Genomic DNA, 143,214 nt, shown 5'->3' with positions numbered 1-143,214 from the left:
AATTCATGAAAAATATCGAAGTCCAAAAGTTTGAAAAAAGACTAAGTCCAAATATCTGAAAAATATGTCTAAGTCAAACATGCCCCTAACCTAGGCTAAGCTAAAGTTCATTCAAGGCGAGGCACAATGCAAACAAAGAAACAAAAAGAGAAAAAACATGAAAAACAACTTACCAGAGTGGCCAGAAGTGACAGCTGGAAGCTGACCAAGATGGCTGAAAGCCGACCAAGATGGCTGAAAGCCAAATGACTATGTTCAAACGTAGACAAAGTCTGAATATGAAAAATTGAATTGATTAAAAATTGAGTTATTATTCATAAGTTGAAATAAATTTGAAGTCTTGATCCAACATCATGTCTTGACTCTTCAAGGACTTATGAGTGAATGAACTAGTGAGAAGTGATCCTATATTTATATAAAAATATTGATGATGTCATCATAAATGTACTTGAAATGGTTTGGAAATAATATAATTATATGTACAAAAATGGTTTGGATCTAGCAAAATGGTAGCAAAAATGTAAACAAAAACTAGTCTGCAAAAATGCTAAATGAAAATGGTAGACAAAGTAACAAGAAATTTAAAAGTAAAATTATTCTTTATTTTTGGTGCTTTTTAGCTCAAGTTTTATAAATTTTTATCTGGTTATTCAACACTCCCCCAGGGAGGTTTTAAATTTCTTGAAATAAAATCAACAAAACACATTCCAATCAAACAAATCATCATAAGGAAATTATTTCTTAATTTTCAGGTTGAGAATAAAGTTTTCCACATTTTGAAAGTTTGAAAGTACAAGAAATAGAATTTCAAAGAGTTTGTTTAAACATTTAAAAGCACAGAGGAAATTTTCAAGTTGGCAAGTTTTTCTACATCTTAAACACAAATAAAAGCAATTTACAGTTGAAAGCCATGAAAGACTTTACGTCAAAAGAACAATTTGCTTTTTTTCCTGCTTCTATGCACGAAAAAATCAGTGGAAAATATTATGATGATGTCGGGTGACGCAGACAGAATAATATACAAAAACATTTTCTTTATATCACGATCACTTTGGTTCCTCCAATCATGCAATCACTCAATCTAATGACGCCCCCCCCATGAGTTTTCATGATGGGGTGATCTTAAAGGCCTTTGAAATCACCCCATCATGAAAACTGCTGGGGGCCTTATTAGAGGGTTTAATGTAATGCTTATTAACAAAATCAACTTCTCAACCTATTTTTAAATGTTGTCTTTTCATTGTTGTAATTTTATTTTCTTATTGTGTCAGCTTCGAGGTAGGTCCACTTAGTATGTAGCTTGTTTCTTCTGAAATGTTCCAACTTTTACATAAATAGAATGTATACAGTTTGTTTATCCTGCGTTTGATTTGTAAAAACCTCTTGGTTTCCATATAAATTTCTATCCTGAAAAGCATATCTTTCACTCCTGATCAGATTTTCTAAATAGTGCAAGATGGCTGTTTCGCCCCCCCCCCCAGTTTGGGGCGGAGTTACATCCCAAGAAAAACCCCCAAAAGGTTGGGACTGAAATTGTTTTTAAAAAATATTAAGGGAACCTTCTATTAAAGGGGGAGGGGGAGTTGAGGAATTCAGGAAAGTTAAAATTTGTTCATTTTGTCAACTCAATTTCTGAAGCTTGGTAGTCACTTTTGATAAAAATCACATTAAATTCACCACCAAACAAATTTTGTTCTTTAGTGAGTACATTCATTAAACACACTGAGACGCACATATAAGCTGCATCGTTTTCTTTAAGAAAGGCATTATTGATTTTTTTTATTACATTTAGATCATGCTAAAAAAGATCGACGCATTGCGATCATCAAAAACTCATGAAAGTCATTCGAATTTAGTGAAGAAGAATCAAGGTATCGAATAGTATTAACTTACTTGTAATTTTTTTCAGCGCTAGAAATATTTTTTGAATCATATTTCGGGGGATTGAACCTTCCTAAAAGTTACCATATTATAAGTAACTCTTATTAATAATAATAATAATGTTTTACAGATTTCCAGGCCACCGTGCAAGCACATGGGCCTCTATAAATCGCTCATACATTGGTTTGGTTTATTACAAAGGTTAACTTCAAACAGATATGCAACAATAGTGACAATTTCAATCATACTCAAACATTTTCTCTTTCCAAGCTAGACCGAGGTTTTCTTTAAACTCTTGTATTGTAGATGATTTAACTACTTTTTCAGGTAGGCTATTCCACTGTTGAATGCCCCGATAGTAAAGGGAGTTGCTCTGGGGTCCACGGACACCATCGTTCCTGGAAATTCTTACCAGTTCAGAATTGTGTGTTTCTCATTGGTCTTATTCGTTGGTTAAATTTCTTAGGAACACACGATTTTTCATAGTGATTTAAATGTTTAAGATCTCAACATATCACTTACCGCACGCCTAATTTAGACTTGGGATTCCAATTCTTTGTAGTCTGCTTTCATAACATAGTCTCCACATGTTTCAACCGTTTTTGTAGCGCGCCGCTGACACCTTCTATAAGTTTTTGTTGTTTTTTTTAGTTTTGGTGACCAAATGACTTGTGCATATTCTAGGTGGGGCCTGACAAAAATGTTATGTAAAGTTTACGGAATAATTCAGGAGTGAGATACGTGAAGGTTCTTCTAATTAGACCAGCCATTGAGTTTGCCTTTTTTACTTGGTTTGATATATGTTGGTCGAATGATAGATTTTGGTCAAAGATAACTCCGAGATCCTTTTCGAATTGTACATGTTTCAGTAAATTTCCTCCGAGTGTGTATTGATGTACATGTTTAATTATATTCGGCTTACCTAACGTTAGTACATGACACTTGTCGGGATGAAATTTTAAAAGCCACGTATCTGACCATTGCTGTAGTCGATCGATGTCCTCCTGGATTATAAGTGCATCTTCAATTGATTCTACTTTATTGACAAGTTTAGTGTCGTCAGCAAATAGAAAGAGTTGTGATTTAATTGAATCTGGTAAATCGTTGATGTATAGAACAAAAAGGGTAGGCCCTAGGACACTACCTTGGGGTACTCCACTAAGAACTAATTGTTTTTCGGATTCAGCTCCATTTACTTTAACTATCTGAAATCGATCCTTCAGGAAGTATCTGATCCATTCAAGCAACTTATTTCTTATTCCGTAGGCTTCTAATTTGATTAAGAGCCTTTGGTGGGGAACTGAGTCGAATGCCTTTGCAAAGTCAAAGTATACTGCGTCAACAGCTTTGCCGTTAGCAATGTCTTCGGTACACACATCTAGATAGTTTAGCAGTTGTGTTACTGTTGATCGGCGATTGATAAAACCATGTTGCTTGTTAGAAAGCAGTTTTCTTTCTCTTGCTCTAGATGTGACATAATATGTGTTTTAAGAATCTTTTCCATCATTCGGCACACAATGGATGTCAGGCTAATCGGACGGTAGTTTTCAGCTATATTTTTGTTCCCTTTTTTGTAAACAGGTGATACATTAGCATTCCAGTCGTTTGGGAGACAACTTTCGTTGAGAGATTTTGTCATTATAAGGAAGAGCGGTTCTGCAATATATTCAGCGAGCTCCTTGAGCATCCTTGGGTGAAGTTCATCTGGCCCCATGGATTTGTTTGGATTTAACGCCTTGAGCTCCTTTTTAATAGTTTCAGTTAGTATATTTATCTCTACTTCTTTATCCGTCCTGGAATGGAATTCAGGGAGTTGTTCAAGTGGCTCACGTGTAAAGACACTACAGAATTGGCTCTGGAGTATGTTGGCTTTACTTTTATCATCATATTTGATCGAATTTTCATTATTAGGGTTTTCGAGGAGAGGATTTATTCCCGTTCTTGCTTTCAGATTGCTGCGTACATATTTCCAGAATCTTTTTGGATTTGTTTTTGATTGTTCGCTGACCTTTTTTTCGAACTCTCTCTTGGAGCGAGTCAGGGCACTATTAGCGGCGTTGCGCCATCTTACGTACTCCCTTCTACGTCTCTCAGTGTCGTCATTTTGAAGTGAGATGATCCATTTTCTATGCGCCTTACGTTTCTCTTTAATTATCTGACAAATTTTTGGATCTAAGGGATGCTTCCCTTTCCTTCTTTGATTTGACAGGTTGTTCTTATTGTGGGTAAGTGGCACATAGATGTTTCGGAGCTCGATCATTTGTTTTAGGAATAGGTCCCAGCTCTCATTCACATCTAATTCAATCGACTTTTGGATGAATTCGATAGACCAATTGATATGGCTTAGATGAGATCTCATAAACTGGTAGTTGGCTTTGCTGTATTGATATCTATTTCTATCTATCTATTGAAATTCCATTCGGAATGGAAGAAATTTAGGAAATGGTAAAATCTAAATCTGACAAGAAGAATATCCATAAAGTCAAAATTGTTATCTTAAGAAATTTTCAAGTTCAATTTGAGTAATTTTTGTACGCAAGATCTGTCCCGTATTTTATCAAATTTGGCGCAATCTACCCATCAAGTATTGGTTTCGAGATGAATTTCCATGGTACATTTACTTTAAACTACCTTATTACACGAATATTACTAGTCATATTTTGTTAACACGAATTGAAAAATTTTGTGTTAATAAAAACCCCCTTAATTAAAAACCAGCCGTGGTGTCCTTGAAAAAGCAAATAAAATTTGTGTTAATTTTTTGCGTGTCAATTTCAAGGCCGTTGAATACTTACCAAGTAATATTCGTGTAATAAGGTAGTTTAGAACCAAAAATCTGAGGGGAAATTAGGTAAATCCAAATTGAAATAAGTTTGATAGAGATTCCCTCTTATTTTGAGACCACTCAAAATGTATGTGTTTATTTGCAAGCAAAATCATACAAAAGGTGACTGCTGCAATAAGATAAGGAGGAATGATAGGTCAATAGCTGACACTTTTAATCAAATTCAGACCGTGACTTTATCAATTTGAGCATACCTTTTTGACCTGACAATAAATCCAATTTTATAAATGGCCCTCGTCAAAATTTAAGCTTATCTTATTATACTCTTGAAAGAGAGACTTCAAAAAAAACTTTATTATTTGTTGTAGGTGCAGCTTCTCCATCTCTTAAGAGTGGCACATCTTACTCTGGATTTTTGAGACAACAGCAACAACAAAAACGTGATCAGCATCGTGGACATCAGCAAGCTTATGAACATATTTATCAGCAACCTCTCAATCCTAAACAATTTCCGAATCGGGAAATTACCTCCAGTGAAATCTCAGAGTCCTATGTAAACAGCCAAAATCTGGGATGGCGTCAACAACCACACCCTCAACAACCATCGAGTGCACCAAGTTCTACCAAAGGTGTACGTAAATTTACACCAGCGTTCTTTTTGAGAAAAAAGAAGAGCCCAGAAGCGCAAATAGAGCATGGTGTCGAAACTCGAGACATTGACAGCGAAGAAGATGAAACAGACATTGCAAGGTTCGAAGATTTTGAGCAAGAAAGTATCAATCGCGTATATCTGGGACAGTTAGATGATTCCCAGTTGAATACGGTGGAGGAGGAAGGTCCTCCTCCCTATGATAAGATGTATCAAAGGAGACTTGAGTACATTCTTTCACATTATGAGAGACCTCCACCTTATCCTGGATTTAAGAACGAAAAAAAGTTCAAACAAGCTGAACAGATATCGTCTAGATTAGATCAAAATACGCCACTTTTGAAGCAACTTTTGAATGATAACCAGTTGTCTGACAATAGTAGCATGATGAATTTCATGCAAACTGGCCCCACTGACTCGCACAGAATACCATCCCAGCATCACCCAAAACAAAACCAAAATGATAAGCTCGTGTTGAGGACTCAGAATAACCCATCAATTAAAACGGAAAATTCGAAAGATCTTTACGACAAAAGAACTCAGCATTATTTGACAAAAATCAATGAAATTGAACACGAACACTCAAATACTGTCAGCCGCCAAATTCCTGACAGAGATGCTATAAGTGAAATTATATATCCTGCAAAAGATTATGAGCTGCACCATCTTGAAAGACCGCCCAATCAAATGCATATGAGTGCTTCTGTTCCTGATTTATCCATGAACAACACGAAAAGTATAGAAAACACTAAATTTTCAAAAACTTCACGCAAGCCACGAGGTGAGGAAGTTTTTGATGACTTTGTTGACAGCTAGATTTTTAAGAGAAATAAAGTAACTTTTTGTTTTGAAAGGTGTCTGGGACAAATTGCTGTCCTTGGTTGTTGGCGCTGATATTGGACATGGTGTAAAGTCAGAAAAGGGGTGTCTCAAACATCTAGGGTCGATGAGGTTAAATTGTTAAGATTTCCTATAAACACTCTGAGATATTGTTCAGACGTTACGGTTTCGTTTCACTCCGCACTAAACCCGTTCCAGAGCGATCTGAAACGTAATGTCTTACCATGGTCTGAAACAATATCTCATCGACGATTCCGCACCATGTTTTTGGCTTTTCAACATTTTTCGATTGAAAATGTATTCGAATAAGTCAAAAGGAAAAGTTCCATATTTTAATTTGCTCGTTTTCAGAAAAAATCAGAGCCTGCAGGAAAGCGTAGATCTAGCATTATTACCCATTTTTGCGCAAAAGGTTTTGTTGGTTTATTTTGATTTAGATCTTCTTGTTTCTTTTATAGATAGAATTGAACCAGGTGAACTTGAAGCTCTCATCGTCCATTTACGTAAAACAAGGTGATCATGAGTTAATTGTCTGTCAAGAATTATATGTTGTTCACAGCCTCCTGGTTTTGAGAACCGCAGGAATCAGAATATTCAAAATATGTATTTCAAAAATTCAAGATTCAAACATTTAAGTAGTTTTCTGCTTTCAATTTCAGTTTAGACACTTTTGAGCCGTATGGAATGAAGAGCGAGTCCATCTCTCTTTATTCATCAGAAGATTCTTCTTCCTATGTTCCACCAAGCCCGTACATGAGTGAAGGTAAGTCATGATAACACATGTTTTGTGTTGATATCAATTGTGTTGCACTTTATTCTATATACTTTATTCTCTTCCAAAACTAAAGTAGAGTTTTCACAGAAACTTCTAACGCGAAATTCTAATAAATGGTCTAGCCTATTTAGTTGACCAAGCTCCATAGCTTGAAATAACTTGAAGGTCCCCTGTTTCCAACGGACTTAAGTTTCCTTAAATAGCATCAAAAATTCAATTTGTGCATTTTAGAGATTCCTGATTGGCTTCAATTCTACGCCAAGGCTTCACCTGACCACGATGAGTATCTCAAGGTATCGTTGTCAAGTAGTGCTATCGCCAACGTATCAATCTTAACTTGCTTACTTAGGAATTCAATATATTCAGAATGGAATAAAAAATACAAGTTACTGATCCTACTACATTTACTTTATTGAATAGTAGAAGTACCCCCAAAAAAATACTATACCATTCTCTCAGTTTGAAGTACGAGTGATTTTACTAGTCAGGTTGCATGCAGTACGCAGTGCTGGTGAGTTCCAAAATCTCCTGAGTGGCTATAGTTGGACAGAAATTCTTATTTCTTCACATATACAATGAACATTCGGATTTTCTATAAGTTTTATCTTTTAGTGGACAATGTTTCGTTACACACAACTGGATTGTTGGCAGACAATGTTGAAGCGGCTGTACAAGAAAGAATTGGAGCAAGTTGTGTTATGGTTCGAAGAATATCGGTCTGCTCTTTCCGATGAGTTGGATCGACAAGAAGAGATCATGCATCATCAACAGCAACAGCAACATCAACAACAACAACAACAACAACAACAACAACAACAACAACAACAACAACAACAACGGCAATACCAATTCAATTTACAAAAGCAAAACGAGCAACAAAGGCTGCAGAAACGTTTACATCAGGAAAATCAACATCAGAACCACCTACAACAGAGGGAGCAACAGAAATATCAACAGTTGCAACAACTTCAAACGACTTCGGGATGGAAATCAACTGAGACGCAACATCAGTATCCACCACAACAACGATCAAACCAAGCTGCTACACATCATCAACAAAGGCTACAACTATTCGAAAGCCACCACCAGCAACGTCCTCAAAAACACCATGAACAGCAACAACAGATCAATCAAATGGGTCAACATCTCGAACTCTATCAACAACATCACCTCAATCAACAACAATATCCTCAACAACCCTCTCTGCTGCAACAACGTCAGATGCTCCAAAGAAATGCCAAGAGTTTGACCAACCTTGCACATCTTGAATCTCAAGGAGTCTCCAGCACTCGGCTCTTTGAAACTATTGATTTGCTTGGAGATAATTTGAAGAAAACCAATGTTTAAAAATATGATAGTGCCGTCGACGAGTATTTAATGATTTTCAATGAGGTATTTTAGTGGGCGGTTTTTTCACTAGAAGCTGTCTGTCTTTTTTTTTATAGGAGATAGCTTTTATTTAGTGTAAGCGAAATGGTTATGGTTCACTTACTGATTGAATGAAATATGGCCTAATGGGTGTTTGTGGGAAAATATTTTCATTACGTGGTTTTTAAAAGTTTTTTTATATTTTAATACTATTTTTCTATAATTTCATTATTTTTGATACTTTATCCTAGAGAAAACTGCTAATAGAGGGTCAACGCTCGCATTGTATTATGATGATTGTATGATTATTTTAAGCGTCATCAAACTTTGTAATTTGTTAAGTTATTCAACAGGTGGGATTAGTTCTAAATAGACTACCATCTGAATGAGCAATTGTGGCTGGCTAAACTTGAAGTGTTTGGTTATAAGTGTCTCATGCCGTTGATGATTATCTTTTAATAAAGTTATGAAATTTATTTAATTTAAATAATTATTTCAAGGAACTGATACACTTGTTAAAAATATTAATGTTATATATATATTTTTTTTTATACTCTAAGTTTGATCAAGAATAATAACATATATAACCTTCTTTTTGTTTTCGCTTGAAATCGTGGTCAAATGTTTGCCATTTTCTTACTTCAAAATATGTTGAAAGTGTTAAGCTAGTCATTACATTTAACATTTTACTTTTTTTATTTATTAGATTTAAAAGAAAAATAGAAAGCAGGAAATAAAACTTCATAACCAAGATGACGAACGTGACGATTCCAAACAAGCTTTTCTACAAAGAAGCCATGGACCAAGTTCATCTTTACAATTCCAAACTATTGTTGGATCGTCGATTGCGAATGCCTTACATTGATAGTCAAACTGGTAAATGAAATTTTAATGGCATTGTTCATCTTAAGCAAAACTATTTTTTTGAGCAATAAAGTGATTAGAATAGTCACGGTTTGCACAAATCTACGAGGCAGTGTTTTTAATTGTGACTAGTTGCCCAAGTATAGAAAATCTGACGCAATAGCCCATCCACTATTATAATATGTGTATTCGCTTTTTATAACAATAGTTAGAAATTTATGTCTAATTTTTACTACACTTTGAATTCTTTGATTTCGATTTTGGAAAGAAAAGATTTTTGATTGTTGAAGTCACGCAGACGGTTGTATTGACCAAAATACTTGTTTCTCTTCCCTCTCTCTGAATGTGTAGCATTATTTCTTTTCAGGCCTTGCACAACAAGATTGTCATTTATGGGTTAGTCGCGTGCAACGTTCCTCCCCCATCCGTGAGGGTCAAGTGTACAGCTATCCATCACGTAGATGGCGCGTCAGAAAGCGGCCCGACTTTATCGGCACCAAAAGCAAGATAACGGAAAAACAAAAGAGTGAGGATGACGGCCAAGGTATTTTTCTTTGTTTTTACCTCGAAAAAGTGAAGAACTGATGTTCTTAAGCATGCAAAGCTAACTCTCTCAAGTTGGACGGATTTTTTGGGAAATAGTCTATTATATTTCCTTCCGTGAGTTTATCCGTGATGATTGTGGTGTGAGTATCAATGACCCACATCAAGTTGTGGTACCATTAGGGAACTACTTTTGGAGAGCAGCAATTAGGATTTTGTTTGGTCGGGATAGAAAATTACCCACATGTATGGATACCTCTGCCCACATCACTTTTCGAGTTTTGAAACTTTTTAGATAAGTTTGTTTGTTGGCCCCTTCGAGTGATACAGTGTTTTATTATATATTTCTAAGGAACGACAACCGAGACAACGGACAGCACTTTGGAAACGATAGAAGATTCGAAGACCGCTTTTGATACCGCCAGTCAATCTTCAACTACCACAGGCGGTGGTGGCGGTGGAAATAGCAGTATTTATGAATATTATGACGACATGGCCTTCGATTCTGAGTTTGATTCCGATGAGGAATTTGGTAGCAGAAAGAAGAAAAAGAAGGGCGGCAAAGTGGCTAAAGTAAGAAAAATAACACGCTATTGTAATGTTCTAACGCCCACTACAAAGTATTTAGAGTAAAAGCAATTAGTTCTTCTTTTTAAGTAAAATATTTTCTTAAAGGCATTAAAGTGCATAACGATGTTTTTAAAGAAGATGTTTTGAAATTGCATTCGTTCTCTATTATACTTACTATTCCTTGGTCTGTTTGTTCGTCAACGGTTGAAGATAACATTTTAATTTGAAACCATGATTAATTCTCTTCACCCTGTTTTCAAATTCTTTAGCCTTTCTCGTCCTGTTCCTATTCTCACATCATTTTCCGTCGTAAGTTTTTCATTAGAGCCAGGGCAAACCAGTCTAACATTTCCTCCAACATGACTTTCCAATGTTGGATGAAATGCTTGATGGAAAAACTTGCGTTGGATGAAGCGAAAATCAAGGCTGGGGCGAACTGATCCAACATTTCATCCGACATGACTTGGAAAAAAATTGAAAATTCAAAAAATAACGAAAAAAGTACTACCAAACCAATCCAACACGAAAAATTACACAATTCAATGAAAGAGCTTCTTTGATCTCGCCGCAAATGTTGAATGAAATGTTTGATGGCGAATTTTCATTTTTTTCCAAAAATTTGAATTGCCGCAAACCGGTCCAACATTTCATCCAACATAAAAAAGGCATGTTAGATGAAATGTTGGACCGGTTTGCTCCGGCCTTTACATCACAATTAATACAGCAAACCTTTCCCCTTATCTTGCCTTGAATTCACCGACAACCATTTTTTGAATTTTAACCACAAAACAATCTTGAATTTCTCAAATGAAAGACCCTTTACTGCTTTACTGATCCTACCCATTAGTGAGATAAAGCTCGCATAAAACGTTTTTATTTTAACGTTCACTATACAGGGCAAGAAAAATGCTATGGCTTTGAAATACGCAACCAGTATCAAGGTGATGTCGAAAGAAGAATTGAACCTTCTTTCTTCTGAAGATCGAAAGAAGCCTTACGACTGTCAAAGTAAGTTTAAGAGCAAAGTTACATACAGATCACTGTTTCTGTCATAATACCAAAGATAATAGACGATATCGGCTTAACGTGAAAACTCAGATTTGACCCCCGAAAATTGCCCACAATGGTTTGCGCGGAAAAAATTTCACGGTGAAATTATTTCCGCACAGAGCATTGTGGGGAATTCTCGGGGGTCAAATCTAAGTTTTCAGGTGAAGCCGATATCGTCTATTGGCTGTTTGGGCTCCATTTTCATGTTTTTAAACAGTAGCGACAAGTAATAATACACGGTTTTTTTCGCTTATTTCTCTATAGTTTGCGGAAAGCGTTACAAGAACTCGCAAGGTTTGCGGTATCACTATGAACATCACAATCACGATTTAGAAGAGCAGCAGCCCGCCCCTCCACCTGCCCCACTCTCATCCCTTCCACCACCCATCGATCCGATCCCTCCGCCTATGCCCGCCCTGACCGTTCAACCGGTCGAAGCACCACCTCCCAATCATATTGCAGGAGCCAAACGGGCGAAAGGAACGCCACCAAGTCATTTCTGTGACACCTGTCTGGGCAACGTGAATGCGAACAGACAAGGATCAGCGGAAAGATTAATTTGTTGCGCAGACTGTGGCCGTTCAGGTAAGGGACGTTTTCTCTTCAAAATACTATAAAAAATGTGAAACAATGGTTATTACATTACACTAATATGGAATGAGTTTTGCTCAGTAAATAAATGTACTTTTTGCTGTCACATAGCTCATCCATCGTGTTTGACATTCACGGAGAAGATGACAGAGCAAGTGCAGAAATACCGATGGCAATGTATCGAATGTAAATCGTGCTGTTTGTGCGGCACCTCTGACAATGATGTAAGTAACCCTTGCAATGAGAGTTCACAATGTTAATTCGTTCTACCACGCTGAAAATGTTGATCAAAATTATGTTTTCAAATCAAGATGGTTATGAATGGTGCGAATGACACAATATTCAGTTAGTAATAGACTTTGAGTCAAATTTAAAAGTTTATTTTATACCCTGTGGTGGACACTTTGATCCCACTGTTTGTTTTATGAAACCAGTTTTTACTTGTTTGTTCTTTTTTCAGGATCAGTTGTTGTTTTGCGATGATTGTGATAGAGGCTACCATCTTTATTGTCTCAACCCTCCCATGGGTGAACCTCCTGAAGGTATCAAAACCTCTTCTTTTTTAGTTAAGGTCAAGAAAAAAATGAGCGATTGACAACGATTGAATTGTTGTTCATTTTGATATTATTTTTTTGTCGACGGTATTTTGAGATTTATTTATGATGTATTTTTCGGTTTAGGATTTGTTTTATTTCTCGAGTTAATTTGATTGAATGCCCTGTTAAAATTCTAGAGAACTAACTTTTCTTTAAGATTGTTTGAAGTTTCTGTTGTCATACTTTTACCAACGTAAAAATCATAATTTTTAGGGAGCTCCGAGCCAAAATGAACTTTTTTTTTAACGGAGGCTTGTGGTGGCACTGTCACGTCGAATCATTTTGGTATAATGTTCTTCTTCGCCACTCATCCTTGTTCTTCTTTTATTAGGCCACTGGCAATGTCAACTTTGCAACTCACGCATCCAAGGTTTGGATATTTCCCGTGTTGCAGTCTTGCCGGAACACATGGATGCCGCCCTTCATGCCACGCCTTCCAAATGAACAAACAAGAAGACAGGTATCTTCATTTGGCCCAAATTTTAGGGTTGTTCTTTTATCATGTTAGCGACGACATAATGACATCACAGCCTCTGTTCAATTCAGACACATGGAAAAGTTGCTCGTCTTTTCTTTGTTATGGCATTTGTGAGACAAGATTTTGAATGGCCAACATAGGAAGCTCGTCGATAGTGAATAATGGCAGATATCAAAAAAGTTTCAATGATTATTTTCAATGAAAACAGTTAGTAACACATTTACCTTGTTGCTAGAGACTTACCCGATGGGATATCTCTATTCATGGAAGATGAAACATTCAGCTGTTTTCACAGATCATACGAGCAGAAACATTACAGATATGTGTGATGGTGTTTCTATTTTATCTTTTTTTTATTTATGAAACATTTTTAATGGAATAATTTTAAATTACTTGTGGTGTTTTTATATTTCACACTTTGAAATTGATGATTTGATATTAAGCTCCCTGATGGTTTGGGAACTTTTGTTTTGAGATACTGAGTCTTATTTTTCTAACGAAACAACATGATACCGTGCTTAGCTTAGACTATCAGTGCCTTTCAGTCATCCTTTCTTTCTTCCTTCCTCCAAATATCTCCCTTATTGACGGTTGTCATGGATGGTTTCGTTGCTACTTGTTGAACAAAATCTCGCAATTCTCGTATCAACCGAATGAAAACTTTACTTTGGCGCTGTGCTTTATCTTTAAAAAACGTTTGATTTGTTTTAAAAGGAAACTAAAACATCTTATTTAGAAGGTAATTTCATTTTCTTCTAATGTCAAGGAAGAAAGAAACTAAATTGACTTGAGCTTTTAAAGTATATTGTTTTCAGATAATATTGCGAGACCTTTTTGACCATATGCATCAGCTAATCATCAAATTTCGACCAGGAAGTTTCTCCTAGTAATAAATGACATTAAAACACCTATTATTATACATTAGTGCCGTAGGAAGCATTTTTGTATCGGGGGGGCTGAGGTTTAGGGGAAATTTTAAAACTTGAAGCTCAAAATGGCCGGAAAATGCACTGAAAATGAAGTTTTATTTGGAGAAAATTTTCCATTTCATAAAAAAGCATTTCTCGAAAAATTATTGGGGGGCAACCCCCCGGTAGCTACGGCACTGCATTACCCAATTTGAACCACCTTGTATTAATTTATTTCATTAAAAAAAGTTGAAGTATATGGCCCAAGTATGTAGGTTTTAATTCAAATGAGTATTCTATCGCATAGATTAGTCGAAATGAGACGAATTTTTATTACATGTTTTTTTTTTATAAGCAAGTGTATGCCCCTTGGTCAGGCTCGTGTATGCTTAAGTTCTCAAAGCATCCAGGCATAGTTTATGCTTATTATATGCTTAAGAATTATGCTTATGATTCACCCCGAGCCAAGTTTTTTAATGAATTCAGAAATTTTGTATTTTGAATGCAGCTAGCCGTGGAATGTCTTATTTTTTTACTTGGCCTCTACCAAACCAGATAAAAATGAAACAAAAACAGATAAAAATGACCACTTGAAAAATATTTCAGGCTGACATATATGCTCATGTTATGCTTAGGAATTCTGCAAATCTGAGCCTTCATATGCTTATAAGCGTTATGCTTATAAAAAAACAACATGTATTTTAGTAAGAAAAACATATTTTAAATGTTGCCTCAAAATCTGCCAAAAATTGCATTAAATTCTCTATAGCTCCTTAGATATTGAAATTTAGAAAATGTAGAGGATGTAGAGTGGGTTGTCCAGTTGGCGTGAGTTTATGAAAATCTCCGTTTATATATATCGGCAGCATATTTTCGCATTCAAATGGTCACTACCAAAGTGAGTAAATAACACTTATTTGATTTATTCAGTTTGATTTAGTTTTTTGTTTATAACTGTTTAGAAAAAACTTTAAGTTTAGTCTTAGCCAGTTTGCGTAGTAAAAAATATATATAGTTTGGTCCAGGGATATATAAAGGTCATGGTTGAAATGGAGGTTACCTTAAGGGAAGAAATTTTGGCGAATTACCTGAAAATTTCGCTAATTTTGCCAAAATTTCTTTCCGCCAAATTAAAATTTTTAGGTCGTTCGCCAAAATAAATTCTCGCCAAATTCAATTTTCTTTTAATTTAGTGTCTATTTCTCCTAACCCATTTTTTCCTATTTTTTTCAGCTGAAATATTGAGCAAAAATGGGGCGTTCGCAAAAATTAATTCTCGCCAAATTAAGAAGTTTTATTAAATTTCCTAAATAAATTTCCAAATTGCACCAAAATTGGCGAATGGATATATAATATAAAGGTCAGTGGGTAAGCTCCATGACGTCATCGAATCTAAAATCTTCAATATTTGTTGACTGAAACCACTTTAGGCAATAAAATTTGCCACACTGAATGATATTCAGATTAAGAAAATTTATAATTTTTTCTGCTGACGTCAGCAGGAATAAGCAAAAAAACGAATTTTTGCAATAAAATGCTGACGTCATCAATTTTTTCAAGAAATGTTTTTTCAAAGTCTAGTTTACCACAATACCTTTCAGTGTGCAAAATTTTAGCTTTGCAATCAAAGTATATCAAGAGCTATTGCAAAAAACGATTTTATGACGTCATCAGATGGCCTAAAATTGAAATTTCTTAATTTTTGAGCCAAAATTTTGAAAAATTGTAAATTTTTATATTCAGTATCACGAAACACCATTTTCAGCACCGAAATAAATCTAAATGGACATTCGATATCGAAATCCTGAATTTTAATTGCAATTTTTGTTACTTTTTACCCCCGGATTTTTTCGTTACCTCCCAATATAAAAGTGATATTAATTCTGTGAAAAAGTAAAATTTTATCAAAATTTTTTTTTCAAACTGTAGTATGATGATCAAACATCAGCTGAAAGAAAAAAATCGAAAAGGTGTTCACCTAAACTTGGGTTATAGCCAAAACTTGCTCAAAAATAAGTTTTTTTGACTAAAAAAATGCCTGTTTTTTGGCCACTTTTTAGATGGCTTTTGCAGTAAAAATCCGCTAATTTTTGCTCCAATTAGCTTCACAAAAAATCCAATAACTTTTTTTCTGTAAATGCTACAGAGGTCAGCGACCCCTCGTTGAAACGAGAAAATATAGAGCTTTCCAATGAACCAAGTTTGGACAGGGGTAGTTAAAAGTTCGAAAATCGGCTTAATATAAAGGTCAGTGGGTAAGCTCCATTTTTTCATGGTACCCTTATAATATCTTCGATATCCTCTAAACGGTTAAAGCTTTTTTTATGAAACCTTTTTTAATTGCTAGAGGAAGAGTTCTTCTCAAATTGAATCCATATATCTTTCATATATACTTACAATAAGGGCAATAAATTAGAATAAATTGTAGATAATTTTGGTTTTATAAATAAATAAATAAATAAATAAATAAATAATTGAAAACAATAACCGCTAGTGGAACTAGACTGTAGCAAGTGACAATAAGTCTAAGGTCTGACGAAAATGACCAATTGATAAGAAAAAAATGGAATAACACAACTTAGTAGTTGCGCCGGGCTGTAAAGCGACTCAACTGAAGAAACAGAAACTTGAAAAAAGTCAATAAAATTTATAAAAAAAAAATTAATTAAGAAACATTAATTATCGCCAACTCTTGAACGAGAATTATTCAGTTCAATATCATTTGTATTCAGTTCTCTACTCCAAATGGAACGGGATCCACGAATACATAACAAAGACGATCTCAACAAGCTGAATGATATCTTTGATCGAATAAACGAAATCGATTCACGGAGACGTACACCATGTTTTTCCGAAAGCATCACGGCCAATCTTTTGTAGAATGTTTGGCATTCACGTCCCATACCTCCGTTTGTAGAAAATACTAATGGGGTGAAAGTACCATTTTCGACACTATTCACACGTTCATTGTAATGTCTCTTTTTCTCATTTTCGTTTCTTTGGAAGCACTTGCTGAGCTCCAAACCCCTGTACCTTCGAGCGCTTAGGTCAAAGACCCTAATATCAAAAAATGCTCTTTGGCCAGGTGTCCAGAACCCAGTTGCGCTTACGTCAAGTCGTGCTCCTTTGGACGTATTCGCGGTATTGTGCGTCAGTCCTTCGCCGTCAAGGGTGATTAGTCTCGGCTCGTTTCGTCGTTGACGTACGTTGACGCATACCTCATCCAAAAGTTTAGCAGTGATATCTCGTACCTCGTTATGTCTAAGAGTAACGTAGCCTCCTTTCTTGCACGACAGAGCATGGCTGATATCAAAACGACTACCACAGACACATTGACTTGGTAGACGAGGGATATTCCAGTCATAACGAATTCGCAGTGCATCGTGAAACTGTTCCTTGTTAAGATCATAGCCTTGATCTCTGATTGGAAGGTTGGTCAACCATAGCAACTGGCTTCGTGGATACGTTTTTGATCATCAGTCATTTCCGCCCTGATACGATCTTGCTTGTCGTGATTTCTTTGGATTTTCTCAGTTTTGATCGCTGCTTTAGTTTTTGTTTCATTGTCATTTGGTGGTTGGAGGTTCAAGATTTGGTTTTGTAGATGTTTGGTGAATTGTCTCGAGTTTTCGTGTTCGATAGTTGCGACTCACATACGTATTTGAGACTGAGGTCTAGGTGGTAATGATAACAAGTCTCTTTCTAAGTCATTTACAATTTTACCCCCTGTTAATGGCTGGAATGAGTTGGTGACTGACGATTGTTTGGATGGGTGTTAAGTAGTTTTCCATTTCTGGAAATGTTCTTAAAAAATACGAAAAACGATGCTGGTAACCGCTGGTGTAACACGTGTATGCTGATTGTGGTTGAGTTACCGCTTTTTCTGAAAGAAGAGTAAGTTCCTTGCACCATTTATCAACAATTTCCTTACAGTAACGGTCTTTGAAGTTTATACTACCAATAACTGCACCGAGATGCCTTTCACCGTCTTTCGAGATCTGGATGTTCGTTTCCCGGAAAATTTCTTCCGCCTCTTCCAGGTATTCCTCTTTAATGATTAGCCACGATTTAGTCGGCTGTGGAAAGTAGCCAAAGTGAGGACCAACGGTTGTAATTCGTGACCACCAGCGTTTTAACGAGAGAAGCTTTCCAACAGAAGTTATATCGTCGGCGAATGCTGCCATTTTATCGAGAATATCAGCAATTGTTGATAACATTATATTCAAGAGTGGTGTTATTTAGTAGGGGGAAATTTGTTCGTTTTTTTTGAGGTTTTGAGGTCGCTCGACTTTTTTAGTCAAAGCACATTAATCCTTAAAAACAGTGGTTTTTAGTGTTTTTCAGCCAGAAACAGCTGTTTTGTCCAGTTTTTGCGCTTTCGGAAGCTCAATATCTCGAGTTAGGTACTGAAATCACCTATACTCGCAATATATCACTAATCTTAATTTTTTGAGAGCTTTCCAAAAATATACAACAGGTCTCCGTTTTCTCAAGCTAGAATTTTCATTAATTTTTCACCCTATGATTTTTGCCTGAGATCGTCGTATTTGCCCGAAAATCACACCAAAGTGTCCGAAAAAAAATTGGCACCCAAGTTATTTTGATTCCCCTACCCCTTAGCTTTCCAAAAATGTATAACAAGTGCTTTGACTAAAAAAATCGAGCGATTTTACAAATTTCCCCCTACTAATTCCTATTGCGTACACTGCCATACCGATCGGATCTCCTTGAGTGGTTCCTTCATTTGACTTAAGCTCGACACCACCGATAACGAAAAGTCTAGCTGGTGAGCGATAGCAGTTATTTACATAGCGAGCGAAAATTGGACATAACACCTGTTGTGAAGTAGAGCTTTGCGGTTAATGTTATTAAAAGCATTAGAAGCATCAACTAGTATTACTGCTTTGGCTGTTTCGTTTTCAAATACAGATCGCATCGCGTGGATTGCTGCTTCACTGCCACCTTTCTGGCCGGAACACATCTGTACTCTACTGCCACCGATGATAACATCCTCTTTAACGACTGCCATTACGAGCTTTCCACTGATGCGCCTCAAAACCTCTCCTACGCCAATTGGTCGAACTCCCGGTTGTTTATCAAGCGGGACTAGTCGTGCAGCTAAGAAACCCTGTAATGATTCATCTTTAGTTTCTTGGGTGCAAAGTTTTCGCGTTAGCTTCGCGATCGATTTTCGAAGATATTTTCCACAGTCGCCGTAAACTTTCGATGTAAGTGGTTTTCGCCATCCATCTTCGTCCATACCCGATGGTCCCGATCCACCTTGTGTCGATAAGGCTGCTTTCGATACCATCTCTTCATCAATACACTCAAAAACAATCGGATCTATATGCTAAATTGGACCATCGAGCAGGTTGTTTTCATTGGTATCGCGACCTTCAGGATGTTTTTGTCGAAGGAGATTGATCGTTTGATCGTCCAGTGGTAGCACGCCTCCGCTCATGTTGTTGGTGAGTAGTTTGATTGCCCCGTTAACATCGCCTTTTTCCATTTTTATCTTAAATTTCTTCGATAGAGCTTCAATAGTTTTCTTTTTGACCGGCTTTGGCAATCTCGATTGAAGTGTCTCGGCCTCTTTGACAAGGGCTTCGATATCTCCTCTTCGCCATTGGAGCAGTCTCCTCTCTAATGTTTCGACGTGATCGTGGGCTTTGGAAGTTTTGCTTGGTTTCTGAAGAAGCAAAGCTGGCATTATATGGACAGCTTTCATAGATACAACTCCGAGAGGACTATCTTCGATCCATGCATTGAGTAGCCTTGTCACTTCTCGGATGAAATCTTTGCCTGTACGTCCACTGGGTAACTTGAAAAGATTTTTTCGCCAATAAACTATCTTTTCATAACTATTGTTTATCAGTCTCTCAAAGTCAGTTCCTTTGATATCTCCCCAGTAGAATCTCTCTGGGATTCGCTCGATGTTGTTTTGAGGTTGCGGTTCTGGATCTGCTTCTGGTTCTGGTGGTAGCTGGACTCGATCTGCAACTATTTTGCCTTGTCTTTGATGTTGAAGAGCACCTCTAGCAGTACGGAACAGTTTTCCACATTTTACACATGGAACAGACGGTTCTTCTTGATGCGTACTGTTTACTGTGGCGGGATCACCGGCTTCTGCAATCATGGTTTTCTTCTAAATCAGCTTTTGAACATTTTTGTACTTGATTCTTTTTCAGCAATTCGTTGCGTGATCAAATTTTTCAATGTTCAAAAATAATTTTCACAAGATTGACAGTTAAGCGTCCGCCATCTTGCGTTGCCACAGTTCTTCTTCCGTACGGACTTATTTTTTGCGAGGAAAGATCTTCTTTTTTCTTCTCATAAGGCGATTAAATGAAAAATAGAAAAAAAACTATTGCGCAAATTTTCATTTTTCCGATTAGGGTTACAAAATTGTGTACCCTAGCTGCTATGGTTGATCTTTATTTCGAAATCAAACTTGATTTTCACTGAAACACCATATTTCGTTCAATTAGTGTGCAAAGTTGAAAATCACGCCAACTGGTTCCGCACTCTATAGGAAACTTTCTAAACCTAATACTTATACTAGCTTTTTTATAAAGATGATGTTTTATTTCATGATGGATATTCTTAACTTTTTGAGGAAAAATATTCTTAAGGTATTATGGTATATTCTTAGGTTAGGATCCAACCCAGCCTAAATCTAGCATGTAATACATACCTCGAGTAAAGAAATGGCAATTTTTTGAAAGTCTTTAGCATTGCTACACCCCTGTGTCACAGACACGCCGGGACCCCAGCCCCACTGGAAAATTTGGCAAAAAATGTCGTCCTTGGTGGGAAAATACCCTGAAAATTCAGCCCCACAAGGAAATTGACTTCGATTTTATCCCCATTCGAAATTCAATGTTTAAAAATTGCACTTCAAACCCATCCCCACTAGATTTTTAACCTTGGAACAATATGATTTCTATCCCCATTGGGATTTCAATATGAACTTTTATGGGTGTTATAGTTTTTCGGTTATTTCGTAATGAGGCCGCAATATAAATTTTTGACCTTTAGGGTCGGAAGAACCAGGGTCGATTCACGCTGGGATGAAGGTTGGGATAGTCGCCTCTAATAATTATTTCTGATTGACTTTTCTTTTGTTCATCATTCATAACTTCTTTCCTTTTCTTCTGTTACTTTGGTGAAATATGTTCAAATTCGAAGAGCATATTTTAGTTTTGATTTGTTTATTGATTGGTAGCCAGCGGGAAACATTCCGTCCCCCTCCTTCCCTTATTTCTTCCCCATTGGAAAAATATTCATCGGATGGTAAAAGAATTCGTTTCAAGAAGGTGTATCATTGACTTTATTAGACTTCTATTAATTCATTTCATTTTTCGTACGATGTTTGTAAGTTTTTTATAAATCCCCATCTATTGGATAGAAGTAAAAGTCTATTTTGACTCACTAATTTTTTTCTTTTGGAAACTTAGGCCTTGTATAACGTTTGAACCTTTTTTTCACTAAATCAAGTTAAGAAATGTCTCTTTTGCCCCTTTTCTGTTTTGGTGTTTCTAACCTCATGTATATGCTAATTTCAAAACACTAGAACACAGCATACACGTTTTACATGCGAAATTTTTGGTTCATTTTTCACAACTTTTACGTTTAAGGGAAAACCTGACATCACACCCGCTAAATTCTGTCGCGGCAGTTGAAATTCAAAGTCCATAAAAATTGCCTAATTATGACGTCACAATAGAACAGAGAAAGCGCTCGTGAGAAAAAGGGGAAAATACAGAAAAAGACTAATATTATCTGCATGTTTTTGATATATTTCATTTATTTTTCTTTGATAATTAATTTATGACCCCAAGCTTTCTTCTTTCCTCTTCTTTTGGTTTTAAATTTTCTTTTCTAAATAATACTTTCCATTGTGTATATTTTTTAGCTGCAATTTTCCACCTCCTTTCTCTTCTTCTATATAAACTGGTATCAGGCCTCTTGCTCGTTACTTAAAACTTTCGACCACTGAGAGAACTTTGTAAAAAGGTGGTAAATTAACTTTGAAAAAAAGGAGAAATTTCTTACACGATGGGTAAGCGCTTTTGTCATTCATTTTCATATTTACTGCTTTGTATACTTTGTTTATTTTATGCGCATCAGGTCTTCCTGAGGTTGAACCAGTCTGCTTGATAACTGTTTCGGTATATAATTTCAATCGATGATTATTTTCTCTCAGGTATGAATGGATTGTTGCTGGTCCTTGCAACCGTACAACTGCTCGTTTTTTCCGTCCACAGTTATTACATCATCAAAGAAGAAACGAGATCTGATAATGATTTTGCTGACGATGCAGAAACCGTCCGTGATGGCATGTCATTCGTCACTCGACCACGCTTTTCAAGTAACTTGGACAAAAAACGCACTGTCGATCTTTCAAACGACTACCTTCAAATTCGTGACGAGATTAACGATGACCTGAATGAAAAAGGATATGTCATCGTTCGTGATGTCACTGCAGACGGTAAGAACGAGGAAAATGCGGAGCGTCGTCAAATGGATCTTGTGGGTGGACATCGTGGCGTCAAATGGGGATTCTTCAGCCCTCAAAAGAAACGTGATTCTGCTCAACCAGTCGACTCACGCGCACGTTTTGGTGGACATGTTCGCGAAGCAGACTCTCCAAATACCGCCCATCAACGTCTCGTATTTTCTCGTATCGGAAAACGATCTCATTCTATCCCTTATGCTGGTATTCATCGACCGCGGTTCAATTCAATGACTAATAGTGAGAAACGCGAAAACAAAAACTACGAAATTGTGGCCGTGATCAAAGAAGAGGATTAAGCAGAAACATTTTCCGTACTCAAGTTGTGCACAAAGACTTTAAAACAATATTCTTATTCCGATATTTAGTCCTGGACATCCCAACCGACACCCAGCATCTGGGGATTCGTGAACACGACATTTTAGTAGAGCTTTTGTAAAAACGAAAAGTAGAAATATAAGGCTAGTTAGCTAGCTAGTAAAGCTAGTTAGCTATTATTCTCTGTTTTAACTTTTCTTGGAAGATTGAAGTAATGTATTTCGTATCATTTTTGGAAATATCTCATTCACCTCTGATTTTGTCGGGATTAAGTTCTCTAAATAATTTTCTTCTTCATATCAAACTAGACCTTATTTTTAGACATCTTTTTTCGAAATACGCTCATGATACATATTTTATTGGATTTTGAAATTCATCCTAAATGAAAATACTCCCTCTGAAAAATTTGATAAGATTTGATATATAAGATATATCTTCATGAATCAGAAATTTTCATTGTTGTTTGAAATAAGACACAGTTGCTGTTCTCGCGATTTTCCCATGTCGATTCATTGGTCTTTTTCTAATTTTATTTTATTTTGAAAATAGAGATGAAATCTGAAAACAAATCATACATTCAAATAACAATTCTGATAAGCAGTTGTAAACGCGATGTAGGCGTCAAATTACAGTTCCATTTTATCTTCAGGAATAATTCTACGTTCTTTGTTTTGGTTCAAGCCAAAGTTTATTTTCTCCTGCGATCTTCCTTGCGCTGATGAAAAAAAATCTGAACAAAACTGCTGAGATCATAAATCTAAATTAATTGATTTTTTTTAATTTTTACTGAATGATACTTTAAATCATGGTAATTATTGAAACGACAGAATTTTCTTTGTCAGACAATTTTACCTTGGTCAACTTTTGTGGCTTTGGAAATCTTGATTTTTCTCAGTAGAAGAATATACTTTTTAAATAAATGAGTCATCCTTGAATGTAAACCAAGCAGTCTGTTACAAAGCAATTAAAACCATGAACTGATTTTCCAAAAGAACGAATAGATTTACATTTAGGAATATCAACTTAAAGTTTATGAGTTTCCTAAAATTCGCTAAAGTTGGACGAAAAAATTGGGAAATTCATGAGGAATATCGTATCCCAAAAATATCGAGAACAGAAACTTTCGCGATTCACGAAATTTCTCTCGCAAAAGTCAATGTCTTTAAAAAAATTTAATAGGGCAACGCCAAAATTTATCCACTCGAAAAATCCTTTAAAAAGTTTAAAATTGAAAATCGTTACCACAGTAATTAGAAATCAAGTGAATTACTGGTGAATTTTTTCTCGTGTAAAAACCACTTGGTCATTGGCGATTAAAGTATTGAAATTTAGAGGTACGTGATTCCTCTTATTTTTCCGCCCTGTTTGTATTTGTATTTTGTTGGCATCATGTCGTTCAGATAATATTGCTGATGTATTTACGCTAATTGGCCTCTTCTAACCATGTTTTAATTAGGCCCGTACATCATGAAAAGAATTGTTATTCGTTGTATTTTTGTTGCATTTTATCACAGACGCATGTTGTACGATTTCCTGTCGACGTCATTAGTAACTGAATTAAAATTTGTGCTCCCTCTCAGACCTTTTTAAAACCTACTACTTGCAGGTCCGCCGGAAACTGAGACAAGAGATTCTTGGTATATCTAAGCTGAATCTTTAGAACAATAAAATATTCTACTTGTATCAGCCAAAAATAATTCAATGCGTGGTTTGATTACCCCCTCTCTCGCCTTACTACGGATTATCGATCTACGCATACAATTTGTTTGATTAAATGTTTAATGGCTTCAAATTTGTGGTACCCTTTTTAAGCCTCGCAGAACGTGGGAGAGAAGTTATTAACAGGTCTGTCTTTAGTAGTTAAACTTTTAAGTCATTCAGACTAACGCTCTTTGCGCGACTTCTACCTTTATTTTTGGATGTCTTCTGTTTCTGACTGACCGGAAGGGTCTGTGATTCTTTAAGTATTTGTCTTGTTTATTCAAACTGGAATATTTTAATGATGGTGTCCGACATGTAGACATACTAAGATACTAACATTAAAACTGATTTTTGTAGCTAGTACTTTCTAAGATCGCCTGAATAGCTGGCCATCACCGGACATACGGTTATTAAGATAAATGGATTTTCTCGAGTTGTACTTTATTGTAGTAAACGGGCATTAAATATTGAATTTTTAACCTTAGAGCCCTACTTGGATTCATTTAAAAAATCAAAGCGACAATTGCAAATTCCTTTCTTTTATATCCAAAGTTTTATGAAATAATAGATTTTTTTTAAATCAATTTAAATTTAGTAAAGCAGTCAAAAGTTTCCCAACTGAAATATGCAGTTAATGCCGGGTTTTCTCAAAAGGTAGGGTACTCTAATTGGGCTACCTTAAAATATTACATACTGGAAAGCAATTATTGGTGGGCATTGACGCCCCTGGTAAAAGTCTATAGGGACTCCTTCTGTAAACTTTGCCAACTTTTTGGCTTGGCTCCACAGTGTTTCTGATTTTTGTAAAAAAAGATTTCAGTTCAGATTGACTAAGCTGTTTTTACTTTTTTGCTATATAGAAAATTTTCAGGCTTGTTTTTGAGTCGGTAGAGAATGAATTCGCCCTCTTTGATAGCCTGAAAACGGCTGAAAGTTCTGCAATTAATCCGGGAGGGGTGGTGTGAACTTGAAATTCAGCATGTCTCCTCCTGTCAATATGACTAGCATCTAACGTAACTCTAACATTTTGATGACTAGTCTGGTCCGAAAATTATTCAAGAGAAAGAGGGAAGCTAGCCAAGATGGTTACGATTAAAAACTTTTTACGGTACTGTCAGAAAAATAGTATTGTGACTAATTATTAGAGAAATAGTAGCATTTCAATGTACTAACAAGCACTGAAAAGCATAATAGGAGAAAAAAGGGCACCATAAGTAGCCAAATCGGACCCCAACGGGGATAACCTTCCTTTTAAATCAATATTTAACATCATTATTTATTTTGAAGAATGTTTAAGTGACATTTTCAAGTTTTCTTTGGTCCTTGTTGGCGTACTTAAGCTCAAACTTGGGGAGTGGTGGATTAAGGGTCGGCGTTGATTTAAGGCCGGTCTCCATTTGCACGCGCTGCGATCGCACTTTTTCGAGAAAAGCTTCCACGCTATTGGTCAAAGAAAAATGAAACAATTCCATTGGCGCGATTTGACGTAACGGTCGAAAATGTGTTCAAGTTTTTTTTCGAGCGCGCTACATTTTTATGACGTAATCTTTTCTCAAGCAAAAAGGACTGAAGCCAAAAGGTGTGATCGCAGCGTGCGCAAGTGGAGACCGGCCTTTAAAGTTGGTATAAAAAGGGCCGATAAGGTTGCTTAAAACCAGAGGTGCAAAGTTTTGATCCGTTTGATTTTCTTTACAGTGTCCAGTCTTTCTGACTTTTCATTTATCATAGAAATGCAAGCATTCTCTCCGTGTTTTCCCTTTGTAGTTTTACATGACAGGTGATCAGTGGTTTCTGGTTGTTTTTGAAAATCCTTCGTAATTAGTTTTTTGGTCACCATTAACTTTCTATATTAAGCCAAAAAATATCAGCCGTCTGCTAAATCTCGATTACTCTTTGATTTTTCTGTGGCTTCGCTTGAGTTGAAATTGACTGTCCGCAAAAATTCAAACATTGTAAATTTGCTTTCTCAATGGCACCATCGCGACTTCGAGAACAATTTCGGATCATTAACTAGCTCTCCACAAACTTTTCAGAAACTTACCTTTAACTTAGCCTTAACTCTTAACTAAGCAAATTCACCAGGGTTGTATTTTGGCAGTGCTCACTTTCCAATTTTTTAACCTCCCTGTTCGTCACGTTCCCATGGGGTTATTGAGAAAATATTGAAATCTTGACTTTTTGATGTGTTACAAACATTGAAATTGTTGGAATCGCACTGAAATCCCCCTTAAATTCTCTCAAGTTACTATGAACTGCAGAAAGTTTACTTATTCAACAAGCTGTAGTGAAAATAAGAGCATTCGGCTACGGTGTGCGAGTTCGTGCGGGTTGAATTCCTGGCCGCGTCATACCAAGAACTCCAAAAAGTGTACTTAATGCTGGTAATGCCGAAAAAAAAGAGCTGTCTCTACAAAAAGGAAAATTCAGTGAAATCTTAGTCTGGCAAGTGAACGGTAACGGTAAATGGTAAGGTATAGTGCCTAATAGATCTTCTTTGTTTCGGTAAATTTAAAGAACGCACATATTGTTTACATTATTTTCTCAAAAGCTGTGAAATGAAAACTCTCTCATGTTGGTCAAGGGTACGACTTTGGTCATTATTTACCTTATCTTAAGGAATGTTTACCTAAGTTAAAACATCCATCGTTATAATATTAGATGTTAGATTTTGCTCTGATTCATTCGATAATAAAAAGATATTATTAAATTCACTGCAAGTTAAATTTTTAAATTTGAAACAAATATAAATCATTTGAAAATAATTATAAAATTTACAATTCTCATTTTACCAAAAAGTCATATTTTATATACAAGAAGAACATATAAACTCTGAAAAATAATCTCTAATATTTGTACAAAGTTCCGAGTATTGAGTGTCTAACTCGTTTCATTCTCACTTTTCCGTGTTTTCAATGAATGACGGACCATGGCACCGTAAAGGCCGTATTTCGCCATCACCGAGCCTTCGCCCCACGTTTTTTCCGTTCGTCTCCATTTAGCACGACGATTTTGAAACCAAACCTGGAAAAAAGAAAAGGAAAAATTGATATTATAAATCGTTTGGGATAAAGATTTTGGAGCCTGGTACTGGTAGAGTTATTTTTAGCGGGTAGTTAACAAAACATTTTAATTATGATTTGAGGTGCCTTATTAACCTGATTTATAGTTTACGAAAGTTAGCAATTAAAATTTTAATCGATTGAAATTCAAATTAGCACACCACAGCTCATTAAACGGAGGCTGTTCGACTTCATTACCATAATTAGGGTCCAGTCTCTTTCATGCGTCATTTACGGTTTTAAGTAAGTAACTTGTGGTAGAGCAATTGGCTGAATCGTTTGTTGAAAAGAAAATTTTTAACGAGTGTCGATATTTTATTGCTCTTTGTTCGTTGTTGCCTAGCTAAGCCCCTTTCAGCCGGTCAGTTATTACTCGTTTTTTAGTCATTTCTCCCTTTTTCTGGTGGCCGCAAGATTAATGTTCCATCATTGCGCAAATATTAATGGCGAGATCTTTATTGGCTTTTTCTTAATTGCGTTGTCAAGACATTGAGATTAGCCATTTAGAAATTTTCATGTCAGGTTGCCAAGTGATCAAAGTCACCAAATAGTGTTGCTCCGAACACAACAATTTTGGCTTCATTTTTGTATATGTCGAAAATTAGATGGGTGAGCTTTTGAAATTATTGTGCAATATTGTTCATTTTGTTTTGTTTTGTTTTGTTTGAGATTGAGACTGGACACTGAGAGACCTGGAAACTAAAAAGATTCAACCAAGAGTTTCACATTTGATTGGTACGCTTTAATTGGACGCGTGCGTTTACTGCTAATGACAATACTAATCAATGAAACAAAAGCATGCACATTGTTTCAAAAGCATTGTTTCAATTCTATTTCTGTCTTTTGCTCATTAACGCGATCAAGCAATTCACTTCAAGGCTAATTAGTAATGATTAATTAAAAACGAATTTATGCTTGATGCCACTCAAAGAGAAAAAGCCAATAGAAATTTAATGATAATTGCTCACCAGCACTATTTCTCAAGGGTTTTATTTTTATGAACCGCTGTAAATATTTCTTTTTAACATTTTAGTTTCGTCGCATGTTTACAGAACTTCTGGACACATTTTGTTCATGTCATTCTCCTCAAAAACTATTATAAGAGCAAACGTAAATGTGTAACGTACCTGAATCCTATTTTCCGATAATTTGGTGACTTTGGAGATTTCGTGTCGGCATTTAAGGTCGGGATAGTGAGTGGTTTGGAAGACGCGTTCGAGTTCAGAGGCTTGTTTCTTGGTAAAAATGGTTCGGTTTCGTCTACCATGTGCGAATGTTTCACTTCCCTCTTCATCAGAGCGAGGACTTGGTGCAGAAAGATCCGAACAGTTTGATGAACTCGTTGATAAACTTCTTGATAGATCTACATCGTGTAAAAAGGAGAGAAAAGTTCGAGAGAAGGGTCTATTAAAACGAAGAGCGTTATCAACTTCCAATAGTTAGAAAGTTGTTGAAATTAGAAATTCTCGGAGGAAATGCTTACCTTTTGCTTTAGTATTGAGTGATGTCATTGTGATACGCTCTTCTACAAAAACATCATCATAGCTATTCATATTGTGATCTTCGTACCCCGATTTCTCAACAACATGACCCCCGTCTTTGATGTCAACCTTCGTGTGACATGTGCAAGATGAATGGAGAGGTGACGGGGGTTTACTGATGGACGATATGGTTGTATGAGACTTTGCAGGAGAAACGGGTGACCTTGATCGCTGCAAAGTGTGAAGCGGATTCTGTCTTGATGGTGGACAACATTTGTCCAACTTGTATTTGACCAAAGATAAGTCCTTATAACAGGAAGGGTATCTGAAGGGGTTGGCTTGCTCATAAACGCGAATGACGTTTTTGATTTTATCCACGCGATCCAAGCCGCTCTCTTTGCGTAGAATCCAATCGATGGAGAATGGTGATTTATCGTTTGCCATCATCGTCTTTGTACACATCAAAACGAGGCTTAAAATCGCAAAAGTTTGTAAAGTTGTATGTTTGCTTATTGACGAGTTAAATGTGAATGATATGATGTTGCAATCAATGACCGGTATTTATATGAAAAAGCAACAAGCGAGCGGAAATACTTTATACTCGTTAATTAAGACCACGCGTTGCTTTTTTTATAAGAATCTTATTCAAAGAAATTTTTCCGAGTTGGAGTTTGATTTTCACATAAGTCACTAAGGGAATAATGGGATTGGGTACCATCAAAATTGAATCTCATAATTTACATAAATTTTTTGGACGATTTAGAATGTAACGCATGATAATTTGACCTTTTCGCTTCTTATAAAAACCCTTTAGAATCACTTTGATGATGGACGCGTAGTAAGCCATTTCAAATCTTGATTACTGTGTAATTTATCTTGCTTGTTCTCTTCAGTAATTAGTGCGTAGTAAATTTTTGGAAAGGGAATATTTTTGTTTTAAGAAAAAATCTTACTCGCTTATCTTTTTCGGAATCTCGGTGCATCTTAAGTGAAGATGAGAATAAAACGATATCGTACGATATCATACATCGGAATATCACGGTAAAGCAAGACGGTTATTACCGTTGACATCCATGATTTGTTACTTTTATAGTTTGATCGTGTTTTAAAGTAATCAATGTTTTATTTTTGTCATCTATCCAGGGGAATTTATCAAAGTTCGTGGAAAGTTGTAGTGTTTAATATTTGTAAAAAGTTTTTCATCTGTTCTTACAATAAGAATTAGAAAGATTATAGTTTATTGCCTTCCGAAATAACTTAAGACAGTGCGTTAACAATAAGCAAGAACCCTTGCAACATCTGGGTGTACATTTTGGCCACCCTCCACCGTATGTGACGTCATAGTATACTTAGCCAACAAGGGCGCCTTGCAGCAAACGAGCGTACGTGTTTGCAATGCTTTTGCAAAAAACTACGTTGCTCGTGGGTGTACGCTTCCCTTAATGCGTTTTGCGAGGGTGAAAAATGCTTGCAATTAAAGCAAAATGATTTTTTCTTCTCTTTGAATTTAAAAAAATATTTGGAAAACTTTTGATTAATGACCGTACCAGCGGGGGTCATTTGTTTTTGCCCAATTATTTTTACGACAAGCTCGGAAGAGGGCTGGAATGTGGGATTTAATGTTCTTAGTGGGGTTCTAACGAGTTGGCAAAATGAATATCATTGCTTGTACAAGAGCTATTTCTTATTCTTCAAGAGCCTTCGGTGGAGAAAGTGTAAAAAGTGGAAATTAATGATGAATTATATTTAATATTTACATACTGAAAGTTGGTTTCATTAGCTCAACAAGAAAAGGTTATTTCCTTAGACTTAGATTTTTGTACCAACAATGAAACGAATTTTTAGGCTTATTTAGAACTTATGAATTACTAATGTCATGAAAACAGGGAAATATTATAAATACTGAAATATTGGTTTTCAATTGAAGAGGTTAATTACATAATGAATTGGCAATAAGATGTACCCAATTACTCTTGATTAAAGACTAATAAATTACTCGAGATTTAGTTCCATTAAAAACTGGTCAACAACTATCAAATTATCCTAATTATGAGCTTTTGTATTCTTTTGAACAGGATGTGACCAACAATTTTGTATTTCTCTTATATTAATGATATATTTCGAGATTTGATTCTCATCTTCAGATTAATATCTAAAAAGAAAAATATAAAAACAGTTTTAAAAACAGTAAAAAATCCAAAACATGTACATCTTCGTAAAAAAACCTCCTCATACAACACTCGTCTCATAATAAATGTCTACTGTAAAAAATAAAATCGGAAAAATCAAAAATTGAAAAAAAAATCAGTAAAGCGTAACGAAATAATTAAAAACATTTTATTAGAAAAAGGACCATTAAATTTTTATAACTAGTGCTCGGCTTTTGTATTCATCCTTTTTGTTTAGTTCAGGTTTGAGATCTTTAATGAATAATGCCTCAAGAGTCATTAAATGTTGTTCATTTTTTGTCGACATGCCAATGATAGAGAAATCATCGATTGAAATCTCTCTATTACAACTAAGAAAATGTTTTCCCACTGGACTTCTGGAATGCTCTTTCGAACGCGTAATTAGATGCCGAACGGTTTGGCCGACATAGCGCGAGTTACATCGCGGACATTTAACAAGGTACACTACGCTGCTTCTAAGAGGCTTTTCAATTTGTGGCTTTAATGATTGTAAAACAGTTTTTAATTTTCTCGTCGTAAAAACAACCTTACACGGGGCATCGATTCGTTTCAGTGTGTTTTCAAATTTATCCGAAACTTTACCACGATACTGTATGAAGAATTTCTTTTTATCCGATTCGTCTTCTTCTTTTTCTGGCTTTTCGACAATTTTAGTTAAAGTTTTCTCAATGATGGGATTGAAAAAAGAAGGAGGATATTGATTGTTAATCAGGATCACTTTCGCTTTCTCTAAACTTTGGTGAAACAATTTCCAAGAACTGCATGACCGATAGATGCGATGAATCATTCCTGAAATAACATTTCTTTTGTACCTAATTGGTGCAAGTGCAAGAAAGTTCATCATTAAGCCTGTATCAGTCTTTTTAGTGTACCATGTCGATGATAGTCTTCTACCCTTTCGTTTAATCAACATGTCAAGAAATGGAATACTGCAATCATTTTCCCTTTCTGCAGTAAACTTCAAAGAATCGTTCAAAGAGTTTATACTTTCGAGTTTAGCCGGTACGGTGTTTTTTGCGATATCCATGAGAACATCATCAACATATCTTTCATAGATTACAGCCTCCCCTTTGATCGTTCCATCATATTTGCTGAGCCATCCGTTGGCTAGCATTGGAGCAGGTGGACTGCCCATCGCAAGACCATTGGTTTGTTGGTAGTATCCATCATGCGTGAGCATCAGTACATCACAACTGCATATTTCCAACATTTCTCTAAAAGTCTCTTTGTCAACAGGAGGTTTTTGATATTTACCAGAAAATAACAATTCGGTGCAGTATATTTGTATTCTTTAACCGCCCAATATCAAAATAAAAACTTAGTATATTGCCTTTGTGAGCTCTTGCTTAAACTTTGGTCGAGAGATTCATTCTTTTTCTTTTTGCAGTATTATACGTAACTCGCATTCAACTAAAAGTCAAACAACGTACGCGGCCGTTGAAATTCTGTCGAATTTCGAATAATTTACCTATTGAAAAACAAAGAAACCACTATACGTTCGATACTAAAATCTAGGACATCATGTTGTTTAGTAACGTGGTGGTATACCCAAAAAAATTAAAAATCCTTTTAGTACCAAGGGGTACTAAAATACCAAAAGGTGGTATCCAGACTAAAATTTGAGAACTTTTTTAGTAAATTGGTACTAAAATTATTTGTAATTTTCTAAAGTTTCAGAATTTTTTTTCAGAATTTTTCATGATTTATTCAGAATCTTTGCAATTTTTCAAAAAAATTTAAAATTTTCTCATTCAAAGAAAATTTCCCAAGTTCAATTATTTTTGCATCCGGTCAAATAAATGTCTTTAATGTTTGCTCAATTCATAAAGCATCATTGCTTTAAAAGTATCAATTTTTGAGAAATTTGAATATTCTGTTGCAAATATCAGCACTCTTGAGAAAAATGGTCCCGAGAAGACAAAATTTATCCTGAAAATACCAAAAATTGAGTGGTCTCTGTGTGAAAATGTCCCTAAAATTTTTAGTACCTAAAATGGGGTGGTGGTATAGAAGAAATTCTCGAAAATCCTTTTAATACACATATTATATGTCCAGGATTTTAGTACCGACCCCCTCCTATATTTAATGCCTTAAAAAAGGCAGAGCAAAACTAAGGCTTTACTTTTCCTCAACAGGTAAAGGGTACTGATTCCATTTTAACCTTTTGAACTTTGACTGCATTGACCTCTGTCAACCTTGCTTGAGTATCAAGACATTGTTTTGATATTTTTCGACCTATTTAATGTCATTTATGCTTTATTAAAATTTAAAATCTGTTGGAAATATATATTCGAGAAGAAAGTACTCGTCAGAATGAATGAGTGGGATACGATCAAAAGAAAATATAAAAAAAAAGAAAAACGAAGATCAAAATGACTTTATCATACCATGACGCCAAGGCAACGTCGGGTGAATAAAACAGAACACTGTGGTTTAATTCGAGGATTAATTGTGTATGTTCGTCAGTTAAACCATTCACGCTTTTTTATAAGAACAGTATTTTCGAGGGTAGAGCATAAAGACTGAGGGAATCCACTAACAGGTTCGTGCTCCTTACCATTCGTATGCTCCATATCTTACCTCCTACCAGCGGCTTTGTAGAGGTCTCTGATTCAATCTCACTCTCAGCTTTTCGACAATTTCCTAAGAACCGTCAGTTGGTCTAATGTCGACATCCCTCTTCTTATTTCGACACCCTTCTTTAGAGATAGGAATAATAGGAAGGTCGGTATAGCTGATTGAAACTAATCTTCTTTGATTCAGAATCAGAGAGGGGAAAATCTTGTGTCTATCAGTGTTCCGACCTCCATAATATTCCTTTCTTTAAAGAAAAGGGTGTTGAAATTAGAAAAGGGATGTCGACATTAGCCCAACTTAAGGTATACTTCACCTATTCTGCTCGCGCGGTAATAAAAAGGGAGAAAGTTGTTCTTTCTTTGAAAAATGCTGTGTCAGCAAATGGTAGGAGATACGATGGGAAATGATGTCCTTCAAATGTTGTGTTCATCTACTGGCTGATGTTGAAAGGTAATCACTATAAAAAGGGATGATTTGCTCTTTTAATGATCATTTGGTCATGTGATGATGTTTGGAATTTTCGCTTTCCTTTCTTTTTTTGCAATCATCATTTGTGGGGCGACAGATTAATGCATTTTTTGAAATCTGCTTTTACTTGATTGATTCACTACCGCAAAAAAAGCAAGGTGAAATCCAATTAAATATAGCTAATGATGACTTTTTTGTTTTGACTTTACATGCTCTCATGTTTTAGTGTTTGTGACCCGCGTCAGTAATGTACGTACGGTTTTGAGCAACGCTTTGCAACGTTCAATGTTTTCACATCCAGATCTGGATGATAATAGAATTTCATCAATAAGACCATTGATTTCAATACCCTGAAGGGGCTGGATCAGAAACTCCTGGATGGGAAATGAAACTTCTTATTTCCCATCCAAAACACGTGACCTACATGTTATTCAAACAAAATTTTCCATATGCAAACTTAAGGCTTCACTTTTTCTTGCTGGAGAAAGGTTGAAGATTCCTCTCTAAAACTAAATGGATAAGACCCCCTCTTATAATTTATCTAGTGACATACTGATGTGTACCACAGGGTTTAAATGTGGGGGGGGGGCTTTTCTTCGGAATTTCGGAAATCAGGCAAAATTCCTTTTTTCGGAATTCATACATGAAAAATCAAATTTGATGAAAAATTGGTCAAAACAAGGAAAAATACCCAAAGAATCGGTATCGGAATTGGAAGAATTTTTTTACGGAATTTTTGAAATTTTGACAAAATTATTTGGTATTTCGGAAATCGCAAACCCGTACGCCTCCCCCTTAAATCGCTAGATCACGAGATATTTAGGTTTTAAGATTTTTGCCGCATCAGCACAAATACCTTGTGGTCTTGCCATCCAAACCCTATAAACCATACCAAGGGTCCAAAAATTTTTCGAATATTGACTGTGGGTTTTGATGGTGGTTCTTGGAACGATAAGGAACTTGTGTGCAAAATTTTAGCCACATACTGTTTTCCGACTTAATATTTAAACCTAATTCTACTGATATGACACAAATGTTATAATGGCTACACGATTAGTAAAGTGAAAATAGATCTCCTTCAAATGAAAGGTGCTATCGGTGAACAATTTTCCTTCTCCGGCTTTAGAAAAATAGGTGGAGTGTAGCTAAGTACCTAATTGATCAGTTGAGTTATTTTGGATTTTCTCTATCATCTCTACTATCATTTCAAATTGTTATTTTCTAGAATTTTGGTGTTTTCATCGATGTGCTTATAAAGTCAGAGGCTAGTATTCTATCATTTGGTATATTTTCAAGACCGACATTTTTATTCTTATAAGGAACTTATATTTTTGTAATAGGTTCAGCTAATAGAGTACGCATCATGGCTAATTAACCCCTGATTAAGTGAACAGAAGCATCAAATAATTTCATCTCATCTAATCGAAATTCTTCTTTAACCAAAGCACAAAGCACAATAGCTCATAGAATAACCATCCATTTCAAGGAATTTCTTTTTTGTTCAAGGAATTTTACAAAAATACTTCTCACCATACTCGAATGAATTGGCAAAAAAACTACAATTCCTTTAAGTTTCTTTTTCACCCCGGAACTTTATCATTTCTTTTGTAAAAGCAGACTAAAATCTAAAATCTAAAATTCTTACTTTCAAATGATTTTGATGGTCATGAGAATCGTCATCCTAAACCATTTACAACAACTTAAACACAAATAATAACACATAATAACTTAAGGTCCTTTTTGGGCCCTTTTTAAAAGCAGTTTTGACGAATCTCAATGATACACCCCACTGGGAACCCTGCCCACTGGAAAAATTGTTCAAAATATCGTCCCCAGTGGAAAATTATCCTCAAATTTTTGTCCCCACTGAAAATAATCGAATAAACCTATCCTCACGACAAGTATAATGCTTTTTTCCCATCCCCACTGAATTTTGAAAACAAAATAATTTAAGTCCCCAGCCATAATAAATGTAGGAATATCAATCCCCATCGAGTTTCAGTCCATTATTTTTATCCCCACTGACTGAAAAATCCTACCGGGTCTGTGAGAAGGGGGTGTAATGATTAAAGGAAGGTTTTTTGAAATTTTTTAGAGAAAAACTTTCGAAAATTAGTTTCTCAACTACTATAAAGTTCATTTTCATATTTAATTTCCGTAAATCGTAATGGTTTGTCAGTGCTAAAAAAGTTGACAGAGGTTGTCCTCTTCAATGACATCATTCTCTGATTCATTTTCTATGAAGAAAGAAGGAGCAAGCCGGATATAAGATATTTCAAAATGATAAACGTTTATTGCATTACTCATTTTTATTTCGTTATCATCGTACGCACTGCAACAACCCTCTTATCAGATAACGTTTGCAAGATTTTCCTTCTTATCTTTAATGGACAGCAAATGAATTGTTTTTAGGGGATGAGAAAGTTTACTTCCTTTTGTACGATCACGCAACAGTTTTTGTTCACGAGTATTGTCATTGCATTGAAGTAATTGAAAGGTGTTACCTTTTTTGCGTAAAGGGTTGGTTTAATACCGAGATACATAATACAGTATGTGCACCACAATTCAAAATTTTCACAAAATATCCTCAATAACTAAAGAACAAGACAGAATTTAGTCTGAATCGTAGACCTCTATAGAATGATATACTTTCTAGATAAGAAACCTTTTTCCTCTAGGATTAGCAGAAGCCTAGAAAGAATTTTGCGTAAAAAGCGGTAATTTTCTGAGTGTAGTAGATTTCGCCCTTGCGTGAGAATTAATGAGGAACCAAACTTCTAGTCTAGATATCCTGCAGTTGCTACTCTTGATATGCATCTGCCCAATTTTAGCCTTTTCAGTCCCTTTTCAGCGTACAAAGATTGAAAGAAATGTGAAAATTTTCAGCTTTTTTTTTTTAAATCAAAGAGATCAAAGCTTGTAAATTGAGAGATGGTTTTGGGGTACTAAAATAAAACTTGCGTGAATGCGTGAATTTGGAAAATTTGTTTACGTGCGATTGCGTGAATCGAAGGTCTGCTGAGGGGTCATAAGAAAGGTATGATAAGATATACCCTTTCAAAAAGCATTCTATTTATGTCCTTTGAAATCAAATTGTCAGGAGTTATAGCTTTTAGTCTGGGAGTGGTATATTGGCTAATTTTGAACGTACATACGTCACACAAGTTATTCGGGTTTGAAAAGTTAAGGTTACGCTGATTAGGGCTAAAATACACTTGCTAATAGCTTTATTAATTGATGCAAAACTTTTGTTTCCTTTGCTTAAGCCGGATTTCCAAAGAACTTGTCTTCTACAACTTGCTAGCATGAAGGAAATTAAAAGGGGAAGTGTTAATCAGAAGCGAGTTGAATAACGCGAGTGTTGCTACCCTACATTTACAATGATGCAAACTTCAATCATTAAACTACGCCAGCATTTCCTGGCTTTCTTTAAATTGCGCAAGAAGAATGGAACACGAAACCACGTATTCTTCAGTGATAATTCACAACTCTCAAGGTCACCTTTATAAAGTTACCGTGAAAATTAGAGAATAAATGTCCGGCAAATATCCTAAATTTCACGTACCTTAGATCAACCTTAGGCCCCGTGTACAAAAAAGCATTGGTTATTGTACGTTTAAAACGTTGGAAAGTTGCGTACATGTATCAAAAAGAAAATAGTACTCTCCGAAAAAAAAGTTCTGTCACGCACGGGTTAAAAATACTCTCGACAAAGCGCAATTTTTGAAGGTGATAAATCGGACTAGTAGCGTGGTGGCATGGGCCAGTCCCCCCAGCAGCCGATTTTTTTTTGGGGGGGGACGCCGAAATACAAAGGGGCCATCCATATAGTACGTACGCAGTGAAGGGGGGAGAGGGGGTTTAGCAAAAGCGTATGTCTATTGTTTGAATGACGTTATTTCTTTTGTTCTCTGCGTACAAGGGGGGAGGGGGTGTCAAATATTTGGAAAACTATTGCGTACGTACTATATGGATACGTACTATTATGGCGCGCCAAAGGGCTTTTTAATACTAACTTTTTTTTATAATATCAACTTTCTTTTATAATACTAAATTTTTTTTATAATACCAACTTAATTTTTATAATATCAGATTTTCTTTTAAATAGCAACTTTTTTTTATAATACCAACTTTTTTTATAATATCAACTTTTTTGCCCCCGCAGGAGCGTAGCGACGAGGAGGCACTCATAGTTTCACGCATAGATATTGGAGTGGACTCTCGAAAATTGTTGTCTTGTCGCGCAAGCATCCCCGTAGTTAGTCTCTTCCGTAAATGTTCGGTTTTTTTCCGGGACGGTAGTAAACATATTTTCATATTACGTTATATGCTATTACCATTATTACATATTACAATTTTAGTTTTGATTTAGCTTTGAAAAGCTGAAGCGAGTGTTATAAATGCAAATCAAAACAGTGTATGATATAACACGAATTACAATATTACTTGTGCAAATCAAAACAAACAAAATGGCAGACTGGTTATGATGATGATGAGCTTATAGGCCATTTCACAGTCGCAAAGCCAGTGCCGTAGCAACTGGGGGGGCAAGGGGGGGCTATGCCCCCCCAATCGAATTTTTTCAAAAATGGTTATTTTGCAAAATGCAAAGTTTTTCTTTTTTAATTTGTCATAATTGTCTTTATGTGCATGTTTTGAGTGTATTTTTAAGCAATCTAGAGCTCAAATTTTCAAAATTTTCCCCCTCGGGCCAAACCATTGTTGGCCCTCGCGGTGTCACTAAACTTCAGCCCCCCCCCAATATGGTAATGCTTCCTACGGCACTGAAAGCGTAATGGGTAATCAGGACCACTGCGCGCTAATGACGACTTACTATTGGTCCAAAGTTTTGAAAAAAGTTGAAGATTTTTGCGTCAAGCCAACGGGAAGCCGTAACTGAGGCGCAATCAGTCCTGGTTACCCATGATCCATTTCGACCGTGAAATGGCCTATTCATTGACTAGAAAAAGTGTTTTGTATGTCAAATTTGTTTCTTGTCTTTGAAACTGAATACTAACTACTGTAATTTAGTCAGAAATTCACTTCAGCAATGATTTCAATTCTTTTTCCGGAATCTTTAAAGAAATTTGCTTAAGTTTTATATTTGTATATGTATATTTGATATTTTTGTTCAAACCAGTTCAAACTCAAATTTATTTTTGTCTGTCATTTTATTGATAACTGCCTTTATTGTTTATAGGGCTTCTTGAGCTTTAAATACCATCATATGGTCGTAACTCAAGAAAGTCCTTCTTAACTTAGTAAAACAACCGGCAAAGTACAAAAAAGTTGAATCCAAACGTGGTTGACTTTTTCTTTTGTTCTTCAAAATAATTTACCTCACTTAGAGTGTTTTTACGTCTTTTCAGTGTGGTAAATCTTTTTCAAAAACCTGAAAAAAGTTTGTTTACTTGTTAAACTTTACATGCGCATGTTAAACTTTTCATGCAATTGTGATAGCCTAAATAACTTTCGCTCCAATGGTTTGGTGAAATAGCTCCAAATTCTGGCTTTCTAAGTTAGGAGAGACCTTCCCGAAGGCATTCAACGGTGGTTAGACTAAGTACACAGACAGTCATACAGAAACACCAGAAAGGGAAAGTATATCGCTAGCTATTAACTCAAAAAGTCTAGAGTAGCTTCCTGAAGGCACGTCTCTTCATTGTCTGCGCTGCGATCAGCTTGGAGAAAAGATTGCATCATGAAAAAGTACTATGCACTTGAAAAGAAATTTAGGCGCATTTTAACTTTTCTCGACTGTACGTCTGAATGAACCACAATGGCATTCCTTTACTTTTCTTTTGACCAACAACATAGAAGATTTTGCTTGAGAAGTGAAATCACAGCGTACGCTAGTGGAGCCCGGGCCTTAACTAGGATAAGTGAGTTTCTATTTCACCCAACTTAAGATGGCGCAGAACTTTTTGATAAATGCAGTATCCTCTTGACTATTGTTTATTAGGCAAAGTAGCAATAGAGAAATGTTGAAATATAGCAGCCAATGAAAAAAACAAGCTATTTCTGATATGGTTACCTTGTGGATTTATTCACTCATGGACATACATATATTTTGCCTACAATCTAAGATGTCTGCGACATTATCAGAAAAGGTCTATTTAGTGAATAATAATCATGACATATCGCTATAAGAAAGAAACTAGGAGAAAAAACAAAGAAACAGGAGATGTGGAAATCAGTAAGATAATGATACCATAACTTTTTAAATATATTTTTGAGAGGCTTTTCCAGCTTTTCATTAAATTTTATTAAGTCATCAAGCTGCATGAATTCTTCAAGTACTGTATGTATTTTTTTATAATGGAATATAATTTTTTTTTCAAGCAAACGCCTCAATCAATCAATAAATCAATCTATCAATCAATAAATCAATCAATCAATCAACCAATCAATCAATAATTAAATCAATCAATTATTTCTGATTAATTTTTAATGTTTAATCTTTAAAGCATTAAAGCTTTATAAGTGCATGACATGATCTTTATGTGGGGGCATTTAGTGAAAGCTATGACTAGTTTTTTATAACACTAACTTTCATTTTTATGATATAAATTTTTTTGGTCTCGCTTAGTCAATTTTCTTTTTTCACCATGTAGACGGACCTTCACGGTTCTTCACTGGAAAATCTTTTTTGTTTACATGTGGAGTCTTTTACTACTTAATACGTACAAATTCTCGCCCTTTTTGCGAAAGTAAATGTCTTAAATTTTGCGTTAAAATAATAGGTCGATAGGTGAATCGATCGTTAAAGGTTTTGTTTCCAGCTGTTGGTAGCGTTTTGATCTATGTATCAGATTTAAAAGTTTATTCCCCAAGTCAGCATTTTTAGGCCAAATACTGACAGTAAATACCCGTCCAAAACTAAGTCCTAATAATAATTACCATCCCAAGAAGGGAATTGGTCTAAAAGTATACTCTAGTCTAACATTTCGATGGCTGGCTGGCGTATTGGCGTATCGAGCCTAGTGTAATCTAGACTAGAGTCTACTTTTGGATTAACTTTGCATTTTGATGATTTCAATGACGCTGAGTTCAGTAAAGACTAGAAGGCACTTTCGATTTCAAGCGCAACTTTTTATCATCTCCATGGAAACTTCGAATTTCGGTTGGTGGGTTTTGGTTGGCAACAAATAGGCCATTTCACACTCGAAATGAATCATGGGTAATCAGGACTGGTTGCGCTCTAGTAACGACTTCCGGTTGGCTAGACGCAAAAATCTTTAAATTTTTTCAAAACTTTGGACCAATAATAAGTCGTCATCAGCGCGCAGTGGTCCTGATTACCCATTACGCTTTGCATCGCGCTAAGACTCTTTCTACACTTGATCGATTATACACGCATAGTAAGCGAGACAAAAATTGGTGTTATGAAAAAACTTCGAACTAAAAAAAAAGTTGGTACTATAAAAAAAAAAGTTGGTATTATAATAAAAAAAGTTGGTATTATAAAAAAAAGTTGGTATTATAAAAAAAAGTTGATATTATAAAAAAAGTTGGTATTATAAAAAAAAGTTGGTATTATAAAAAAAAGTTGGTATTAAAAAGCCTTTTGGCGCGCCATATACTATTGGGGTCCCAAAGGGCGCAACCTAATAACTTTGGCGCTCTTTTGCTTTTTTACACCTTAGAATTGGTAGTTTTCGGCCAAAAGGAGAAAAATACCCGAAAGTTTTCGTGCTCGCGTAACTTTTAAAAAGATATTTTACGCCAAAATCAAAATTTTGGGAGCAATTTACACGAATTTTGATCGATCCACCACGCTACTGATCGGACCTTCAAAGAGGGGTATTGCTTTTTAGCGCCTCTTTTAGAGCTGAAAAGAAACCTACTTATCTGGGTCACTTTCAAAAGCAGCCATTCAAAAAACTTGTCAATTTTAGATCATGTTTACCACCCACTAAACGTCGTCAGAGTAAAAAGGAAATTGAAAAAGTATATATTACTTGGATATTTCTTTTGTCAAACTTTTGTGTGATTACTTTTGCATAATTTGTCAACAGTTTTTGTCTTCCTTGTTTTCAATGAAAACACATTTTAAAGCTTGTGAACATATAGTAGAGGCCATTATGTCTTCCCGTGTGCAGCAGCTTGTGCAAAGGGATTTTATGATTGAATATTGTTCCTTGAATGTAGAAGATCAAAATTTGAGAGGTGGGGCCGGGTGTGACCACCCGTTGCTATGGAAACTGACGTCATTGGTTACTATGGCAACCAAAATTAAAAGTCGTCAAAATTGAAAATTTTTTGTTCCATTCGAAAGGACATGAAAAACTGATAAAGAAAAAGGTCACAACCTATATCTGAAAATGAATATATCAGGAGATATTAAGGAAATAAGGCAAAATGACGTCATAAAACGATGACGTCATCGAAAAATAAAAATTTGCCAAAATTGGAAAATCTTTGGTTTTTTGAAAAGAAGTTTTTTTATGAAAACGTTTGAAAATTTTTTCAGACTTTTATTTTTGGTTACCATAGTAAACAATGACGTCAGTTTCCATGGCAACGGGTGGTCATACCCGGCCCCACCTCTCAAATTTTGATCTTCTACATTCAAATTTCAATGCACACGGGAAGCTTTTTCGCGACATAGTGGCCCTAATTGTCTTTTCAGGGCTAGGATTTCAAAATTGTTGATCAGCAGAAACAAAATCGATTGAAATAAACGGATAGGGGTTGTTTATTGTACTTCTGATTACACTTTTTTTATAAGAACAATTTTATAAGAACAATGAGGCTCAAAAATGCCAAAAAATAAGAACAATTTAAGAACAGTGGGGAGGCTGAAGTTAGAGAGCTATAGCAAAAAGAATCACTGGTTTCTAAAATCCTCTAAATAGTAAAGTAAATAGCCAAAACTTGTTTTTACCTTAGAAAAAACAAGAACAAAATAAGAACAATTCAAGGCTCAAAGTGCCAAAAAAATAAGAACAGCCGAGCCTCCGCAAAAATTTACTGGTTCTTATAAAAAAAAAAGTGTACTCAAAAATTAAGTCAATAAAGCTAACGAACCTTTTATTTGACGGCTGAATTTTTTTAAGAACGGGAAGAATCGATTATTAGCTAAGAAGTACAGTGTCCATTATTAATCGCCCTCACTCGTAACTTAAAACTTTTAAATACCTGCAGATGTCGACGCAGAGGGGACATTAGTGAAACACGCCCCAACTAAGAAAAATTTGATTTTTTTATTTGGAAAATAATATGTTTGATGTTACATTTTGTTGAAGCCTCCTTAGCACTCTACCTAAAAATTTGGGGCATTGAGTCATAATGAGTACAGATCACTTCATTATATTTTCATTATCTTGTATTAACTTCTGTATGAAAAACGTATATGAACAAAAAAATATAATATTTTCAAAATGAGGTAGTAAAAATATACAAATAATAAACTACACTCTTGTTAAATAAAATCAATATAAAATTTGTAAAATTTTACAATCTCTTTCCCTAAAAAACTCGGACGAAACAAGGAATAAAAACCTTCAAGAGAGAACCACTGCATCTTTAACAACTCAACTTATTCAACAAGTCGAGTTTTGGTTAATTCTCCCACGGATTTTTCGAGATAACATCGATCGAATCTAAAGAAAAATCAATGTAAGAAAATATAATCCAAAGCAATGCGTAAAAACCTTTTCCAGATTTTGACATATTTCGCGAAAATTAATTAAAGTAAATCTATAACTTTATAATATGAATATTATTGCGTATTCCATTCCTTCTTCTACAAGAAGGAATGGAAGACGCCAACAATTATGTCCCAGTCAATTCTTATAACAATTATTATTACAGGGATAACTTCTATTGAACAAAGGAAACTCACCCGTCAAAGAATATTCCAACATTGCTTTTTGCCGGTCACTAAAAAGAGTAGCAACAAAACATATTAATCGTAGAAATTTTAGCGAGACTAATTTTAGCGTTTTAGCGAGTTTACCCTATTTTCGCCAAAAGAAATCTCGCTTAAGGGCTCTGACCATAGTCCAAAAATTGATTTTGGTATTTGAACATAAAAGTTATATTTCAGGTTCCTTAACACTTTTAACAAAGAATTGCCTTTATAAATTGCTTTTTAATCGAATCCCTTAAGAGTAATTAAGAATTTAATTGCAAAAATGACGTTATGAACTTTAAAAAGATGTTAATAATATGTTGCATCTTCCTCTTTTACAAAAAGTGCTTAGTTCTAATGGGTAATTAACTTTTTTGTTTCAAAATTTCTTTACACTGTCCGCAAAGAATTGAACTATTTTAAATTTTGCGGAAAATTTTTCTAAAAAGATGTGTCAAAATCTATGACTGTTTTTTTAAGCAAAATCCAGATGAAAAGTTGATGAAAAACTACTATTTTGAAGATTTCGAGACAAAGAAGCATTTACAAAAATTTTCCGCAAAAATTTTTATTGTTCGGTAAAAGATACACCATCTACTGCAAAAAAATTTCAAAATGTTTTTTCTTCGCCGAAGCTAAGCTCTTCAAAGTTGAAATACTCTTCCTCGCAAAAGTCTTCATTTTCTTCTTCATCAAATTTTTTCTATGCAATTTTTGAATTTTCAGATTCAGGAATAGTTTGTCTAACAGAAAATGTATAACATGCCATAGTTTTGTTGGTTACATCAGTCAGAAAACACATTTTAAACACGGCAATTATGAAAAATTCACTATGGTCAGAGCCCTTAAACACGCCGAATCGACATATCGCTAAAATTTATCCGCGCGAAATTTCTGGTTACATTGCCTTGATAAATTTTTATCAATAAAGAAGGGTTTCAGTGCAAAGAAATGATAGAAAACGAATTCAGTCAATAATTTAATACAAATATTTGCTAAAATTTATCCACGCGAAATTTTTTGAAATCGTGATTCGCTAAAGTAGATCCAATAAAAAATCAAGATTTTCCTGACTCGCTAATATACGCTAAAATTAGTCTCGCTAAAATTTCTACGATTAAAGTAAGAAAAATATGTGCAGAGGTAAAAATATTCTCCTGAAATCCCTGATTTCAAAAATATTTTGGGGCATTTTTGTTATCAGCCACGGCTTCCATTTCTTGTTGGTATTCTACTGTTGTGCGCAAAACAAATCCAGCGCTCCGATTGGTCAGTAACGGAAACATTGATTGGGCACAAACATTTCAATAGGATCAAAAGATTCTACAGCCTTCAAATAGATTATTATGAATAGACCATTCTTTACCCTCCCTGCTTATAAAGAACAAACGGTAAGAGATTGACAATTGCAGTACCTGTCTTCTTTCTGCTTCCGTCTGGGATGTGAATTTGTTACTTTGAAGATATCCTGCATTGAAAATTAAGCAAAAATGCAATCACTACTTAAACTTATTTCTTATACAGCTAGAAATGCTTCCCAAGAGAAACAATCACACGAGTTCTACTTATCAAAGAGGCGAAATATTTAAGTATTGTACGTTTCTCACATTTAATCGTTTGCTTTCTTCCACCTGGTGAGAGTCCAGACCGGTCATTCGTTGTTCGCTATCAATCAGTCGACCAGGATGCTTCAATCGCGGTAAGGTAACACCATGATGGTGACCACTATTGGACATAGTTGAAGTGTCTGTGGATTGCTGTTGTTGCGAATGTGAATCACGGTGCATCTCTTTTCCTTGTCGAAATTTGCTCTTGTAAAAATAAAGGTCCTTTTCTAAACCTTTGATTTTCTTTTCCAGGAAGCTAAGAAAGGAAAAAAAAACTTATTTACCTTGAATGTTAAGGTCACGAATCTAGGATTTGTAAAATATCCTGACGCAGCAAGATAAAACGATGATAGACAGCATGAAAAAATTCATAATATACATAAAATATACATTTCAAGTCGAGTTCAACTGCCCTTACCCATAAACACTGAAAATTATGCATATGCACTTCTGAGAAATCTTTGGGATATATAAATAAATTCCTTATTTCCGAAGAAAACAATGATACCTACCTTGCGCTATTGTTTCTGCTTTCGTTCAGTCGTTGAAGCTGACTCATCAAAAATTGAACTTCTTCTTCGTGTCGCCGCTGAAGTTCTATGAATTCACGTTCTCGCTGCTCTTGCATGACGGAGATAAAATGCTGCGCGTCTTCTAATTGTTTTTCATGCCCTGATGCTTGCAACTCAAAATGACATCTCATCTCGTCCGAATCTTGTGCAGACTTTCGAAGTTCGATGATCTTGATGAAAAACTTTCCCAACAAGTGTTTGTACCTGAAGAAAATTCCAACTGAAGTGGTTACAAATTCAAAGAAGTGGAAAATAACAATCCATGCAAACAACTGTGATTGAACAGGTTTCCCTTCGAAACAGCAAGCGATAACCGAGAGCGAATGAATGGTTCATTCCTGTGATTTTGAACAATTTGGTTGCTTTTAAAAAGGAAAGGGGTGTGGTTATATTGCAATAAACTTACTCCGACTTCGACAAAATACCCATATTATCGAGTAAAAATTCTACATTTCGATAATCGACATCTTCGTCAGCAAGAGTGAGCTGTTTCTTCTCGATCAAATCATTTTTGTATTGCAAGGCCTCCTCTACAGCTTCTATAGCTTCTCCCAGTTCGATCAATCGTCTTTCCTCATTCAATGCAAGACCACCTGAAAACAAAGTTTGCTTTGGTGAACAAATTGAATTGAAGGGTTCCTACCCGTTATGAATGCATTTAAACTCGAGTTTTACTCTACTTAGCCTTAGGGCCACATATTCTTACTTAGGTAAGCCCATGTTTTGTCTTTAAGCTTTTTTCACATGTAAGTAAAATTTTACTTTAGACCTTACGGAAAATTGTTCGTAAGGCTGTCTTACGGGAATTTCCCCGACATTATGTTAAGCTTTTTTCACAAATACGTAAAATTTTACTTAAGACCTTGAAGGGGGGGGGGGGTCCCTAAGCCTACGTAGTGTTTTAAGGCCTTAAGTAGAGTTTGCTTACGTTCAAAAAGTTTTGAACGGAAGGAAAAGTCACGTAAGGCCCTCTTACTTAATCAACAAAAACTCTACATAATGTCGGGGAAATTCCCAAAAGACAGCCTTACGAACGATTTTCCGTAAGGTGCAAAGTAAAATTTTACGTACATGTGAAAAAAGCTTTGTATCTAAATTAGTTCTGAAAAACCTGAAAAATAAAAGATTTTGGTAGGTCCTTTGAGGGGAATAATAAAAGAAAGTTTTGAAGAAATGAAGAAGTATTGAAGATTTCTAGAAGATTTTCGAAACGAACCAGTTTCAAAGAGTTGGTCCATTTGAAGTTTTTGTACCAACAGTTCATCTTTCACTCTGATCAACTGTTCCACTGACTGTTCATCGCTCTCATCATGGTGGCCTTGCACGCTCCTTCGGTGGTGTTGGGAAATCTCTTCCTCTATTGTATCCATCTTGATGGAAATTCGAGAAATATCCTGAAAATGGAAGACATTCCCTTATCATCAACAAAATTCAGTTGCATTAGATTTTTCGTAAGGATAGGATTTTTTGTCACACTGCATTGAAGAATCAAAATCGATGACAATAAAAACAGATCTCTTGAGGAATGCATATCTTGAGATTCAATAATACTTTTAAAAGCTTGGACAGGACATACATACCTTTGAAAGTTTGATGGAAGATTTGGTCTTCTTCAATTCCAGTTCACCCTTTTCCACCATCAAGGCTTCTTTCTTTTTCAAGGAAGAATCTCGATCACGAAGGCTTTTCTCCAACAGTTCGATATCTTTCTGTTGGTGAAAAATCTTCTCAATTTCATTTTCCAACCACAGGCGCTTCTTCTCAAATTCTTCATTTTCTTTTGCCCTGTGAATGAAAAGTACATGACTAGTGAGGTCAAGTACACCCGGATAAGATGATGACGGCGGACGAAAATTTTAAAAGGCTAGTCAAAAATTGAATTGGATTGGTTGATATTCACTAGCATATTACATTTTTAGTTTCGTTTTTCGAGCTCAACCAATCGGGAAGCCTTTTCATCTAAGAAAAAAAAAAGACATCGTAAGGTAATTGGATGTAAATTCTAAAGGTGACTATTTGATCAATCGAAAGATGACTGCTTGATTAAGGGGAGTAACCGACTGAAAGAAGATTGACTCACTGGTCGACACCATATCTCAACTTTCGTGTTGCCTTGACAACCTCTTCATTCTTTCTCTTCAACACTTTCTGTTGTTTGTCAGTCTTCAACTCCAACTCTTTGATGCGCACCTCGTTTTTGCGCAATTCTTGTTCATACTTCACCTTCTTGTCCGTTTCTGATTTCAACTGTCGATTGACGTCTGATAAATGTGAGAAGATATTTTATTTATTGTTGATTGTTGTTGTTGATTGTATTTCAGGCACTTCCATATATCTCAATGGCTATTCGTCCTATTTATAATAAGTAAACTAAATAAATAAATAAATTATTATGTAAAAAAAAAAAATAAATAAATAAATAAAATTATATGTAATTTTCAATTTGCAAATATATACGTACGACCAAAAGTTGATTCGCTCAATTGAGATCCAAATCATAAATTGAAGCTTGGATAAAATTGTACAACTGCCCTATCTGGGAAAGTTGAAATACAGAGCTATATATCTCTTCAGTGAGGCCTATTCACTTCTGAAAGATATAACTCTGCATGCAAGGCTTAGAACTCGGAGAAATTCTAAATGGTGGAGACTAAGTATAGTATCAGACAGTATTAAGTATTCATCAAAATTGGATTGAGATATAAAATAAATTAAAAATCAATAAAATAAAAATTTATCTTAAACAATAATTATTTGTCGGAACAAAAGAAGAGCAAAAGTAGTGTTGTTGGATGTAGGATTGATGCTTGAAAATAAGCTTGTGAAAAAAAAGAAGTGAGATCGTGATCGGCTATTGAAGGTAAAAAAAACTCGATTGCTTGAAAATTGGCTAAACATGAAGTACTAGAAATATAATAATTTAAATTTTGAAATATAGAAAATAAAATATTTATTATCTTATCGACAACTTGGGAGACTAGAGACTTAAAAAAAAATAGACAAAACTAGAAGTAAATTGCAGCTTGGATTGGAGAATTGTGGAGATATTGAATTGTTGTTGGTATAGAAGTCTTACTACTGGTAGTAGTGATTGTTAAAATGTCGAATTTGTCGAGTGTCATAAACTAATGTTGCATAATATATATTGCAAGACTAACATCTAATAAATATTTTTTTAAAGAATTGCGAAATTTAATAGAATCAACCTCTTCCCGAATAGCCTTTGGGAGATCATTCAAAAGGCGACTTGCCTTTCCAATAAACAGTTTTTCAGATACATTAGATACATAATTAGAATCAATCTCTTCAACATTACGTGTTGGTCTACCAGCAGCTCTCAGATGGAAGCCCTTTAGGTATGATGGGAAATCCTCCAGATAAATCGACTTATGGGCAAGTTTTAAGAGTTCGAATTCAACCCGTTGCTGCATTGGTAACCAGCCAAGGTTTATTACGTCCTCAGTTGTTGAATACTTCAGCGTTACAAAGGATGCGATTCGACATAGAAGCTTATCAAGTTTTTTGAATTGATATTGCGGAAGGTTCCAGAATAACGAGCAACAATAGTTGATCCTCGGTAACAATAGTGCTTCTGCGAGTTGCTTACGTAAGCGATGCGATGCAGTGCGACGAAGGTATCGAAGAACATATAGCTTCGCATATACCGATTGACAAAGTTTGTTAACATGACCCTCCCAGTTCAGATTTTCGTCGAACTGAACACCAAGCAGTTTATATACGGTAACTCTTTCGATCAATTGATTTGTGTGATGAATATGGAAGGTCGGATGGGTTGGGTTAGCGAGATCGTGCAGCTTACCCATTCTGGAAGTCGATAAGAGCATGATCTTTGTCTTTTTGTTGTTGAACGCAAGATTGTTTTCGGTCGACCAATCTTTGAGTTGATCTAGGCGTTGTGTCATTCTGATGATTGCGGCTGGTACTTCTTTAGGTCTACAATGGTCGTAAGTTGTAGTATCGTCAGCATATTGGTTGGTACTACCACCATCGACGTTGTCTTCGGTGTATAGATTAAACAAGATCGGTCCGAGGATGGAGCCTTGTGGTACACCAAACTGAACATTGCCTTGTTCAGACTGCTTGTCGTCGACCTGAACAAATTGCTTGCGATCGCTGAGGTATGATAACATGAGCAACGCGGCCTTGTCGGAGAAGCCGATTTTCCGTAGTTTGGTTATGAGTGTCTTATAATCAACCGTGTCGAAGGCTTTCGAATAATCAAGAAATGCAGCGAGTGTGATTTCCCCTTTGTTCCTTGCACCAACGATATCATCTCGATATCGATATGTCGACTGGATATATAGATAGAAATGCAAAAAGACCAGCCAGAAAATATCTGAAGTGACACCAAAATTGAGGACAAAAAACTCAGACTGTGGAAAAAACACTCAGGGACTACTACATAAAAAAGAAAAAAAAAGTGGTATCGGAAATAACTATAAAGTGAAAGTTTGCCTAAATTTTAAAAGCTCGAAGTATTAATTTTCTTATATTTTGGTCATTGTGTCATCGCAAGCAAGAAGTAAGAATTTTCATTTTTCGATCTTCTTTCACTTTTCCTCATTTCCTCAAAATTTCTCAATACTTAAATTTAAAAAACTTTTGATCTTTTAAATTATTGGTGTTTGTGTTTATTTGATTGCTGTGTTTGGTTTTTCTGCTTGGCTTTTTAAAATTTATGTCTATTGGTCTGTTGGTTCTTTTTTGCATAAAATTCTGATTTCTTGACAGAATGTTCGATTGGTTTGATTTATATATTGAGAAAAATTCAAAAAAAAAAATGGAAAAAAACGAATAATTATAAAAATATTGAGCTACATGGACGATATTCTAAGATCAATTAAACGACAACACATTGATCAAAAGTTGATTGACGTTAACGACGATGAGAAAGTCAACAAGAATTTGAAATTCACGTTGGAGATTGAAGAGGATGGTAAGCTACCTTTCCTAAACGTATGTATCATACACAAAGGTAACTCCCTTGAGTCAACATGGTACTGCAAACCGACAGATACCGGGCTTATGATGAACTTCCACGCGTTGTCACCGAGCGATACAAACGGAATGTAGTATCTGGTATTGTCCACAGAATATACAGAGCTTGCAGTCACTGGCGCCACTTTCATGAAAGCCTTCAAAGGGCTAAGTCGATGTTAGAGAAGAACCAGTATCCACCAGAATTTTATGACCCAATCATTTCTTCAACCATCGAGAAAATCATTTCAAAAGAAAACGAGCAATTGTTAACGTCAAACCAGGAGCCAGAACAAAAGCAAGCTAAAGTAAAGTTCTTCGTGGAATATCGTGGTAAAGTGACTGATAACTTTATTAACCATCTTCACAAGTGTGGAGCACCAGTTCAACCAGTGGTCACACTTAGAAAGCTCAAAACAACCCTTCATAGCCTTAAACCTTCTATCAAAAGAGAACTGAAAAGTGGAGTGATTTATAAAATTTCTTGTCCAAGATGTAATTCTTGCTATGTTGGGCAAACTGCTCGACACGTGATCACCCGCTTTAAAGAACACAGAAATAGAAAGGAAGGGCCAGTAAGGATGCATTTCATGAGATGTTGTAAACGAAAACCTGAATTTAAGGAACTTGAAATTTTAGGCTCTACAATCAAAGGAGAAAGAAGTACACTTATTGACAATTGAGGCACTATTTATTAGGGAAATAAAACCAGACCTCAACACCAAGGATGAGTTTAAAAGCAGACAGCTGCTCATTAAGATTTGAATACTATTTATTCCATTGTCGCTATTAATGATAGCCTTGGGTATATGTATCTATTTTTGATGATTACATTGTTTTATGTACATGCACAATTTTATGACTTAATTGTTTCCTTTTCTCTTTTAATACTTGTTTTATACTCCCATGTGATTTTATGATTTTTTTCAATTTTTTAGAAATAACTGAACATTTTGCTTGTAGCTTACTTTTTTTAACTGATGATGGACGTGAATGTTCGAAATATATTTTGTGATTTTACCTTATGAACCATTGCAGTTCAAACATTTATCTGTATAAAAATATTAGTCTCTTTTTACACAGTAAAATCCTGGACACTTAAAATAAGAAAAAAAATCTCAAAATAAGAGCACTTCTCTTAAAATAAGAGAAACACACTTGGGAGACTTTTAAGAGCACTGACACTTACCAAGTGTATAGACAAGTGCAGAAAACTTACCAAGTGCTCACTTTTTAAGTGCATATCTCTTATAATAAGTGTGATATTTCAAGTGAATTTTTCTTTGATTCCCTTAAACTAAGTGCAAAAATCTTGATTAGTTCAAAACTCTAATGTTTATTTTTTGCCTTAACGGACGTCCGAAACGTAGAACGATTAAAAGTAAACATTGTCTGTTTTGAAAGTAATGCTGTTATTCAGCAAACGTAGTCTTCTTGAAAATATAACTGTTATGAAAATTTAAAAAATTACAAGTCCTACCATTAAAAAAATCGGAAAAAGTAAATTACAATTGCTTGAAATATTCTTTTTAGTATACNACGCTGAAGCTCTAAAGGGATGGGTGACAAAATCTGACGAATATGCATTCTCGAAATCGTAAGGACCAAGTTCGTCTAAAAGGACTAGGAATGACAACAAAGTTGCGTGATTGAGTTTGTGAATAGGGCGTCGTATCAGTTTTTGACTTTCCGGCGCACAACAAAATTCTTGTTGTAGAATTTTCGCGGGAGGACTATTTTCCTCAGATATTTAATTTTCAAGCGCCTTCAGAGGTTTACCGTGCGCGTAAGAAAATTATGAACAGCTTTTATCAGGTTAATTCAACCTTGCCCTGCACACTTCCCAAAACTTTTGCATCAGAGCATGTTACCAAGGAATTATTTCAGACACTAGAAAAACAACTGACTGATTTTTGCCAATTTCTCATGTTCAAGCCTTGTCTGCAGTAATAATGTTATTGTTTACTCTCCTTCAAACATTAAATGATTTTTCGTAGTATCTTTATTGCAATTCTCATCAAAGAGCACTTATCCAATTCCCAAAAGAGATTCAAACTCAGCTAGTTAATTGCTAATGATGTCTTATGCCGTTTTAATCTTTGGGAAAGATGCAAAAAACATCTATGAGAAAGTGAATACTTGACACCAGAAATTTACAAACTTCTACAAAAAAACCACCGTGTCACAACGTGCCACCAAAAGATTTTCATACCACAGTGGAACTACGAGACTCACGTCTAATATATGTCAATCTCAGCTCTTCTCGGAGAAATACTTGAAAGATATACCCAATTGAGAATGGCTTGTCGTTATAAGAATTTTATTCAATTTTATATGTCAGATGATGTTTTTCTCACAACAGATTTCATAAATGTATCCGCTCGACATTCTAGCATTTACTTACAAACCTTTAAAGCCTGTATATTGATTGTTTTCCGAAACAATGGAAAGACAATACTTCGCTCTCCACCGTTTCATTCGACGTTTATCCAGAGTCTCTATAATAATTCCATGATGTTACTCAGTTCCCCTCGCATGACATAGGGTTAACCAAGGTAAAGAAACATTCATTTGGCAATTGAATCACAGCAATCAGGTCGGTTCGAACTAAAGTTTAAAACGTTAACCACTACGCTGCTATAACACTATTTCCACTAGACATACCTTAAAACTAACGCGAATTGATTATCCTCGCTTTAATTACAACCGTCTAGCAAAAACTCTGCCTTTCGCGTTAATAAATCGTCGTACTCAATTTTCAAGCGTTAAAAAAGGTAGGTATGGACAATCCGAGATGATAATATATACAAAATTTCAGTTTGACGACCTACTCGGTTGGTTGGTTGGTACTGGTACTGGGTACAGACCGGTCAAAAACACAACCAAGGCCGGATGTATTGTAATCATGTATAATTTTACTGACCAAACGAGATGAATTAAATTTAGTCATTTTCTGATAAACCCCTAGGCTGTGCGCATCCCCAAAATTGATGTTGATATTTGTCGTGTATAAAATTCCCATCAGAGAGTAACCCCAAATTTGGGGTAACCTACTGCAACTTTCTTAAAAAGGTTCAGAAATCTAATGACTGTATTACCTCTCGCCATTCAAATTTTATGAAATTTAAAGATCTCTCATATAAAACATATAAAATCAACTTCCTTAAACTAAAAAAAAAAACACAAAGACGGAGGTAACTTTCGGACGGGAATTTAATACTCGATGCGCATCCCCTATATCAAAACATATCAGAAGGGACTGATGCAGCCTCTAATAGACTACGAAAGACTAAAGAATTTCATGAACAAATTCCTACCTCGTCATGCTCGACCCAGTCCATCTCATCGATCTCTGATACCAGCAAATCGTTCTTCACCCGAAATCGTTCCACCATGCGGTTAGGGCGTGGTCTGACGCCGCCTCTAGTAGTGGAATAGTTGTCGGATGGTAGGGTGGTCACAGTGGCTGTCGATGGGTGAGATCCTGCACATTTTCAAATAAACAAAAGTCAGTATTTCGGCCGACAATTTTGTGGCGCTCACCTTATATCGTCACCGGCCAACATAACAATTTTAGGCGCTCTCTATCATTACTTGACTTCGAGTAACATTTTTCTCAGTACAGCGATTACTGATTTATCATCATCGAATCGGTTTAGAGGGTGAGGCATTTAAAAATCACGATTTTACTTTTAGAGCCTTAGAAGTTTGGCATAAAAATAAGCTTAAGTAATTTGTAATCGTTGACTAGTCATTAATATTGCCTATGAGCCGACCTTGGAGCGTTGCAATATACAACTGATATCAAGATACTCAATTTCTTTAAGTTGTGAAAAATTTTTTCAAAGATAATTGTGTCATTTGGTATCGTGAAGAAATTACATATTATAATTTTATTAATCAGTTTCCAAGTCTATCGTAATTGCATACAAAATGACAATAGGACAGGCTTCAAAGTACTGACCTGGTTGTTTGTTTTGAAAATGTTTGATAGCCATTTGCTGTTCAAAGAGTCTTTCCTGAAAATCCCTGGTGGTGTTGATGGCAATATCGAGGTCCAACCTGAGCTTTGCATTCTCTTCACCAAATGCGATCACTTCTTGACGAAGTTCGTCCACTTCATTGGATTTTTTTTCAATCATCACGTTGTTCTCCATATCGCGCTCCTTGTACTGAGAGAAACGATTGATATCAAGCTGTAATAGTACTGAACTGAGAAACTCATACTGGAATAGAAGCCATGATAGAAGTGGCTCAACAGTCAAGAGTTTTAAGGGATTTTGCATCATCTTTTGAGTGAAATATAAAGAAAAGCTGTCGTCAGCACAATTTTTGTTTTGAAAACGCTCCGTTTAAACTAATAGCTTGCTAAAGCAAACCATGTAAGTGAAATCTTATGTACAGGCCTACGGTATCGCACTTCACGGTCAAATTAAACCCGTGCTTAACCTCGTTAATATGGTCGAAAGATTCCCTGGCGCTATGAGCTCGGTTGGAAAATTACAGAGTTTTACTTGTGTTTTTCAGCGATGGTTAGGTTCTGTTTTTTTTAGGACGGCGATAAATCAGCGCTCTTAATACCGTCCTTAATTTTGCGGGTAATTCTGAATCAATAAAGTCACTCCACCGTCCTCAAAAGTGAAAATACATAAAATGCGAAAAATCTATCTACTTTCGATTAAGCATGATTAAATCTGTGGTAGCTCGCTGGTCTCAAGGGAAAAAACTGCTCTAATATTACAGAGAAGGCTTACATGAAGGAGTTCATTTTGCAACTGCTCGGTTATTTCATGACTCATTTTGATGATACTTGATGGTGCGGAGAGTGGTCGATTGCTTTGGCTCTTGTCTTTCCATTTGTCACGCCAACTTTCGATTTGCAAGTTGAGTTGCGAGGAGAGGGGAGGATGGGTGGATTGAATGGCGTGAATGATAGCGTTCACTTCATGAAGAATGTTGAATAAGGTAGCTTCCTTCTGGTCACGTCTACAAAAAAAAAATTTAACTACAACTCGTTACTCAGGAAGATGTTTTTTTCTCGATTTCCCCCTCTATTTTATCCCCCATCTTTTTTGCCACCCCCAGTTATTCGACGATTTCGCGGTTCCCATATGGTTAACATAAAAATGCCTTAAAAAAGGTTTAAAGTTTTGGAAAGCTTGAAAATATAGCCTTGAAACTGCTTGAAAAATGAAGTTTTATTGAAAAATTGGTTTGGTTCAGGTAAGATTTGCTGATTTTATTGCTTAACAAGTCTTCTACGAGATTACCTTGAGATCAGTGAAGTTCTCCCAATCAAAATCTCTAAAATCTATGGCCCCCCTCTTTATTTTGGGGAGGACAGGACACTATGTAAGTCAACTATATCAGCCAGTAAAAGATGCATATATATAGTCAAGAAGTACTACTCAAAATGGAAACAATAAAGACAAAACCCACAAAACAAAAAGACAATACAAATACAACAAAAATCTAGAATGAACATTCATAGAAAATCAATCAGGTTAGAATTGAAAAGGAAAATATGATGACATACAGTAGAAATCCATCAATGCAAAACTAGTCATCTAAAGTGACTACAAGGAAGAAAGCAACTCAATATGAGTTAATATGAAAAGAAGTAACTCAATATGAGTCAAAAAATATTTCAAGAAAACACATTATCTGTTCCTCAGTTTTCGACCTACACATGATTTCGGCCATTTGTGAAAATATCCTCCTATATGATGGAAATAGGGTTGTGTAGGTAGGCCAAGCAGTGTTAATTAGACACCATCACAGATAAAATGAATGTAAAAAGATGTGTTTAGTGAAAGTATAAAACGCGCGCAAATTTAAAACAAACTATATATATTTTGAAAGTGAATTCAGAATCCTTTTTAAGTTCTTTAAAAAACAAAATTGTGAGGAATGGACTATTGAAAAAAGCAAAGATTGGCCCTACTGTCGCGTAATTCGATTTAAGTTAAAGTAGCCCGGGGTCCACTTAAAGCTTTTTTATAGACTGGATGGCGCGATTAAGTGGCCCGGTAGTATATGGTAATATGCTTTTGCCTAGGCGGACTGTAAAGCCAGATTTTCGTCGTTTTTGCCAGGTAAAAAAGAACAAAGCAATGTTTTTATTTGAAAATAAGGGATTCAAAATCTGTTATTGATGTTTGTTTCTCATGCTTAATTATATTTTTCAACTTCGAGTAGCTTTTTTGTTATTTGGATTTCAAATATTTTTTTCCAAAATGGCGAACTCGCCAAATGCTCCTAGTCTACTTCACTGGACTCAGCGTCATAAAAAAATATCAAAAAGTTCAGCCAGAAGTAGACTCTAGTCTAAAGTTAAAGGTACGACAAACGTTGATGAATATGGATATGAACAACTAACTTTTCATGTTCCATAGTGAGATGATCAACTCTCGAATTGACTTCATCATTTTCATGATAGTTTCTATCACGTGGGTCACCTGATCGACGTCGTTGTAGCTCAGAGCGTAAATTCTGAAAAAGAGGTTACGAAGTTTCATTTATCAAAGACAAAGTTTTTCTCAGTGAGGATTTTTGAAAGGAAATACAACTTACTACCAACTTTTTTATACTTCGTTTTAAGCAACGAACGATAAGGGTTACTTAGACTACACAATATATTGACGAACAATATTTGACAATATCGTTTTCGGACCGTAATGTACGAAGTAAATTACAGATACTCTATCGTAAAAAGAAATTTTCTTCCTGTAAACAATCCCCCTATATTGTTGGAAAATTGCAAATTGAGCTGACAATATATTGCGGCACCTTTTAAATTTATTACCGGCACTCAGCAATATATCATCAATATATTGCCTGACAATATATTTTGTAGTTTATGTAGCCCTATATACTCACATTTATTTCTTTGCGCATTCCATCGATTTGGCTTTTCTCTCGATTCCAATTGACAACTGGTTGGTTGAAGATCTTTTGCGCCTGTAAAAAAGGGTTCCGCTCTGTAAATAAGGCCGCGGATTTTCTTAAGCTTGCGTTAGCTCGTTTGATCGATACAGGATTCTATAAAAAATCTTATATCCGATAAAAACTACATTGAATAAATAAACGCACCCTTGATGCATACGAAACGGAATTGATGACTTCATCCAAGTCAGCATCAGTGGGACTCAAGCACGTGATCATAACTGTCCTGCTGTTTCCACCCAGTGAATTCTTCAATAGTCTGGTCAGTTTGCTCTCTCTGTACGGGACATGTCTTTTCTTGCGTTTAGTATCAGTTAATGCACTGATGACGTTTCCAAGAGCTAACAGGCCAGTGTTTATGGAAACAGATTCTTTAAAACGTGTGCCTTGATTACCCGTTCGGTGCGCACGTTCAGAACCAGCCAAGTCAACAAAATGTAAACTCGAGCAAAGACATTTACCTGGAGAAAGAAACGCGATTACAACAATTCAAATGAATTTAAAAAATTTGTAAAAGCTGATGTGCTGTCTAATCTTTACTATTGACTGCCACTAATTTTTGTCAGTGTTAGAACAATCTTGTCTGTAAAGAAGAACATTTTTATAGAATACTTTAGGCGTATAAACTTTCGCGAGCAGAAACTTTCACGATTTTCGCGAATTCTGGCCCTCTCGCGAAAGTAAATGTCTTTAAAAATTCTAGGAAGGGCCATTCGCGAAAGTTTATGCTCGCAAAAAATTCTTGACAAAATAGAAAATCTGTAAAACTTTAAACTTTGAATAAAATGTAACTTTTATGGCACTTTTTACCCTGCTAAAAGTCTAATAAGTCAAAGGACAAATGTTTCAAGTCAATCCAAGAAATATTTGTCCCTCTAAGCCATTTTTGCATGTGAAATTCTTTAATTTCACTTCTTGATTCGTGAAAGTTTATGCTCGCGAAAAATATTTTTCAGTTAAATTCGCAAAAGTAAATGACGTGAATTTCGCGATTTTCGTCCTCGCGAAAGTTTCTGTTCGCGAAAGTTTCTGTTCGCGAAAGTTTGTACGCCTAAAGTAAAAGAACATGATTTATCCTACCTTCCATCCCCTGCTCCTCACCAAACTGGTACTGTTCTGAAAAATGAAAGAAGAATGTTTTTCAGCTGAAAAATATGTTTTCCCATGAAGCTCTATCAATGTGATAAAGAAGAGGAAAAGAAACGTTCAACTTGCTTTGACCTGGACACTATACAACCTACCTAATTTGACAGTAAAAATACAATGCGATCGACTCGACTGTTCGTTCATATTGGTTGAGCCAACGTGACGTAGCGCAGTGCCAGCGTCAAGAAGCGTAAAAACGTCATCTAAAGTATCGACTGTTTCCTCGCGTGCACCAACGATGACTAAAAAAATAAGACAATACAACAGTATGCAGTACAGACGTACATCTTGCGGGGGCACAAAATTTCAGTTCGGCATGTCCTGTTGATATTTTATCTATGGGAGAGTCCATATTTACCTAGATGTACGCAAGGTTAATAAACTAATTGGTAACGAGATATCAGCCTGAGACCTTCCCTTAAAGGGGGTGTAGAGTGTAAGGGAATTGATAAACAGCTTCTGTTACAAGCATTCTTTTCATAACAACCATAACGCTTTTAGCACACTAGTTGAAGGGAAAATTTATTTCCACCATTAACCTATAAAGAATCCTTTCTCTTGGTTTTAGTTCGCCAAAGAATTCTTCTTCTTTAAAAAGATTTCCCCTTCTTCGCTAACTGCTTCTAAACATCAGTTTTCCGGGAGAATGGAAATTAATCTCAAACCTGTAGTTCCTTTTTCATCTTCACGGATTTGTAGCGTGCAAGAATTAACCTCAAACCTGTAGTTCCTTTTTCATCTTCACGGATTTGTAGCGTGCAAGAATTAATCTCAAACCTGTAGTTCCTTTTTCATCTTCACGGATTTGTAGCGTGCAAGAATTATCCAACAAGTCAGTCGTCTCCTCTCGGTAAATTTCGATGAACGTCACGCTTAATTTACAAACAACATCTTGCTGAAGTGCCTAGCAAAAGGAGGAAAATATAACTGTCTTAGAATCTCAGGGCAAAACAAGGTGATTTTAAAAATGTGATTTAGTTGACTTGTGTGATTGTTCCTGTCGTATAAAGGATGGTCAAGTTCCCACAAAAAATGATTCCCAGCACAGTTAAACTTGATTAAGAATGGCCCCACAACTTAATAAATTTTCACCCTAGATTTTCTAGACCAAACATTTGATATTCCTTTTGATTTGAAATATCAGATTGATTAAATTATTCAGTTCCGTAAACTGATTTGTTTGATTCGATCAATAGTGGTAGACAAATTCTTTCTTTCTTGATAAGTTAGGAAAAAGACCTAAAAATACACAACAGAATTGACGATGAAATCATCTAAATTAACTACAAGAACATAATAATCTCGACTGAAACCACCCTGTTTCTCCCCTGAAATTCCAAAAATTCCAATCTAAAGAAACGGAATCCAAATCAACTACCCTCTCCCCACTGTACAGGGATGCCTACTATGTATGAGCGTAGAAAGCGGTTAAGAACTATATTCACTACACTTAATGCTCACCTAATGGTGAGTGACATTCCTTACCTCTTTCTTTCGAAAGATATCATTGAGAGCACGCGGTACGATCCCTTTTTGTATTTCATCCAAATACACGCAACTTCCAATACCCATAGTGTACGTTTTGCCGGATCCCTAAATATTGCAAGAGAGGTTTTTCATGTTTTGTTAAGTTACATAAGTTCTGCCAAAGTTCCTCGATTTTTGTAATGGATCACCTCAACAGTTTCGAACGTTTGCTTCCATAATGGCGGAAATTACATAACTTGACAAGAGATGAAAAACATTTATAACTATGTGTACAATTAATTTTTCAATCCACAAAAAAGAAACATTGTATGTTGCAATGACCGAGATTTAATTCATTTATTGTTATTTGCTTGAATGGACTGATGATGAAATGATGACCGAGGGAATTTTTAGATAGTATTGCATTTTTGAATCTAAACGAATTGTCGCGAACAACTCACCGTTTGGCCGTAAGCAAAAACAGTGCCATTGTAACCTGTGAAGAAAGCATCTACCAATGACGTCACACATCCACTGTAAACATCGTTCTAAAGGAAAATAAGATGTATGTGCATAATAGTGCATAAACCATACACTTTCCTTAGCCACACATAAGATAAATTGGCTTTCCCAGAAAGAAAGTAAGGGACCATTCCTTAGGACCCATGACCAAAATTTCCGAATTACCGAATTTTCGGTTCATTTGAAAGAATGAACCGAATATATTCATCATTTTAGAGAGAGAGTATGCGAATTAGGCCTGGGACAGTTGAGAAGGATTTAAAATTGGCAGGATGTTGAGCTGTATTTCCTCGTTAAAGTTTGAGTAAGGGTCTTATTATGGTCCAGATTTTGCTCAGGATTTTTTGCTCTATTTGATGTGTTGAACGGTGAAAAAGAATGCGGCTATTATATTTTGACTTTTCCCTATATTTTGCTCTATTTGATGGATAGCAAATCATTTGCTTCGTATTCGACATTGGTTATTTCATAATTTCCTCTCTTACAGCTTTGCCTGTAATTTAAGTCTTTAGGCTATATAAGAAATTTTGACCGGACCTAATTCACAGAGGTAAAGAATCCATTGTTCTTACGAGAGAGAAAAAAATTCCACTCCAGAAAATGTTGTCACGGCTAAGAATTGACCTCCTACTAGAGAACATTGTACATCCAGGGCTGTTTCAAGAAAACATAATTCCTTGACTAGGCCGAATACTGAAAGAAGATTCTACCTGAGAGCAATTTTGATCATAAACATAATCAAATTGATATTCTTTGTTTTTGCTTTTCACCAAGATGTGAGGTTTGCCGGGAACGCAATACAAACAAGATTCTCCTTGAGAATAATTCTCTTCGCCTACAAACGGCCGAACCTAAAAGAATCCAAAAAAAATGGAAGTATGAACATGAGAAAGACAACCTGAACCACTTAAACTATGGTGATAGTTTAAACATACGCAAGAATGATTATTGGCGGTTCATTAGGATCTGGAAGAACTTCATCAGATTAATCTACAGTTTTGTTGTTGTTTTTTTTTCAAATGCTCTACTTCCAGTTCTAAACTAATGATCTGATCCAAAAAGACGCCATAAATGGTAATGTTATCTTGTTTAGAGCCTTTGGGTGATTCATATCTCTAATTAATGTAAACTCATACCCTTATGGCAACCTTGATTGGAACTGCTGCTTCGTTTCCATTCAACATCAAGACCTAGATTGAAAAATGAAGAAAATTGACTTATTGAGCTTCCAAATACTTTGTACTATTAAGCTGCAAAGTGTGAGGAAGTAAGTAAGGATGCATTCATCAATGAGAACAACAAGTCAAACCTGGTCAATGAGGTGCATTTACACATCACATACGAATTTGAATGTACGCTTTACACTTCATTTGCTTGGTGTTGTATGATTACACGAGCCAACAGGGCATCTCTGATTTGTTTGCAATTTCTTTTTCATTCCATTTTTCAATCTTTTTATTTTTTCTACTTAAATTGAAACAAATATCATTTTATAATAGGTATACTTTTAAAAAATGACATTATAAAGGAACACAATTTAATTGAAAGTCACTTAATAAAAATTCTTAAAAGAACGAAACTCTCTGGAAAATGTTTGCTAGTAACTAAGGTAATACTCGCGGCAACATGGTACTAAGAAAAGTAGAAATAGCAAAATTTCATTCACGGTTTGGAAATACAACAACAACACTGCGCATGTCAGGAATGAATAATTGTCTAAAAGTTTGCAAGTAGACAAAATATGACAACGGGGAGCTGTAATTTCTTCCTTGTCTTTAAGAAAACCAAAAGATTTGAAATTAAAATTCAATTATAAATAACCCTAGAATATTCCCTAAAATTGACTTGGCGTTAAAAACGCACCTACATTTATTTTATGAGAATTTAACCTTTAAATGACTAAAAAGTAAATTAAAACAAACACACAAAATACTATGACTTTCAGAATACTCACTCAAAACCAATGAAGTATAAGCCAGAAGGGCTGGAAGCGGATCTCCTTGGCAGGATTTGAAGCCAATAAATCCTACCAAAGTTGTGCAGCCTAGGGCGACCCACTTTATTTTTAGACAAATGCCAGATTGAAAATAAAATTTACCACTAAATTTCGAAAAAATATCACTCGAAAACAAAGGAATCGCTAGATTCAATCCGTCGTCAACAATACAGCACATATTTTAAGGCTTCACTTTTTCTTGCCTGAGAAAGATTAAAAATTCGCTTCTAGACCTTCGGGTTTTTACTTCATTGCTCACAAATCTATAAATTGTAAGATAAAAATTCTACGTGATAAAAATGCAGCTACTAAAAAAACGAAAAATCTAGTTTTTTGTTTTAAAATCTTGCTGAAAATTACAGTGTGTCTACAAAAATTATTGCGATTGAAACTCCTATTCTATTTAAGTGGCTAAGAATTATTTTCCTTTTTTAGTAGCCATTGATCTCCAAACCTTAATCAATCTGATAGATTGGACAATACCGGTCAATTGCCAGGTCAGGCAAACAGCAATCAAGGATAGCCGCATAGGAGATGCTTTCCAGGCCTCTGGCATATTCTTCATATCTTTGAAATCATGCTGCATTTTCTTGACCACACCCACACAACCATAAATTAATGGTGCAATACCAAAAATTAAATTTCCAAACAAATAAACTGACAACCGGCTGACATCATTCTTGGAAAGTGCACCAAAACCAATATAGGCAGTGACACCACTACACAGCCAAATCATCTCCCACTGTTCCAAGGGATGGAAGTATTGAGAGCCCAAGATGACAGCAACAAACTTCAGTGCTACCAGAAAAGTAAGTGTCATATGAGGTAGTAAACACTTGCTGACACTTGTTTTCAAATCAGCACTCTGCTTGTAGTGGTCGACAACTTTTTCCCGGTGGGAATAATCAGAGCCATCTGTACCAGGTGCTCGTGGACCAGATCTTGATGCCATATTTCAAATGAATTTTTTTATATTTCAAATTGGTTTTTCACTGAAAATATACGAAACGGATGAAAATTGAAAAATCATTATTCTTTAAATAAATCCAATACTTATGTCCACGGTTTTCTTAAAAAAAATAGATGAAATAGTATAGATTGAACTGTCCGAACAAGTAATTAAATTCCGAAATCAATGATAACACAATGTAGAATTTTTCAATAAATGGTATTGGAATAAAAAAAACATTATATAGAAAATTGTAACTCATAAAATATGATACAAGATAGAAAAAAGAATTTTGTTATAAATAAAAAAATATATGATAAAAAATATTTGGATGCATGTACAGGAGGAATAACAATTAAATAATTTAATTTGGGAGCAAAAACAATATCAAAATACGAAAATGTATAATAGTCACTATCACTGCGAAACAATAGGTTGTTGACATTGTTTATGATGACCACCTTGCTTCCAATGGACTACTTGACATTCTTTAGAACAATAAAGAGTGACTTTACAACGTGAACACTTTTTAAACTTGACATCACTTTGTGGTTTTAAACATTTGGAATTGGAGCAAACAACTCGATCACTAACTTGTGATTTCAAAAACTTGTTTCGTCCAATGGAATGACTCAATTTCAATGCAGACAAATCATCATAAGTCATTGCAGCCAGGTTAAGGAGGTCTTCATCATGAAGAGGATGTATTTCCCCCATTTTCAACATAGAATCTGCAACTTTGAGATCATTCAGTTGCTTTTTACACGCAAGCGAGCCATCACATAACAAACTCAAACAACAAATCACTGACTTGAACATATCTTCGTGAAATTCATTACCTGATATTATATCATTCAAAAGCTTAATAAAGCCCAACTCTGCGATCACATCAAAATATGATAGACCAGCTCCAATCAAAAGTGTGGAAAGTAGGGAAGTCGTAACTTTCTGTAATTTGCGATTTTTCGATTCATTAGCAAGTTTCAAGGACAAATAAAGCACAGGTAGAATGGTAGATTCTTTCCACATCAATTTGCGTGCAACTTGAATAGAGCTCACTGCTGTCAACAGGCTCCACATCAAATACTCCATTGAAGGATCATTCTCTTCTTGGTTCAAACATTTCACAATCTCTTTAAAACAATATTCAGTAAGCTTTTGTAACATGACTGAAGAATTTTTATTGTAGTCATTCACATCTCGTACTATTCCAATCAACTCAACTTTGTTTCTTTCCTTTATATATTTTAAAGTTGTAGAGGCAAAAGCCTCTGCATCAAAAGATTTGTTTATTTCTGCAGCCATTTATCAATCACTAGAAATAAATAAAAGTAAGGATTTTGAATTAACCGGGTCAATGAAAGATCTTCTTCAACTAGACACAATTCATTACATCAATACAACACAATTCTTCATAATATTTATTCGTAAAATGTGCTTTACAATCCTAAACTTTTCAAATATTTTTATAAATAAAACTAGTCAAATTTTGTCCACATTCCAATAAATAAATTCTAGTACTCAAAATTTTACCGTGAATCCTAAATCAATACCAAAAATTTATCCCATTACAAAATATTTCATCAACCAAGTCGATTTTGAACATTAAATCTGAACATCAAATTATAACTACAGATGAATATAAAGTGTCAAAATGTGTAAATCTAATCAATTTATAAAATTTTGGCCTTTTTCGCGAAAGTAAATGTCTTTGAAAATTCTTGACAGGGCAATTCGCGAAAGTTTTTGTTTGCGAAAAATTCTCAAAAAATTTCGAAATCTATAAAACCTCAAAATCGTAATAAATATCAAATTTGTTGTAATTGGTGTATTTCTATCCTTTAATGCCTTTTTAAAAGTCAATAAGCAACGTCTTAATCGGATTTAAGGAATATTTTTCACTTTTAAGGCAATTTTAATTTTTATCCAACAATTCACAAAAGTTTATGCTCCCGAAAGTTTGTAGGCCTAAAGTATTGAGAAACAGCATCATAAAATATCATATAAATAGGTTGTTTTGGAAGAAATTTTTGGCCCAAATAAAGAGATCATGAAAGTTTAAAAGGACTTTTTATTCCAAGGCATTAGACTATGAGTTGATTTTGCAGGAAAGAAACTTTAGTATTTGGATCCATTTTGTGAATGACAGTGCTAAAGTTTGAGCAAACAAACTGATTTAAAAAATGACATTTCAATAAAAATTTGAAAAAATAAAAATTTAAATATATTCTTAAAATAATTTAAAAAAATTACTTTTAAAAGGTGTCTATAAACTGAACTTCAGTATCAAATCATCTTAAAATACACTAAATGAAGTACCATCAATGAAATTACAATTCAGTTTTGGTATCATCAGATCCAAACATACCTTTCACTTTCCCATAAACATCTTGCCCTGCTGCTTTGACAGTATCCATGAGACCTAAGTTACTTTTTGCTGGCTCTGCTTCCTTCTGGCTATTTTGTTGACTTGTTGCAGACTCTTGTTCACTTTCACCAGCTTTACCATGTTTTTTTCTGTATTCTTCAACTGTTTTGTCATCAATACCCATCTCATCTCGCATATTCTGTAAATCTTCAGGATCATACATACTCAAACCAGGCATTCCTGGCATACCCCTAAAACAATTCAAATTTATGATTAGCTTGAATTCACCAAAGTCAATCAATACAAAAAAACTTTCATTTTCATTTGACATATTACATTAGTTTTAGCTTGGACTCATCACCTTCTAAAAGAGGGAAGCTTTGTGAGGAAGTCATTTGAAAAACTTTTTTCTTGAGTTTGTAACTAACTAGTTTCAAATCCTGAAAAAAAATCCTGTGATGCCTTTCTATCTTCTTGAAACACTGTTGAGAATGTAAAATATTCCAATATCAGGGCCCACGCTATGAAATTGAAAGTGGGGACATGAATATAAGGAGGGGCAACCTAACATTTTTACTTTGCAAAAAAAGTGTAGGGCATGCCCTCCCCCCCCCACGTGGGCCCTGAATAATCGTTGTCATTGACAAGTAAAATGTTAAAAAACTTACTTCATGTTCTTCATCATTTCTTCTGCAGCCTCATCTTTCTCTGTCATTTCTTTGAATTTATAATCCTTACGTTTTCCTGCAATATATTTTGGCTTCTTCTTTTTGCAACTCTTTGACATGTCATAGCAAACTTTATTCAAGAATTTAGAAAGCTTCAATTCATCTTTCCAAAGAATTTCGCTAACATCAGTGTCAATATCTCCAATAGACTGCTCACATGACTTTGCAATAGTTTTACATTCCTCTCTACACTTTCCTTTTACAGAATGTTCTTGAAGCTTCAAAGAGTCTTCTTTCTCCACGATATCATAATGCCTTATCCATTCTCCATAAGTTGAATCAGGATCACAAGTACCTTCAACAATAGTTAGAATATCGTCTTCTCCAAGCTAGTGTTAAAAAAAGTAAATGAACCATATTGCCTAGTGTTATTTGCTACTTACCCACTTAATTATTGCTGATCAGAAAGGGTTTTGAGACAAAGTGTAATGGATGACACAAATTAACTAAAAAATGTAATAAAAAACCCATTCTTTAGATAATGAGAAAACAATGGCAAGGAACATTTTCAATCATGTGTGATAGTGTTAATTACATGCTGAGAATGCTATATACTTAAATTCCTCTAAGAATAGTAAGTCAATGAAATTAATGGAATGAATAGATTTAAAAGACAAAATATTTTTTTACCTTCATTGGTTTAATCTGTTCTCTTTTTGCTTTGACACTCTTGAATAAAGTTTTTGCTGCTTTTTGGCAGACATCACATTGAATAAATGGAATATCTTTCACCAAAGGCAAAATTGGAGGCTTCTTGGGCATTTGGCATCTCATTGAGTTCAGTGAAAATACCAAAAAGGCTGACCAAATGAGATACGATTGCATTATTTTCTTTATTATTTGCAAACGAACTGATTAGAGAAAGAGTAACCGTTAAATTCTTCAGTCAGTAAGCTTTTGTAGAAACTTAATTTATATCTATTAAGAAAGATATAAAATAAACATTTACAAGAAAGAATCAATAAAGACACAATAACAGTCCAATTCGAAAAATTTAATAAGAATAATAAAAAGATAAATGATTAGAATGACTTTTGCAAACTCAACATGTATTACTGTCCCTACCCCCTTTCTAGACAAACACTTACCCAGGGTTTCTCCCCCTTTAAAAATTTAAACTTTGTTTAGTTCCATTTGTCTTTTTATCTAGCACAACTTTAATGTTGAGAAAAAAGCTGTTTTACTTCATCACATTTGTTACTCTTTTTATTCCCTGAGCGCATTTCATTTTGGTTTATTACAATGGTACACTGCATACTCAATTTAGGGCTTTTATTACGTTTATTTTCAAATCCGTTTTTTAATCTTTTCAAGCATTAAATTCTAAGAATTTTGCAAAACTATGCAAAACTTGCAAAATATAAGCCTCAAATAAATTAATCAACTTAAGGTACATCATCCTGTAGATAACCTGAGATCAGATTGTGGTTGTTTTCTGCCCACCACACTGAAGCTCTAAGGGATGGGTGAAAACATACAATCTGACGAATATGTAATCTCGAAATCGTAAGGACCAGGTTCGTCTAAAAGGACTGGCGATGACAACAAAGTTGCATGATTGTGTTTATGAATAGGGTGCCGTATTGGTTTTTGACTTTCTGGCGCACAACAAGATTCTTGTTGTAAAATTTTCCGCAGGAGGACTATTTTCCTCCAGATGTATAATTTTCAAGTGCCTTCAGAGGCAGGTTAGCTGTAGATGACTGATGCGACTTTTTCTGAAACATTGGTTTCGTAGTGTGACTAACACATAAACTTGGTGGAGCTATCAAAACAAATTTGTTGTTAAAGAGATTTAACAGTAAGTGAAAATACAAGCCATATATCAACAGTCCCATGTTTCAATCAATTGTCCCAAGTTAGAGCAGTTGACGGTATAAAATTTGGTGTGTGTTGTTTGTAAAATAATGAATAATGACAACTCGCCCGCATCAGATTCAGAAAGTGGATCTTACAGTAAACCAAATACAGTTAGGAACATCTGACAAGTTCCTGTATGCGACCGCAATAAAAAAACATTACTGAATTTCGTGTAATTTTTACTTGGCCTTGTTCAAAATCGGTTTGGTGTTGTTCTAAGTGCTCCGTTTATTCTATTTTTTGGAGAGATTGCAAGGGATAATTTGAGGATTCTGCTGCACAAAGGAAGTCAAGTTCTATAGAAGTTTGTTTTTGGTTGTTTTTTTCAAGTTCAAAGACGTTCGTTCGTGCACTGGGGTCGTTCGTCGGTTCGTGCACTGCCACTGATGACTTACTTGACTCTAGTCTCTCCGGCTTTGGGAAGTAATGTTTTTGATTGCTTTTGATGGAAAATGGTACTAAGAAATATAAGTTTACAAGTGTCATTTAGTTTTTGCTGGCTGATAGAATGGCAGGATCCTGGATGGCTTAACTGAAATAATCCAATTCCATCACCACTGCTGTTCCCCTCAGGCAAAATCGTCGATTCTGTAGAGGTCACGAAATTGCCGAGTACAGACGTCGAAAAAAAAAAAAATCAAAATGGCTGCCGAGCGAGCACTGACAAAAACAAAAAATCAGGAGTTTTCATTTGCCTATACAGCAGAATAAGACAGAGAAATGCAGTAAAATAAAAAGTTAACAAACCTTGAACCTTTTGTTTGTCAAAATAAAGAAAATATTCTAGCTGCAGTAATGTTTACATTCAGAAATAAATCCATTTTCCACCAGACCTACAACAAGGTTTCAAACCATGCTGCGGCATTACTGACAATGAATTCTAACTTAAAAAATGTTGGTCCAGTTCCCTGGAAAGGGTATGATTACACTTCCAAATGACTTTTTTTTACAATAACATTTGTCTTCTCACAAATCCAAAAATATAGGTTATAAAACCAACACTGGGCCAACATTCTTTACAACAAACCGTCAGATCAAACTTTATAAAGATCAACCATGTAAATGTCACTTGTTTTCCTGATATTTGGATAATATTAAAACCTTTCTGTATATATTTGGTTCTTCAAAACCAATTCCCTTTCCCGCAGCAGGCTTTAAAGTTCATGTTGACCCCCCGTTTTTTTTTGCGCGGTAATCTAGAAAGGCCTTTAGTGCGGTATAAACAAATGATTTCATTGGTTTAAAAAAGTCAAAACATCAAGCTATATCACGTGATCAGAACAGAATCATGATCGGACTAAACGGAGGCCAGCAATGAAACAATTAGAAACTGCCTCAGACTCTACAATCCAGAAAAGCCAACTAAAGATAACATAAATACCCTGAAATCATGCCGAAAGGATCCCATCATGGAAACATTGAATTTCCTGTCAAAAACAACCAACATAATGAACAAAGACGAAGCAATTGAAAAATTGTGTGCGGTCATACAGAGCTATTTTCCAGACATATTTCAAATATGCAACCAGTCATATACAGGCTTTATCATTTGAAAATTTCAGGCGTGTGGTCAATCACACTCCTAAACCATTAATTTAAGGAGTTTCAGGCATATAATAAGGTGTGCGATGCACTACTTTTCGCTGAAAACTCAAAATTTAAGGTGTGTGATTTATCACTCTCCTAAGAGGCTTTTAGGTGTGTGTGGAGGCGTGCGCGTGCTATCGCACGCCTCAAATGATGCAGCCTGAATATAGAGTAAAAATGCATGACGAATATTGCGGCTTAAAATGCGGCTCCTGTGGACAAGAAGTCCATCGACCATGCTACCTAAAACTGCTAAAGAACATTAATTTGATTAACCAAGACGAGGAATTGAGAGACTTAATCTACCAAATACCTGGTATGTTTTACCTTTGTCAACATTGTCAGGAAAATACAATAAATTTTCCACACAAAACAAGTTTAACCAACACTGCCAATTCCAGTGTGAATCCTGGTGAATCATGTCAACATCAACTCTATCCAAACACCTACACAAACAATCAAAAATACCAACACCACATTTGTCGCAAACTCCCCACAACATACACCTGTATCTTCACCTACCAAAAGTATTACTGACCTCTCATCATACACCTCAATATCCTCCACTCGACCTCGATCAAGATCTCTTCCTCCAACGCCAAGGAACCGATCACTACCACTAACACCTAGTGTTATTATAGACAACAACAATGTAAATACAGACAGAACCCTTGATGGTGTTTATCTAGGAAGAACTGACTTCTTGAAGATAAGATTTCAAAGGCAACTTGAAAACAATACTAAGCTTACATCAGACTCTACAGTCCCTCAATCATCTGACAAATCAAAAGATGAAACCGAGATACACAACACACCACCAACCTGCCGATTTTATGTCAAAGGTAAATGCAAGCACAGTATTCGAGGCAAGAACTGCCAGTACAACCATCCAAAAGCCTGCACCAAACTCATGAAACATGGAAACAAGGGTCCAAAGGGATGTAATGCTGGAACTAAATTCCACCCAAGAATGTGCTCTTCTTCAATCAAGAGAGGTGCATGTTTCATCACCCATTGCACTTTTGCCCATGTCAAAGGCACTCAAAAGAGACCAGAAACTCCAACAAAGAATCATGCTGACACAAATGATTCCTTGGATTTTCTCAAAATCCTGGACAACTTCCGTCTGCAAATGATTTCGTTCATCAACGAAAGTCTCAAACCACCACCACACACCCATCTCTCTCAAAATCTCCAACAAACACACCAACCACGCCATCTACAGGACAATTTTCTTCCAAACCACCAATCAACAAGAACCCTGCACTAACAACCTTTGCTTTCTTGAACATACAAGGTTTATGTCCACAAACCGCACCATCTTGTGTTCCCTATATCAGAGATATCTTGACAACTGAAAATCATATTTTTATTGGATTAACAGAAACTTGGCTATCACCCAACCACAAAGCTGAAGAACTAGAAATCGAAGGCTACACCTTACATAGAAAGGACCGTGATCGTGATAAACCCAAACAAGGAAGATACAGTGGTGGTGTTGCCTTCTATCTGAGGGATGAAATCTCTCCATTGTTCAAACCCCTACTCGAATTCTCAAATGGTGTAAATGAAGGACTTCTACTTTACTCTGAAGATCTTAACATTATCATTGGAATTCTATACAGACAGCCAACTAACCCAAATGACAAATCAGATGCACCAGAATTCGCAGAGCTTATATCATCAATAGTATCAAAGATTGAAACTCTCTATGGTTGCTGTCCTGATCTTTACATTTGCGGTGATTTTAACATTCCACATACACTCTCTAACCAACAATGTATACCTACAGTGAACTGTGACAGATCACTCTTAAAAATTTTAGATGAATTCGCACTACAGTTCAACCTTTCTCAAATTGTGAATAAATCCACACACACCAACGGAAATATTTCAGACTTTCTTTTAACAAACAATACAGACATGATCTTTAACTACCAAACAACACCAACCATATACTCCGATCACTACAACATTGAGGTTGTTACACATTTATCTTTTAACAAAACTAGAATTACTGATACAGAAAAAATTTTTAACAATGACTTCGACAAATTCAACTTTTACAATAACAAAATAGACTGGGAAAACGTCAATAAAACTTTGGATGATATTGATTGGGAAAATATTTTAAAAACTTATGATTCTAACCCTGATGAACAATACAATGTATTCCTTGAGAAATGCATTGATGTTATCACCAAAAGCAACATTCCTTTACGAAAACCCATAAAGAAAACAATTATTCCACGCGATCGTCGAATTCTTATGCAAAAAAGAAAGAAACTGAAGGAAAGACAGCTCAACAAGAACACAAAGTCAAGATTGATTGATATCGAACTAAAATTACAAAGCAGCTATGCCAACGATAGGTACAACCAAGAACTAGATGCAATCTCCAAAATCAAAGTGAACCCCAAATTCTTCTACTCTTACGCAAAAAGATTTTCTAAAACCAAACCTAAAGTGGGACCATTATTAGATCCCATCACAAATAAGCTAACAGACAATAACCTTCAGATGGCCAATATACTTCAAGATCAATATAAATCTGTATTCACACCACCAAAATCACAAAATGAAAATCCTGATCTCAATCCTTCGCAAGTTACGGAGAAACTTGATTATTTTGACCTCACAGAGGACAACTTTATTAGAGAGATACAAACCCTCTCTTCAAACTCAGCTGCTGGCCCAGATGGCTTTCCAGCTATATTTCTACTCAAAAACATGGCATGGACCAGGGGTTTAGGTACCCCCTAAGAAAATAGGTACCCCCCTGTGAGTATATGTCAAGAAATGAAAAAAATTGTATATTTTTACAATTAAAAAAAATATAATAGTTAGATAAAATATAGTTCCCAAGCCCCCAGACCTTACTGCATAAAAGTTAGATACCCCCAGAGATCATAGGTACCCCCTGAAATTGAAAAAAAATCCAGCCCCCAGCCTTTTTCAGGAAGATTTTGGTTGTAGCCCCCCCCTGCGGGCTGGGGGGGGGGGTTCATGCCATGAAAAACAAATCACAGCTTGCAAAACCACTCAGATTGATATGGCAGAACATTCTTGACAAAGGATTCACTCCAAAGATACTGAAAACAAGTTACTGTTAACGTTCATATTCTTCTTATCGTTATAGGCTAGTATATATTAATATTAGCATTTGGTGTGGCTGTGGGGCTTTTATATTATTCAGCGTTATTGATTTTTCATGGTAGCAGAAAGTGGTTCAAAATGGCATCATCAGAAAGTTTTCAAAAGCCCCCAGCCTTTGGAGATGACAAACCTTATACGAGATATGTGGAAGAATTGCGTGCTTGGACTTATGTCACAAACCTTGCCAAGAAGAAGCAAGGATTAGCGGTAGCGTTGTCTCTACCAGAGGATGACAAATCCCAAATAAGAGACAAAGTATTCAATGAAGTTGATCTTGATGATCTAAAAAAAGACGATGGCGTAGAAACTTTGATAGCGTTCTTTGATACAGTGTTTAAAAAAGATGAGTTGGCGGAAGTGTACGAATATTACGTCAATTTCGATCGATATAAGAAAGTTGAAGGCGAAACAATGGATACGTACATACTTGAATTCGAGAAGCGTTACAATAAAACAAAAAAATTCAAAATGGAGTTGCCAGAAAGTGTCCTGGCATTTAAACTACTTGAGAACTCAGGGTTGCTAAATAATGATCGTCTTATGGTTCTGACAGGAGTTAATTATAATGAACACACCACGTTATATAAACAAATGAAAAACTCATTGAAAAAGTTCTTTGGACAACAAGCAAAACCCATCGCAACCGAACCATCTAAAAGCATCAAATTGGATATCCATGAATCGAACCAGGAGGAAGCTAACATCACTTTCAAACAGAAATTTCCAAATCGCGGTCGTGGCAGAGGACGAGGCAGAGGACGTTTCACCAACTACCAAAACAGACCGTTCAACAGAGGAAGAGGTCAATCCACCAGTCGCAAAACGAACCCATTGGATGGTGATGGAAACATACTCCGCTGTATGGCATGCGATTCAACATTACATTTCGTGAAAGATTGCCCTCATGCTTATGAAAATCTTGAACGTTCATTCTACATAGAGACTGAACAATTTGCTCTGTTTACGGGCCAAAATAATGATGAAATGACAGTGTTGTTAACAGAATCTACCAATGCTGCCGTTCTCGACAGTGGATGCTCGTCGACAGTTTCTGGACAAGATTGGATAGAGTGTTTTATCGACTCACTAAGTGACAGTGAAAAAAGTGAGATTATTTACAAAGATAGTGAAACTATTTACAAGTTTGGAGGTGGTGAACGACTTAAATCAAAAGGTAAAGCATTGTTGCCCTGCTACCTTGCCGGACAAAGATGCACCATTGAAACAGATATTATTGATAGTGATATTCCGATGCTTTTAAGTAAAAATGCAATGAAAAAAGCAGGAATGAAACTTGATTTGGTGAACGATAAAGCTGAAATTTACGGAAATGTTGTTAACCTACAAAGTACATCAGCAGGCCATTATTGCATCCCTTTGAGAGACACATCTATTGACATAGAATGTTGCTTTACCGGTGTCGAAAGCGATAAGGAAATTTCCGCAGTTGTCACAAAACTTCATAAGCAGTTTGCTCATCCGTCCCCGAAACGCTTAAAAGGTTTATTACGAGATGCAGGAGTTCTGTCGCCAGTTTGCTCTAAAGTGATTGATGCTATTTCAGCTGATTGTCAAATTTGTCGTAAATTTAAGAAAACTCCTGCAAGGCCAGTTGTCAGTTTACCATTAGCCACCACCTTCAATGAAGTCGTAGTGATGGATCTCAAGAAGTGGGAAGACGGTAAATACATTCTTCATTTAATCGATGCAGCTACAAGATTCACCATGTCCAGATTTATAAACGATAAAAAGCCGTCGACCATTGTAGATAAAGTCATGCTTATGTGGATCGGATCAGGATTCGGTTGTCCAGTGAAATTTCTAGCAGATAACGGTGGTGAATTTGCAAATGAAGAGTATAAGGATATGTGTGCTAACCTTAATATCGAAGTCAGAAACACTGCAGCAGAAAGTCCATGGCAAAATGGATTATGTGAACGTAACCATGCCGTTGTTGATGAATGTTTGCAAAAGGTCCTGGAAGAAAACCCAAAAATGAAACCCGATGTTGCCCTAGTATGGGCAATTCATGCAAAAAACTGTTTACAAATGAACTCTGGCTACAGTTCCTATCAGCTTTTGTTTGGACAAAATCCTAATCTTCCATCCGTGATCGTCGATAAGCCACCAGCTTTAGAGGGTACAACAACATCTGAACGTTTCTATCAACATCTTAACAGTCTACACTCAGGGAGACGTGCATTTATACAAGCTGAATCATCAGAGCGAATCAGGCGTGCATTGCGACATCAGTTACGAAGCCATAGCGAAATTTTCGAAGTCGGTGATGCTGTGTACTACAAACGAGAGTCTAGCAACAAATGGAAAGGTCCTGGAAAAGTTATTGGTCAGGACGGAAAAACTATCTTTGTCCGCCATGGAAGTGTTTATGTAAGAGTTCCCAGTTGTCGAATCCTCAAAGTGAATAATTGCAGTGACATAATTGTAGTTGAGTCCCGACACGGGATTGTAATTCACTCCCGACAAAATTTTTAAGAATTTTCGTTAAGAAAGAAGAAAAATGGCGGGACTGAACTGCAAGTATATATATAGCATTTGGCAGGACTAAACTGCAAGTATATATTATAGTAATTGGCGGGACTGAACTGCAAGTATATATATAGTAATTGGCGGGATTGAACTGCAAGTATATATATAGTAATTGAGTAATAATTTTCCTTTTGTTAGTTTAGTCCCTTTAAAAGAAGGATTGGCGGCTTTGAACTTTGAAAACAGGGAAGAACGGGGCTAATTATAAATAATACGCACTAATTATAAGGCTTTTAAGTATTTGTCGGGACTGAAATTCAGTCCCGCCATTAAATTATCGGGACTGAAATACAGTCCCGCCGAGTATTTGGCGGGACTAAACTGCAAGTATATATATAGTAATTGGCGGGACTAAACTGCAAGTATATATATAGTAATTGGCGGGACTGAACTGCAAGTATATATATAGTATTTGGCGGGACTAAACTGCAAGTATATATATAGTAATTGGCGGACTGAATGCAAGTATATATATAGTAATTGGCGGGACTGAACTGCAAGTATATATATAGTAATTGGCGGGACTAAACTGCAAGTATATATATAGTAACTGAACAATAATTTTCCTACTAAACTGCAAGTATATATATAGTAATTGGCGGGACTGAACTGCAAGTATACATATAGTAATTGGCGGGACTGAACTGCAAGTATATATATAGTAATTGGCGGGACTGAACTGCAAGTATACATATAGTAACTGAACAATAATTTTCCTTTTATTAGTTTAGTCCCTTTAAAAGAAGGATTGGCGGCTTGAACTTTGAAAACAGGGAAGAACGGGGCTAATTATAATAATACGCACTAATTATAAGGCTTTTAAGTATTTGTCGGGACTGAAATTCAGTCCCGCCATTAAATTATCGGGACTGAAATACAGTCCCGCCGAGTATTTGGCGGGACTAAACTGCAAGTATATATATAGTAATTGGCGGGACTAAACTGCAAGTATATATATAGTAATTGGCGGGACTGAACTGCAAGTATATATATAGTATTTGGCGGGACTAAACTGCAAGTATATATATAGTAATTGGCGGGACTGAACTGCAAGTATATATATAGTAATTGGCGGGACTAAACTGCAAGTATATATATAGTAACTGAACAATAATTTTCCTACTAAACTGCAAGTATATATATAGTAATTGGCGGGACTGAACTGCAAGTATACATATAGTAATTGGCGGGACTGAACTGCAAGTATATATATAGTAATTGGCGGGACTGAACTGCAAGTATACATATAGTAACTGAACAATAATTTTCCTTTTATTAGTTTAGTCCCTTTAAAAGAAGGATTGGCGGCTTGAACTTTGAAAACAGGGAAGAACGGGGCTAATTATAAATAATACGCACTAATTATAAGGCTTTTAAGTATTTGTCGGGACTGAAATTCAGTCCCGCCATTAAATTATCGGGACTGAAATACAGTCCCGCCGAGTATTTGGCGGGACTAAACTGCAAGTATATATATAGTAATTGGCGGGACTGAACTGCAAGTATATATATAGTAACTGAACAATAATTTTCCTTTTATTAGTTAGTCCCTTTAAAAGAAGGATTGGCGGCTTTGAACTTTGAAAACAGGGAAGAACGGGGCTAATTATAAATAATACGCACTAATTATAAGGCTTTTAAGTATTTGTCAGGACTGAAACTCAGTCCCGCCATTAAATTATCGGGACTGAAATACAGTCCCGCCGAGTATTTGGCGGGACTAAACTGCAAGTATATATATAGTAATTGGCGGGACTGAACTGCAAGTATATATATAGTAACTGAACAATAATTTTCCTACTAAACTGCAAGTATATATATAGTAATTGGCGGGACTGAACTGCAAGTATATATATAGTAATTGAATAATAATTTTCCTTTTGTTAGTTTAGTCCCTTTAAAAGAAGGATTGGCGGCTTGAACTTTGAAAACAGGGAAGAACGGGGCTAATTATAAATAATACGCACTAATTATAAGGCTTTTAATTATTTGTCGGGACTGAAATTCAGTCCCGCCATTAAATTATCGGGACTGAAATACAGTCCCGCCGAGTATTTGGCGGGACTAAACTGCCAGTATATATATAGTAATTGGCGGGACTGAACTGCAAGTATATATAGTTTTTGCGGGACGGAATTATTTCCCGTTCTTTAAAAGGATTATACTAAGGGGTTATTCTAAAGAACGGAAGATACACTGTCATAATTTAAAGTCCACTCCCAATTTTTCCCGTTCTTTAAAAGCATTATAGAAAGGGGTTATTCTAAAGAACGGAAGATACACTGTCATAATTTAAAGTCCACTCCCAATTTTTCCCGTTCTTTAAAAGCATTATAGAAAGGGGTTATTCTAAAGAACGGAAGATACACTATTATATCTTATAACTAGTCCATACCCAATTATTGCCCGTTCTTTAAAAGCATTAAAGAAAGGGATCATTCTATAGAACGGAAGATACACTATTATAATTTATAGTCCATACCCAATTATTGCCCGTTCTTTAAAAGCATTATAGAAAGTAGTTATTTTAAAGAACGGAAGATACACTATTATATCTTATAGTCCATACCCAATTATTTCCCGTTCTTTAAAAGTATTATAGAAAGGGGTTATTCTAAAGAACGGAAGATACACTAATATATCTGATAGTCCATACCCAATTATTGCCCGTTCTTTAAAAGTATTATAGAAAGGGGTTATTCTAAAGAACGGAAGATACACTGTTATATCTTATAGTCCATACCCAATTATTTCCCGTTCTTTAAAAGTATTATAGAAAGGGGTTATTCTAAAGAATGGAAGATACACTAATATATCTGATAGTCCATACCCAATTTTTGCCCGTTCTTTAAAAGCATTATAGAAAGGGGTTATTCTAAAGAACGGAAGATACACTATCATATCTGATAGTCCATACCCAATTATTTCCCGTTCTTTAAAAGCATTATAGAAAGGAGTTATTCTAAAGAACGGAAGATACACTATCATATCTGATAGTCCATACCCAATTATTTCCCGTTCTTTAAAAGCATTATAGAAAGGGGTTATTCTAAAGAACGGAAGATACACTATCATATCTGATAGTCCATACCCAATTATTGAAAGTGCTGATTTACTGTCGTCCTCAATTGATCAGGAACTAGGCAAATCAAAAATGAATCGGTCCCGTTACTTTGACGTTTAGTTTAGCTTTATAGTGCACAGTGAAGGTTATCAAGAGTAATAGTAGCCATCAAATAAGTGAGTTTTCATTTTATTTCTTTCCAATTTTTTCACAAATAAGATCATCAATTTAGATTTGAAAAAATCAGTCCCCCCGGGGGACTCAAGTGCAATTATGCCAAATTTTCGAAGTCGGTGATGCTGTGTACTACAAACGAGAGTCTAGCAACAAATGGAAAGGTCCTGGAAAAGTTATTGGTCAGGACGGAAAAACTATCTTTGTCCGCCATGGAAGTGTTTATGTAAGAGTTCCCAGTTGTCGAATCCTCAAAGTCGGAGAAGAATTCAACCCAAATCCAAACAGTAATCCAACCAAACGTATTAACTCCAAAGTTACAGTCCCAACAGCATGTGACAAATCGGAAATCATCGATACCGGATCTACAGAACCGATTGACAGCCCAGTGACAATTCAGTATGAAGATGATGCTCCTATACCACCCACCTCAGATCAAACACATGTAGTACCACCACCAATGCCTGCAGCTGTATCAGAAAGACAACTTTTTCCTAGACTACAGGACATTGTGCGTATTAAACAAAATAACTCTGAATGGGAAACTGCCCGTATCATCAGCAGAGGAGGTAAAGCGACAGGAAAGTTTGCATCGTGGTTCAATGTCGAAAATGTAGAAAATGGTGAACATTCATGTCTTGACTTTTCAGCGATTGAATGGGAAAATACCAGTGAAAGTGTCAATTTCAATGCTATATTTCATCCCACAAATGACCAAGAAAGAGAACTTGTCAAAGAAGCTAAAGAAAAAGAGCTTCTTAATTGGAAGTCATTTGACGTATATGAACCGGTTGAATTCGAAAACCAACCCTTGATTTCAACAAGATGGGTAGTGACTGAGAAACAACCCAAACCTAACCTTACAGTTAAAGCTCGACTTGTAGTGAGAGGATTTGAAGAGACATCAGATATACCAAGTGACTCTCCCACAATATCCAAGGACTCTCTTCGCACATGTTTTGCTATTGCCTCTACAAAGCAATGGCCTATCGAAATGATTGATATTAAGTCAGCGTTTTTACAAGGAGAAGACATCCATCGTGAAATCTATGTCAAACCCCCCACTGAAGCAAAAGTAGCTGAGAACCTAGTTTGGAAGCTACGAAAAGTAGTGTATGGGCTCAACGATGCATCCCGTAATTGGTATTTTACGATTCGAGAAACACTACTAAAACTTGGATGCGTACAATCAACCATCGACAAAGCACTGTTCATGTGGCGTGATTCATCTAACCAGCTTGCAGGAATGTTTATCCTACATGTTGATGACTTTTTGTATGCTGGTTCACAGACCTTCTTAAAGACTGTTGTGAAGAAGGTGTGTGAAATTTACAAAGTTGGTTCTAAGGGAACTGATATTTTCAAATACATCGGATTGGAAGTTTCGACCAACCAAAATGAAACAACTTTATCACAATCGATCTACGTAAAGTCAATGAAGGAGATTCCAATCACGCCATCGAGAAAGTTACGAAAGAACGATAAAGTGACATCCGAAGAGGAAAAACTTTTGAGAACAGCAATCGGTCAATTGAATTGGGTCGCAACACAGACACGACCAGATCTTTCATATGACGTTCTTGAACTGAGTATGATAACCAATCGAGCCACAGTAGATCATTTACTTCAAGCGAATAAAGTCATCAGAAAGTTGAAATCTGAAGCGTTACAAATCAAGTTCCCACGTCTTGGAGAACTGAGTAATCTTAAGCTAATGTTATTCAATGATGCATCGTTCGCCAATCTTCCTGACGGAACTTCCAGTACTGGTGGTCGAGTTGTTTTTCTCTTCGGCGAAGGAGATAAATGCTGTCCCATTTCCTGGTCGTCTACAAAGATTAAACGTGTCGTGAGAAGCACCCTTGCTGCAGAAACATTGTCACTTGCTGATGGTTGTGAAAGTGTTTTCGTTATCGGATGTCTTCTAACAGAATTGATTTACGGTAAATCTGATCAACAGAATCGAATTCCCATAAAGTCATTTGTCGACAACAAATCTCTGGTACAAAATGTTCACTCAACAACTATGTTATCAGAGAAAAGGCTACGCATTGAAATGGGTGTCATTTATGAAATGATACACGATAATAAAATGTCCATCAAGTGGATCGAAGCTTCGAAGCAATTAGCTGACTCCCTTACGAAACGGGGAGCGTCTTCCAGTAAATTAAATCAAGTTCTTGTTTCTGGAAGGCTACGTCCTCCATGAGAGGATGTTGTTAATGTTATTCGATATTGGTATTTGATATGTTGATTACATGGTGAGATATGTTTTGGTTTATATTGATGAGAATGGTATTTAAATAGTTATGATGATTTTGATTTATTGAAAGTTTTTGGTTCGCGATCGATTATTGATGGATATATTTGTTCCAGTTGATATTGGTTATGTTGAAAATGGACTTTTTATACAATGACCATTGGTCTTTGGTTTTGATATTTGTTTTATTGGTGTGCTTTGCTTGGCTGGCATGATGAAATGTTTTGATAGTATATTTTATTGATCACCTCATAGACAGAGGGGAATCTGTTAACGTTCATATTCTTCTTATCGTTATAGGCTAGTATATATTAATATTAGCATTTGGTGTGGCTGTGGGGCTTTTATATTATTCAGCGTTATTGACTTTTCAGTTACATCACCCCTATTTTCAAAAAAGGAAATCAAGGATTGGCTGAAAACTATCGCCCTGTCGCTCTTACATCACACGTCACTAAAGTTTTTGAAAAGATTGTAAGAAAAAATTTGCAAGATCATCTGGAAAGAAACAACCTCTACAACAGCAACCAACATGGATTTAGGTCAGGAAGATCCTGCTTAAGCCAACTGCTTGCTCACACTGAACGTCTAATCCACTATATTGAAAATGGCTACAATGTAGATGTCATCTATCTTGATTTCAGTAAAGCATTTGACCGTGTTGATCACTCGATACTGCTACAGAAACTTGAAAGAAATGGCATTTGTGGAAAACTTCTATCCTGGATAAAGTCATTTCTTACAGGGAGAACACAGAGAGTCTCTGTCAACACAACGCTATCCAAAAATGCAGATATCATATCTGGGGTGCCTCAGGGTTCTGTGCTAGGTCCCCTTCTGTTTCTTGTAATGATACAGGATATTGATGAAGATATATACAACGCTGTCCTGTCTTCATTTGCGGATGACACCAGGCTGATGAAAGCACTGGCCAGTCAAAATGATGTCCAACTTCTCCAAAACGATCTCAACTCAGTATACAAATGGTCAGAGATCAATAATATGCAACTGAATGGACTCAAATTCGAACATAATGGAAAAAATGAAGAGCTGAAACCCTATTCAGTTTATTATTCTGATACTCGAGATCAAATTGAAACAAAAAGCCAAGTCAAAGACTTTGGAGTTACTCTAGATGTAGATATGAGCTTCAATCAACACATCAAAAACCAAATCAACAAAGTGAAATCTATCAGCTCTTGGATATTTCGCACTTTCAAGACAAGGGACAAAGATGTCATGTTAACCCTTTGGAAGTCACTTGCCATTCCACACCTTGACTACTGCTCTCAACTATGGTCTCCATCAAAGAGATGTCTTATTCAAGAACTAGAGCTGCTACAAAAATCATTCCTGAACGGTATCCCCTCGTTGAGCCACTTAAACTATTGGGAAAAATTGAACCAACTGAAAATCTACAGTCTTGGAAGAAGAAGAGACAGGTACAGAATCATTTACACGTGGTGCATACTAGAAGTAGAAGACATTGCCCCCAATTTCAACTACAATGATGAGGCAGACGACGTGCATTCTTACACAAATCAGAGACTGGGTAGAAAATGCAATTTGAAAGCTATAAATGTCAAACATAAAAATATCTGGAGAGGTTGTCTCTCACAAGAAGCACCAAGGCTCTTCAATGCTCTGCCAAAATCCCTTAGAAACCTCACAAACTGTACCAAACAAACTTTTAAACAGCATCTTGACCAATTCCTCAGTACACTGCCAGACGAACTACTGCTTCCTAATTATTTCAACTTCAGGAGAGCTGACTCTAACAGTACAACAGTAATGGTCAATCATCGGATTCAACGAATTGGATGAGTACCATAAAGTACATAATCAATAACGAAGTATCACGAAGTAAGTAAGCCGTGGTCATTTATGTCATTTATGATATTTTCCCGCGTTTTAATTCGGCAAAGTTTAGTAAACTCGACCACGTATCGATGTTTTGATTTTTTAAGCGGGGATTTCTGTAGAATGATAAAATATGGCTTGGCTCCAGAGGATTAGTGGTTGTAAAGATATTCAAATTCTAGTGTCAAAAATTTGACTAAAAATGTCAAAAAAAAGGTTACGAAAATAGCTTGGAAAAATTCGAAAAATGTGTCAAAAAAGAAAAAAAAGAAATTTTCCAGTCATGCTTCTTAAATTTTGCATATCTCTTTTTCTAGTGTAGCTAGAGACCTCAAATTTGAAGGGAGAATTCTTTGATGGTGTTAAAATATTATTATATAAAAATATTTGTAAAATATTTAGCATATTTATCAAAATAACGAAAGATATATCTTTTTTTGAAAAAAGAAGACATTGCATTGTTTTATTTTTGTTTTTGAAGAAAATAGCTTGGAAAAGGTTGAAATGAGTCAAAAAAGGTGGTAGGACCCATTTTCAAGGGGCCTCTGGAAATGGAGGAACAAAAACTTATGAGTAAAGAATAAGTTTTTCTGAAAGGAGAAACCCCAAATGACAGTTACATCAATATGCCTTCTTACCTGTCTTTAAAAATATAAATAAAAGTAATCACGGAAAAGGACGCAAAAAAAAAAAGACATAAGTGTGAGAACAGAGTAATCAAACTCGAATAGTATTATTAGAAGTCATAAAAAATCAGCCTGAATAAATGCAATCGAAATTCCAGAGAACTTCATAATTCCCCAAACAACATTACATTACTATACTATGTCAAACTCCCATCACATAAGTTTTACAATTACGTCAGAGTAGACTACGCTCGCCACCGAAGAGGTTTATTTGGAAAGGGTAATTATATTTTATTGTTCGCTTCTTTTTTAAAGAATCGTCGGGTTGGAAAAGTATGAATTTCTTTGTACATATTTTACCTATCCCAAATATTTAGGAGGCTGAGTTTTAAACGAATCGTCAAGTTGAAACGAACGATAAATGTATCAAGGTCTGTTTTATTTACCCCCTGGTGACTAAACAAAAGAGACTTAACTCGATGTTACAATCCAATTATTGAAAGTTTGTCTCAGCCTTTTTATAATGAGCGAGACATACGTTCTCTGATTACGCAATTTTCATATTGACATTTTCGAGGTATTTTGATGTAACTGAATGAAAAGAAAATCCATTTCGGCAGAAATAAAAACTTTTTTTGGAACATTCCCATGCTAAAGAAGCAAAAAAGTTAAAAAAACTACATGAAAATGAAAGAACTAGAATTAGCATAGCGATTGTGATTTTTGAATTCCTCACCCTTTTTCTGATATACATGCAAAGTTTCAGCCTCCAAATACATTTTCCACTGTTTCCAGACACATTTGTTCTTCGATAGTTGCAAATTTTTTTTCTCCCGTCGACAAACAATTTTCAAAATGTTGCAAAACGTTCGGCATTTTACCAATTTGCCGTTTAGCCCGTGTCCACAGTGTTATATACCGCTGGAAAGCTAAGATCACGGACTTTCATTTAGTAAAAACCGGAACGCTTTAGCATACATAGAAAAAAAGTGTGAAGGGTTCAAAGTTCACGGAAAAATGAAACATTTGGTTTGATGTCATCGAAAGTTGCATGACTTCTGGAGCCGCTACCATTAACAGCAGTGTCACCAGTCCATACCCATACCACTTCGGCACTTACTTACCACGCTACCATGAGAAAGGGTGGTAACTTGCATCAGTGGTGGCTAACATGCATAGTCCTCAAATGAAAGACTTGTCTGTTCATTAAAATACAAAGTTAAATCAAAACAAAAAGGGTGTCCTTGCATGTTAAGCTCACGGTATAAAGTGCACCTTTCTTACTCATCAGTAAAGACCAAAATAAGATTACTTACTAGATTGAGAACCATTGAAGCATTTCTGGTTACTCCAAATATACAAAACAATGAAAAAGTAAACCTAAAATTATATACCTAACACCTAGTATCTAAAGGTAGCCGGTAATAATCCAGCTAGCAGCTGTTTCAGCTATTCGAAGCTTGGCTACCATTTTAGATAATCACAATAAAGGGACATCCGGCTCATTTGACTACCCGGCTAAAATTTCCCCTGCGGAAATATTTTGATTTCATTTTTTTTTCATTTTTCATAATGGTAGATCAAAGCTGTGCGCACTTTTTTTAAGAGCAAAATGAAAATGAGATTGCTATTGTTATGAACAAACAACCAGCCTTTTTATTACCTGTTGAGAAGTGTCAGTTATGTCTTAAGAAGAAGCATCAGTTCACATGTAATGTGTGTGTCCTAACTGGAAATTTCTCAAAGTCAATCAGATCTTTGGAAAATTACGAAGAAGGAGGTGGAAGAAACAGCTATCTTTCTTCACAACAAACAAGGTATATGACAGTCAGGAGTAACAACTTACTTAAGAGTCATTTTTTCTAAGAGTCTTCAGGGTGTACCATAACTTGGTCTAATGTCGACATCCCTCCTCTAATTCCGACACCCTTTTTATCAGCTGAAATTGATAGAAAGGTTGAAACTTTTTTTCTTGGCTACAGTAGTGCCAGTGTGGATTTCGTGTAACTAACGCCGAAGATCTTCGGCGTACAACTGAAACATTTTTGGCGCATTGGCGTAAGGGTACTTACAAAGATTGTTTGATTTTCAGTTGGCGTAAAGTAATAATTCCAGCTCGGCGTAAATAACTCCATAATCCATTGATTTTTAGCTTTCATTTGGCTAAATTTGCTTTTGCTCGCTTACGCTTGCGTCAATTTATTAATTATGTTGGCGCATGGCGCCTCTTTTCCCATCTTGCACCCTTATTGAAAAATTGAATTTTGGTACAAAAGAAATTTTGCTTGGCGTGAGGCTTGCTGTCTGTACGGAAAAATATCTTCGGCGCGAGATTTTGTGGAATCCATACTGGGCTTTGTGGTCACAGAGGAATAATCCTTTTTCAATCAGTGATTCTAGCTTTCATATTATTCCTGTCTCTAAAGAAGGGTGTCGGAATTAGACGAGGGATGTCGGTATTAGACTAACTTACGGTAATATTGGACAGTCTAAAGCTAAACACGGCACTTGCTACGGGGTAAACCAGACGTAATTAATCAAACAGTTCGATTACCGCTCGAAAAAGTTCGACAACAAAAATTGACCTCCTTTGGGTACTACCGTGGACGGCCCCTGGGGGTCCCGGGGTCCGATTGGTGCCCGCTGGTCAGGGAGATGTGAGGGTACACGTCTGCACCGTTGGGGGTCCTTCAATCCTTCAAAGTTCCTCAAAGTGTTGTCAAAAGCCGGCAAAAATTGCGAAAAATGATCTCCTTTGGGTACCAGCCCCGGTGGGACCAATCGAGGCCTCTACAGCCCCCCACAGCCTACCACAGCCCTTCGGACCGCTTCGGATACCATCTGCCATGCTTTCCCTCAAAGCCAGCACCCTCCAAAATTGGTCAAAATTGAAAAAAAAAATGACCTCCTTTGGGTACCAACGCGGACGGCCCCTGGGGGTCCCGGCCGGTGTGCCGGGAGGTCTGATCGGTGCTCACTGGTCAGGGGGGATGTGAGAGTACACGCCTGCACCATTGGGGGTCCTTCAAAGGTCCTCAAAGTGCCATCAAAAGCTGGCAAAAATTGCCAAAAATGCCCTCCTCAATTGAGGCTGCTACACCCCTTTCTCACCAGGAAAAATTGCCGGTGAGACCAATTGAGGCCTCTACAGCCCTCCGCAGCCCCCCATAGCCCTTCGGACCCCTTCGGATACCCTCTGCCTTGCTCTCCCTCAAAGCCAGCACCCTCCATCAGTGCTCTGAAGCCTTTAAAAGGCTTGGAAAGGCTTGAAAATTGGTCAAAATTGGAAAATATGACCTCCTTTGGGTACCACCGTGGACGGCCCCTGGAGGTCACAATAACTTTCACTGATAGCACAACCTTTTTAACTTTTTTGTATTCATACAAAATGACAGAATGCCCACCACCTAACCGCCTATCGCCTGATATGATTGGATTAACAAATAACGAGTGTGTAACTTGCCGCGTGAGTGAAGTCAAACGCTCCATTGTTTTGCCATTAATTTGTTCTTCTTTGTTCCAGACATGCGTGTGGTTCCACTGCGGATTTTTTTCATATTTCTATTTAAAAGCCTACTCGGTGCGAAAGAGAAATAATTGTGTAATTTTTAATTACACCAAAACATTTTTGACGGTTATACAAAGATAGAAATCCTAAAAATGTTATTTTTGTGGCCAAAACCCACCAGTAAACCACTCCAGGTCAAAAGTTTGCTTCAAAAAAGTCACAAGCAAGGACTATCAGCAGACAATTGCTTACAAACCAAGATTACGCAAAGTTTGAAGCTCTCTACAGGAGGTGCTAGAGATTTTCGGGAAAAAGTTTAGAGACTCGATTTGGTTTTTTCTGATTCCTTACAAAAAGTTCTTGAAGTCCACTGTAAATCAGCTTTCTAATTCTAATGTATTTGAATAAAATTCATTGGCTTTCATGATTTTTAGGGGTCAATTTTTTGCTTAGTAGCATAGCATAGTATCTTTGAGAAGCTGTATATATCTTCAAAACTACTTGAGATATCAAGGTGAAATTTTCGGGGTCTTATTTTCTTGTGTGATAGATCATTTGGTCCAAATTTCAGAAAAATCTTAGTGGGTCAGGTATCAGACTTTCTTTATTCTGAAGATTTTTGATAATAATGGCTCTTAATATCTAAGAATAAATTTTACGATTTCAGAAATATGCCTATTTAAACAAAATGAGACATTTGTAAAATGCAGAAAAAAATGCATGCCCAAAGTTTTGGTACCTGATCTCAAAGTATTTTGACGGCCCTGGAATTTCAATGAGCCCTGGAATTTCAAAATGCCCTCAAATTTTGACATGCCCTCAAATTTTGACGTGCCTTCAAGTATTGACATGCTCTGGAATTCTGATGTGGCCCCAAAATTTCATAGAATAAAGAAAATTTGTTTTCTTTATCAATTGGGGGTAAACTAAATGGCAAAAAAGATCATATATTTTGATTTTGCTCCAACTAACAGTGTATCTCGAAGGAATATGTCGTGTATGAGTCGTTTGTTTGTTCGTACGTAATGTCCTTATCAGTTTTCTTTAATCAAGTCTTTTTTTTTTTACAAGGCTCATATCCCTTTGAACCCTTCTCATGATCTTTTAACAATGCAGTTTTTGTAAATTTTCTCAAGGTATTCTCAGATGTTCACAAACTTTCTTCTGATTTTATGACGTCTAAAAATATGTCAGAAAATAGCCTTCATTCAATTTAGTTTCTATAAGAGGTATTATTTTGCTGAGTCAATTCTTCCATTAGTATTCATTTTCGGTATAAAACTTTCTAGGTGACTTGAAATACTCTAATACTGTAGTTCATAAGATTGGGTTTACACAAGGAAAATTCATACTTTCTAGACTATTATACCAAACAAGCCGGTACCCGGCGTTGCACGCCAGTTTAGCTGTTTGCTGAACGCATTTAAAGTCCTTTGGATGTTGGGAAGGTGGCTTAAACACGATGAAATCAAAATTAAAGGGAAGAATTCTCTTCAAAGTTTGACTCTATCCCTCCCGGGTGACGTATCTTTTAACCATATTTTGAAAAAGATTTTTGTGGAAAAAATGATCAGAAAGCAGAAAGGGCGTCATTCCCAAATTACACCATACCGGCAACCAGCGACGTCCGAGACAGCCCTGCGATTAGATTTTTTTTTCTTGCTTCACTCGCGTTACATTTGCCGTAGTTCTTGATGTTTAGGAAAACTTTGATGTCAAGATAAGCGGAGTGAAATAGACATGACACGAGATGCGTCGAAAAAAGGCAGCCCGGGGGGAGGGGGTACTTAGGCACGAGAAGGGTATGGGTATGTGCCAGCCTTAAGGGGGAGTTTTCAGGGGTCTCAAATACCGTCATACCGACAAAAATTTGGGTCAAATACCGTAATACCGTCGATAAAGGAAGCCTAATTACCTAATTACCGATACCGGTAGAAAATGAAATAACGTAATCCCGTCGTTTCTTTCTGGTAATACCGATTTACCGGGGGAAAAAAGCCCCAATACCGTCGTCCCCCTCCTTAAGGGTGCCTTTTTTTAAACATGGCAGTTTGAAAAATTGGAAAATCAAACTTCAGTTCCACTAAGAATCAGAAAAATAGGAAAACTTCAACTTTTTGCCCCCAGAAAGATAGAAATTTGGGCAAATTAGTCCCAAAAAGTGAATTAAAATTCACACAATTTCCCTTGTTTCTTCTCCTCTTTATTCTGCTAAGGGTCCGAGGGGTAGGGCCGAAAGTCAGCTCGCAACCATAGTCCCCCCCCCCCGGAAGGCAGCTAGGACACCCATACAAAAAAGCGTGATAGCGCAATTTTATGTTGCTTTTTATAAAATAACTTCGTCATAACTTTTCAAATTCAACAATGACTTAGATTTACAGCAAAATAATTATCGACATAGATGTTTAAAGGTCCCTTTTTACAAAGAAAGAACTCTAGTTTTTACCGCCTTTTGAATGTATTTTTAATGTTGCTGTTGTTCTAACAAACTTGTCTTGTGATTCTTATGTTTTATTTTATATTTGTTCTTTTCTTTAACAGATTCTGTTTAAAAGATTTTCTTTTGTTTTGAAAAGAATTCGAATGTCTCAAATCAAATAAGGTCGTTAATTACACTCGAAAACATAAAACAAAAGAAAAGAAAGAAAAAAAAGAAAAAGTCTAATCTATCAATCAAAACAAACTTATCGAACAACTCAAAGTCTTTATAAAACGGCGCGAATCTGATTTAACACATTTGTGGAGCAAGAAGCAAAAGTCATCTTTTAAAAGAACAAAACACTGCTTGCGAAAACGAAAGTGACACACAAAAAACAAACAGACATACAGACTACGGCTATTAATATATAGATACTACAATTGGAAAGACTTTCTCTATAAAGAACGTACAAAGTACATTTGTACTCAAAATTTGAGAGCACGTCGAAATTTTAGGACGCGTCGAAATTCAAGGGCACGTCAAAATTCGAGAGCACATCAAATTTCGGAAGGCACATATGCACATATGCACATAAGTACGCGAACACAAACACGCCGGGCACAAAAGCACGTCTCAAAAAAATGAGGGCACGTAGGGCACGTCATTTAGCAGAGTCATGTCAGACGACGTAAAAGTTATGAGGAAAGCGGGTGGATATGTGAGAGTCAAGAAAGTTCCTCATTGTATTTGCACCTGATTTTAGCCCTAAATTTGGATAAAATTCAAAATGCAATATCTGAAATTTGAAAAGGAGTTACATGGACCTTGTCCCTTTAGTTGGAACTGAAATTTTACGGAGAATACAATGAAAGCAGCTATGAGTCTTGTTTTTGACTTTGGTTTGGCCATTTTAGGCCAAAAAATGAAAAATTTATGAAAAAAATGCAATATCTTAAGTCAAGGTTGTATCTCTTTGGTAAATGCCGTTGATATGCAAATATGAAACATCAAATTGTTCTGGAGCATGTGCAACTTCTCTTATAAAGAATATTTGTCGTCTGTCTGTGGCAATAAACTAATCTAGGGTAGATGTCAGATTGGATATTTTAAAATCTCCATGATTAACTCCAGGGTCCCTTTAGCTGTACATACCAGGACCTGATTTTTTAAGTACATGTGCATGAAATGTGCAAAAAATTCAACAAGACTCAAAGTCTTTGTGATTTAATTAATGGAATGGTTATTTATTTGAAAAATAAAATTCTGAGATTTTCGGAATGAAATAGAATCTGTCTGTCTGTCTCTCTGCCACCTCAAAACTTGGGAGCAGGGCTGGAGACTTCAAAAATTGTCTAATTCGGCTGAAATTTTGCACACTTGTTCCTTGGGTAAATATATGGGGGTGTTTCAGCCTCAAAACGAGGCTAAAAACTTTATGACACACTGCAGACTTCAAAAATTGTCCGATTCGGCTGAAATTTTGCACACTCGACAGGATAACTGATTTTTATGACAACTAAATTAATTGGGCACAAAATAGGTCTTACAACCTGTTAGAAGCAAATGATTCCCCTCGAAGAATTGTTGTTAATTTTTGTTCTATCCGGCTTTTATTTTAGGGCTAAGTTGAGGTATTTTGGGGTTTTAGACTCTAATATTAATACTTCTAGATTTCTCTAACCCCCAGATCAGCATTGTCCTCAACATTATTTCTTCTGAAATTTTGAGCCCCAACGTTTTTATAAAATTGCTCTTATAAAAAAGAGTGTATTCGTATACAAAAGTAACCGACATTTTGGGGTGCAGAAAGTATATCATAAAAATAACATAAAGCAACATTAATTTTCTAATGATTTTTCAGCTTCAACAATAAGCAGAAAAGACTTCATATAGTTCGTAATGTCAAGAATGAATTCCAAGAAAGGTAATTATTTTTAATGACAAGAAAACAAGGAATACATTGTCAAGGATTTATTTCATATCAAAAAACATTTACAATAACAGGAATTTTGATAATTCTATTAAATCTCAGACCCTTTCTTGATTTCTCACATCAAATAATAATATGATAATTCAATTTTTAGCTTAAACCACGGGCAGCCTTGCTGAAGGAAGAAAATAGAAAGTTTTCTTTCTTTTCAATTAAAATCGAGACTAAAATAGGAATATATAGCTGTTGCAACGGAAATCAATCTATTTGAAATCTCCAACATTGAGTTCCTTCCTAAAAAAACATTTCCTAATAACAAAGTTGCCAGAAATGAAACCCTTAAAGATGATTATCTCAAAATTGAAAAAAATGGACTGGTTGCAATACTAATTATTTTATTAATTTTGTTTAGATTGGACGAGAAACTGGAAAAGCAAGCCAATTACAACAAAAAGGTATCATTTCTAGTTATATTAAGACAATATATATTTCACCATACCAATTCAAGACAGCCATTCCCAGAAATTGTCGACCATGATTGGAAAGTTTATACCCGATCAAACTGCCTCTGTGGGTGTAATCAAATGGTGCATGGGTCCTGATGGTCTTGGGTCCATAATGGCCTCTGGAATAAATATAAATAAATTTCAATTTTTCAATTTCAATAATAATTTCCGATCGCTTAAAGATAGGTAGGTATGTTTTTTCTAATGGTTCCCAAAACGTAGGTTTGCAATTTTAGCGATTTCTCTTTAAAATATGAACACAAAATTTTGACCATAGCTTTGAAATGTGATTTTGAGAGTTTTGGGCATAAATTTGTTTGATAAAGTTTTTTTACAAAATGGTTCCATTCTGTATGGAATATGCTGTGGAAATTTCAGAAAGCTGGAACTGAAAATATTAAGCTTTTAAGTTATTTTTCTCCTATATTTTGTACAGGGGGGGGTCATGCAGTTGGTACCAGACATCATGATGACTAACTGCAAAATTGAAAATTTGGAAGTACACCCACCACCCTTCAGCAGTTAGTACCCGATAGTACTAAGTGCTTTTGACTATTGACAGGTTGACACCGCCCCTATTCGCACTTATTACCCCAAAGTACCAACTGCATTTGACTATTGACAGGTTGATACCACCCCCTTTTCTGTCCTGTTTAGCGGTCCAGAGTGACCGACACTCAAGGTAATCACTATTAGAAACCAGTTTGTACTCTAGGCAGCCCTGGTTGATCATTTTTCTCTATTTGATTTATGATAAATACGAAGCCCAAAACGTATGGTACAAATCTACAAAATCCAACATGTGAAGTAAAAAGCCCAAAAATATTAGGTCTAAAGCCCCAGAAATAAAAGCGTCACTTTTGTATTGTTTGACAAACAACTTGGCGAAAATTTTGCAATGCTAGAGAAGACATTGCAGTTAAATAAAAACAAAAAACTGCTGACGAGCATAACATAACGTATGTCATAATGACAAAAGAAGCAATCTTAAGATTTGATTGGTAAGTCCAGAGGGTAAAACAAATAAAGTCTAAAAAACTATTTTCACCAGTTAGTACCCTAAAAGTACCATTTGATTGAGTTGAAATTTATACCACACCACCCCTCATAGCAGTTAGTACCCACAAGGTACTAACTGCAAATTCCAAAAATCAAATATGACCAACCACGGTACTAACCGTCATGATGTCTGGTACCAACTGCATGACCCCCCCCCCAAAAAAAAAATGAATTTGCCGTTTTTACTGATTCAACGAAAGTTTTTATACCGGGTGTTTCAAAAAAAAGTGTACAAGTTTGAATTAAGATTGTGAGAAAACTGAAAATAATATATATCTAAACTTTTCACCATTAGAAAGAAGAAAGGCTAACTTAAATTTCGAGCTATCATACTTTAAGTTTGCTTCACGTGTTCAAAAGATAATAATGAAGAAAATTCGAAATAATTATCTTTCGAAAAAGCGTAATTTTGGAGGGTGAGAAAAACCCGATAATTTCCTTGGTTCTCGTTAATAGCTATTGCATTCTAACAAGGGCTTTAGAAAAAAGTTGAAAAGAAAAAATGCCTATTTTATCCTTAAAATATTCAATAAATTACGGTTTAATGATGACGCTATTGTTTTTGTCGTTAACCCTATTCATACTGGGAGGGGTGGCTTTTTCTGTTCGGAGGTCAAATTAATGGTAATTTATGTATTATAAAATTAATCGTCAGCGGTGCAAAATTACTCGAATCTGATTGGTTTAGAGGAGTGCAATTAATCGTTAATTGCACTATTACCACTTTTTGCACTCTTCGGCGGGGGGACACTTTTGTCCCCTTATTCTTTTCTCTCCCAAGTCCTGTGTCAGAGACTTTTTTTTACTATATAATATAAAAAACAAAGACATTTTTTTTCTTCAATATAAAAAAGAACAAAGAAATTTAAGTTACAATAGCTTCTTTTAATTGAAAACAAAGAAAAATTACACTGCAATGTTTTCTTTTTAAACAAAAGAAAAAAAGGAGGTTTTCGAATGTATTTACTGACGATTACCTCGGAATCGTATGTTTTGTCGTGCAATTAACGATTAATCACTCGTAACAAAGGAGAAAATACCGTAATTTGCACTCGTCCTTCGGACTCGTGCAAATTACTATTTTCTCCTTTGTTACTCGTGATTAATCGTTAATTGCACTCCAAACCATACGATTACTTATAGTACTAATAGCGTCTGAGATCAGTATATGTAATCAAATGATGATTCGAGAATAATTGCACGAGTGATTTTTTTGTTATTAATTTTCAAATTTTCAATTCGAAACAAAAAATATCACGAGTGCAATTTTCGAATTGTACGAGTTACCATGTGATTACGAGCTAATCGCGCAATCGGTTTCACTACCCGTCGGGAAAGTAAATTACACTGAAAGTTATATTTTTCTCTTTTCTTTATGTTTTTCTTTTATTGTTGCTTATAGATTTTCTTTCTCACAAAATTAATTTCGAATGCATTTAAAACGTTCGATAATAAAAATGTAAGAAAAAACATTAAAATCAATTTTGTAAACATTGGCCTGTCATTGAAGAGTGTGATCAATGATTAATTGCTCTCTACAGGATGCAATTAACGATTAATTGCTCTCTTTGAAGGGGCGCCAAATGAGAAAAAATAACTCATCGTGCGATTATAGAGCTTTTGGCATGAAATTTTCTGTAAATTTTCTTTTATTTAGCTTTAAAAAAAAAATTGACACCTAAAAACTTTCACACCTTGAGCATGATGACATTTCTGACAGTAAGGTGTCACATAAATTGACACTGTTCCAATACAAATGTACTTTTTATGTCAAAACCGTGATTTATTGAATATTTAGAATAAAATAAGCAACTTTTTTCTAAAGCCTTTGTTAGAATACAATAACTAGCTATTTATAAAAGAACAAAGAAAATTTTCGGTTTTGCTCACTTTGGGCATGTTGAGTGACGTCATCAAAAATTTTTGTCAAAAGTTACCTTATGTGACAAGGATCTTGTGTGCCAAATTACATCCAAAAAGACCCACTAGATCAAAAGTTAAGGGGTGGTACAAGAAAAGCCCCCCCCTTTAGTTTTGAACCTGAAATTTTAACAGAATAAGCTTGAATATATTTCTACTAATACCAGTAAGAATTTTTTCAAAATAATCAGGAAGGCATTCGAGTTCTTAAAGCTCTGATATTCTGTTCGTTCTAATACTTTTGATCTTATAAATGAATTATCAAGAGATTTGTATTTATAAGCAAAATTATGTCTTCTTAAAAGTGGTCGTGTTCACACTACAGACCTTTCTTAATAAAAATGTAGTTAGGAGAATCTTTTGTTGACTACAATACAGAACGTGCATTTAACAAAGAGTCGAACGCGTAGTATTTTAATTTTTAATCGATCTTCCTTAATTAAGAGTCGTAAGCTCTATTGTCTTAAGGGTAGGGTAGAGGCTTCCCTTAAAACAAAAGATTTTATTAAGGAAGCATAAACAAAGAATGCGCGCAGTGAACAAAATGTTTTACGATTTCAAAAACGAATGAACTGAGGAAAAAATTAGAAATAGTGCAAACGGTGTTGTTGATGTGTAAGATGAATGCAGTTATTGAGTAAAACCATTAGAACAAATATGTTTGCGGATTTCAAGTGATGTATGGATACCAATATCAACCAATCACAGGTGAAATCGAAACTCTCAATAAAAAATCAACCAATGAGAAGCCTTAAGCAAAATCAATTACCGTGTTATAATAGATCTCGTGAACCTACAAAGAACTGTAATAAACCAGTGTATTCATCCATCATAAATCTCTTTGTTTAACTTTGATAGATTTAATTAAGTAAACTTTCCAGTGTGAACGCGCCCAGTGAAATTAAATTGATGATGGAAATTGTCATTTTCTTAACTTATTTTCAATATTCAAGAAGCTAGAGTGAGTTATATACAATTTTATCTAATTTTGGTGCTGTAATATTTCCTTCAGACTGCTTCAGACGCAAAAATTTTAAATTGATAAAACTCTTCTCGATTTAGGTGACTCAACTGATAATTCTACGAAATCGCATCGAGACTTTGAAGTGTGTCCTTCAAGAATCCAAAAGCCAAAATGAAAGAGGTATATCATTGAAGCAAGATATTCGTGATACTGATAAATTCTTGAGATTCGTACCTATAAAGATATTTTCAGAAAACTTTTTTTGCCAAAGCGTGTAAACTTGACCAACACTTTAGTGGAAAATGTAAGCATTTCAATTTGGAAACTCCCGCTACATGCTATGGATGATATGATATATAAAAGGACACAATGGAATGGGCAAAAAAATGTTTTTTGCTTTCTCGGTTTAAAAGCTGCTCATCCTGGTAAAAAAAGGAAAGAAACGTTAATAGTGAATTGTGTCAGTTATTTTTCGGCATCTCATAAAAAAAAACAACACTAAAGGAGCATTACCCTGCTGCTGTATGGCACGGGAGTCCAATCGTCATTTTTAATGTCTATTTTGTTTCTTAGAAAAAGAAGAAAATAACAAATTTGCTGAATCGCTTGCAGAAAAACAAAAACTTGTCAAGAGACTCAGGTTAAAGTCAGACAAGCTCAAAAATGATTATCATCTCCAAGAGAAAAAGGTTAACTAACATTAAATTATTTTTTGCTATTGAATTTGGTTCTTTGAATATCAACAACAAGTTCCTTTTAAGCATCGAGGTGATCATTTTACAATAGACAAAGTTGATGACAATTTTCTATGTTATTTAATATTGGCCTTGCATCTTAGTAATTCAAAATAAAATTGTCAGTATTTTACTGTTACTATAATGCAAACATAGAAATAAACAAAATGTAATATTTTTGCTTTTCTCATCTTTGGAACTTTTTTCAGATCAAGCTTCATCGCTACAAAACCAAACTGGAATCGAAAAGAGAATCTTTGAAAGAAATTCGTATATCTCACATCAACGCTTTGGTCAATAATATCTTTCCCATTTCTGAACGTACTATCTTCCCTACACTTGGCACCTCTCCACGCGGAATATCAAAGTATAATGGTATGGGAACTCTACTCACTACTGAATATCTCCTAATCAATTCTGTTCTTAACAAAAATGTCTTACTGTAGTTCTTAATTCTGCACACATTGCATGTTACTGTTAGCTTATGAACTATTTCAATTCTTGCTTGATTTGAAGGAAACCAAACTGATTGAATGTTATTAACGTATTCCTGTCCATGAATCAAAATCAATCAGACTCTTAAAGGTTTTGTTTTTAGATAAGAGTGATATCGTTTGCTCACTCGTCAATTTTAATTTACAAACCTTTTCACATTGGATTGACATGGGTGTGGAGCAAAATTGGTCAGAAAGGGGAAAAGAAAAACAATTAATTGTTTATTCAGCAAAATATACCAATAATGAGACACCGTACTGATATGAGATATGTGTCTGGTATGAAACGGGAACCCCTATGTAAAAAAAAACTTTAAAAAGGCATAGAATACAATGTAGGTATTCTCTGTAAATCCAGCAAACTGATTAATCCTTTGCGAAAACATCTTGATTTGCAGCTGACATTGGGAGTGACGTTGTCTCAGAATCACTTTCAAAGTCGCCAGAGTTTGACCTTGAAGAAGCGACGCGCACCATCCATGTAGAGGGCAAGTGGATCTCATTGAAGTCGGAGGAGAGGGAAACGACCATTGTTGATGCTGGAATGCCTAATTCCGGTGATTTCATCAAATATTTCGTATGGTGTAAGTTGTGATCATTTCCTACCTTGTTTTAAGAGATTTTTCTAGCCCTAAAGCTCGATCGTTTTTATGTATTTTGTAATTGTACATGACTTGTATTGTTCCTCATTCAAGTTTCTCGACTACTCACCTTTTCTTTTCATCTTTTTGTAGTGAAATCATACAGGAGTGAACCACGGAGTACAGGTAAGCATTTATTCCCCTTCTAAAGTATTGTTCCATTAACTTTCTTCAAGTTTTGAGTTTTTTTTAAATAGATTTTTTTTGCATGATATATTTTTTACATACTGATTATTTTCTAGAATCGAACATCATACTTCATGATAACGAGATTTTGAATGTACCTGCTTCTTTGATCTATTCTGCACAATTGACCGATGGAATGGCTTTCTTTCTTAGTATCAATCTTCCACATCAGATTGAATACATGTAAGGATTTCATATCATTTATTAAGAACGGAAATTCTGTATTCCAGTCGACCAGTTTGTTTGATGTGTTTGATTTGTTTGCTCTTGAAGAAGCGAGAAAGGCTAATTGGATTGACTTTTCACTTTTGAATATTTTTTCATTTTAGAAACTTCGGATTACTTCAAGTTTCTCGAAAGAAATTGGTTCGTACGATTGATCGCCTTGCTGAAAATGTCATGTATTTATGTTGCTCGCAGGTACTTCATAAAATAATTTTAAAAGAAGAATCAACTTCTTGCTGTGCCATTACCATTTTCATAATAGTAATTCTGTGACGCCATCTCTTTAAAAAAGTTTTCAAAATGATTTATTCAATCAAAAGATTGAGCCCAAATTGATAGATCGCCAAAAAAAAACAACCAAAAAGAGCCCTATTAATAGTCCACCAGCCAAGTTTTCAGTTGTATTTTTTGACTGAATAAATTGCTTTTGATCTTTGCTTTTGATTCCGAAAGTTTCGAAAAAGATTCAAAAATCGCCAGTTTTAGTAACAGTTCTACTAAATTCTTAGGTTCTACTCTACATACCACCTTTAGTATATCAGTACGCCATATTAATGCGATAGGTAGTTTTTGATACACCACCAAATCATTCTAGCTAAGATTTTAATTACTGACTTTTTAGTACTGGCCCCTGTCTCGTGTCCGAAAGAAACAACCTCTAAATGCATCATGATATAACATACAGAACTTTTTCTTATTTAGGGCATTGATGAAAACCAATTAGAACCAAACGCCATCTTGAAAAATTTGAAAACAATGATCGAAACTAGACCTGAAAGTCTAGGAAGGTACGCATGTCTTCGTTTTAAACGTCTTTGAGTAGAAGGTACACACAAGTGTATTCATTTTTGCGAAGCGAATTTATGAGCGAAGCAGTTTTGCTATATTGTGCACGTACCTTTAACTTCTATCCCAAGCGAAAATTTGCTATAAAATTTGCTATATAAATCACATCTCCAAACCGATGATTTTATCAAAATGACCTTGAATGGTTTGGCTTGAAGCCACAGAAACTTTCTCGGTTTGGTAGCTAGGACTGCGAAAAATGCCGTTTTAAAATGGTGTACCCTAACAGTGAACAGCAACAAAATTACCGGAAGCCGAAACACGGACTTGGAATCTGAAGTTGATCAAATTGCCGCGGCACGCATCTAAGCAATCTAAGCAGTGGTTCTTCGGTTTTAAATGTTTATTTTGCTGTTATATGAAAAAAATTAGTTTGAACGTTGACAGAAAAGATCTTTCATCATCCCTTGACTTTTAACAGCAAGTATCAAGTATCAAATAAGGTTAATCAATGAGAGGTTTTTGCAAGTCGCGCGGGCGGGCGGGAGGAGTGCTCTTTTAATGAACGAAACTTACCTTGCAAAACCAAGTGGATATTCTATGATAAAGAAGTACGGAGGTAATCAAATTTGTCAATTTGTCAAGAAATAAATCAAAACTGCCCAAGAACCAACAAGCCATCTTTGTACATTTTTGTTTTTGTTTTATTTTTATGTTTTGATGATTTCGACAGACGATTCGTGATTCGAATAAAAATGTTTGATCGTTCGACTAATATCGTTCGATTTTATTAAAGCACCATTTACACTAGAATAACTAGAAGGAAAAAAAGAGTGATGCGCGGCGGGCGGCGGCGGGTGTTGTGCCTCCGTAGATTATGTGGTGTGTTTGGGGCATTAAGGCTCTTAGCTTACGACCCTGTCTCTATAGCGGCTTTATTTATTAGAGGGATTTTTAGAGTGTCTCTTATTTTGCTAGCAACTTGCGAATTGAGGTGGAGTCTGGATCGCTTCGCAACCCTTATACAATACGGCTAGTACGATGAGGAGATACCACATGATCTCTAACTACTTGACTGGATCAGGCTACCCGTATATATGAAGCGTGTCCAGATTCAGAGCTGACTAGTCCGCCATCTTGTTTTCAATTCTGGTCGTCAATAGCACGAATCGAATGTTTTGAAACTCAAACATTCGAAAATCTAAGGTTAATTGAAAAACAACATGGTCGACTTTAAAACTTGACACAAATTCACGAGAAATATGTAAAAAGTTACCCTATCTAGTAAAAGAACATGATATCTGTGGAAGATACAGACGTGTTACCTAGCTTCCCTTTTTTTACACGAACAAACTAATTTCGAGAAAAAGAAACCTTTCAGCTTAATTTCTTTTTGCAACTCTTCAAGTCAACCAATATTTCTCTCATAGAACGATTCCATTTGAAGCGATTGAATTCGAACCAAATGAGTGCCCATTCGATTCCGATAGCAGTGCTGAAGAATTGAACTTCGATACGGACTCCGACTCAGCCGATGGAAATACGGAAGAATGGGATCGGTTGCACGATTTGCCGGAACCCGCCATGGACCCTCACTATCACTCAACGTCGCCGTCTTTTGATGCAAGTCGTGACCGCTCGTTGTCATCTTCGGCATCTGGTCTTGTGACGTCGGCTGCTGCTTCTGTAGCGTCTGCTCTGTGGTCTTGGAAACGATAACCATCTTGTAAAGACGAACTATTCTTGTAACATTACTAACCTTCATTTGAAGTCTTTCATATAACAGTGGGTAGCCTGGATATCCAGCCCGTTAACTTTTTTCTTGATTTTTGATATTTCTTATGTTTACGGTCTGGTTTACCTAGATGTGTGCATTCTCATCTGAGGATGATTATGCGATAATTCTGATTGGTTGGTCCAAGAGAATCAGAGATCTGAATGGTGGCGCGCGTATAAGAAATTATGCGAGCCGACTTGAAAAGGATGGACCCATGGGCGATCAGCAAGGCGCGTACGCTGCTTTGCAAATCTCCCTGACTTTTCTTTTTCGAAGCAAATAACAATAGAATCGCTAATTATCTCCCTTGGGTGTTTGACCACGCATCCAAATAAAATTAACAATAATGGTAGGGAAGAAGTGTGAAGATCAAAACATGGGAATTTTTAGATGTTCTGGTTGTTTTCTTTTCAATTACTTGCTTAGATATTCTTGTTTTAATCTTCTTAATAACTTGGTTGCATCGTGTAAAGAACTAAAGGTATATCTTTATTTTGCTTCAATTCTTCATTTTTGTTTGCCAATTTTGTATTGCTGTTTGGGGTTGGATTTTGAAAAAAAAATTCTCCAAAAATCACTTTGCAGACAGACTTTCCACCACACTGTCTATATTTTATAATCAAGGCTGCCATTCTAAATTGATTTATCACTGCTGGGGTACCATCTTGAAATTATGCATGTCATTATGTGCATATATTTATTTGCAGCCATGGGATTCATGCAGGAAAATCTGTCAACAGGGGTACACCTGATTTCTAGGTGAACCAAGCTCTATAATTTCAGAACTTTCTCTGGCTGAGGTAAAACTTATTTTTTCTAAAATTTTGAGCTTGGATACCCAGGCTAAACAGTGGGCAGAGATAAGTGAGACAACTTAGGAGGTTTCATGTTTCATATATCCAGGATAAGCGTATCATTTACTTTAAGAAAATTTAAAGAGCCAAATTGTGAAGGTGGTTGAATTCACATTTTTTAGGCTTTTGAAATCCAAATTAGAAGACGTGTGGGTCCCCCCCTTATAGGTTGGTGGTATTAACTATAAAATCTCGTGTCCCATATTTGTACCTCCTGACTTGATAACTTTTTCTGATCAAGTTATATTCAGAGTTCAGTTTAGTGTATATTTTATTTACCTTTTATAGCAATCAGTCAGGGAAATCCTGTAATTGCGGTATAAACAAGAAGCTTAACCAACACAATCTCCACAGTTGAAAGATTCCCCTGACTGACTGAGTTTATTATTTATATTTGTTCTTTTATGAACGCACATAACTATGCTCTACGACGGTAAAACAATTTAGTTGGTCATTAATTGCAAGGGATTAGTTCCTACATCTCTTCCAGCTGAAAAACAGAACTATGTTGCTATTACGTTTCATTTCGTGTAGGAATATCTCTTCTACTGACATAATGAAAAAGTTTGTTTTATTATTTTATTTCGCACATTTATAACAAACAATTTTAAAAAAGACTACAAAAAAATAGATGTAATATAATATTTTATAGAAGTAGTTCGTTATTCGATGATGGAAAGTATTAATGAAGCATTTCTTTTGTATTTTCGAGAACCAATCATTCTATTCCCCTCTCAACACAATTAAATTCAGTACCTGATCAAACCTTCCAAAAGTCATCCAAGTTTCATAAACGTATGACCACACCTTCATTTAAAGTTTATCAACTATTTCGTTATCCTTGAACCGTCATATGGCCTGTGCTAAGCAGTGACATATTGAGAGAAAAGATACTTCACTATTTACTTATGAGCACTTATCCTGCTAGTAATAGATAAAGCGAGTGAACTCTGTTAGGCCATCAGGCCCTACAATAGGTTTAGTCCTATCCTTAGCTTTCAATCTTTCATCATTTCTCGTTTGATGCTTGACACGTGGAGTTAAAACATTCTTAAATGTATTTACTGTTCCATTGTTCGGTTGAGCCTCAACCCCGAGTATATTTGCCATCAAGGGGACGAGATTAACCGACTCAAAAGGGTCCATGGTGATGTTTTTCTTGAAGGAAGGGCCCATAGCAAAGAATATGGTACTCATTTCTTTAAATTTGACGTCATAACCATGCTGACCGATAGTGAAAGTGAGGTTCTTGCTCCTCCCTTTGGCGATCCTCCAGTTCGGTTTTGGCAAGACCAGGATGGGTGAAATCCTTGGGTCATGTTTGTAATGTAAACGAGATGGAAAATCGTATGTTGAATCGTTTTGTCTGGGAGAGAAATTGTACATGAAATTCAGTGTTTTGAGTTTTGATAAAATTTAGTCGAGAGGTTATAATAAAGCTTTCAGATTAAAGTTTAGCTGTGTTACTCCCGCAATTTTTAATCTGATGTCGCTAATATTTTCCTGTGGAATAATTACAGTTTAAACATTTGAGAATCACGGTTGAAATGGGTCAATCCATGAAGAAGAAAATGAAGGCTTTGGTGTCTACAAAATAAACCACTCCAGGCTTTTAAGTCTTACTGGAAGAGTAATAGCCAGACCTTTGGGCTTGACAGTTAGTTATTTAAAAAGAAAGTGCTACGTGAATAGTCGTGTATTCTACCTGTAGATTTCTGCCATCCCTGTATCATTCAGTTTGGTCAAGTTCCTCCACAAGTCGTCCACTGTGAAATTTTGAGTTGGTGAGACCATTTCAAAACCTTTCAAAATGTATGCATCCTTCTTCAACCAATCATCCATGTACAAGACTGTGGTCACATTGTCTGTCAGATCAGCCATTCCGTGGTCAGCCACAACAATGAAATCGACATTAGGGTGAGGTTTCAATTTCTCCTTGATGTACCCAACAACTTCTGAATCCAATCGTTGAATTGTGTTGCGATACTAAGACAACAATGTCAAACCCAGTCATAACGTTTATGGCTCGCACTATCTACCTCTCAGCAAGCCAGTTATCAAAACTTTTGACTAACACCAGTTTTTACTGAAGCTCGATGGGCGGAATTGATTATCCCATATGTATATGGCTGGGGATTTCAATTCCATTGTTTTCAAATCAGAAAATTCAGTGGAGATGGAAAAAAAGATAATGCAAATTTTTGCAGTGAGGATTTGGTTATTTGATTATTCAGTGGGGACAGAAATTAGAGTACAATTTTCCACTTAGGGACGATTATGGTCAATATTTCCAGGAGGGAGGGGTATTCCTGGCTCTATGAGAAAGGCGGTGTTTTAATGCTCTGTGTAATAGGAATTTTTCAAAATGAAAAAAAACATTTGTTATCAAAGAAACTTAATCAAAGCGCAAGGAGTATATAAGAACTGAACATGTAGACGTAGTAAATGATTTTTATGACGTACCTCTGTGGAGTTCACCCCATATTTATGTCCAATGGGATCTGGTTGATCCACATACACCACCATGAAGTTCAATGAAGAATCTTTCTCCAAATTTGCAAACGTCTCATCGATAGCTTTTCGCGCGTCCGTGAAGTGCTGCGCATTGATGTGGCTTTCGTTTTCGTGGTACTTTGGCTTTTCATCAAAAGCTAAATGACCAGGCCATCGGTATACTGAACTGTTTCCTGCAAAATAAGAGACACCATCAGTTTAATTGAAATATATCCAGTAAAAGTTTTTGTTGTTTGTTTATTTGCTAGTAAACTATGACTATCAAATGTTTCATTTTAATTGGTAAAATATTTGTTGGTGTGCTGATATGGATGTGATATCAATGTACTACACTAACCTCCTTGCTTTTGGTTGGTCAACCAAAAAGGTTCTTTACTGTAAAATCTACCATAATAACTAAGAAAATTGTCCTGATTATAATCAAATGTCAAATTTCGTTTTTCATCGAACATTCGGTTTTTTAAGATGCCGTGTGACTCTGTGTACAGTCCAGTGTTGAGAGTGGTCATGGTAGGCCACGTGTCACTAGGAAAAGGAGGCACCATGCGTTCTGCACTGACACCATTTTCCGCTATGTATTTGAAATTCGTCAGATTTGAAGTGAAATCACGAAAATTGTATACCAATCCATCAAGCACTAACAGAAAGACTTTATTCTTGCCAGCTTCAGCACCACGATGTATTGTAAAGATCATACAGTAAATATAGAATTGTTTCAGAAGTTCTGGCATATCTGTAATGGTCTCATAAACGGAACGAAACCCTATCCAAATGCAATCTATACCAACCCCATATTTGTACCAAATCGTTACAATGATTCCTGAACATCGCAGTTGTTTCAGTTTGCACTGTTTATGGTGGTCGGTTAATCACTCGACCTTAACCATAATTGAAACACAAACACACACCAAAAACAAATGCAACTTTATTGAGGAAAGCTTTTGAAACGAATGACAACCCTGGTTGTTTGAAACCTTGTTTGTTTGTTGTGGTCAGGTTGGTTGTTTGAAACCTTGTTTGTTTGTTGTGGTCAGTTTGAAATGAAAACAGCTATTTCTTTAACTTCAGAATTGTTTGGAATTCGAAATTGTAATTGTATGTTCTATTCTTTCTTCTTTCACAAAAAAGTCTCAGTTTATCTTTTAAGATGATGATGACTGGCTTCCCCTTACAGAGGATATCCGGTTCTATATTGAGCGATCTAGGAGTCGTCTCGTTAGAAACGTCTTACGCTGAAGTATATACTCCCTGTTAGCTTGCAAGACACTGACACGCAGTTTTTTCGGATCTAGAGCGTTAATCCGGTATGAGCTACTAGGGAACAGGGGCCGTCGGACTCTCACCTTACCCACGGTGTTAACCAGCAGAAGTTTAGGATTTAAAAAATATTCCACTTTCCAAGTAATTGTTGGCACAGAATGCAGAGAGGGTTGGATGTTGATGAAAATACTGTAGCAGTCTTAAATATTAAGTTTTATTGAAGTAAATTGGATTCACAGCATGCTACAGATATCAGTTTCTCCAGCATGATGAAGAAAGGCGGATCATTCTCACCTTCTGACACTGTGGAAGGGCAGGTTTAAACATATCATGCTTTCACAGCAAGCGAGTGGTTTCAGTGTGAGGAAAAAGCTGTGATTTTGCTACATTCTTCACATATACACCTCTTTCTTTCGATCGCAACTGCGCTAAAAACGTCATCTTATTTCTTATAAGAAACCATTACGTCATCAACCGGTGATCATATTGGTAAACTTCAAAGCATCGAGGGTTCTCTTCAATATCTTCTAGACTGATTCGCACTACAAAAACATAGAACTGCTTCAAAATTAAGTCTAACAGTAACCATAGTCTCCTTGAATCCTTAGCACAGACGGTATGAGAGTCTCGAGTCTTCTTATAAAATCAGAAAAAAGTATTGCTTTCAAGATCATTTTAATGGGATCTTTACAAAGGAAATATAACTTTATTTGTTAGATAGGCTGAAAGGATTTTCAAGTATTGAATGCGATGAACCTCATGCAGGAGGTCTCAGTTGATCAGGATGAATAAGCACTACCTCCTCACACGGATCGACTGATTTCTATTTGTAAATAAAGTAATGAGGCGTTTTAAGATACCACCTTCTCATAGCATTCACTTTATGCACCTCATTCGTTGGTTGCTTTTTTGAGAAATGTTGTCTTTATCTCATTGTGCGTTCAAAAATCAATAAAACTATTTGCAAAACTTGCCTAGACTAAACTGTTTTCTATCATCTCTATTGTCTTTTGATTCACGACGTTTGTTTCTGGTCGATATATCCATTCCTATCGACATTAAGCTTATCCTATCTGCAATCACTGCTGTAATATTTGCCAGTCAAAGGGAATTCCCTTATAATTTTAATCAAAAGTGATCTTTAAGTACCTTGAGTATCAGAGGTTAAGTTTTCAAAGAATATATTAACTTCAGAAGACCAATAATAGAAATTTTATCGTGCATGTGTCAATCTAATCACTGTAGAAAAAATCAAAGATGAAGAGCAAATATTACCATATTAATGTCTAGCAGACTGTATCAGTATGCAGTTTACTATTTACGAATTCCCCAGAAACCTCCAAGTGTAATTGAAATGAGTTTATTTCGAAAGAAATCTTTTACATGATCCCCAAATGTATAACAGTAATTACGAAACTTTTAATTATGGAAATGTCACTTTTATTGAATCGAAATAATAGACAGACTTTATGTTATGATTCTCTATCACTGACTCTTTTTACAAAGCATTGATGACTTTTTTAAGTTGTGTTTTCAACGACGGGAATAAAAATATCAACTTTGAACTTCATCCAAGATCTTGGATGGTCGTCATGGTTACTGTTGTCTTCGTTGATTGCGCGCTGAATAGAATCTCGATTCGTCGGCACAGCGTCAATATATGATTTTGACCTGTGCTATTCACGGTAATCTTTTAAGTGCTTTAAAATGCGGTTGGAAAATAGAGTTTTAACTCTGAGTTTCAACATGAGTCCTGATACTTAGGATATAAGGATTTCAGGATCTAAAAGCTCAAAGATTTTCCAATAAGGTCGAGAATATGGCGCGAAAGAGACTTGACCCCTCGCCAAAATCGAAAAGTCCAATGAAACAAAGCGTAAGTACTGATATCCTAATTCTTGCTGGAGCTTCAAATTCTGAAAAAGGTTGAAATACATAAAATTGTCAATATATTTCGACGGGGTTTGTAGCTAAACAATGTTCACCGGGTCACTGAGATAGGGGCGATACTGTTGGTGGAGAGACTGGTAACCGGAAAGCTTTAACTAGGACGATATTTTCAATAGGGTCGGGCACCAGTGGGTCCATAGCGCAAGGTCTTACTTTGAAGATCCTGATCACGAGACAGAGATATGGGGTAGTTTTTAGTAAACAAAATATAAATCAGCAAAACAGAGGTATTTCTATTTTCAATATCTCATATAATAAGGTATTAGTACCGGAAATAGATTATTAATTATTTTATTAGGTATATTTATTTTGCAGTAATAACTAATGTATGCTGCAGTAGACACTTATCTTAATCGCGTATCATTTTAAACGGAAATCCTTTGAGTCTGTCTAATCGTCTGAAAAACATGATATATATAATCCTAACTATCTTGGTATCTGTAAGATTCGTCTGCAATAACAACTTGCTAAAAGCAACAGAACAGCAACTTTATCAAACAGGCAGCATTGTAATGCAGGTGTAATGCATGATTCTATCAATACAATCCCTTTTCTTCCTATACCCGCCCAGCTGAGCTCCCTATCAACCCCTCCCCCCTTATTCTACGGGATTGTATTGTTGATGTTTTCCTAGTTGCTCTAGCCGCAGGTGAGCATTAAAATGGGTGTTGGGGGGGACGGCGTTAAGATTCCAAAAAAGTATTTCCCGATTCGGTTTCTATCGGATGTTCGGGAGAGCGGGAAATCCGCTGAAGAAAATGTTGTTTATCTCCCTTATTGTGCGCTCCTGCTTGAGCAATCGATAGAGAAAAGTTGATGAAAATGAAGTTAGCTTCCTAATAAACTGCCAGTACAAATCAGTTAGTGAAGTAAACATTGGCTGGTCACGAGAAAACCTAATCGATATTCTTTTCTTGCCAAATTTTCTGCTAGAGAAGGGTGAGAATTTGCTTTCATTGTTTTTGATTACCATATTTTTAGTGTAAAAAGAAAGCTGCAAGTGTAAATACTGGTATTAATTTATCTCACTTGCTAGTTATCACTAAAAGAACTTGTCTGTGTCTTGTCAAGCGAATTCAAATACGTGTGTTTCTCATGATTTTATGCTGTAAAGATGATCTATTTTGGACTTTTGGTCATTTTTCATGATGATATATAATTGGTGGTTGTCCCTTTTGGATTTTCAAACTTGACAATGAAACTTTCAAACACACAGCCATTGATACACAGTATTTTTTGTGGTGTTATGTATGGCTGAAAATGATCCTGTTTTGGACTTTGTTATTGTCGTTTTCATCATCGGCTGGCGACCGTTCCTTTTGATTTTTCAAACCCCACACAGATTTTTTACAAACATATCACTATGAGAATTCAATAAAGGATACTGAAACACAGTTCCTGTGTAAATTTTAACAAGATTGGAGAAATTTTCACAGTCAGACAGTGTTAGGGCTGAAAATTATCATTTTTGGACTTTGTTGTAATTTCATCGCGGCTGGCGACCGTTCCTTTTGATTTTTCAAACCTGACACAGATTTTTTACAAACATATCACTATGAGAATTCAGTAAAGGATACTAAAACACAATTCCTGTGTAAGTTTGAACAAGATTGGAGAAATTTTCACAGTATTATGGCTGAAAATGATCGTTTTTGAACTTTGTCGTAATTTCGTCCGGCTGGCGACCGTTCCTATTGATTTTTCAAACCCGACACAGATTTTTTACAAACATATCACTATCAGAATTCAGTAAAGGATACTAAAACACAATTCCTGTGTAAATTTGAACAAGATCGGAAAAATTTTCACAGTATTATGGCTGAAAATCAGTGCTGCAAATAGGGAAACTTCAGTTGGCCGGTAATTTTTTGAGTGTAACGAACAGGGGGTCTGGCGGAACCATCTTTGTAGTCTGTTAAATACAGATTGACTTATTGGATTATTAGATTGGCTAAACACCTATTTCAATTTAAAAACTGTTTCTCTTTTAATTAGAAGCGCTATTAAGTATTTATCTAAGCCTCTAATCTTCAAATTTTGACCGGACAAAATGAAAAACTGAGCTTCAAAATGGCCGGTAGAAACTACGAAATGACCGGCAATTACCGGTCACCGGCCGTTATTTGCAGCACTGAAAATGATCGTTTTGGACTTTGTCGTAATTTCATTGGCTGAGGCGACCGTTCCTTTTGAACATTTTTCAAACGCGAAACAGGTTTTTTCCAAATATAACACTATTTATTACATACACACTATTGAACCATTTTATTTGGTTTATCCTACTCTTCTCCAAGTATTATCCCAGCAGAAAAAATAATGCTTAGCTAAAAACCCGTGGCTTAATGGGATAAACTTTTGTGGGGATTAAATTTTGCTGATTTCGCTTCTTTAGGTGCCATTCGCACAAACAAATTTTACCCTTAGGAAAATCACCCCTAAAGTTAATTAGTTCGTTTTTTTTCTCTTATGTGCTAATTTTGGCCCCTGTGACACTCATATGACGCGCAATAGAGAGAAAATTTCGGGGTATGTCCGAAGAATATAACAGTTATGCATATTATGAATCCCCTTTTTGCATTCCATTTCCGACCTGTTTATTTTATCTAATCCTTGCATCTTTCTCAGCTTACGGCTAGAGCTTCCAGCGCAGCTGGTTTATTGAGTTCAAAACAACATCAGCTAATCATGTTAAGCTCTTGTCTCTCTCTTTAATTCATTGGATCACATTCATCTCGCTTTAATACTGACTGCCAATCTTTTAGGCCCCCTTTCAAGATTTCTGGACGAGATATCAAAAAAGAAAGTTTTTCTCTTATTTGGCAGTTACTTCGGTGGTATTCAATTCTTTCGGTCCTTGTTTACGCATTACTCAGATCTAAACCTGAACATGGGACTGGCCTCAGTAATCCACGGGTAATCCACCCAACGCCTATACAACAGCACGCCTATCACATAAATATCACGTCCTCTACACAACGCCAACGATCTTGACGCCTTACAAGATTAAGAGCTTGCAGATATTTCTTTCTTTTCATATGGCATACATCAAGGTATTTATTAAAGTTGACATGGTTACCAAAACATACATATTTGTCGAGTTCTTGCTTTCAGCTAGGTCCATGAATTATTGGGACGTATTTATTTCAGCAACCGTCTCTAAGAGGTGTCAACTGTTTTACTGTTCGTCGCGTTAAAAGGGGCTCCTCTCTCTCAAAGCTCAAAATAAAAGGCGCCTTCATTTTATAGCTCTTAAAATAAGGCATTGCTAGGTATTTTTAAGAGATGGAGCTAAATAGAGAAAAAAGATCTTTACGGATCTCATTAAAATTCCACCATAGCTAATCACACGTGCGAGGGAAACCATGATCTTTCTTTTTGAATAATGTCGACGATCCGTTTATTTATTACGAAGTCGTTAAATATTTCTCTTTCATACTTTCAAAGGTATTAAACATGTATCTAAGCAAACTAAATCTACTCCGCCTTAATTTCCCGCCTTCTTAAGATTTGATTAAGTAGTAGAGGCTCGATCAGGTCTTATAATATCGTTTAAGCGACCTCCTTTTTGTCGTCTCCTTATACAAGCAGCATTAAGCATTTGACTGTTTCTTGTAAGAACAACTGACTTCAAATTTGTTGACAAATAGTTATTCAAACCTATTCAAGAAAGATAAAAGGCAGTTATAACACAGGAAAATGACCCGAATCATTTTTACTACCACCCTTACGCTTTAGCGCTTTGCAAAAGTTAAAGATTGGAGCTAAAGGGTAACCTAGGTGGTAGACTATGTTATAGTCTAAGACGAATCACTATCAAAGAAAAAAGCCCAAAGCCGAAGAAAATTCGCAAACGGGTTTTTTTGCCGAAAAGAGTTTACAGTCGGTAGAGTTGCTAGTCTTCGAAACTCTCCCGCCGATTTTTTTTTCCGTATACCGCCATAACGCCATCATACCGCCATATTTTCCCGCCTTTACTATCATTGTAACGGACGATAACATCGTCTACCTAGGTGGTTGTGCTTATACAAAAAATCTGTTGGAACGTTACAAATGGTAAGAGGCGTGGAGGAATTGTCTTCAAAGTATACATTACATACTAAGTAGGTAATATTTTCACGAAACCCGATTATAACTCACTCTTAATCCAATAGCAGCGAACTCTGAACAATAGGGCTCATTATGATAAATATTGCATCTTTTGTTTCATGTTTTTATAGCACAGTGGGATCACAGCTCTACAGTGCGTCGCCAGCCACTGCAGGGTGCCTCATCTCAGTTTAATTAAGTTATTTTAACCGATGATTGCAAAGTTCAATTGCTATTCATAACAATTTATTTGTTTTATAAGCTTCATGTTGTTTTTATTCCATCCTTATACTAGGTTTTGCAATGTTGACTGACGAATGATTTCTTGTAAGGCGACATTCCACTAACCTGTAGTACTCAGCCTTCCAAGATTCGAAGGAGAGTTTATGAGAGTTTTACACGTCCCTTGACGTCAAATCATATATGCCCCCTTTTTGTTAGTAGGCCCCGATAATTGAACGAAGTAAGAGTTCTCAAAACGTCATCTCCCGTGAAGAAGGTACGCACCTTTAGTTAAGTGTGGTGTTGATCAAAACACCTGAAATTAGGAAATTTTTATCAATCTCAATCAAAAGATTAGTCACACACATCCTTTAAAAGCCAAAATCTAAAGAGCCCTAAAATCAAAAATTTTGGCTCAAAAATTTGGGCGGACCCTAACATCGTTTTTCTATTGCAGCTAATATTTCTTGAAAATGAAGACAAATTTAGAAATAAAGATTGTTCATTTTCGTTTTTCTACGAGGTTTCTTTGATTAATCTATAATGTTGGAGCCTATCTAATATCTGATATTTTCAAGGAAATTTACAAGACTTAAATCGATTCTTTTGAGGAGTATTCAAAGAAGATTTAGGCGATAGATAATAACGGCTAAATGAGGTCAAAACCTCTGAAAATTGAAAACATACACACTCAAATAAATATTCCTCATCATAGCTAAACACGGTTCTGAATATATTTGAACTAGTCATTTAATAATTTGACGTTATCTCAGACGAATGAGCTGTCATGTTGAGATATCGCAATTCATATTCCCAACAAGCTTTGTTATTTTGTAGTCATACAAAAAACGTGCTTCTGCAAGGATTTTTTCATTTAAATTGTTTAAAACAAACTTCATCATAACCAACATGGTAAAATTATACAACTCTGAACGAAGATAACGCACAGTATCAAGAGGTCAGAAAGTCAAATGATAAATGCTTTAAGAGAGATTGGTTACCGAAAATCGCATCGAACTCGTCCATTAAAATTTGACTGACCTTTTAACTAACGGATTCCATTTTATGGTAATGTTGTTTGAAACCGTTATTGAAGAACCCTTTTCAGGAGACCAATAATCCGCGCTTAAAGACCCCACCTCAATAAACTAAAGGTTAAGGATATTTTCGAGAAGCAAAGTCACTTTCAAACTCTAAGTTGGACGAAAATGATATAAGTTTGCAAGCTTAATTCCGATATGATACTCTTAAAGAGCTACTAATCTTAGGAGGAAAAACTACATAATCTGCATAATAAATTTCGGAGTCAGCCAAGACCGCCTTTCGAGCTAAGGGGAGGCTTAACAATATGTTTTGGTACGTCCAAGACAGCTTAAGAAATAATGGGATATGCTTGATCCTTGGTGAATAAGTTCTTACTGTTTACGTATGATATCATTAACCTTTATTGTCTTGAAGGCTATTTGTCACTAAGATAGGGATTTATAGGTATTGCGAAGAATTAAAAACTTCAGATCGGCGATCAGTCAGTTCAGCTTTATTGGGCTTATGTAAAAGACCTCCTCTTTTAATTGGACTGAAATATTTCACAGCAGGGACACTGATCACTATCACAGGCTAGATGTAGCCATGGAATGCGAATTGTATTAAGTAGATGCGTTGAATGCATTGAATTAACGGGACTAGAACTAGATGATCAACTGGTTCGCAAATTCAACGTAAAAATCCTAATTTACCACCGCCCTCAGTCAGTTGGGGTCTAGATAAATTAAGTGGTAACTGTCTCCGTTACAGAAAAATACACATACAAATAAATTCGCTAATAAAAATTTAAAACGGTTACTTCGTCTTAAGCTTTAAAGACCTTTTTGAAAAATACACCTAACCAAAATTGCTCTACAAAACGACCAATGAAGCAATGCCATTTTTTCGTGCCATTTTTTCAAGAACTAGAAAAGCATTATCCATAACTTCCGACAGCTTGTAAAGTAATAAACATTTCTATCGTCCACTTTTTGCGACGTCACGTCGTTTTTCATTTTGTCGTATAATTCCTTTAAAGTGACGTCTGAAAGGTCAGATCATCTTACCTCAAAGTGGTAATAAAAAATTGAAAGAGCATCTGTACTCTGATCTTTATCAGATAACTAAATGGTTGAAACAAAACGGAAATGAAGAACGGATATTGGTCAATTGGCATAGTGTGTTTGCACCGTTTTTGAAACGCTTGTGTTGGATCAAGCCACAAGGAGGAAGTAAAGCAAACACTTTGTTTTAGATAAGAAATCTTTATATTTGTACCTTCTTGTGATGTCCACAAAAGTCGCTTGATTAACTTCAATGATTTGAAGCTTTACATCAATAGCTTTATTTGAATTTGTGACCAGATATCTCAAAATGAAACTTTGTAAATACCGACAGTTAAAAGCGACCAGAAATACAGAAAATTTTAAAGAAAAGCATTCGGATTGCAACTGATCTGATTAAGGATTTTCTAAAAACCACCTATCTTTTTTAAGACTTAGCAGGTTTCATCCTGATAGCGTCGATAATTTAATAATGACTTAAATAAAGAGGACAAAACTCCTTGAAAAAACTTTCCAATGTATGCCCCTCCTAGCCACACGGCTTATGACAATATAGCGTTTTCGGTGTTTTAAAGATTTTTTCATATTTACGGATTTTAAGTTTGCCTTGGAATAGTTATTCAGCCCCAACTTACCACCAGATTCATCGAAGTGACTTAATCAAATTAGCTTAGATTTCTAGGCTATGCCCCCTCAAAATAAAATTATTCAAGGAAAAATCTCTTGATGACAATCTTTGACATTCTTGAATGGTATCTTACAAAGCTAATGATATTTCACAGCGGTCTTCAAGCAAAAGAAATAGATACATCCTCCTCCTACAGTTCAGAGGAATGCACATCATGCAGTTTCATCTGTAACTTGTTCAATGTATCAGGACAAAAAGTCTATAAGCCATGGCTCAGCATTTCACCAATATTTACTATCGATTTCCATACGCATCAGGGAAGCTGTTTTTCTGAAATTTGCCTTTAACCTTTGCATTTAGAAGCTTTTTCAATATTTGTAAACTTTTGTAACATTTAAAGCCAAAGGTCTTCGCTATCACTAGCGGATTCAATTAACTTCTTTTTGCGATATCGCATCGCTTGCACAGTATTTTCGGTCGCTCCTGGGCTCTCTATGGCCCCACAAATCTATGGCTTGCTTTATCAAGTATTTCATAATAAAAAGATTGTTGAAGGCAGCGATGGGAGGGTCCTAAACACACTAGTATAAATTCTTTGCAACAATTGCAGACAATAGATTTTCGATGTCCTTAACAGCGAGTTGCAAAAAGGTATGACTTTAATAGTTTCAATTTTTAAGATTTAATAAGTTTTTAGCAAGCCAAGGTGTTGAAAGTATAAAGAATTATGATGCCAAACACTCTATTCTTTACAAAAAGAGTACCATCGTTTTAGTAGCACGATGCCAAGTACAGCCCTCCGCCTCTCTACACTCGCTTATGTTCACCCTAGTAAACACATGGAATAGAAAAAAGGTCGATGATAAATGGATGTCAGAGCAAAGCGGTATTAGAAACTGCACTTTTAAATCACAAATAAATAGCAACGCTACTCAATGAAATCGGTGTAATAATGTTGTTCCTTTCCCATCACCCCGATTGTCCAACCGTTTCCAACATCCGAAATTTTAATGTTTGTTGCTATGGTTTCATTCAAGACGGGATTATATACCCTTATTAATATCATTTCTAGGCAGAGAAAAGGGATTTCATTTTTAACTTTGGAAATAGTTTCGAGCGTCCCAAAATCACAACGAAGAATTTCACATTATTTGTGCTGGACTTAATTTAATCATATTTGAGGCAAAGGCAAGACTTGAAACCCGGGGGGGGGCACTCAAGGTAAATGACCTACCAGACGTTCGGCCCTTAAGGGTAGGTTTTTCATAGTTCAGCTAGTGCACTGTAAGGGTAGGAAATTACAAAACTGCACTGAACTGCACTGTAAGGGTGGGAAATTGTGATAAAAGGCCAATTCTTTGGTAAAATTGGCACAAAATTGGTCAATTTTGGAGGAAAAATTCCACATTTTCAAGTCTTGTTGAAAAAGTGCATTTTGGGCCGAACGTATGGTCGTTTTCAGATCGAGTGCCCCCGGGCTTGAAACTCCTTTTGTATGAACTATCTTCATCTCCACAGCATTTTTACAAGATACATAGGAGACCATAGGATACAAGAAAATGAAATAAATCCAAAAGTTTTTATTTTTCGTTTCATATTTTCATTATATTATATATTTCATAATATTTTTTTCAATTTCTTCTATTTACAAGTTGAGATTCAGGAAAAAACAATGATAAAGAATGAACTAGTGATAAAAGTTACATTTTAATATACATTTTCTAGATATATTTTGATAAAAATCCATCAAAGTAAAAATAGAGAGCTAATAAAACTGAAAAATAAAAATGCCTGAAAAAGTTAGCTTTGAAATTATTTTGGCGAGTCTAGTAAATTTTGGTTTCTTCGCCGAGAAGAAAATATTACATAGTCTAATAGAAAGGGATAATGGGGAAATGCCTAAGGCCTAAAAAATAACTAAAAAGTAAAAACAATATTATGTACATCCCTTCATATCTCTTAAAATTTTAAGTTTTCTTTTCAATAATATCATACATATTCATAAAATAATCCAAAAAATATATGACAGATCTGCACAGCAGATTTCTTAAAAAAATTCATTGATTTGCTACCGACCAATTTACCTCGTGTGTACAAACAGGTTTGGTTTATTGTGTAGATAGGGCTTTAGGACCATGTTTGCGGTAGGTGGCGTGGATGAGGTTTTCTTTAGAATGTCGGACATCATAAAAGTCGAGTGCGAATTCGTTGTTGGTTTGGGTGTCAAGATGGGTACAGACTTGACCATATTTGGATCGCTGAATAATCGGTGATTGATAACAGCTTTCAATTTGTCGCTGTCGGGATTGGACTGTAAAGTTTTGCGGTTGTCGGTAGAATGTTCGGAATCGGAATCTTGTTCGTCGTTGTCGAGGATGTTTTCCAACGTGTCGCTATCATCGTCATCTTCGAAGGAATGTTGCATGTTCATCTCTTGACGTTGGTTTCTGTGCAGAAAATGAAAAAAAGAAATGTTTAAAAATTGTCCACAAAGATTAAAAAATGACCACTGATAAGTTAAGCTAAACATTTTAAAAACAGTTTAGGTCGTTGAGGTTTAGGGTACTTACTTGTGTTTGGCTGCAGCAGCTCTGTCTCTTTGTCGTCGATTTTTGAACCAATTACCAACTTGCGTTGGTGTCAGGTGTGTTGCTTCTGCAAGGTCGCGCTTCTTGGATGGACTTGGGTAAGGATCTTGCAAGTAGAATTCCCTTAAGAGTTTTCTTGTTCGTTCTTTGAAACAATGCGTCTTTTGTTCGCCATCCCAAATGGTTCGTGGAAGTGGAAAACGCTTTCGAACGCGATACTTATCGACTGGTCCGAGCGGACGACCGCGTAACCTTTCGGCTTCCATGTAATGTGCTTCAAGCCACATTGCTTGTAATTTACCATGTGATTTTTTACCGAACCGAAAGTGTTCGAGTATGTAATAAAGTTCATGAAAGTGATGATTGTGAAAAGCTACTAGTGCTTTTGCTCTTAATACTGTTTCGCTTGAGTTCATGACATCACGGACATCGGGAGTTGTGGGTAGTGACCATAAGAATCGGGATAGTCGCTCAATATCGCCACATTCTTCTAAAGTTTCGCAAACTTTGGAGATCTGTTCTTGAGAGAATGGAATCGGTGAGTTTGAAGATGTCGGTGATGATGGTGTTAGTGGTTGTGGTTCTTTGGGTGAACGGTAGGGTGGTGAAGGGTAGGGGTAGGGCGACACCAATGGTACAGGTGAAGTCATGTGAGTTGAAGGGTATCGCTGTCCGTGCCCTGATGGCGGGAAGAAGAATTCGGCTGCCGTTGGTTTTCGTTGATCTAGAAGTTGAAATGAAACATAGTTTAACATCAAGTCTTTAGGATGAACTCTTTTTTGTGAAAGCATATTTGTTGTGGACTGGTCGACGTTCAGTCATGAGATTGCACTAATAGAGAAATGTCAAATTTTACTTTTTCAAGATATCACTTCAGAATATTGATATCTTTTCTGTCGACGTAATAACTGTGAGATGGCGCCTCGACATACCCCTCTCGAACGTTATATCATTGCTAATGCTTTAAGACAGGTATACGGTGTCCTGGAGTTTGTCAAAACATTGGAAGCTAGCTCAGTGTCTGGTCTAATGTTAGCAAATGTTTTCGATCAGTATTATACCAGCCCTATCAAATATCTTGTTTACGTTAACTTATACCTTCGGCCTCTTTGAAGCTTGTAAAATTTACTGACCACCCGTTACGCGAATGAAATTTTGAAATATTTGTCCCTCTTTTATAAAATTATACAATTTTTTTCGGAATTTTTGAGTTCAAAGAACAATAAAAGTTTCTTTTGAGTTCGAGTATTTCTTTTGCGATAACAATAGATGAGTATAGAAATTACACAACCAAAACGTTTTGAGCTCATGCCGGGAGCATTGAGTTACAGAATAAACCACAGATCAGTACTTCGTGTGTTTTTGTTTTTTATACTTTTGATACTGATAAGCATCCTTGCTAATTTCATGATGGTTTTCCTAATTACTTAATTACTTGGGATAATTTCATTTTGATTCGTGTGTTTGCCTATCGGTGGTTTTGACATGACAGATTACCACATGAGCAAAATAAATGAAAAATAACACCTACAAATTTTGTCCTTTGAATATTACCCTAAAACGCAAAATATGTTTTCTTACCTGAGCAACAGGAGCTTGTGCACCAGAGTGGACCCATTGTGCTGGTTTGTAAATGATATGCTTTACTTGCTTTGTATTTCAAAGGTAGCGGTGCTGCACCTGGCAAAAGTCGTCGATCAACAAAATCTTTCGGCGATCGTTTAATGAAATGTTTCTCTTCGTTGTCGATGAAAACGATCGGTGATTGTCGGTGAGCGTCGTCGTCGTTAGGAATAATCGTGTGTTTAGGATCGTTGCTCTCGACGCTGTCGGGAGTACTTCGATGTTTTATGTAAGGAGGTGATGTGCTTATGTATTCTTTCAAAACGGGAGGTTTAAAGTCCATTGGATGGCATAACACACCCACTTTTCCAGAAAATATTATTTTCAAATTATATCTTCTTTGGTAATTATGAATATCTTCGTTTGACCAATGTACAGCGTGTCGTTGATTGGAATACTGTCATGTATTGTCTTCGACCTTGTATTTATATCAAGTTGATTTTCTATTATTTTCTTCAAACAATAGCTCTCTAAAAATAACAATGCATGTAAAATTGAATAGATTAAATGACAATAATAAATAGAACAATGGGTGTATTTAAACGCCTATTTTTTATTTAATCCCACTTCTATTGTTCTAATTCTCTAGAAGGAGAAGAGTACATTAGAATGTAATAAATCAACAAAATAAAATTCGGATATTAATATATAATATTTTCCGTGAATTTTATTCAACAGTCATAAATTAACATAAATTAAAACTTTACTCCCTTGAAACAAACAAATAGAGAGACAGAATAATTGATATCGAAGTATTCCGGACTGAATAGATTGTTAGTTTTATTTTTCATTTAATTTTTTAAAACTTTAAAGACTCCTTTTTTATTTCATTGGCTCTTTTATAGAATTTATTGAAGATTAATTTTTTGTGAAGCAGACTGGTTAAGTGAAGGCGATGCGTAATATTTCCCCCTATTCCTCTTCAATCGAACTGAAAAGAAGAATAAACGTTTTTTGAATCCTCTAATACAACAGGAAAGAATAGATTTCGAGATTATTCATAAGAAGTTTAATTTTGCTACCCCTCTATAGTCATTTTAACTGGAATCTGTTTCTGGCGATTGCAATCAGAAGGGGGAAATATCTTCAGAGGCTCCGTTCCTGTTTTCTTGCAACGTAATTAATTACTCATCGCGTCGCAAACATTCCTAAAGACTAGTCTATTATCATGTTTTGTAGCTCAATATGTTTGTGAAACACACAATAAGGCTTTCCCTTTGTTTTTGCTTACAATCAATTAAAATATTGAGAAATGGGAAATTGATTTTTTCTTATTTTAGGGTAGAGACAAGATGGAAACTTCTTATCAGTTCCTCTAGTAGAAAAAAATCGGGTCTACATCAAAGTTTAGCGATGCATTTTATAGATAATGGAAAATTAGTTGAAATATATTTATAAAATTTTGTCAAAAAAATCTAATTTGATGGAGAAAAAGAACTGGTAAACAACTGGAAGAATTTCATTTTTGTTCAATAGTAAAATGAGACTATGTTTTCCGATCTTCGATTTTTTGATAAGAGCTGTCCCAAACATCTTTCACCCTTTTCCACTACATCAAAGGGAACCTTTACTAAATATTTTGAGATGAGGTCTTTTGATAAGATGACATATTATTACAAACAGAACGAATCTTCATCCAGCCATCAGATTATTCCATCATTCTAATATTTCAACAAGAAAAGAAAATTGTTCTTCCTTATTCACAAAAGATGATCATCAGTGGACCGTCTATCTATTGAACGAAAATACTTTAACGAGATAGATATCTGACAACTCGAATTATACTCCTCTATATTTGCTCTACTCTCTAATCTGGTATTTCAACTCGTCAATTTTAAGAGAATGGATTTTATCTGGATTTGAAAAGATCGCAAAGTAATCAACCAATCACCGTCCTTCTCTTTCGGAGAAGAAACCTCTTCTTCTCCTTCCTCCGCGAATCAAAAGAATTCAAACGACCCAATCAAAATACATTTGTATTTCAACTAACTCGGAGCAATGTGGAGCGCTACTGAAATACACACTACACTAAGTTAAGACACATTTAGGTTATAAATGAGGTATTATATACTTTCTTCTGAAACCTAATCCCCTGGTTCTGAGCCATCCTTATAAGAAAACCATGGCAACCCGACTGATAAGGATCTTGGTCTAATGATTGAAAGGTACTCTGTAATACTGAATAGATATAAAGCAATGACAAGCCTTATCAGACAGAATGACACCCCTGTATTATAACCCCGGCAAATCAGCCCCGGTGGTAAGCCCTTGTGTAAAAGATCCTGATAAATTACCTAAAGATATACCCGGTTCACCTTGCTGCTCAATGATGCGTGGCTCGCTAAAAGCCCCGATTGTTTTATTTCGCTGTATACTAAAAATAGTGTCAGTGTATACCGAAATCAAACAAAGAAATTTTGAGTGAGCGAATTGAGCTCAAATTTACCAAAAATAAAAAAAACGTTTCATATGTAGTAATGATAAGATCTGAAACATCATCCAAAGCAACAAGCATCCTATCATCCAATGCAGTACAGTTTCCAGTGAGAAAGACGGGGTAATCCGTAAACTTACAAAAAAAGATGATGATTTACACAAAACAAAAAGTCGAAGAAACTTTCCCTTCTTTTGATAATGATCCTCAGATTTGTTTGAGGGAGGTTTTGTATTAATGCGAGAGGCTGGACTATACACAGCAGGGAGTCACACTCCTCTACCTACCATCATTATTCAATGAAGTCTAATAGAAAGACGAGTTTATAAAACAATGTTTATGGTTTATGTGACAAGGAAATAGCCTCATTAAACTGAGCCTTTGACTTAGCCCTCCCCATTTTCATTTAATCCGCATAATAGAAACACTGATGTTACTTTTTTATTGACAGTTTTTTTAATTTGTTATTTGTAATTTTTCTCCATTCTTTCTAACCTACTTTTTTGTCATAATACAGATTTCTGTCTATTTGAGTGTATTTCAGTAGAAATTCGAACAAAACGGTATTTTCCTTCTCAATGTCAAGCATATGGCTGACAATGTTTTAGTGAGAACAATTTCAAAATTATGAAATCGAAAAATTGTTACAAAATTTCAAAAATTATTTCAAAAGAATTTGACTCATTGACAACTGCTGAAAGCCAAAAATGTCTTAGTGACCTCAAAGATCTTCCTTATTAGTAAGCATTCTAATAATCAAAACTTTCTGAAATCTCGAGAAGTAAAAATCTTGTTAATTCGCTTTTTCTTCCACTTAGATTGTGTGGGTTCGTGTTTAGGAAGCACAAAGAGGCTTTGTCAATGCAACCTCCCATTGATGAAATAAAAATGACTTGGTTATCTTCATCAACTTTATTGATTAATTATTTGTATAGACCGTTAATGACATTATACCTTAACTTTTCAAACTTTTAATGACCTTCATCTTGATAAGAGTCTTACATTTTCTTCTGATTGCCATCTCGGAGAAGAAAAATTGCTTATTCTCTTTGATGTCTACTTTAGTCATTCATTTGCTATGATACACTGATTCACCGATACCATGATATCTTCAGCCTGCGAATAATGCTTCCGTACTTGATTTTAGTCTAAACCTAGACTTTGCACACGTGCGAGGGTGAAATTCAAAAAGTACATTGAAAAGCAGCGCTAGACCATATCCAATCAATGCTTTTCGATTAACCTGGCTCACGTTTAATAAGATAAAAGAAAGGAAGCTGCCAATAAAATCTAACAACACCAAGATAAAAAAAATCCACAAACCTTTACTTCCCCTTGCTGTATAAGCAGGAGAAGAACATCAGCGAGGAAATTACTCACCTGCGCGACTTCACCTGCAATTTGATAAGTCAACTCTCAGTCAGCTACTACTGTTATTTTCAGAATCTGGTAGCTTTCAAGACTAGGAAATAACCAAATCATATACTCGACCATACAAAGTACTGACAGCAAACATTTACAAGTTACCTTTCCAACAGGTACCAACCCACTTGCACACGTTTCTCAAGCCTAATACAAATTTTGCATGAAATTATCAGGCCTTATTTTCGAATAAATACTGTATGGTGTATGAGAATTCGAAGCGCCACCTTCTTTGTAGGTATTCTTCGGCTTAAACGACACGCAAGTTGATAAGTTTGAAAGGTATCATAAATTAATTGGCGTGTATCGATCACAAACGAGATCCGATGTCAAACAAAAAGCGAAACAAGTTATCCAAAAGAAAAAAATCGCAACGATATTTTTATCAAAAGAGTAAAGGTACTCGACCCTCATCTACACTTCATCCATCATCCGAAAGAGATTGAGAAGTCGCATACAAAAGTGATCCTTCTGACAGTTCGCCTTCAAACCAATTCTAATCCGTGATCGAAAAGTTTGGAATCGTGTGGGTTGGGAAACCACAAGGTTACTCTATTCCAAATGGCACCTAATAAACTTAAGTATGTTTATTTTAAAGTTGAATATAAAAAAGAGATCCATCCATCTCCTCGCGTTGAACTTGTTGAAAGATGTGGCTAACCATTGATTTGGCAAGTGTGAAAGTAACACCTTTCAATGGCCTTTCTTCGAGTAAGGTACATCATTTATTCTCTTTGGGTAGATTTATGGACTTTCGCAGGATGTAGATATGACCTTTTACCTTAAAGATTGAAATGTATTTGAGCGTGTAATACTTCGATTGCAGTGATAGAAAAGCTACGTTGCCAGTCTTTGAGTAAAGTACTTTAAAGGACTTCAAAGCACTCTATTCTCACCTTCACTTGACGAAAGTGTCACCGCTTCAAATTTAAAAGACATGCAACGATGATTCGTGAGTCTAAAAATGAAATGCTCTGAAAATTGATTTTCAAAATGGAAAACTAGCAAGCGTCTATACCCCACTATGCAAAAACACTTATCCCGTCCGGAAAATCTCAAAGGCTTTCAACAATAGATGATAGCTTTAACTAATCGCGACAAAAATTTTGGCCCTCGACTAAGGATATCCCAAACTATTAATATCGTGTAACCTGTCGCGTGGTCCTTTCTCGCGCGTTAAGACACCTCTCTTCGGCGAATGGAAGAGTACATAAGAGGTGTTGTGTAATCAGGTCGTTTGTCAACTGTTATCGATATCCCGCAGCTAAGCTGTCATCTTGAAAATTATCTTATGAGATCTCTTTTGTTCTTGTAATCACGTGACAACAGAATTTGATAAATGATGTGCTTGACCGATTGAGAAGATCAATGACGTCACAAATTGGTGTTGAGATCAACATCGAACGTTCACGGATGGTTTTGAAAATGTTATTATCGCAAAAATGTCATCTTAGGGGATGATTTACGACTCCTTCTATATTTGTTACTTATTTTACAAAAAAAAGTATAAAAGGATTAGTTACAATTATATTGAGGATTTTTTTGGAATCTAACTAATGGGTCTAAATTGGTCTTTTTCAATAATTCCTCTGAAGAAGTTTTTTTGAAACTGGATTGTTTCCCATAAATAGTCACAGAAAATATAAAAAAGTATTTCTCGTAAACAAAAACGAAGGAATATGTATCGTAAAATTTTGCCAATGTACCATATACGAGGATTCTGCCTTTCACTGCTATAAATTAATCAAACTTCAAATCTTTACTTGACTTTGAAGATGAATTCAACAATAATAGAAAGAACTTTTTAACCATTGAAAATCGTCGTGGGACGCGTCATGGGACCTAAGACCTGCACTGCATCAATATGGACAGAAGGATTTTGGCAGGTCACATACACTTCAAAATTACGCTAACATTACGTAATAGTATCATGTAAATTACTGATGGCGTGGATGAAACATATGTTTTTAAAAGTAGAAATCTAATTTTCTTGCAGAGTAAATCAATGAGAGACAGATTTTTAGAAAAGCTTCGTTTGGTTTATATGTCGGACCATTTTGGTTTACCAGGAAAAATTAAAATATCAATAAGGCTTTACAAGCTAATTTAGTATTGCTACCAAAATCAAATGAGCTGCTCAATCAAAATGATAGTTGAAGCTTTATATGGAATTTCCAGGGTTTGAGAAAAGAGGACGGAAAATGATTTCGGGTTTTATTGTTTTTCTATTCAAATCGGCGCCCTTTGAATGTTCCGGGCGATGTGAATAAAATGGCGGCCTTTGAGAGATGGGGAAAAAAATGGTGATGGCGATTATGTGCAGTGCTGTTCATGTTCAGTCAACTTTCTCTTCTTTTTTGAGGGTTTTCCTCACAATTTTAGACATATCTCTTGTTTGATTGGTTTGTTCAGACATTTGGCTTTCCTTTGCAAAAGAAATCAGGGGAAAACCCTGTGTTGTTCAAAAGTTATTCAAGACTGTAAATAGGCAGTGCAGACTGGTTTTTCAAAAGTGGTGTTTGGAAAGATGTCCATTTCACAGGAAAGATAAGTATACAGTGCTCAAACCAAAGATTTTTGGAATCCTTTAACATGAGGCTATCTGGAAATATATATTTATACACTCGGGGAGGCCATTTTCAACTCGGACAGTTCCTAGAACTTGTACTTTTACTGTCTTTTTCAAACAACGAATTGGCTCTTTTTACCCTCAAATGTAAGCAGAAAAAAGGATATCGAAATTATTTTGCTCAAATTAAGAGCACCATCACACTATGTTCTATTTTTAATATCCTCAATTGTATTGGAAATTTGTTCAAAGCGTAAGAATGGCAATAAGGCTGTGTGAGATTATGTGACCGCCTGGCAGTTTTCAGAGCTTAATTGGGTTTGCCCCCTCCCTCAAAACATTTTTAGCATTGAAGTCCTTGCCCTTAAAGTATACATTTATTCAGAAAAACTGTTTAAAAGCCAGAAAATGATTTTATTTCCACTAGTTTTGCAATGAGTGAGGAAATATTTGCCTTAATGCCCCTCCCCCCCAGATGGATCACAGTGATTTCTGCAATACTGTCGTACTGTACTCTGCAAACTGGATATGTGCTACACACATTATTCATTATCCATTACAGGGACTAAAATAACATTGAGAGCTTCAGTTTATTAGAATACAGTCAACAGCCATATATAGCGAAAAACAGAATGATAGAATGTTTAAGATTTTTAATTTTTTAAATTTTGTTAAACTTGAGGGCAATATAAGCTGTTGATATAATGAGATTAAATACAGGTATATATGCATAAAATTTTGTTAGTCCTAAATGATAAGATCAATATGTATTTGGAGTGTATACCATTGACTATTTTTTATCCTAGAAATTTTTAAGATAAAATAAAAACATAATTGGCATATATATACAGACAAACAACATTTTTATAACTGTCTAAATGGAGACATCTGAGTAAGTATGAACTTCAGTTTCATTTAATACATTTTCGTGATTTTAACATTTCTGTTGGCAAAATTTGAAATTGTTTCACATTCTCACGTATATATGGGCATATACATGTTCAGAGAAAGTTTTACTCTTAAAGATTTTGTTAACTAATCAATCTAGGTTAAATAATGCAAATGACTTAACTTAACCTAACCTAACCCATAATGGAAAATATGTTATTATGGACAAATGACTTTGTCAGGGTTAGCTCTTTTAATTTGTAAAGACTTGAAATCCAAGTTTGTTCTATATTTTTCTTAAATATATTAAAATCAATAAAATTTTGTTTCATTCAGGAAACATCTTTCCAAGTTGAATGAAATATGTCGAACCTGTGGTAACAAGATTGTAATCAAGCGTTTTAAGTCCTATAATCCAAAATTGGCATCAACATATGAAAGGACGATTCAAGAACTTTTCGGTTATACCTTAAAAGATGATGTCACAGGTATCCATCCACCCAAATTATGTGACACTGTCGTCGTAAGAAATTAGATGATGCCAATAAGGCAACGCATACCACTTCAGATGTTCTACCAGTTTTCAACCTCACTCTGACACTAGTTGCAATATTTGTAATTTACCAAAAGTGAGAAATAAAGGATTTAGAATTATAAAAGAATCGAAAACGACTAGTGAAAGTTCTCCTGATCAAAGGAATCAAAATTCAAGATCTCCATTTCATTAACTGAAGCTGCCAATCAATGTAATTTATGGATCTGAGCAAGTTTGGAGATCCAACTTACACATTTGCATTTATTGATAAAGGTTTTGTGATGGGGTTCAGATTTGAAATTGAGATTGATGGCAAGTGGAGATTGTACCATGGGAAAAACTTGATTGAAAGAAATAATAAAGTTTTGCAATTTCTACCTGGTGTAATCAATGTGGAAAATGCTTTGTATATTTTTGAAACAATAAGTACATCCAAACTTTGTCCTGGAAATGAGGACTTTAAAAAACTTATTGATGAGAAAATAAATTCTAAAGAATGTTCATTCAAGGATAAAGAAAACAATATAAAAGCTACCATCGAAAATGCATCATTATCAGGTGTGGAAGACCTCAAAACTATCCGTGTTAAAGATTGTGAGTTGTTGGTGAGAAATGATGTTAGTAGATGCGAACCATGTATCAAATACCGTCACTATTTGCACAATATTGTTTATCGTCGTTCGGTCAGCCCAGAACTGCCATCTAAATTCACAGCTAACAAATATCTCTCAAAAGATAATTTGATGAAAAAGGCAACTGATCAGCAAAAACAGATCAAATCGTTGAAGCGTAGCCTTGAGTCCATGAGAAACCTTGTAAGTCAATTGTTGAAGATGAAGGATGTGCTGTGGAGAACAATTTGTTGAAAGGTTTGTTGAAAAAGAATTTTTGATATTTTTTGATGTTTTTTTAAAGGTTTGGTCATAATTTTTCCTTTTTTCTCTTTCACCTACCAAAACTCTGTACTGATGATCTCAAGGAAAACTTATTCTATGCAACAATTCACTCTCTCAAGAAAAACTTCTTCTACACAATAATTCACTCCCCCAAAAGGGTGAGTTATTTTTGTTTTCAATGTGTCAACAAGAACAAGATGTTGCACAAAAGACTCATTATAATGATCAACATCTCATTGCATGCAATAATTCTTTCTCTGCTTCATCTCTTTATACAGAAGTATGCAATAATGTAGTTTCAACAAATGATTCACCTTTTGATAAGGACAGTCCAATCCACTTGCTTTGGGAACAGCAGAAAAAGCAGGTATCATTGGAAAACAAACGAACTATGAGATGGCACCCCTGTGATGCTTCGATGGTGTATATCCATATACCTTAAATCCTCTGGGGCATATGAGCATCTACGAAATTCTGGCTTTTTGGTCCTGCCCTCCAAAAAAACTTTGGATAAATATGTCAATTTTACCACACATAACACTGGATTCAATCCTGATGTATTGGAGAATCTACTTCGACTAACGGAGAACCAACAACATTTGCATGTTGGTCTTGTACACGATGAAATGAAAATTAAATCTGGCATTGTGTACAGTAAGAATTCTGGCAAGATAGTTGGATTTTGCGATCTGGGAGACATCAATAATGAGATAACCTGTTTTGATCGCCGTGTAACTAACCAAGACGAGCATCCCCCTATTGCAACTCACGTACTCACTTTAATGGTGCGAGCCATTAACTTTCATCTTAATTATCCTGTTGCCTATTTTGCAGGGGCTGGTGTCAAGGGGTATGAGCTGTATCATATCATTTGGGAAGCTATCCGAATTTTGGAATTCCTCGACTTCAAGGTATACTTTTTTATATTCTTTCAAGTAAATTAATTTTTTATTTTAGCTTAACTGCTTGATACCTTTATACTATAAATCCATTGTCATATGATAAAGCCCTTTCTATGTCCTTTTAGGGAAGTTGTTCTGTAAATTTAAGATTTTTTTTCATGTTTGTAGGTGTGGTTGTTGTCAGCGACGGGGGCTTCACCAAACAGGAAGTTTTACAACTACCACAAAAGAAGTGAAAACATTATCGATGGCGTTGTTTATTCAACAATCAACAAGTTCGACCCAAGTCGTCGAATTTACTTTATTTGTGATGTTCCTCATTTAATCAAAACTACAAGGAATTGTGTAGCAAATTCACATGCTCATCAGAACACCAGAGAACTCTTTGTAAGAATATAATTTAGCTTGTTCTTATCGGATTTCTTTCCGGTTTCTTTTTAAAAAGGCGTTTTTTGTTGTCTATATTTATAGCACATTGCTATCACAGTATCCAAACTTTAGAAAAATTGAAGAAATAGTATTAGAATCTAATAATATTTTTTGGATGTGACTCTTTACTTTGTTCTGTTTTAGCTTGATGGGAAAGAGATCAGCTGGCAGCATGTCATTGGACTATTAGAATACGACGTTGGTATAGATCGAGATGCACCTGGATTTCATCAAACGAAACTGACTGTTGAACATGTGCGTTGACACCACGAGCAAGAATGAATGTTGCTTTAGCAGCTCAAGTAAGAATTCTAGTATTATGAACCATAACCATAATTTGTTTTTAGGCTTTTGGACAGAACTTTGCACAAAACTTCAGTTGTAATTATGTGTCTCTACTATTGATTTCTAGTTAAAAACATTCTATAATGTTTTAACGGCAAATCTTTAAGCAGCCTACTATATGACCTACTGCAATAACTGAATGTGTTCCTCGTTTTAGGCTCTAAGCAAGTCAGTCGCAGATGCCATGGAACAGCACAATCCTGATGTTACTGTCTCGACCAGAAAATTATTCCTTAAATGGACGAATTTTTCGATATCATGAACGTCAAATCTACAGTCGAAGGAATTCACACGAACAAAGAAAACTTGAAGCCGTTCAAAAAGCCTAATCCTTTAAAACCAGATGGACGTTTGGATGTAAGAATATAAGCTTTTATCATATCAAAGAGATGCTTTTTCTAAGGGGTTATTAGATCGAAGATATTAATTTAGAACTTTTCACATCTTGATATTTTTTCTTTATTTTGCAGTGGTTGGAGTCAAATTTTCTCAAATTCTTAAACGATTGGCAAGCAGAAATCAAAGCAATACCTGATGTTGATGATAAGAGAAAATTGAGAATGTGCCTTTCTCCTCAAACTCTAAATGGATTAAGAATTACTGGTATTTATATTTTCTGTAATCATTAAACAAACTGAAACAAATAGTGTTTAACGCCATTTTATGCAAAATATTCTCAAACGTGTATATTCTCAAACGTTCGTCAATCGAAGCAGCTTCCTTTCCCAGCTTTTTCTCGAAATAAACTGTTTTTCTGCCTTTTTAGTTCACTCTACCATCAAATTGATTCCGATACTTCTCAAAGAACCGGGAATAGAATTCGTTTTGACCGATCGATTTAACCAAGATCCAATCGAAGAACATTTTGGTTAGTAAACACATTTTATAACAAACAGTTAACTTTCGTGGAGACTCAACTGCTCATATTTTTTTTCAACACCTCAAATTGCTCTTACTTACTTTTTATGTACAGAAAAAAGCTAACTCGATTTTCACCCAATGTTACTACTAAGTAATCCCGTAGTCAGAGCTGTACTATATCGTTCTTAATTTTGACACTTTGAGCCTTACAAAATTTTTATTATGAGGGTAAACGTAAACGTGAGAGTACTGATCAAATGCAAAGTCAGTTGTAAAATTACTGCAAGTAAAGATTCGACTTGAAATTTATTACTGGCTTCTCTTCATCTTGATTGCTTTATATCTATAGGTAAGCAAAGAGCTAGACTTGGTGGCTGTGACAATCCTAGTCTAGGGCAGTATGGATCAAGTGAGGGGAAATTGATTGCTGCAAAGGACCAAGCTATTCTGGTTATGCGTGGTAACACCTCTGGTACCAACAAACCAAAACAAAAACCCCGGATTAATATCCATGACATGACACCTTTGCCAAAACGTCCGAAAATCGAGAAAAAGAAGAAAAAAGACGCTGATGATGATGATGGTCTTTTTGGAAATTTAGAGAAATGACTTATTAATTTCAAGAATAGTATATAAATATCAACCGTTTAGGGGATTTTTTTATAGAAAAAATATAAATCGTGTACATCTAGATAATTTTTTTAGGTATTTTCACATACCCAGCATTCAATAATCATTGACTCTAAATAATCATTTTATTTATTTAAATTGTGTTTGACCATAAATTTTCATAAGGAATTAAGATTACCTGAAAATAGAACACGAATACAGGACATGAGTTTCATACTCACATCCTGTTTTTTTGTCTATTTTTGGAGAACAATTTTTTTAAGATTTTAATACAGCCGACACGTTTCCTGGAATTCTGATTTTAACAACCTATAAATTTCGGCTCCTTCTTTTTTCTATGCACTGTAAACTTATATTTTTCGAAATTTTAAATAAAAAGATTTTCATTAAAAGTGTTCGAAAAGTTAAAAAGTCACAAATTTCTTTCAAGGGCATCAGAGTCTTTAATTGTGATTTGGCAAGTAGGAAAAAAAAAAAAAACATTTTTATTTTAATCTGTACTGTTATTATCTTATATTTCACATTTTTTATCTTCCAAGATATGTAAATCTGTTAATAAATGATTTAAAAACAAACATATATGTAAATACGTATTACAAGAAAAAAAGTGAAATATGACATAATACGAAAAAAATGCAGTCCATAAGTATGACATCAAAATATCTTATTCTTAAAAGCGTAATAGTTTTGGGGAAAGTACTGAATAGTGCGTCATTGCTTTGGTAAAAAGAATTTAAAAGACCATTTTTGTAATTGTTCATTTATAACAAATTCTTCCAGAATTTCAAAAGGTCAACAAAAAAATTAGTTACTTGGTACAAGAAAACCAGTCAATATCAAAAATAGACAAATATTTCACTCCATTAAGAATTAGGGAAAAAGGTTAAAATACCAAACAATCAAATTTGGAAAAACAACAAAAGAAAACAGCATACAGTAGTAGATAGGTTTTGGTGCAAACAAAAGAAAATCGACTTTATCAAAGTTTGCTTCAAATAAATTGTTAGTCCACACATTTTGGTACATTGCCCTTGAGTGAAAAAGATGATTGAAAAAATACCTTGCTGGAATAATAGTTCTGAGTGTTAATTAATATTACAAAGCCTTCATCTGCTCAAATTATTTTTCAAAATCTTTTTCTATTTATTATTTTCGATTTTATTTTTTGCACTGAAATACTGGAAATCAGCTTTAAACCATACATATTGAAAGGATTGCAAGATTTCACTGTAAATTGACTAAAAAGCCATGACATAATTGACAATGTATTCAAAAAATGTTCCTGCAAAAGGATTGTCCTGACTGTCAATTTATTTGAAACAAACCTTAAAAGCATTTAAACACAAGCATCAAGTCTTTTTAGCGTTCAGAAAATGATAACAAAATTTATGCATAAAATTCCTCACGATTTTTGCCACTTTTAAAACAAATTATTTTGATCTATTTTTCAAAATTAGGACATTTATTGAATATTAAAATAATTTTTCAACTATAAAAGTTTCAGTTTCAGAGAAACCAAAACCATGAGGATTTTACACAGAATTTGTACCATTTTTAAACCACTAACAATAAACCTTATTCTACCCTGAAAGCTGTTTTCTCAGTGCTGGTTTTCCCTTATCATCAATATTTGTTTTATTGTTCTTTCTTAAGTTTAATGATCGTAACCCAAGCCTTAATGAAAGCATTAGCTCGAACATTGGTCCATATCTTGAAAACAGCACTCTTCAAATAGTTGGAGAGAGAGTCACTTAAATCTTTTGTCAAAGAGTCCCATGACATTCTCACAAGACTACTCTTGTCCATTTTCTCAAAAATTAAAGGCCTTAAATCCTCTCCAGCATAATGCACCATCAAATTTCTGTTTAGAACAGTACGAATAACATTTTCCAAACGGCGAATGAAAATGTAAAACTCATCATTGATGACATATGCTCCTCCACGGTTGATCTTTTCAGTCCACGAACGAGTGTATTCTAGGAAAGGGATAACTTTCCCTCCTTGTTCTTGACTCCAGCTATGGAGCACTAGCAACAATGCAGTTTTAGAATCTGATTCCTTCCTATCTTCAAGCTTTTTCAAAAGTACATATGGGATGTAGCCTGCAACGTATCGCAATATATTCTCCTCCTGGAGTGTAAGTTTCAAACTGAGTGCTTTTGTTTCAGGCCTGTTTTCAACAAGATTATTCCGATAATTCCAGATCTGTTTGTGAAGCTTGTGCAGGATGTAATGGAGTAAAATTCGAAGTTCTTTGCTCTCTGGAAAGTCCTTGAATATTTGTCTCCAAAATTTCCATATCGTTTTACTACTGAAAACCTCTTCCAGTTTGAACGTACAGCTTTCAATTTTTGAGGGGTGGTCTGGTACACACTGGAGCATGAAGATGGTGAATTGTTTGAAATAAATTAAAATAGCGTTGTCATTTTCTTCCAGTTTAGATGTCAAATATTTTATAAGTTGATGGATGACAGATTCCTTTTTGAGAATAAATATTCTGTCTTTTGCGGCCTCTCTTACAGCATTTTTGAAAAAGCTTAATGTGTGTTCTTGTATATTGCTCCTCCATTCTGAAAGGTTCTTGGTTGATTTGGATCCTGAAATAGAAATAAATCATGATTACAGTCAACATGTCATTATAGGATGCAAGTTATTTGATTACAATTACAATATATACGATAGTCAATATGAACAGTATCCCTGTGAGTTGGCCAAGTGTCGACATCCCCCATTCAGTTCCTTTCCCTTCTCAAGAGGTAGGATTTAAGTGATTTGTCTTTAAAGGGATAATCAGATGGTTTGTAATGTTTGGCATGTGGGATTCTTCTATTGTCTTGATCGAGCAAATCTCAAAATATTTTTGCCGAACTATTTTCCAAAGTCGAGATATTTAAGTTACAAGTTTTTGGTTGAAAAAAATTGAATTTCAACATAAAAACCGTGTACAGTAACCCATTTTCAAAAATTTCAAATTTTGATATCTCTGGAAGCTGGAAAATTGTTACACAAAAAATACTTTGAGGTTTTACACAAAAGGTTTCTCTAATCTAAATATCTCAAGACATCTGATTATCCCTTTAAATACACAAGTATCAAAAAATTTTCTACAGTCCTGAGCAGGCAATCAAAGTAAAACAAACCAGAAAAAACTAAAACCTTTTGTTATACATAGGTAAAGCTACTCACCACATGATTCTTCGTGATCTATCAAGTACTTCTTAATAACATACTGCTTGCCACAATGTTTACAATATAAATTAGGTTTTTTCTTTGTTTCTTGTTTGTGTTCAACTATTTCAGTATAGGGTTTGACGATTGCCACATCTGTGTCGCTTGTAAAAACTATACAAATTTCAGAGTTGGCAGATTCTGACTCAATGTCCATTTCAAGTTCATCTGCCTCCTGGATAATATCTTCACCAACTATTATTGGCTCCACATCAAAATGTATTTCCTCATCTTCATCAATTTCTACATCTTCATCTAATATCAAATTTTCAATCGACACAAGTTCCTCTGGCAGCTCAGCATCAAAATTTAAATCAAAATCGCTCATTAATTCATCACTTGCGGACGCCATTTTGCTTTTTTGAGTTTGAACTTGAACTCTTGTGTACGTATCGCTAAAAACATAAACAAATGTCCCCGGGCGCTGATTGGTTGATGAACAATAGGCTATGACGTCAAACGAAGGAAAACCCGAGAACAATAATCATCAAACCTAGTTTCAATACATGAATAGACCATTTTCCGTCCTCTTTTCTCAAACCCTGGAATTTCATTGGCGTGTGTTGAGAACTTGAGAAGGTGTTGGTTTTGTAGCGGGATAAATAACAAATATCCTAAGATATATTTCCATCGTTGACAGGTCACCCAAACACAAGAAATCAAGAGGAATTTTCTTTCACTTTACAGATTTGGTAACTTTAGATGTTTGTTACCAAAGATTTTGACCATAAATTACCCCAACCATAGTCACTATAAAAAATCCTGGTCTGGAAGCCTATTGTTGTAACTTTTTGTTAACTTTTTTTTTTGTTAATAACGATTATAAAAATCGATTTGCTCAGTTTTTGACCACGTTGCCAAATACTCCTCTTGGGATTGGTTCATAAGTTAATCACATGATCAAAAAGTGAGCAAAACAAGATAATTTCTCAACGCAAGTTCGAGTTCGCAACAATAGAAAGAAACAAAAGGCTTCCAGACCTGGGTTTCTTATACGGACTATGCCCCAACAAACAAAGTGTATTTCGCGGTGGAAGACGGAAGAAGATAAAAAGCATTAAAGATATTTTTGGTCTTAATTTGTATGTTTAGTGTGTCAAAGTAAGGGACCTAAATGAAGAATTTCAAACCTCCGGTATCGCTTTATATAGTTGATTATAAAACTTATGATGAAAAGAATAACGAAGTTGTCATCGAGTCTTAAGGTTTCGATGTCTTTTAGTTTAAGGGGCCGTCCACATAGTACGTACGCACTAAAATGTCGAAAATCGAGTACCCCCTCCCCCCTGTACGCAAGCGTACGCAAAATGGCTATACCCCCTGGTAAGTACGTACTTTTTCATTCACCCCCACCCCTCGGTTGAAGAAAATTTCGAATTCAAATCGTTTGACCTTTATATACCTCATACACATGAAACTTTAAGAAACTTTTTCTTTTCCTTGATGCGTATAAGAAGCGTAAAAGTTGACAAAAAAACAAGCAAAAAAGGGTTATGAAACTGAATTTTTTTTTTCTGCGTACATTTTCCTTTGACCCCTCCCCTCCCCCTTTACGTAAGCATACGCTTTTGAGAAGACCCCCTCCCCCCTCTTAGTGCGCACGTACGTACGGCCCCTAATGAGGACACGGTTTAGCATTTCTTTTCGTCGAAGATAATTTTTATTGCAAGGATGGTGCAGGATGTATCAGTTTTAAAATGTATGTTGTAAAATCAATAAAATCGATCAACTGTCAATTGAAAATACCTAAGATAGTTCCTAAGGAAATTAGATAAACTATGTAGCAAAAATTAGATTATAGATTTTAATTTCAAGGAAGCTGGCTCAATTTCATTACTTTCAAAAGTTTGTAAAAACGACATTAATGCTAAGAACCTTAAATCAGAGATAATGAAGTGGTTTAAAAACATTGTGAAATCGATAACCTATAAAAAGAACTTCTCCTCCCTCTTAACGGAAGTGAAGAGTACCTTGCCGGAAGAAGACCATCATCAGAGACAAAAAAAGATCACAATCAAACAGAATCTCAACTGTTACTAGCTGCTGATCGATAAGAAGATTTAATTATCTTTTTTTAATTCAGTGACGTAAAATTCGATAATATCCTTTAAAGCGAATTTGAAGATAGCAAAAGACAAAATGACCGAGAAAATCTTCAGTCAAAATCATCAATTGAATTGAAATTCAATTGAATTCTAGAGACCTGTCAATCACTGGTGTTAAATCGTTACAAATTCTTTAATCCTTGTTGCGAAATTGCTAATAACTAGAGCTTTCGTGGCTGATTCCATTCCGTTTTATTCACTTCCTTCCTTCTTCTCTGCTCAGTTTTCTCATTATAGAATCTACCTTAATCTTCGAAGTTTACTTCCTTTAGTGTAAATGGAATCCTTATGACATTGACTTGTAATAATGATATTGAATCATCGTTTGATGAAGTGTCTGCTAAGAGAATTCCAATTTCCAAGCCTGAGTTCCAAATAACACCCCTATGTCACAGTCCCGGTCAGATGCCCGCCCCAGTGAAAAATTTGGCCAAAGTTTCGTCCCCGAAGGGAAAAATACTCTGCAAATTATCAGCCCCACTGGGAAATTGACTTTGATATCATTTCCATTCAAATTGAAAAAAATTAAACTTAAAAACCATCCACGTTTTATTTTACCTTGGAACAATAGAACTTCTACAATATCCCCATTGAGATTTCGATATAAATTTTAACCCCGTCGTGGGAAAAAATTCCACCGAGGCTGTGAGATAGGGGTGTCTAATACCATCAACTCCATCACTGTACCATCATTGCCAATAATTGAAATTTCTCACAGGGTAAGTGAGACAAGGAAATTCAACATAAGTTGAAATGACCGTAATTCTAGCTATTAAACAACAAATATTTACGATCGTCGATCTTCGTCGTCTGGACCCTCAGCAAATTGAATTTCTAAGTTCAGTATATATGAAATGACTACATCTCAATTAACTTAATTGTGGTGACATTAGGGGAAAGTAAGCCCGCAAAATTAGATTTCTCACTGAGTTTCTCACTGTATAACTTGTCAATAATACAATATACAATAATATACAATAGAAAATTAATGAAATTTTACGATTACAAAATCTTAACGAAGTTTATTTCGGTCACTGATAAGAAAATTTTTGCAAATGAACTCAGCGACTTCATTATAAGCAATCAAAATTTCTTATCGTTGATTATTCAAAAGAAAATCATTTCTCTGAAGGGGAAAATTGATGCTGACTAAGTTATGATTTGTATCATAATAATTCAAGATTTTTGACCTGGCATCACTTAATAGTTTTGTAATTTACGTGAAATCTAGAATGTAGAATTAGTAAGTAAACTTCATGAAAAATTCTTATAAAATTCAAACATCCCTTTCTTCCACATCAATCAAAAGCAACAGTCACGGAGATTTATGAAGGCTGATAAAGTCGCTATTCCACAAATAAGACCACTTCAAAGCAACTCACTTAAAGGAATCGAACATTGATTCAACCCAAACTAACCAAAATCTGTTATTAATACATCTCTCATCTTATCAATTGATGTGAACATTACATCAATCAGTCATCGCACACACGATATATAGATCCTCACAAGCCTGTATGAGGTGCTACGTCTTGAAAACGAGGCTACGCAAAATTTGTTTAAAGTCGAAAATTCAAATCAAAGACAATCTTATCACCAATAAATATACACACAAAAGTCCTATGAATGAGAGCAATCATTCCAAAATATCCCAGAATACACTGTTAAAATTTACTGGTGCCAACATCATGACCTTACTCTAAAATCTGTTGTATCCTTTTGTACTTTTCAGCATATTAATTTCATGTGGTACCTCCCCCATAATGAAAGGGCGCTACTATCACAAATGAAACGACACTTCATAATATGATACTCTCCAAAATTCACCATTTGAAATAATAAAAAGGGACCGTTCTTTTTTCATGATTATTTTTAGGGTAGATCATTTTCACGTTGAAGGCGTGGCTTGCATCTTTTTATTACATACTTTGTCTTTTGTGTTCTTATTTCACTGATCGATTAGGTCGCCCTATCACTAATCTCCCCAAAAAACATTGGTAAGATAATAAGAAGTGATAACAAAGAATTTTGATATCTTGATATGCGCCTGTCTTCTCATCATACTAAACCGTTATTTTTTCGGCCAATCTCTTTGAAAGTTTTTGGTCTTTTCGGACCAAAATTTAAATTGTTTGTTTTCGTGCTTTAAAACATCTCCAAATTTTTGAGTTGTCACACTGTGGTGCAATTTTTGGTTAGAGACAATCCTATAATTTTGATGATTTATTTTGGGGTGTGTAAAGATAGGTGTGGTTATGTGAAGACCATTGAGAAGAAAGACATTGAACATTTTGGATGAAGTATTACAAATTCGAAGTGATATTTAATTTTGATGGCTTTGATAACCGTTTCATCAGTTATCAGGCTCATCATCAGTAAATCTTTCAATTCAACCCCTTCAAACTCCACCCCCTTCTCAGACATTATACGTTCATTTTATCGATTTCCCTTTTCCTTGCTTTCTCAAATCCTATTGTTTATCCCTTTTTTGTCTTTGAATTCCCTATCAACCAAGCTATGGAGCTTCATTGGAAAAAAAGTGTCTCAAGCCATAGGAAACCAAAGGACTATTCTGTCTGGCTGGAGAAACCTATCCAAATATTTCATGGTTATTGAATGTAAAGCAAGTTCAGATATTAATCGATGAACTAAAAACTCGTAATTTTATATTTTTGACTTAATTTTATGAAGACGAATTTAATTTGAAGCCTCGCATTATTGGACATTGCAACAGACAATTCTTTTAGGAATAAAATCAATTTTTTATGAAAAGATTATTTGGGTAGCATTTCACGTTTGATTAATGTTTGAAAGTATATAAAGAAATAAGACAAACGACCTGAGCAGATGGCGAAAAACTCAAATATATTGATAAATAGTCCCAAATTTTCCTTAATCATTTTAAGGCTTAACAATTTTAAGAGTTTATATTCATTATCCAATTTTTTAAACTTAGAATTAGTAATATTTAAAATGTCAAATCTTCAAAATTGAGAAGAAAATCTTAGTTGATGAGCTAAAGAAAAATTAATTATCTTGAAATTATTTGTCTAGATATAGATGTTCTTTTTCGAAAACTCTATCAAACTTTATTGAGGTTTTGACCCCTAGATAAAAACAATAAAAACTCCTTTTGAAAAAAACTCTCGAAATAATGTTTCAATTTGGTCTAAAGTGAGAATAAAAGAATAGTCCAGGTTTTAAAAGAAACAAGAAGCCCGTTGGGCGTGAAGGCCCAGCGAAAAGTAACGTGTTGAAAACGAGCGTGCGAAATAGCAAATGTATGACCCTGTTGACATGGATCAAAGTGAAGACAGGAAAAATCTTTTCAAAATCACCGCGGTACTTCCCGGGGGGGCAGTGGGTTTACCAACTGACAGTATGTGCGGCGAAAAAATTGGCTTTTAGAATCGCACCGTTACAGTGCAGAAAAAAATCGTTGAAATTCATACCCTTACAGTGCATTTTTTCAAATTTTAAACTCTTTTAGAGCAAAAAAATCAAAATTTTCGAGCAAAAATTTGCAATTTTTCCCAGATTTACTGAAATTTCCACCCTTATACAGTGCATTTATCAAAAGTCCACCCTTACAGGGCATTTCTGATATTTTGAAAAATATACCCTTAACCGCCGCACATACCCGTCGGTCAATTTGCCTGACTGCCCCCCCCCCCGGGGGTACTTCTCATTGGTCAGACGCTTGAAATTTTATTGAATGGTCTCCTAACCAACCGGGTCTACAGGCGCAGGTTCAACCGGTTGAATACTCTCTGGTACCTAATAGCTGGGGGGTTTGGAACAAGCTGGGGCAGGTTGGAAAAAATCTCAAAACTTAATAAGCGGGGGGTTGGAATAAAAATGTCCTAGGTGGAAAATTGCCATAAGTAGTGCGCGCCCATAGAAAATATTTAAAAAAACCGCAAAAATATAGTGAGTGGGTGCTTTTTAACCAATTACTGGTGCACTCACATGCAGGGAGAAATATTCCTGCGGGCATGTTAGTTGGATCAGACCGTAAACCAGAAAAATAATCTTTAAAAAACTAGACGGTGAAAGAGTTTGAAAAATCAAGCCACCGACCGTTTAATGCGACAGACCCAGAAATGAGCATTTTATTTAATATGTATAGAATCATGAAAAAAGTCCCAATCTTGTTCAAATTTACACACGAGCTGCATTTTAGTCTCCATTAACATAATTTCAAAATCAGCTTACTTGAAATAATTCTGTGTCAAGTTTGAAAAATCAAGCCACCAATCGTCAAACGAGACAGATCCAGAAATAACCATTTTCACGCGTCGTAGCATCATGGAAAAAGTTCCAATCTTGTTCCAATTTACACATGAGCTCCATTTTAGTGTCCATTACCAAATTCCAGAATCAGTTTACTTGAAACAATTATGTGTTGAGTTTGAAAATCATACCGTGAAGTCGGGTAACTTAACTTGCAACAGTGGAGGCAAACATGCATAGCCCTCAAATTTCAAAACAAATGAACTACGCAGCTCCACTTGCAGCTCTATTCTACCATTTTTGTTTTGATTTAACTTTGTATTTTAATGACCAGACAGGTCATTCATTTGAGGGCTATGCATGTTCGCCTCCACTGATGCAAGTTACCTGACTTCATGGTACCACGTCCCACTGTCACTGACCGTTGTTTTGTAAACAGCGACATATCCAGAAGTGACTGTTTTCTTACTTGTGTAGCATCAAGAAAAATGTTCCAATCTTATTCAATTTTACACATCAGCAGCATTTCAGTCTATTTATTTCTATATCAGAAGCCATTATTTCCTGAAAAATAAAGTCTTTTTGAAAACAAGAAACTAAAAATGAAAGTGATTTTTAACTTTAAGGTAGAATTTTCACTCATAAAACGTTATGAAAACTTGAGCAAAGACTATAAGATATGGCAGAATGTTGAAAAAGGTTTATAAGGAAAAATCATTACAAAATTTCTTTGGTTTGAAAGTCTCTTGACCACTAAAACAAATAAAATGTTCAAGAAAGTATGAATCAACCTCCTCGCTTCGACCGCCATCTTGTTTTGTTTTTAAAATTATTTTGAAGGAGCGCGGAATCAGAAAATATATCTTTTATAGCCAGTATCCGACTTTAGCAAGCTTTTCCCTCTCCAGACGGCAAAATTAAAAAGTGTGTTACTGGTTTTAAGCGTCGTTTCTACCAAAACGGACGGACAGACAACGGACGGACGGAAAGTTGCAAATGAAAGGCCCTATCGCTAGCGCTGGGCCAATGATTTCTTAATCAATCCTATAGTGAGAGGATTCCTTGAGGGAATACTGCTTGGAACAAAATAACAATTGGAAACTTTATTTAATGTATAAATTCTCAAAGTCAAAATTGAAAACAGACGAGCTTGATGTACCACAATAAAAGTTTTTCTAATTATTTCAAAACAACAGTCTACTGCCAAAGATGGTGGCATAGTCATTATAAAAAAACCCGGTCTGGAAGGCTTTTGTTTCTTTCTATTATTAACCGTTAGAGCTTGCGTACCTTAAATTGGTTTGTTTTGCATAGTTTTTGATCATGTGATTATAATATTAATCAATCCCAAGAGCCGAATATGGTAACGTGATCAAAAAGTATGCAAATCGCAACTTGTCTTTTATTTACAACAAAGGAAAAGTTGACAATAAAGCTAAAACAATACATTACCAGACCAGGGTTTTTTATAATGATGACTATGACGATGGTAACACATCTTCAAAATTATTGAAATAATGAAAAAAAACTGAAAATGTATATCTGATTGCTAGATAGACAAACTCAAAATCCTCTTGCACCAAGTTTGACTCATATTTTACTAACTTTATTTGACAAACTCTCATACTTATACAGTATGAAATGATAAAAACTTCAATATCTGACAACTCTCTGGCTATCGCGATATCAAGCTCCACCTCTTCGAGAATGGATTAAGATCAGATTCTCCTGGATGGACAAGTATTGTCGCCATATTATTCTACTTAATCGGCTTTCCAATGGAGTTTGAGTAATGCATCTTGCAGATAATGAATATAACAGATCGCTACGAAAAATAATCAAACACGTTTTATGCAATAAAGTAAGCTGACCCTAGAGTTTCTTTTTCTAAGTTCATTTCTATTGGCTACATTGAAATATGCTTTATTTTTAGCATTTTTGACAAGTGTGACGTCATCTCGACATGTTTATTGGATTTTTACCAGCAATGGAGCCAGATTGTAGATGTAACTACGCATTGCGACCAGGCTTCATACAAATTAATTGTAATAACAAAAGAGATATCGTATTGCTCTAGTCGAGATTTAATGCATTTGTCAGACCCGTACCATAACCTATCACTACATGCATATTTCAAAAGATACGACTCACGTTCAAGATGACAAACTGTTCATTTAATTGCGATGCCAGAAAAGTAAAGTAAATGTCCGACGCCAAGAACAGTAATCATGAAAAAATGACAACACATTTTTGATCGGCGGTAGCAGAATTTTATAGAA

The 143,214-nt window shown here is 35.5% G+C and overlaps 14 protein-coding genes across 14 annotated transcripts; 6 read left to right on the top strand and 8 right to left on the bottom strand.

Annotated features, from left to right (window-relative positions):
- The first annotated feature begins 1,792 nt into the window (after positions 1-1,792).
- On the top strand, positions 1,793-8,710 carry LOC136819163 (putative mediator of RNA polymerase II transcription subunit 26). Its single transcript, XM_067075377.1, has 6 exons — positions 1,793-1,871; positions 5,035-6,096; positions 6,614-6,668; positions 6,815-6,918; positions 7,162-7,223; positions 7,543-8,710. The coding sequence occupies exons 1-6, from the start codon at positions 1,796-1,798 to the stop codon at positions 8,275-8,277; spliced, it is 2,094 nt and encodes a 697-aa protein (XP_066931478.1). The 5' UTR covers positions 1,793-1,795; the 3' UTR covers positions 8,278-8,710.
- A 286-nt stretch (positions 8,711-8,996) lies between these two features.
- LOC136819146 (zinc finger protein ubi-d4 B-like) lies at positions 8,997-13,464 on the top strand. The gene is made up of 8 exons (XM_067075353.1): positions 8,997-9,174; positions 9,530-9,706; positions 10,058-10,278; positions 11,172-11,283; positions 11,590-11,910; positions 12,028-12,140; positions 12,377-12,458; positions 12,844-13,464. The coding sequence occupies exons 1-8, from the start codon at positions 9,051-9,053 to the stop codon at positions 12,954-12,956; spliced, it is 1,263 nt and encodes a 420-aa protein (XP_066931454.1). The 5' UTR covers positions 8,997-9,050; the 3' UTR covers positions 12,957-13,464.
- An 8,375-nt stretch (positions 13,465-21,839) lies between these two features.
- On the top strand, positions 21,840-22,988 carry LOC136819155 (uncharacterized). Its single transcript, XM_067075364.1, has 2 exons — positions 21,840-21,960; positions 22,105-22,988. The coding sequence occupies exons 1-2, from the start codon at positions 21,957-21,959 to the stop codon at positions 22,710-22,712; spliced, it is 612 nt and encodes a 203-aa protein (XP_066931465.1). The 5' UTR covers positions 21,840-21,956; the 3' UTR covers positions 22,713-22,988.
- Positions 22,989-27,083: 4,095 nt separating this feature from the next.
- On the bottom strand, positions 27,084-29,503 carry LOC136818796 (retinal homeobox protein Rx-B-like). The gene is made up of 3 exons (XM_067075035.1): positions 28,975-29,503; positions 28,619-28,854; positions 27,084-27,453 (listed from the first exon to the last, which is right to left on the bottom strand). Exons 1-3 carry the CDS (start codon positions 29,432-29,434, stop codon positions 27,310-27,312), a joined length of 840 nt encoding a protein of 279 aa, XP_066931136.1. The 5' UTR covers positions 29,435-29,503; the 3' UTR covers positions 27,084-27,309.
- A 1,824-nt stretch (positions 29,504-31,327) lies between these two features.
- Positions 31,328-32,371, bottom strand: LOC136819734 (uncharacterized). Its single transcript, XM_067075983.1, has one exon. It carries the CDS (start codon positions 32,369-32,371, stop codon positions 31,328-31,330), a length of 1,044 nt encoding a protein of 347 aa, XP_066932084.1.
- Positions 32,372-43,502: 11,131 nt separating this feature from the next.
- Positions 43,503-62,790, bottom strand: LOC136819725 (kinesin-like protein KIF27). Its single transcript, XM_067075972.1, has 24 exons — positions 62,629-62,790; positions 62,456-62,509; positions 62,030-62,170; positions 61,259-61,345; positions 60,816-60,923; positions 60,108-60,234; positions 59,426-59,572; positions 59,265-59,300; positions 58,332-58,645; positions 58,119-58,199; positions 57,619-57,731; positions 55,994-56,225; positions 55,204-55,411; positions 54,557-54,723; positions 49,558-50,554; positions 48,322-48,502; positions 47,822-48,026; positions 47,458-47,635; positions 46,648-46,834; positions 46,182-46,445; positions 45,670-45,925; positions 45,478-45,530; positions 44,054-44,091; positions 43,503-43,811 (listed from the first exon to the last, which is right to left on the bottom strand). The coding sequence occupies exons 1-24, from the start codon at positions 62,644-62,646 to the stop codon at positions 43,771-43,773; spliced, it is 4,233 nt and encodes a 1,410-aa protein (XP_066932073.1). The 5' UTR covers positions 62,647-62,790; the 3' UTR covers positions 43,503-43,770.
- An 846-nt stretch (positions 62,791-63,636) lies between these two features.
- Positions 63,637-64,307, bottom strand: LOC136819142 (protein jagunal homolog 1-like). The gene has a single exon (XM_067075344.1). The coding sequence runs from the start codon at positions 64,265-64,267 to the stop codon at positions 63,734-63,736; it is 534 nt and encodes a 177-aa protein (XP_066931445.1). The 5' UTR covers positions 64,268-64,307; the 3' UTR covers positions 63,637-63,733.
- A 1,883-nt stretch (positions 64,308-66,190) lies between these two features.
- LOC136819140 (uncharacterized) lies at positions 66,191-68,262 on the bottom strand. The gene is made up of 3 exons (XM_067075328.1): positions 67,991-68,262; positions 67,301-67,689; positions 66,191-66,883 (listed from the first exon to the last, which is right to left on the bottom strand). Exons 1-3 carry the CDS (start codon positions 68,183-68,185, stop codon positions 66,595-66,597), a joined length of 873 nt encoding a protein of 290 aa, XP_066931429.1. The 5' UTR covers positions 68,186-68,262; the 3' UTR covers positions 66,191-66,594.
- A 14,598-nt stretch (positions 68,263-82,860) lies between these two features.
- Positions 82,861-83,835, top strand: LOC136819707 (uncharacterized). Its single transcript, XM_067075953.1, has one exon. It carries the CDS (start codon positions 82,861-82,863, stop codon positions 83,833-83,835), a length of 975 nt encoding a protein of 324 aa, XP_066932054.1.
- Positions 83,836-86,081: 2,246 nt separating this feature from the next.
- Positions 86,082-103,204, top strand: LOC136819127 (beclin 1-associated autophagy-related key regulator-like). Its single transcript, XM_067075301.1, has 12 exons — positions 86,082-86,314; positions 92,286-92,348; positions 92,767-92,809; positions 96,902-96,983; positions 97,377-97,492; positions 97,747-97,912; positions 98,430-98,615; positions 98,766-98,798; positions 98,915-99,041; positions 99,188-99,278; positions 99,786-99,871; positions 101,300-103,204. Exons 1-12 carry the CDS (start codon positions 86,133-86,135, stop codon positions 101,586-101,588), a joined length of 1,464 nt encoding a protein of 487 aa, XP_066931402.1. The 5' UTR covers positions 86,082-86,132; the 3' UTR covers positions 101,589-103,204.
- Positions 103,205-103,226: 22 nt separating this feature from the next.
- LOC136819134 (ectonucleotide pyrophosphatase/phosphodiesterase family member 5-like) lies at positions 103,227-105,906 on the bottom strand. The gene is made up of 4 exons (XM_067075312.1): positions 105,352-105,906; positions 104,964-105,187; positions 104,206-104,486; positions 103,227-103,866 (listed from the first exon to the last, which is right to left on the bottom strand). The coding sequence occupies exons 1-4, from the start codon at positions 105,743-105,745 to the stop codon at positions 103,425-103,427; spliced, it is 1,341 nt and encodes a 446-aa protein (XP_066931413.1). The 5' UTR covers positions 105,746-105,906; the 3' UTR covers positions 103,227-103,424.
- Positions 105,907-116,893: 10,987 nt separating this feature from the next.
- LOC136819116 (homeobox protein SIX3-like) lies at positions 116,894-119,924 on the bottom strand. Its single transcript, XM_067075289.1, has 3 exons — positions 119,417-119,924; positions 117,818-118,559; positions 116,894-117,694 (listed from the first exon to the last, which is right to left on the bottom strand). The coding sequence occupies exons 1-3, from the start codon at positions 119,739-119,741 to the stop codon at positions 117,328-117,330; spliced, it is 1,434 nt and encodes a 477-aa protein (XP_066931390.1). The 5' UTR covers positions 119,742-119,924; the 3' UTR covers positions 116,894-117,327.
- Positions 119,925-130,115: 10,191 nt separating this feature from the next.
- On the top strand, positions 130,116-131,348 carry LOC136819696 (uncharacterized). Its single transcript, XM_067075940.1, has 4 exons — positions 130,116-130,235; positions 130,349-130,481; positions 130,645-130,746; positions 131,089-131,348. The coding sequence occupies exons 1-4, from the start codon at positions 130,116-130,118 to the stop codon at positions 131,346-131,348; spliced, it is 615 nt and encodes a 204-aa protein (XP_066932041.1).
- Positions 131,349-133,004: 1,656 nt separating this feature from the next.
- LOC136819685 (uncharacterized) lies at positions 133,005-134,962 on the bottom strand. The gene is made up of 2 exons (XM_067075930.1): positions 134,556-134,962; positions 133,005-133,966 (listed from the first exon to the last, which is right to left on the bottom strand). Exons 1-2 carry the CDS (start codon positions 134,947-134,949, stop codon positions 133,005-133,007), a joined length of 1,356 nt encoding a protein of 451 aa, XP_066932031.1. The 5' UTR covers positions 134,950-134,962.
- Between the last annotated feature and the right edge of the window lie 8,252 nt (positions 134,963-143,214).

Source organism: Clytia hemisphaerica, unplaced genomic scaffold, assembly GCF_902728285.1.
Source record: "Clytia hemisphaerica strain Z4C2 unplaced genomic scaffold, Clytia hemisphaerica genome assembly, whole genome shotgun sequence".
Classification (NCBI taxonomy): domain Eukaryota; kingdom Metazoa; phylum Cnidaria; class Hydrozoa; order Leptothecata; family Clytiidae; genus Clytia; species Clytia hemisphaerica.
Note: the sequence above shows the minus strand (reverse complement) of the source record. Positions and strands in the feature narration are given on the sequence as shown.

Bases quoted from the DNA above. Each gene is read 5' to 3' on its own strand.
- LOC136819140 (XM_067075328.1), bottom strand. From the start codon at position 68,185: ATGCAATCGTATCTCATTTGGTCAGCCTTTTTGGTATTTTCACTGAAC. The intron at 67,690-67,990 runs GTAAAAAAATAT...TTTTAACACTAG, and splicing joins AACAGATTAAACCAATGAAG to CTTGGAGAAGACGATATTCT. The intron at 66,884-67,300 runs GTAAGTTTTTTA...GAATTGTTTTAG, and splicing joins GAAATGATGAAGAACATGAA to GGGTATGCCAGGAATGCCTG.
- LOC136819685 (XM_067075930.1), bottom strand. From the start codon at position 134,949: ATGGCGTCCGCAAGTGATGAATTAATGAGCGATTTTGATTTAAATTTT. The intron at 133,967-134,555 runs GTGAGTAGCTTT...TTTCTATTTCAG, and splicing joins AGATCACGAAGAATCATGTG to GATCCAAATCAACCAAGAAC.
- LOC136818796 (XM_067075035.1), bottom strand. From the start codon at position 29,434: ATGTGTACAAAGACGATGATGGCAAACGATAAATCACCATTCTCCATC. The intron at 28,855-28,974 runs GTAAGCATTTCC...TACACGATGTAG, and splicing joins ACTCAATACTAAAGCAAAAG to ATCTATCAAGAAGTTTATCA. The intron at 27,454-28,618 runs GTACGTTACACA...TCTTTTTTCCAG, and splicing joins TATCGGAAAATAGGATTCAG to GTTTGGTTTCAAAATCGTCG.
- LOC136819116 (XM_067075289.1), bottom strand. From the start codon at position 119,741: ATGGACTTTAAACCTCCCGTTTTGAAAGAATACATAAGCACATCACCT. The intron at 118,560-119,416 runs GTAAGAAAACAT...TTCAACTTCTAG, and splicing joins CACAAGCTCCTGTTGCTCAG to ATCAACGAAAACCAACGGCA. The intron at 117,695-117,817 runs GTAAGTACCCTA...TTTTCTGCACAG, and splicing joins GCTGCTGCAGCCAAACACAA to AAACCAACGTCAAGAGATGA.
- LOC136819725 (XM_067075972.1), bottom strand. The intron at 58,200-58,331 runs GTGCGTTTATTT...CCTTTTTTACAG, and splicing joins CCGTTTCGTATGCATCAAGG to GCGCAAAAGATCTTCAACCA. The intron at 47,636-47,821 runs GTATGTATGTCC...TTCCATTTTCAG, and splicing joins CTTCCATCAAACTTTCAAAG to GATATTTCTCGAATTTCCAT.
- LOC136819707 (XM_067075953.1), top strand. From the start codon at position 82,861: ATGATACAGGATATTGATGAAGATATATACAACGCTGTCCTGTCTTCA.
- LOC136819696 (XM_067075940.1), top strand. From the start codon at position 130,116: ATGGACGAATTTTTCGATATCATGAACGTCAAATCTACAGTCGAAGGA. The intron at 130,482-130,644 runs GTATTTATATTT...CTGCCTTTTTAG, and splicing joins AAATGGATTAAGAATTACTG to TTCACTCTACCATCAAATTG. The intron at 130,747-131,088 runs GTTAGTAAACAC...TTATATCTATAG, and splicing joins TCCAATCGAAGAACATTTTG to GTAAGCAAAGAGCTAGACTT.
- LOC136819142 (XM_067075344.1), bottom strand. From the start codon at position 64,267: ATGGCATCAAGATCTGGTCCACGAGCACCTGGTACAGATGGCTCTGAT.
- LOC136819163 (XM_067075377.1), top strand. From the start codon at position 1,796: ATGCTAAAAAAGATCGACGCATTGCGATCATCAAAAACTCATGAAAGT. The intron at 6,669-6,814 runs GTGATCATGAGT...TTTCAATTTCAG, and splicing joins GTCCATTTACGTAAAACAAG to TTTAGACACTTTTGAGCCGT. The intron at 6,919-7,161 runs GTAAGTCATGAT...TGTGCATTTTAG, and splicing joins AAGCCCGTACATGAGTGAAG to AGATTCCTGATTGGCTTCAA.
- LOC136819127 (XM_067075301.1), top strand. From the start codon at position 86,133: ATGAACAAACAACCAGCCTTTTTATTACCTGTTGAGAAGTGTCAGTTA. The intron at 96,984-97,376 runs GTATATCATTGA...TTTGTTTCTTAG, and splicing joins CAAAAGCCAAAATGAAAGAG to AAAAAGAAGAAAATAACAAA. The intron at 99,279-99,785 runs GTACTTCATAAA...TTTCTTATTTAG, and splicing joins TGTATTTATGTTGCTCGCAG to GGCATTGATGAAAACCAATT.
- LOC136819146 (XM_067075353.1), top strand. From the start codon at position 9,051: ATGACGAACGTGACGATTCCAAACAAGCTTTTCTACAAAGAAGCCATG. The intron at 9,175-9,529 runs GTAAATGAAATT...ATTTCTTTTCAG, and splicing joins TTACATTGATAGTCAAACTG to GCCTTGCACAACAAGATTGT. The intron at 11,284-11,589 runs GTAAGTTTAAGA...ATTTCTCTATAG, and splicing joins GAAGCCTTACGACTGTCAAA to TTTGCGGAAAGCGTTACAAG.
- LOC136819734 (XM_067075983.1), bottom strand. From the start codon at position 32,371: ATGTTGGAAATATGCAGTTGTGATGTACTGATGCTCACGCATGATGGA.
- LOC136819134 (XM_067075312.1), bottom strand. From the start codon at position 105,745: ATGCCAGAACTTCTGAAACAATTCTATATTTACTGTATGATCTTTACA. The intron at 105,188-105,351 runs GTTAGTGTAGTA...CTTATTTTGCAG, and splicing joins GACCAACCAAAAGCAAGGAG to GAAACAGTTCAGTATACCGA. The intron at 104,487-104,963 runs GTACGTCATAAA...TTGTTGTCTTAG, and splicing joins ATGGGGTGAACTCCACAGAG to TATCGCAACACAATTCAACG.